At 37.9% G+C, this 144,179-nt stretch overlaps 1 protein-coding gene and 1 long non-coding RNA gene across 4 annotated transcripts in view; one reads left to right on the forward strand and one right to left on the reverse strand.

The window, feature by feature from the left end:
• Positions 1 to 37,166: 37,166 nt before the first annotated feature.
• Positions 37,167 to 100,473, reverse strand: LOC120435372. Of its 2 annotated transcripts, none has more exons than XR_005609681.1 (4): positions 100,348 to 100,473; positions 99,031 to 99,095; positions 37,768 to 37,885; positions 37,167 to 37,680 (listed from the first exon to the last, which is right to left on the reverse strand). It is a non-coding gene; the product is annotated as an uncharacterized LOC120435372 (long non-coding RNA). The 2 variants fall into 2 exon arrangements; XR_005609680.1 differs by having other exon boundaries at positions 99,031 to 99,098.
• A 29,346-nt stretch (positions 100,474 to 129,819) lies between these two features.
• The window catches only part of LOC116331189 (cadherin-4-like), a 245,613-nt gene continuing 231,253 nt past the window's right edge, over positions 129,820 to 144,179 (forward strand). For both annotated transcript variants that reach the window (XM_039604803.1, XM_039604804.1), the window contains exons 1-2: positions 129,820 to 130,072; positions 131,297 to 131,408. In XM_039604803.1, coding sequence (XP_039460737.1) covers positions 130,016 to 130,072; positions 131,297 to 131,408 — 169 coding nt within the window. In that variant the 5' untranslated portion in view covers positions 129,820 to 130,015. The remainder of the gene's footprint in view (positions 130,073 to 131,296; positions 131,409 to 144,179) is intronic.

The following is a 144,179-nucleotide window of genomic DNA, read 5'->3' on the forward strand; positions in this document are numbered from 1 at the left end:
CCCGCAACCTACGCTGTGTGGGCCCACTTAGGCTCCGATAGCATCAGCGGTAATTGAGACACTTCAGAGGCAACAAACAGTGGCATTTAGGGGACACTGATGTTTAATGCCGGGTAATCCAAACACATGAAATCAGACGCAGTGCACTCTGAGTACAGATGTCTGTTTGGAAACATATGGCTGAGGTTATTGTCGGGGCTTCTGTTGACTGAGGATGCCAAAGGGTTTTAATCCTTAATGAACATATTTCACAAATGGTTTAATTTAATTCTCTCTTTATCTAAAGTAACCGTTTGGATTACACATACCTTACAATCGTTTCTATTGCTATTGATGAAGAAGAAAGTGGGAAACTGCACTGACCAGGAGTTATAGATTTGCTTAATTGGATTTTTCTGACTGAAGTAGGAGCTAATTATCTGAACACTGGCTACATTTTAAGTACATCCATCAAAAGATGCCCTTCCCTTTATAGACATAGGAAAATACTATTTTAATTATTAATTGGACTCCACTGTGACAAGTCATCTCTTTCCAGATAATGAACAACATGCAAGGTGGAATATAACGCCATGTGTGACATTTGATAAATAGTCTGCAGCTTGTTTTGAGCGGGAGCAACTTAAAAATAGTTTGCAAGAACAGCACAGACTAACCGAGAATATTTCTTACAGTGTTTTCAGGGCACATCATCATCCATCACCGCTATGTTACAATGAGGACTGACTGTGTAATTTGTTTGCTTTGTTTGCTGACAGCAGTTGTTTGCTGAATCTCATGTTCTCCTGAAAAAATACAGCAGAGGAAAAACAAGAGAGGAAAGAGGAAAAACTAAAACAGTTTCAGAAACTTGTCATAGCTTTCATCTTTTTTCCTCATGCATTGTTTTGCTTTTACTATTCAGTGCGCACCCACACAATATAGTGTGATTGTAACAATGAATATATGGAGTGTTATTTTTTCTTTGGACGGATAACGTGAAATCAGATGCTGGTATTGGTACTGGCTCCGCAAAAGGTGTTATTCCATCATGATGAAAAGCCTCATTCAGAAACACTGCGACGCACATTAACACTATCAACCCCGAGCCTAGCATGCATACGCTTCTGTGGTTAAATTCTTCGCCTATTCATAAAAATAATTAGAATTTCAATTAGACTCATAACTCAGAGGGTTCTCTTTATTCCATCCTTTGAGCAGTAACAAATTTCAAGTTATAGATGTGCAATCATAACTGATCTACATATTCATTTCCTCACACTTATGCTTTAAATGCTTCACTGAGCTGATGTTGATTCATGAGGTTCTGCAGCAAACATTTTACCTGACATGAAAATCAAACAGAGTCTGCTTGAGATCTACAAAAGTTTTTAATTTAAACAGCTGCACGGGTGCCTGTAAGACAGTGACATATCGTTGATGTGTGCGTACATAGCATTTGAAATGAAAAGCACTCCTGTTCTTATTCCATTTCAGGGTGTTCATAGTCCACTGCAATCTGCTGCAGTTCCTTTTATGCATAGTTTTCTGATTTAAAGAGACCCACGGTATTTGGACAAGTTACTGAAAATGGGGAGTTTTGATGTAAACAAAGCTAGCTCCTTTGACTGAAACATATGCTGTTTAAAATGATGAATGTAATTTTGGACAGTGATTCATAGCAATTTTTGAAGCCATATTGTCTGGCTGATAGTGGCATCAGAGAGGGAAACGTATATGGGATTGGGGAAGTACATATTTTGTTATTTGGATGCCTTGTTGGGATGTTAACACATTTTTCCAACCTCTCAGTCACGTTTTAATCCAAAATGCACTGTTCAACAGCACCAATGCAAAACAAAGAAAAATGTGTCATGCTCCTACTGTACATCTTGAAACATGTTTATTTATTTTTTTTTTTGTGCAGGATTAACTCAGTTTATGCACTTAGAAACAATGGAGTTGTCCCAAATTCAAACTTATTTAATTGGGGTACTTTTATTTATTTATTTTTTTTTGTTTTACCTAAAGTTACTCAACTCAAATGTCCTGCAGCATCGAATTCTTCTTTCGCTGTTGCATGCTTGCTTAAGGCTTTTCATTGTTTTAGGAGCAGCAATAATTAACTTGGGAAATGAGTGCATCTCACATGAAAAAGCACACCAGTTTTTCCCAAGATCTGCATCCTAAGCCAGAGATTACAGACACTTTTGATCTGTTCTTAAACACAGATTTGTGCGAGTGTGTGTTTCCCTATGTTGACAATGGGATGAAAAAAAAAAAGAAGAAGCAGAAGAAGCGATTAGCAGAACCAGAAATCTCATTACGCTCTCAATGCAGAAGCTGCTGTGTTGTGTGAAACACTGCACCGGCACACAAATGTACACTGCACTGTTTGCATTCACAGGCAGGATGTATGTTCACATCCATTCATGTGGAAAAGACACAAAGCTTAATTTAAGTAAAGATTAAATCGTTTTTCTTTTTCAGAACAGAGACGTGTTGAACAGGTGCATTCTGGAAATACCACGGGTTCTGCTTGTGTGAGGGATAATCAGAGGCTGAATGGAATTATATCACATGGTCTTTATTTACCCATATTGATCTGCTTGTTATAATAGTCCAGATGAATGTTTTCATGGTGAAAATGAAAAGCAATTGAGTCTGACACAACATGGTGCCTGATTCTTGATGCAGTTTAAACAGATGCTCTGCACCTTCAGCCCATAAACCACCTGTGCAATGACTGTAAAACATTCCTTCTCACCAACCCCCTAAATAATGAGGACATGAATGGCAATTCTATTACCTGCTAATCTATATTCAAGGACTTTTGGTACACTGTGTGCTGTGTCTATGCTGCCCTCGTGTTTTCACTTGCTTAAAGTGTACCTGAAAGTGAATCAGTGTGTATTAGAAAAACATACTTTTAAAAAAGAAGACTTAAATATGACAATTTGATTTCCATTGTTACATGAAATGCAAAAGTTTCCATTAGTGAATAGAATCGACTGTTTGTTACAATTGAAGATAATTGCAGTAAATAAGCCAGTGCACTGTTGCGCAGCACTTTTTCTGAGGCTTTTTAAAGTCTAAACACAAAATAGCAGTTTCTGTATTTTCAGCCTTAGAATGTGTTTGTGTTTCTCATAATAGCTATAGATACACGTCTCACAGTCTAGGGACTGTGTGTGTGTGTGTGTGTGTGTGTGTGTGTGTATTATATTGTAGTCTGTAGGAGCTTGAGGTGGGTGTAGTTAATGAATTAATTCCCAGTATTGGTGCTTGAATGCCCTGAAAACTTGCTAAATAAATTTGAGGACTTGTGATCATTTTAATGGGAGAGGTAAAAAGAAAAAGTGAGAAAAAAAGGACAGAAAGAGAAAAAAAAGTTTCATTTTTCATTTTCAGGTTTTATTATGATCTTTGATTCTTCAAAAATAGAAGGGAAGACTTTGCAGAATTTAGCAATTTTGGGTTTCAAAAAAGTGGTTCTCTTCAAGTACATTCAAAAATTGAATATATTTCCCGTCACTCTGAATCTGCAAGCCCAAATTACTCACAATTCTCTTCTCATATTGAAACGAGGAACAGTGTCAGTCAAAATCAGAGGGAGTTAGCAGAGGAATAAAACCAAATGCTTATTCATTTATTATTTTAATTATTATTATTTCATCAGAAGGTCCAGGAACACAGAGTTGATATTCTTACAGGTACTGGGACACATAAACTCAAAGAATGGATGAAAAAAATCCACAGCCATTGGGGATTTTTGACAAAGACGTAAGTGTTAAAAATAAAAACTGTCATCACAAATCATATAGACTGATTAATACAACATACAGTTATTGCACGTACCAGCTGTCATCAACTTCCATGTGCAAGTGGGGGAGGAGGAGACACACATAAAGCAAAATAAAGAGCAGAGCAGCAAAAACAGAGGAGCAACAGTAGAGACAATGAACTTGTGCACCTTCATCACGTGAGCCTATGACATGACTACATTATTGAACAGCCAGTAATGTGCTGCTATGATAAACATTGCTCCCAATTGCCAGATTGCTTGTCTGTTTGATATGCATGAGCAATATAGCATCACAGTACTTCCTGTATGTCTTTTATCTTGACTGACTCATGTATACATGAGGTCACCAGGTGTTTCCAGTCACTGATGACCCGACCGCACCTACATCTACAGACAAAGACAACCTGCCATCCCAGCAGCTGAAAGCCAACAGGAGCAGTGACAACAGAATGTAAATAAACTCTCAATTAGAACAACTACTGAACCCACATAAACATCAAATAATTAGCCGAACCTTCCTCACCAGTGATGATTCATACTTTATTTATTTTATATTTGGATGACAGATTAGTTAAGCTGATGTTTTGTTAAATTTACCGACTTATCCGACCCTCGACTGACAGACCCCATCAATATGGCCCCTCCCCTTAGGTGACTGGCATCCACCTGCAGCTTGAATGACTTCCCCACACAGGGAATACCAGAGCACTACATGTAAGAGCCTTGATATTCTGGACAAAAAAAGGAGTGCTTGACTTCAAGAAACGAATAAGGGGAGCAACAACGAAGTGAAAGTTCCTACCAAAACTAAAGTTATATGTGACCATTAGTTACTTTTAAAAATGCATTTATTTTTTTATTGTTGGCATAGAGGGTCCAATCTAGTCAATCATCGTTTTGTGGAGGTGGTAATTGTATCCGGCTTAGCGATACAATTGATGTATATCACCCTTAAGTTGGCTCATCATATATCTTCTATATCTTCTACTAATATAAAATAGAAAAGAAAAGCATTTAATACATGTTCAGAAGGTTTAAATGTTGACTTTCATTGTGGGTCTTTAAGATGATTTCTAAGGCAGCATTTCTTTCAGTCATAAACATTTTATATCTCGCATTACCATTCCCACCTTCTCTCATTCTCATGTGTTTGTACCGTGCTGCTCTATATGCCGTTATGTGCCATAACTGAATAAATGCTGAGACCAACAGCTGTTCCCTGAAGGTCAACAAAACCTGTCTCAAAACAGACACATTTACAATACACACAAAAACATACGTAAAAGCTCACACCTTCCCTGGAAAGCTTCAGGTTTTATTTGCTCCTTCTACAACACCTGGACAACTGCTGAAAACGCACAGAGCCTGAGCTCTCCTACACCATATCCACTTAGCGTGTTATGTTTTGCATGGCTTGATTGTTGGATGCCATGCATTATTCATATACGCGACCTTGAGTCCTCTTGAAAAGTTGTCCTTTGCTTGAGTGTTTGTTTGCTTGTATCATTAGCACATCACTCCGCTGGGAAAGAAAACAGCACCCTAGGTCTCTTAGCATTAGCAACTCCACTGCCCACATGGATGTCACACAACTGTAATTAGCTGCAAGAGAAACAGCCTCTGGCAGTGCTCATTGTTAAAGTCAATGGAGAAGCCAGGACAATATGTATGTTGGTTTTTGTTGTTGTTGTGTCTCATTATTTCTTGTCCAGAAACAAAAATGACCATGGCAAGAAGTCAGCATCAGCGATAAGGCATACTGTATCACACACCCACTGGCTATTTGGAAGACTGCTACAGCCAGGTTTACTGTAGGAGCATTACAAAAAATAAAATAAAATAAACTAAATAAAAGAATGTGGAAATGTCAGGTAAAAATGTTGATTATAGGAGTACTTGTAGACTGTGAAAATTTCCACTTATCATAAGATTTACTTCCAATCTTTCCAAAGGCACATTATCTATAATACAGGTACATAAACAGAAAGTTGGTAGAGGAGTGGGAACTTTTCAATTTCAAGCACAGAACTGAAAGTGAATCTGTAGTGCTAGTGAAGGATGGGATGAAATTATTTGTTGAGCAGAGAGTTCGGATTGGGTCGGGGTGGGAAGGAAAGGTGGGGTAAACTTGCTGATTCTCATGAATTTAAAAAGGCTACTTTACAGGGTTAATATACATAAATGCCTCCTTAGCGAGCGCCGTTTCATGGAACTGTCATGCAGATTTTCCAACATTTTTAAATTCATAGCCTATATAAACATATAGGCTGTTTATATCATCGTAACCCCTTTTCATTATAGAACCGAAGCAGCATGTATAACAAGATAAGGGAAACTATTAACGGATCAAACTTTCCTCATCATTTAAAATGAGTTAATTTTACCAATACAGCATTTATATATAAATATATATATTTAACTGTCACTTATGTTACAGTGATGATACTAAATTATGGAGCTTATGAAACTACAGTTGTTTTGGTTTTCTTTTCTTGTGCTTGTTGTAATGTTAATTAGTTATTTCCAAATGTAAGATGGTCTTGTTCATGCTCTTCATTTTTGTTAATATGGCATGTAATGATTGCGCTTAAAGGCATAACTAGTGTAAGCAATAATAAAAAAAAAAAATCCACTTCAAACAATACCAGTACTGCCAAATAATAACAGAACTGCTAATCACTCCATCCACACATGCATTATTATTAACATAATGCAATGAGCCAGGCTAACAGGAAAGACAGGAAAGGAGATTAAGACTTAAGCTAAAGCACATGTGCATCATACTTTCACACATGTGGAGTGGTGGAAAGTCTAAAAGGACACCAGCACACCAACAGAAAGACTGACCCAACACAAATTTGGGCTTTCAGATTCTGAAAAACAATCAGTGGAGCGCATACACTTAACAAGCAAACCAAAATAACACAACAGTTTTACTGCAGTTGAGAAAGTGTTCAAACATACAAAGATTAACAGCTATAGAGAAAAAGGGTATCCTGTCAGTGGTGTAACAAAATAATAGAAATAATGATAAAGAAACTTACAACTACTCTAACGTATCATTTGCATAAAAAAAAAAAAACGCATTAAACAATCCAAAAATCTGTGAAAGGAGTTTGCCATACAGCGATACACATTGCGTTTAAAATAAAATGAACTCAACTTCACTATAGTCCAGCTATCTTAACCAGTTAGTCACTGTGCAGTAACATGGTTTCTTTTCCTAACACTGAGACGTTTTAAAAATGTATTTTAGACTCCTACTCACGATGACCCCCAGTCAGGGCCTGACTTTTAGCACTGTCACAGGTTCTTGCAAGGGGAACAGCCTTGTGAGTCTGAGGGAACGTCTGGGGGGCGGTAGGTTAGAGAAGGTCTGACTCCCTTCCAAGGACTGTCCCTCGGAGGCGCTGCGGTTGGCTGCTACAAGGTCAACTTGTGATGGCTGCATGTCCCTGGGCTAAGTGCTCTGTTCTGTGTCACCGTGGGAAGAGGAGGTGAGGGCCCGCTTGAAGTTTGAAAGCATCAATCGCCTGACATGATGTCACATCTAGAGAGAGAATGTTCCGAAAGAACAGTAACGGCATACATTTTTTTTTCTGATACCTAAAAAGTGATTACTACAGAAAGAGGAAGCTTCTTCCCAGTGAATCAAAATGCTCATTAACACAGCACAGGAAAATACCAAGACTGAATCAGACTAATTGGCAATCTATGCAGAAGAAAGATACTGTAGTACAGTAGTGCCTGCAACCATTATCTCACCAGACATTCTCCTTATTAGTCATTAATACTGAACTAAATTTTATGGTTTCTGCAATATTGATTAATAGCATTTATTAAACGATATTACTGGTATTTAATGAAAATGTTGCTTAATTGTTTTGATATGGTATCCTACTGTGCATGGAATTTGTGAAAGGAAGCAGCATGGTATTTTATTATCTCCTGTTTTTTTTAGTTTAATCTTGTTTGTGAAGTGCATTTGGATTGGCATTTATTTTGCATTGGGATTTTGTTTGTTAAGGTGTGGGTGTGGTGACAACTCAAATGCACACTCAGACAAACCAAAAATCAACAAAGGGCGAGTCCAAACCCATAGCAGAACAGAAATCCAGAAATAAACAAAAAGAGTAACAAAGGTCAGTGAACCAGGTGGAAGAAAAGGGAGAATTAACAGGCATCTTGAAAAATGACAAAGAGAGGGTAAGAAAAACACTAGACAACACGAGGCTTACAATCATGAAGAAAGAACAAGGTCAGAAAATAAAACTAATAAAATTAGAGAGCTATACAACATAAAACTAGCCTTTGAAGTAAAACAGGAAGTAAACAGAATACAGCACAACAAGCATTCATTAACTTTGTCTTTGAGTGAAATACTAAACACAGAGAGAAAAAACATATAAGGCACTCATTGAAGGAAACATGGAGAACTAACACTGCTACAAAAAATAAAAACTGAAAGAAAAAACACGGGCAGCACGGTGGTTAGCACTGTTGCTGCACAGCAAGAAGGTCCTCAGTTCAATTCCACCAACATGCCGGAATCTTTCTGTGTGGAGTTTGCATGTTCCCCCCGGGTACTCCGGCTTCCTCCCACCGTGCAAAGACATGCAGTTTGTGGGGAAAGGTTAATTGATTAATCTAAATTGCCAATTGGTGTGAATGTGGGATTGATTGTGAGCGCAAATGGTTGTCTGTCTCTGTGTGTTAGCCCTGTGTACCCTGCCTCTTGCCCTATGAAAGCTGGGATAGGCTCCAGCGCCCCCCACGACCCTGAAAAGGATAAGCGGAAGCAAAATGGATGAATGGAGAAAAAAGACAGTAAAACAAACACAATGGGGTGTACCACAATGCATTAATCAGGTAGCAAGCTATGCTGACCATGAAGTCTCTTCTGTGTCACAGAAGTAGCTCTCCTTTCTACTTGGTAAATCATCACAGTAACTTATGCTAAACACATAACCTCTTTGAGAGCTGGTTAGAATTTTAGTTTAAAATGGCCTGGAAATGGTACATTTTCACCATTCTTTTAATTTAAAGCATGATTTAAGTGCAAAATAGATTGTCTGCTGAGGGAATATATGTGCAAATTTTTAAGCTATACCTTATTAAGATCACAGAGCTATAACTTGCCCAACTGTAAAGCTACAGCAGTGTAAACTGCATCACAATGCATGTATTTAGCTGATGCAGAATGCAAACTGTATAAATGTGTTTATGCTTTATTCTAATATGCTGAAAAGTCTTTTTTACACAGCTGAAATTGCAGATACTAAAAGAATACACACACCGAGAATACCTGTTCAATTAATTTCACTTTGATCTGCTAATAAATTAGTGTATTAGTTTATTGGACACCAACCTTGAATGTTTAAATGTATCGAGCTTAAAGTTTCAGAGCGCTAATGTGCAGCCATCACATAAAAAAAACAGCAGCAGCACTAAGCACGCACTCAGTGTTAAAAATAATTAACTTGAATTAAAATGTTTGTTTTAGGACTCTGCGCTACATCACAAGATTAACGATTTTCTGCTGGATTAATCTCTCATGTTATTTGCAGCAGTCTTGCATTTTAGTTATTCATGTTCTTCATCCACATTCTATCGTCATCTGATAACATCTGAGATTGGAGTAGGCGGCACGCATTTAATATCTAAAAACGCCCCTTTTTATATGAGTGTGCAAAGAGCCTCAGGCAAGAAGCTGGACTTAACAGAGAAACTTGATAACCGGTGTTATGATACCTGTTATCAGGGTTTAAAGTGACAGGTGAACCCTCGCATCAGGTATCAGTGTAGCATGGGGAAAATAGTTACTTAGAAATATGCCACATAATAATTTGTTTGTGAGCTCTAGCAGATTTTTCTTTTGTGCACAGGCTGTGATCAGCTGACTTGTGCTGGTATTCACTGATTTTTACCCAAGTGGACTTACCCAAGTGAATTCAACACCATGTACTAAAGTTATCACCTCAAATTAATTATAAATTTGCTACCCCTGATGTAACATAGTAACAGTATTCCGGATGTAACCAGTCCATCACAGTACATCAGTGTTAACTTTACCACAATACTGCAAACCAACCATAGCCTGCACTAAACTGCAAAAAAAAATCTGTGTATGTCAACTTGTTTTGTTAGACATTTCACAAAAAAGAAAAACACGATTTAGCAAAATGTCTAATTTCAAAACTCTAAAATGAATGTGAACTTTAGATGTAAGATTTAAATTTCCATTCTATAAAATTACACTTGCGTAACAGTCCTTGCCTTTGAAAATAATCTCTCACTGTTTTCCTTTCCTCTCCTTCTTACATCTTTCTCCATGTTTTCCTCTCCCTGGAAATGCAGCAACTGTACCTTTAACTCACAGACACATTTTGTGGCAAACTGCGCAGAAACAGATAGCGTACCTGTATCTGTTGAAAAAGTTGTCTTTGAAATTACTGCCTAAAAAGTGTTACTCCATTTATTGCCGCTCCTCTTCTAAAGTGCTAGCTAGATGACCAGGTGGTACCGCTACCACAACTTAACATCTGCACCATTGCTGACACTGGATTTCCCCATCGAATCTCTCACAAATGCTCACTTCCTTCCCTGTTGGAGATGGAACTGAAACGCTAAGAAAGAAGAAGAAAAAGAAACTAGAAATAGGTGCAGGAAAATGTGTCAAATTAACCAACATGTTAGCAGCTGCACCGTCAGCAGTAGTACAGTACCAGCAACGACTAGTAACTATCCTTTGCAATTAGCAATGGAGACGTGCAAGAAGAGGGAAAGCAGTCCCAACAACAGAGTGAGGAAGAGACGAAGGAGGGTATGAAGGTACGAAAAAAGATGGAAGGACAAAATTAAGAAGGAACAGATTAAAAGACTCAAGTACAATAAATGGCTACCTTGACCATGAGCTACAGCTAATACCTGAAGTGTAGCTTTTAAATGCCACATGCTGCACTGCAGTGCAAACAAGATGTCCTAACAACAACTGTACCAACCTGATTAGAAAGAAAAACTTTTGAATATCAATCATCAAACAATTTTAAATATGTAGATAATATGTGTGTGCATATAGTTTATATAATTCGATTTATTTAATTTATATTTATTTAATATGTGCTACTCAGCTTTACCATCGCTTTGAGGAACTCCACAAAGATGCGAACATGTTTAACTGGATGATCTGCGTGTTTTTGACCAAAAAATATGAGGGCTGATTTTTTTGTCCCAGTTCAGACCTGCCTAAAACCAAAGACTCAGTCTCGCAAGAAGGAAAATTTGCAAACTATCAGAATAATAAAAATTTTAAATTTCGCTGAATCCAAAACTCAAAAACAACACAAAAACCCAATTACCACGAGAGGGCTGTGGAGTCTGTGCTTTGATTTTGAATTACTCCTGCATTTCAGATTTTTATGTACTATTAAAATTAAAAGAAAGAGTTTTTACAATTTGTCTTTCAAAAGTAAGAAATCATTTTCTCTAACACAGATGTACCAAACAAAATGTAGCAAAACTGTTTAAACGTCTTTCTGTCTTTTGCAGACTGATATAATTTTAATTCATGCTAAATGACTGCCTGAAGATAAGATGGAAATTACTTTTATAAAGTCCCTGTTGTATTCTAGAGTAGTTGCTAGGTCAGAGTGTCTGTGTTAAACAGAATAGCAGTGATTTTGAATGGCAAAGAAAGAACAAAGTAAATCAACACATGAATCAGAGAAGTCAAAAATGATGTGGCGTATTGTTGTTGGAGAAGATAATATGTGCAAAGCAATTCAGGTTGTTTTGCTATAATTGTGAATACAATTACAACAAAAAAGAGAGGAAAAATTATTGTCAAGCGCTTTGTGTTTTTCTTCGCCTCACCTGCTCTCCACCAACACGTTCAAAAGGAGGGTGGAAATCCTGCTACAAGTTTTAATCAGTCAGTCTTTGTTCGCCTCTCTGTGTTTTGTTATGCAGCAAATGATTTATATAGGTAGGACACTGACACAGACTCTGCAGTTCGCCCCACTGGAGACCAAAACCACAGTGGAACTCTTTCTCAGCGGTTTCTGATAAATGGCCTAATTTCATACCTGTTTTTAGGCAGCTATCTCTGTTATTTATATATAATTCCATAAGTGTATTTCTGCACTGACACGTTTTGGACAAAACACACACTTTGTATCAAATGGCAAAAAGTTTAAGGGAATCAAAAGAACTTCATAAATGCTTTTAAAAGTTGAATTCATAGAAGTAGGACAGCTTCAGTTGTCACAACATGACAACACCATTACAAAGCTTTCAACTGACTGCAGGTTGACAAGGTAATGTGACTCAAAAGAAGTCAAACAAAATTGCATTTCTTTTACTTTCAAAAATAACCTCCGGAGCCTGGCACATCTGACTGCGGCAGACAAACACAGATTGCTGCAGTTTGCCCGTGACTCGATTTGGTACAGCGTCACTGAAAATCCAACTTTTAAGCAACACAAATAACCAGCTGGGACTGGAACAGTGGCTCAGCACATGACTGCACAAGACCGAACAAGTATAAAACTAGTATAAAACACGGAATAACATGGGTCTTGGTGATTGCTTTTATTCAAATCATCTGACAGCTATAATGAGTGGAGACATTTTGTGTAACCTTCTGATCAATTTCAATTTACTGCACTGTGGAAAAGTCTTGACCTACACTTGATTTTTTAAAATATTTCTCAAGGAAATGAAATTAAGTATTTATAAAAGGATTTATGGAAACGTGGTAACATACAGGGAAATACAACATACAAAGCAAAATTTTAACAAGCTTAAAAGTCAATATTTGTTATGATTACCTACAAAACCTGAACTCTGTTTTCACTCTTACCTCTTTAAAAATCCTTCTCCAGGCTTCTTGAAGGACACTCAAGCTCCTTTTTTAATGTTGGTGGGATTTCGTTCCACACTGCTTCAATGTTCATATTAACATGCATTAAAATTACTATAACTTGACTAGTTATAACTTATGGCATTCAAATATCAGCACTAACTAGCTGTACACTGAACATAGAAACAAAGTGGTGCTTCTGTGACTTCCAAACTGATCATCAGTCTTTTCTTTTTGTATGGCTGCTTCAGTCTTTTAGCACAGACTTTTTTTCTCTGAAGGAAGCCTTTAAAAGTAAAGGAGGAGACACTATTTTAACCAACTCATGAAGGTAACTTAATTAGCTGGATAGCTACAGCTACTAAAACGTCTTCCTGTGAGCAGTCAGTGTAGTGGACCAATTTGACAGTCACGGGATAAACCTACAGTATGTACCTATGAAACCAAAGACTCATTGATCTGAAAATTAGCATGAGTTTACCATCTTAAATCTATGTTTGAGAAAACAAACACTGGCAGGCATACTGGTAGCAAAGGCAAACTATAAATCAAATACACTTTGCTCAGTACCTACTTTCATATGAGCAGAAGCACAATATCTTTAATATCTACAGGAACTCTGTCACAAACAAAGCCATCTTATACAGCAATGTAGCTACTGTAGCCACTGCAAATCCACTGACAACCAATGGCATAACGTAGTATTGAAAAGCTGTACTGGCTGCAAGCTTCACATATGATTGAACGCATCATCTTCAGTGCATCATGTTTTCTAGAAACGAGAGGTAAGTTTTCAGAATACGAATTAGAAGTATTCGTTTATAACTGTAGCCAATAACAAACTTGTTTACAAAATATTGGCTGATGTAGAGATTTAAATTAATCCTGTCATGTTTTCAATTACACAGTGTGCTCAAGTTTTCGTACTTGATCTGTTCCCACAAATAAGGTTTCTTCATGAGCAAGTCAATAGTGAGCAGTTAAAATGTGTGAAATTGAATAGTTTCATCTCATTTGTGGGAGCAGAGTGTTTAGAGATCAAAGTGTAAATTTGGGGAAATAAAATCTGTACTGATGGTACTTTTTTCCAATCGTACTTACATTACCTTAAGGTAATGGGATGATAAGAAAATATTCACACTTTGAAATTTTGACCAGATTCATTCCCTGCTGTGTTGCTGCACACACGAATCTGTCTTTTTCTCGGTCACTTCATTTTCACTTTTGTACTTGTAAGCTCTGCTATCTTTTTCTGACAGCTCTTACAAACATACTGCTAATTCTGATCAGCTGAGGAAGTATGTAGTGTAATCATTTATTCTTAGATTTGCAGGAATATCAGCGTAAACACTGTGCATTTATGCCAAAAACGCATCAGTATGCTTCCATCTGGTCACTCATAGATGACCTACATTGGAATGACATGCTACTACAAGGCTTCCTACAGCCTGTTCTCCAAACACGCATGCATTCCTCACCTCCTTTCCTCCCCTGACCCAACCTGTCGGATTGGAACCATCCCAGGGTACTTAGCAGTGTTTGCCCCAGCTGAACCCTCGCCCACCTCACAGCTCCTCAGGGGCATTTCTCGTGCCTTAGTCTGATCTCCGGTGCTCCAGCTGGGGCTGACACCCTCAGGGGATGAGGAGGAAGGTTGAGCACAGACAAGGGGTGGCAACTCAGCTCCCAGACAACAGCAGTGTGAAAAGCTCCAGACTCTGTCAGGAGGACCTCAGGACCTAAGTGTTATGTGCACACAAGTACACACATGTCACGGTAACCTCTACTGATCCATAAAAAACCCACATGTACATGTGTGGATCTAAAGTGAATATGCAAAAATGCATTCGGAAGTTTAATTCTCACCAATAAAATGTGTATTTTTTATTATTAATAATTTTTAAATACGACCACACCATTCATTCACAGTAACGGAGAACTTTTTATCATAACTTTTGCCAGTAATTAAAGAAAGAAAAAAATTTATACAGAGTGGCAGAGTTAGCAAAGGCACTGTGTGTGTGAGAGTATTAGAACCACTGTGATGCTTGGTTTCAGCTTCCTGCAAGTATTTAATGTTTGCAGTGCTTGCTTCTTTATGGGATATGAAAGAGATGTGCACATTGCCCTGCTGTGTACAAGGGCACTGTGCATTGTAAACATGGAGAAAAAATTAAATAAGAATCTTTTGTTTCTGCTTAAAGACACCACAAACTAACTATACAGACGCTGAGACAAGGGATGGCAAACCTTTGCTGGCTGTGCTATAAACTTTGAATTGAAAGAGTCAGGAGTTAGTGGGCACTTTGGAGTTTAATCTGTGCTATTGATAATGATGTGAAGCTTTGTGCTCTGAGGGATCAGTGTTTTTTATTTTATTTTATAGGCGATAATCTCTGCTCCTCATAATCAGCCCGGCATTTTCTCTTTATCAGCACAAGGAAAGGCTATTCAATCCTTGTCCCAAGGGCTGTGTTGTTATCCTGTTGGTCTATGAGAGTGATATAGTAAGAGTATGTTTGTGTTCTGTGTGTGTGAGGGTATAGCACAACAGCCAGCAGGCTCGCACAGAGAAAATCAAGACCATGGACAGAGCCAGATGAGTAGCAGGCTGGGCGCTACAGGGAACCACTTCCATGAGCAATTCTTACATTCCTGGAGATAAGAGGGGAGACTAATCGACTAATCACTGCTACACTATCGAGACCCAGGCAAGTCTGGTGGGAAACAGAGTAGCGAGAGAGTTATATAATGAGCCAAACGTTCCCAGAAGCACTATACTCACTTTCAATCTGAGGAGTGGACAAAAAAGAAAATCCCAGTAGTAAGTAGTTTTCAGATGATCTGATTATACAGGTTATGCAAGTTCGCTAAGCAAATTCTATAACTGTTTATCTGTGTTTAAATATCCTTTTAAGGCAGTTTTCCTACAGCTGGCATATTTTTCCACTTTTTTCTATTTAACCCTGTACTTTTAATCTGACTCTTGAATTTTATGAGCATTTTTGTGCACCGTGACCTTATTATATTGTGTGTGCATATTATCTCTTTGTACTGAACCTTCTTAATGACTCCTTTAATCAGTTTTCTCGACATTCACAGACAGATTAAAGAAGCATCTGCAGGAATGGTGATGCTGTATTCTAGATGTTAACCATCACTTATAACCACGGTCTGTGGTTAGTAACTAAAATGACAAGACAGAAAAGAGGTTTAGGTGTTGACTATGAAGTCAGAAGTCTGTTTAGACTGCTGCCATTGCCCTTTATTTTTTGTTTATATATGAATTTTAAATGTAATAATTTTTAATGAATTAAAAATTCATTAAAAATGAATGATCATCATAACATTTACATAAATGTTATTTCTGTACATATAAACTTTCATGGATACCATAAAAATTTTAATTAAAATTCAGGCTTCATCCCCAGTTCTGTGAATTTTTCACCATTATACTCCACAGCATCTGCACACATTCTTTAAATGTGTATTATATTCTCACATCACGAGTTGACCCACTGATACTACAGAAATATTGATTAGCGCTGCCTTAAATTGTCAGTATGTCAGTGTGATGTACACACATGCACTTGAAAATCTAAATTTATGTATGTTTTTTGCAACCTACACAATATGCGGTCCATTTGTGTGAATATGAAATTTGTCTGAGAGTCTAGGGTTATTTTCTTGACCTCCTAATGATAACCAGCAGCATGTCTCCTCCATAATAGGCAGAGTGATTGCACCCTCAATTTCTCTTCAGTGCTTTTACCCAGATGCTGCAGAAGGACAGCATGGCACTTACACATGCAGCTGCTAAAAGCTGCCCCCCATTGACTCTCACCTCTGGGTAACACAGATAAATAGCCAGCTTTAGTCTCAGTGGGAAATAATTGAGTATCGAAGTATGTTTGTGTGTACATCTAATAGTACAACCATTGTGCAAGATGATATTTTCCATTTTATTTAAAGGTAAAATCTGATGTTAACATACATGTTACCATTTAGGCATAGAGCTGAAACATATTAGCATTTTAAGGGCAATGCTGACCTGCTTTTAACACTTATGACTATTATAATTAATCGCAGAAGATTTGCACTTTAAAAAAAAAACTCCACCAGTCAGGATTATCATTATTATTCAAAGCCTGAAGCAATTTGAGGGAAATAAGTGACGTTTCATAGCCGGCGCGTACTGTGTTCACCTGAGGAATCTGTAGCCGTCGGCTTGACTTCTAAATCAAGAGATGCCTTCAGCAATGATAATCTCTGCATGCTATGAACTAAAGATCAGACTACTGAGATCGGTTGTTTTAACTGAACAGTCACTATCTCTGTTTTATTGTGGGAGATAAGTGAATAAGTGAATGAACTGGGAATCGCTGTTTATTTTTACAAGATATGTGTGTTTGGGGAGGAAGCAAGAAGATTGTAGTCATCTATTTCTGAGATTATTATTTTCTCCAAGGTTTTCGGCTGTACGCACAATTAATATGTTCATTGCTCAGCCACCCAAATTATTATTTGTTTATTTGTTTTTGTTGACTGCACGCTATCCCCCACCCCTCCCCCCTAGCGTCACACTGGCCCCATGTTAATTATTTTGTCAACCCTCATATCTCTTTTAATTGTTGTGAGTTTGTTTATCCTGGAGATCAAATTGAGCTTGGGGAGATTGAGGGTGGCTGCCAACACAGATCAGCCGGGAAGACAGATGAATGCATATCAAACAGCCTGACAATGGAAGCCACTGTGAGACACACTGACGGTATTACTGACTTTAATGGATGTATGGATGGTGTGATCCCATTTATGCACCGAATATAGCCCTATTTAACAGCTTTTATACAAGTTTCAGACATGCAGAAACGATAACACAGCTGCTCATCAAGAGCAGCCACTATCTGCCTTACATTACATTTAAAAGCTTAAAGTGCTGCAGGCTATAAAACTGTTATTTCTGTAAGGGCAAGTAAAATGAACTGGGTGCAGAATTATTCTCTTCTATCTGACAGCCAAGAACATTCTTTTAAGCAAAGTATGGTGCCAACTATTATAAGTTTAAATGTAAATGAAGCTTGCATTCAGGGCTGTAATTGTGCTACTGAGTTAGGTTTCTATTTTAAGTTGGGAATGGAGTCGTGATTATGGTATTTCCGTTAAAGTAGGAATGGCCCTGCTAACATGTATATGCTATTGTGCAGTTCAGAATCCTGTTTGTAGCTCTCGTTCGCTTAGTATTGTGCAAAAGTCTCATATTTTGTTACAAAAATGAGAATTTAATGCAGTAATTTATTGAAACGTGTAAAAACATGTGGCAGCGTTTTTGGGATCATTATTGTGCTGAAAATTAAACCTATCACATGCTTTCCTGATATTTGTTTAAAAATCTGGTGTAACAATTCTGCGTTCAAAATTCCATGAATTTTGACAAGATCCTTGTGACACCAATGAAATGCAGCCTCAAACCAGGACAGAGCCTCCACTGTGTTATAAAGAAGAAGAAGAAGAAGAAGAAGAGAGTGAATAAGGCAGCTCTCCTTACTTCCTCTATGATGATTTTAACCAACAATTTCAAACTTGGATTCATCTCTCCATAAGACCTGCTGTCACTGATTTTCAGTCTAATTCTAGTGTAATTTGGCATATCTCAACCTTTTCTCCTTGTTTCCCTTCCTTAAGAATGGCTTCTTGACACCATCCTTCCACTGAGACCATTTCTGATGAGGCTTTAGCAAATAGTAGATGGAAGTGCTAGATTCATGTTGCAGATCCTGTGTCAGGTCTTTGCTGGATTTTTTCCTGCTTCTCCAGGGCATGACTTTCAGATACTATTCATCCATTGTACACAGTTTCTTTAGGTCTGAAAATTAAAATAGTCCAACTACAGAGGGCTGAATTCAAAGACACGTTCACAACGTGAAAAAATGATAGTAGTTTTTAAGAGGCCCACGTGCTTCTATGCATGCCTGACAACATTGGGTCATGCTCCTATTATGAGACAATGGACGGCGTCCTGGAGGATCCCAGATCTGGATGTGGAAGGAGATCCTCAGATTATGCCTGAGCTCCTTGGCGGTTTGAGGTGGAGCGTGGGCGCAGTCAGCGTTATCAATTCCTTTATCCTCCAGAAACTACCTACATATTCTCGCCACATGAGGCAAAGCATTGTTGTACACCGTGAAGAACTCAGGACCCACTACACCGGCGTAGGGTCTGACAGCGGGTCCACGCCTGTAGAGATCTTTGATGTCCTGGATATGCCTCCCCAGACCATCACACACCTACCACCCAACCACTCATGCCGAACAATGTTACAGGCAACATTAACAGTCTTCACGGCTTCTCCAGACACTTTCACATCTGTCACTTGTGCTCAGGGTGAATCTGCTCTCATCTGTCAAAACCATAGAGAGCCAGTGGTGGACTTGCCAATTCTGGTATTCTATAGCAAATGCGAATCAGACTCCACAGTGCTGGACAGTGAGCACAGACCTACTAGAGGATGTTGGGCATGCAGATCACCCTTAATAAGGTCTGTTTCTGATTGTTTGTTTAGGGACAATCACAGTGGTCATTGTTTAGCTCTTGTGGTGCCCTTCCTGTTCTTTCTTGCATGAAACAGCAGATACCAGTCCTGCTGATGGTTTAAGGACGTTCTAAGACCCTGCCCATCCCTCCTAGATTACCTGCCTGTCTACTGGAATCTCCTGCATACTGGAGGTTGCCTCATTGTTGCCCTTCTCGTACACCTGCTGTTAATTTTATTAACACTAAAACAGATAAAACTGATTAACACCCCCCTCTGCTACTTAACCAACCAGATCAGTATCCAAGAGGTTGAACTGACTTGATACTATACTCTGATGTACTGTTAAAACATTGGTACTGTAAAAAATAGCCAGTGTCCAAAGAACAAGAAAATCAAAAATCCTGGAGAACTACTGCTCAATTCTGGCTCATTGGAAGCAAAATATAAAGAAGGGGTTACTCAAGACTTTTGCATAGTACTGTATGTCACAGAAATATTCACTTCTTTGCTGAAAACTGCTTGCAGGTAAAGTAAAATGATTGTAGTCATTATTTTGCAACTCTGATGTGAATCTAAATAAGGTTTTTACTAATGCTTTTTCTTTTCAGTAGGGTTTTGGAAGTCATACATAATAGGAAGCGCACTGCAGGGTACAGAAAACCAACCACGTGTTTGGTGTCTTGAAACAGCTCTGTACAGTAAGTACAGTATTTATGGACATATTTCATATTTATAAGGTTAAGTGTTTTTGCAGCCTTGCAGACTGATGTTTTATATCCAGAATAATCCACTTAAGGATATCTCAAATGTGTTAAAAAGTTGAATACTTTGCATACATTTTAAAAAAAAATCAATGTTAGCGAGCAGCTGCAGGTAGAAAAACGTAATCCCGCTCTGTCTGTGACATTAAATCAGTGATGCAGGCAGTTTTATTGAAACATTTGATAAGTAATGGTGAAGGTAAATAAGGTTACACTTAAAAGATTCAGCGGTGTTTCATTTTTCACTGTTTGGCCATTGACTCAGCATCTCTAGTGGTGCTATCTATTCAGGCTATGGCTGGAATATTTCTTTAAGCTTCCGGAGAAGGTCAGAAAAGTAATTAACCTTGTTCTGTGTGCATCAACAGAGGGACTGAGACAAGAGTGCTAGCTTTCTCTCTCCCTCTCTCTGCTCTCCATTTCTCTTCCCCTTTCTCTCTAATAAAATACACATGCGCACACACGCTCTCTCTCTCTCTTTCTTGCACACTTTTTTCTCCCATTTAAATTAATAGAAATAAAGATGACATTAACACATTGTTCAGAGCTCACATAAATTTCCCCTGTACGAGACTGACATATGGACAGACAGGCACTGACATTTAAATAATAGCACTGTAATCACAGGAAGCAGGAGTGGACATTTCGCTGTTTTTCTCTCACTTCTTGTTGGCTGCTCTGTCCATCTCTCTCCTCTTCATCCCACCTTTTACTTGGCATTTGTCTGTGCAGCAGCTTCACCTTCCCCCACTGCTCTTTCACTCTCCAAAGTCGGACAGTTTCAATTTAAGAAATCCACACAGGTGTTGAGAGGGCTTTAATGGCAGTGGTATTTCTCCCCCATCAGCTGAGTTGACCGCCTGGAGGCTTATTCACGTAGGCTGAGTGATTTCTTGCTGTGCACTTTAATGCTGTAAACCCTCCTCTGACTCTCCCTCACATTACCACTTGTGTTTTCACAAATAAGCTTGTTACATCACATAATGCTCCCCTACCTTTACACAGCGGGCCATTTATTCTTGAATCAAACTACTGAGCAAGATTTCACAGATTTTTCACTTTTTATTCCCCAGCTTTTTTTTTTTAATTGCTTGTGTGGGTCTCACAAGTGAGTCCAGGGGTTACAATGCAAGTTTAGGTTTATTTTTAAGGGAAAACAGTGGTGGGTGTTTGAAATGCTTGATGGTTTGGACAAATGGATGTAGAAGCGCTTTTAAAATTTTATTATTGAACATAATGGCAGTTGTGTACTCCTCTCTTTGAGGGACAGAGCCCAGTCTGGTATTTTCACTTCCACAACCAACCAGGTTGTTTATAATGCATGTGTCGTACTGTCATCACATAACGCTTTTGATCACGGAAGATGGATATTCACTTTCACGCATCATTTAACCAGAAGATGACAACGGCAGCTAGCAACGTCAGATGCAACAAATGTCTAAACAAACCTCCTCCAGATGTAAGGATGCTCGCTCACACAATGAAATGCATGAATTTAAAAAAAATGTACATTTCAAGACGTTCAGTGCAGTTTTCTTTGTTGCAGTATCTTTATTCTCTTAAATGCATTTTATTTTTCACATAATGTCCCAGAATGTAAGCCAAAGTATGCCAATCACAGCAAAATGGGCAGTCAACAACAGTCACCTGTTGTTAAAGGGGTAACAGTAAAGAGGTTTCTTTTGACATGAGGATCGGTAAAGGCGTGTGGTTAGTGAAACTTGCTGAGGGACTGGACTAGGATGGGGGGAGTCATTTTTATCCCTGGTAGGGACAAAATCAATTCAATTTTCAATTCAATTCAATTTTATTTATACAGCACCAAATCACAACAACAGTCATCTCAAAGTACTTTATATTGTAAGTTAGACCCTACAATAATACATACAGAGAAAAAGGCAACAATTATATGACTCCCAAGCACTTGGCAACAGTGGGAAGGAAAAACTCCCTTTTAACAGGAAGAAACCTCTGGCAGAACCAGGCTCAGGGAGGGGCGGCCATCTGCCAGAGAGAGAGCCAGAGATTAATAACAAGTATGATTCAGTGCAGAGAAATCTATTGTGAGTGAGAAAGGTGACTGGAAAGGAAAAACCCAATGCATCATGGGAGTCCCCCAGCAGCTTACACCTACTGCAGCATAACTAAGGGAGGATTCAGGGTCACCTGGTCCAGCCCTAACTATATGCTTTAGCAAAAAGGAAAGTTTTAAGCCTAATCTTAAAAGTAGAGACAGTGTCTGTCTCTCAAATCCAAACTGGAAGCTGGTTCCATGGAAGAGCTGAGGGGCCTGAAAACTGAAGGCTCTGCCTCCCATTCTACTTTTAAACACTCTAGGAACAACAAGTAAGCCTGCAGTGCGAGAGCGAAGTGCTCTAATGAGGTGTTATGGTACTATAAGGTCATTAAGATAAGATGGGGCCTGATTATTTAAGAACTTGTACGTGAGGAGCACGATTTTGAATTCAATTCTTGATTTAACAGCGAGCCAATGAAGGGAAGTCAATATAGGAGAAATATGCTCTCTCTTTCTATCCACTCCAGTGCAGCACACTAAGGGACTTTTGAGCACTGCAACTCGAGACAGTGAACAGAAATGGAATTTTGATGTTGGCACTTTCTGTGACAATAGAATTGATGACACCATCAGTGGGATGATCCTGGTTCTTTTTCAAATCCACCTTGATCCATCCCCAGCTTTTCAGTTACCTATCATTAATAAGGTGTTTCAGCATTAAAACCACTTACCACTAAGTAAATAAAAGAATAAAAACCATGAGACTGTAACGTTAGCCGTTACTTAATAACGCGTTAGTCCCACACAGCTATCATGTTTAGCATTGAAAATGTCATTTACCACTAAATAAATAAAAAGGTTTATATCTGAGCTGAAGTCCGGTTCACCTGACAAATCATATTTATCATATTTACAAAACTCACAAAAACAAAACAAAAAAACTCTATTATTATACTGAATGTCATGGTCAAACACACGCCTGACAATCGACATCAGAATTCAGAAGGTGAGATGAGCACCCTCTTATTTCAACTTGATAAATTACAGTCATGCACTGGGGCTGCTAAGTGCATCATCTTGCTAGAAGACCTTGATATACAGGGCAACCATGAAGAAATGTTATGCTCGTGGCTTGTTTGCATTGCAACTGATGGGGCAGCCACTATGATGAGCTGATGCGAAGGAGCGGCCACACTTCAGTGTGAAAACATCAAACCCAGCTTGTCCATTAGTCACTGGATAAACCACAAGTTAGACATTAAACTCTATGATGCTGTAAAATGGGGGTAGTTCACTTCTCTGTTATCAGGGGATTCCAGAGATATGGGTAAAGGTGGAAATATAGACACAGATTTGAACTCCAGTCACGTAAGTCCTATACTTTTTCTTTACTAACTTATTTTTTTTGAGAGCATGTGCATATTTTGAGAGAACTGGTACCCCTGGTGCTATGTGAAATGGGGATTCAAGTGTGATATGTTAAAACACCTTTAAAAAACCTTTTGTTTTATATTAAAACATATCTCCTGTGTCTGCAAGAGGAAAAAAACAAAAGATGAGAGACTGAGAATCTTAAATTATAAATTAAGATTCTCAGTCTCTTAATTTATAATTTAAGATTTTAAATGAAGAGATTAAAGAGATTAGTGTTCAATTTCAGTCACTAACGTAGTTAAAATTAATAATTATTACATAAAGGTTACATCATAAATGTTAAAGTTCTTTTTTTAAGCACACATTCAAAACATCGCCCCTCAAACAGTTTCAGAAAGTTCCCCCTGCGCCTATGTTTATTAAAACATTCACTAAAGCTGAAAATTCAGGCAAAAATAAAGATTCCAATTTTATTTTATTAGTAATTTTATTTACACTAAATGCTTGATTGTCTAAGAGGTTGCTGGGAGAAGTCACTGAGGAGTGAGACAGATAACAATTTGTGCCTGGGAATTTTATTTATTTATTTTTTTGTTGCTCAGCACTAACAAGATATTTCAGTCCCACCCAAATTTTCTTATTGGCTCAACAGTTTTCCCACTTGGGGAAAGATTTTAATTAGTAGGGATAGAAATCTATATATACCATATAAGGGATAAGACAGCTGATTGTAATTCACCCGTAATGGACAGGTGTGATGGACAACCATGTACTTTGCCTCATTATGCTGCAAGTTTTTAACTCTGTGATTAAAATTTGCTGCCTGGATGAGAGAAGGTCATCAGAAGAGGTAACCCGTCCGTCCCAGTGACGTTTTTCTTGGGCCTCTCTTTAATTATTAGCCCACCACATGGAGCCAGAATCATGCTGACACGAGCTGTCTTAATGAAGAAACTGCATCTTCAGCTGTCTGAAGACATTAGACTCACTTGACCTCTCCAGAGTTACCTGCCCACACAAATCATTGTTCAACTCTTAGCTACAAACTTGTTTGTCATTTAGAAGTGTGTACCATTGAACAAATAAAAACAAATCCATTTCGCATCTCGTGGTGCTTCATCTGTAAATAAAAACTTTAAAATCAGTTTTGGAAATGCGCCACAAAGATTAAAACAAGTGCCATCAAAGGTAGCAGACCAGCTGTGGATAAGAGGAGATCTTTCATCAGACACTAACAGCAGATACCGAGCCCAATTATACGACATCAGTCAAGATGAGAATCGTGTCTTCAATCATCACCTTTGAAATATAATCAGAAATGCAGAGCATGTTGCCATCAACAAACACCAAAGACTTAGCCTTCTTAGGGGGACAGGGACTGAGGAGCATGAAATGAAAAAAGTTAATAAAAAATTGTTTTCTTGAACTTGAATACTCAGGTATTTGCTCTGGTTAAAGCATATTAATGTTTTAACCAGAGCAGAAGAGAGGGAGAGAGAAAGAAGCTCTCTTCAAAGGCTTTTCATCACAAAAAATGGATTTCTCCATAAATTCACAATTCAGGAAATTATTTTCTAATGACTTTAGTACATAATTTATATACAGCATCTGTTGTTTGGGTGAAGCAAACCACAGATTTCCTCCTCAAAGAGCTCTTTGACTATCACATAGACATTATAGAGCTTCCCTTTTTTCGGGTTTTTGAACCGGACACATTTGAGATATACTATGAAATCCATAGCAATAAAATAAGCTGCTAAAAGATACAGTCTTGAACTCCTTTGGTAGTAAAGAAAAAATAAACAAATCCCCCCCTCCTCTTGTGCCAAAAAACAAACAAACAAACAAAAAATTAATGTAAAGTGAACATGAAAAGGTTTTCTGAAACCTTTCAGCATTATTTATCTCAAACAGTTTACAACAGGAATGCCCTAGTTTCAGTTTTATTTTTGAATAATGAATCCTTCATGACACAGTACTTGGGCATCAATCCAAAAAAACAAATCTATTTGCCAAACTAAATCTAGAATTAATAACGACTGGGGAAAAATATTGCTGATTTAATGCATTCATATTCATTTTCTGCAGTAACATCCATCAATTGCGAGTTGTTCCATTATGTCCTTTGAGCGAACACCAGAAACACAATCCATTTAACAACAACACACTGTAAAAAAATTTAAATTTGGCAAGATTCTCCTCCTCACACACACGCAGTGTAGCTTGGACACAGAGATAAGTATTAATCAGTTGTATCTAATTGAAAAGAAGATCTAGAGACACTCTGAGAGGTCTGTTTAGCCAAAGGCAACTTAATATAAACCTGTTTGTAACCTCTTAATGGTTAAATGCATCCTGATGCTGATCCAAAAATTGAACACAAGTGTGAAGGAGATGGAGAGGAAAACTGTAGGGAGGCAAACAGGGAAATGGCAAATGAGACAGAAAGGTGCTGCAGACCTGCCCAGAGTGAGATGTGGCACAGATGGTGGAGAGTGTAGGTAATGCTGGGAAGAGATGGGGGGGATGTGCATGTGTGTGAGTTTGTGTGTGTGTAAGAGCATAATGCCATTATTGCTTTAACACAGTGATTGTTTCACAGACATCCACATTTCTGGACTCTTTTCTTATATGGCTGTATATAAAAATGAAGCTATAACACATGGAAAATAACCATGTAATAAACAGGGAAATAAATTTCCTCCACGCTGAGACGGATTTTTATTATTGACAGTTTTATTAACTCCCGAGCAAGATCAACGAAAGGTGGCAAACGATAAAACGGCTCATTAATTTGACTGCCATCTCTTGAAATTTTCAAACAAGAGAAGATTTGAGTGATAGATGCAAGACTGCATAAGCTTTCCCTGTTTGCTGATTTCAAGATAACAGTTGGATGGTGGCAACTTTTAGATGAATGTTACTTTTATTCAGCTACTGTAGTCCTCGGAGTTTGGGCAGCTATATCTGTTGCCATGCTTAAGTCTTTTGCAACCTCTCAGGATTGTTCTTGAAAGCCTAAGGCTGGTGAGTTGAGGTTATCCAGGTGAAAAAGGAGCCAGAACACAAAATATGCCTGGACCATGGTGTACTTTCCCTACCTTTAAGAAGAGACCACATGTCCTGACCTTCGTGGCCCTGCTGTGCGACAGCACACAGCAGTCTACTGTGCAGTGTGACAATAAGCCTCAGGAGAAAACCCAGCAGATGCATGGCCTCTTCTTCTCCACAGCTGGAGACAGTAATCTGACAGCCATGTTTCTAAATCACATCTCCACAACTATTCTTCACACTGCAAGGAGAAATGCACTTTTCTTTCACCGATTTTGTTCTTAATTTTATCAAGGAGAAGCAAGACAAAAAGCCTGGCTAACACATTTTAAGCACTATCTTTAATAGAGTAACCCTAATGTTACATTCTTTAACAAAATGGCGCATCATCAATGTAATCCTCTTAAAGGCTCTCAATATCGCTTGTGAAGTACTGATTTTAACAGGGAAATTCTTAGTCTAAATCTCTGTCAAGCTGGGGGAATGAGGTATTGTGTGTTATAAATAGCAGTCTGAGGTCAAACAGATTGGGAACTTTAAAAGTACCTCCTCAATGTTTGAAATTATTTTTTTAAACCTGGGATCTGTACCAATGGATACTGGCAAAAGTGGTGAAAAATGGCAATAAAATAGAGAACAAGAACTCATTAAAAGCTTGATTGGATTTCAATAAAAAAAAATAAATCACGTCATTTCAATTCCATTGTTTAATGTTTTCTTGGGAATACCAAAATTGACTGCAAAGAGAAAATTAGATTCACTTCAGGAAGAAAAACGTATGACAAAAAAAAAACCAAGAGATTGACTGCAAATAAGAACCATTCCAGGGACACAGAGGGGTGTCTTTTATACAAAGAGCACTCTAGCTGAACAGAGAGGTGGTTTGAGACAGAGGGAGCGCACGCGTTGCCAGGCTCTAACTCAACAGAGAGGTGTCTGCAAGTGAGGCGCTTACACTGACTGTGCCGCGTAAACACATAGGACCTGTATGTGAGGGGTTGAAAGCACCATCAAAAAGATAGCCTGGCTACAGTTTAATGACCAACTGACAAAAATGTTGTTGTAAACATACTTGCACATTTACATACATGAATCACACATTAACCAATATGTATTTAAATGGGGACACATACAAATTCATAGGTTTTGAAGTTTGTCAAGTGGTCAGAGTGTCCACGGTGGCTTATTTCTTTAATCCTGAGCCACCAACAGGGGAAGTGGAGCCAAATCAATATTTCCTTGTTCCAAATCCATCTTTTAAATCCCTGTAGCTACAGGGATCAAGGGTTTGAGGTGACATTACAGTCTGGGAATTGCCTCAGTTCCAGTCATCCTGTTTGGCTGTAGCATTTTCCATAATTGTTCTGATTTTGAAAAGTTGGCATAGTTTTAAAAGTCTGTCTGGCTCATAGTTTGCGAATTTTATGGGAATACACGATCAACTAAATTCTGGCACAAACGTCTTCAGCAAGAAAGACGTAAACTTCTCTGAATATTGCCAGTAGTATACTAGCTAGCAAAAGCCAGAACTGTAGTGCTTTTTAAAATTCTTCCTACGCTACTTAGTGTCGACTTGAACAAAATTCTATAACGGAAACAAATTTTGGTAATCTTGAGGTACATATTGGTGATATACACTGAACATGAAATGAAACAAAGGCATATGGAGAACATCATATCATGTTTACAGGAGGATGATGAAATGAACTTTATATATAGGAAAATCAATAGAATTTGGATTTGTAATAAACGTTTTTGTAGATTCTAATAATTGCTGTGATGATGTGAAGTTTTGTTGGATTGACCTGCCCATTAAAAAGGAGTCAGATTGCATGTAATTGCCAATTTGACCCCATTTATAAATGTTATATACCTATGTGGTATGTGACTTTTGTTGCCATGATGCCAGGTCTCTCTTGGAAATGAGATTTTAAATCTCAATGAGATTTTTACCTGAATAAATAAAGGACTAATAAAATTTAATCGCAGACTGATATTTGGACTGTTTCAGATAATAGAGAAATTAGCTGCAACAAATCACATATCTGTTCTTGTCTACACACACAGGAATTCACATTATATTTGTATAATATATTATATTTGCACATAGCAACCTTCATGTTCTATAGGAAAATAACCAGAATACAGCCAGCTGGCAGCCAGCTGAGTCAAGTCCCCTCAAGTTGTGCTCATTGACAAAGACTCATTCAGACTGATGGCAACATGTTCACAATCTGCCCGCATTTATAAATTAGACAGTAATTATTTTCAGTCGCTTTGCAGTCTAAAGTGGTCGTGAGTGTGCAACCCCCCTCCAGCTTTGGGCAGTCCAGTGCTGGATGGTTTTTCAGTTGATTCCATTTAATGTAATATTACAATACTATGCTTTATCAATTTATTTTATCTCACCAAGACATGAATTCACATGCTGAGACGTAAGTTCTTAAGTGGCGTTTGGAAAAGGTCGATGTTTTCATTTTGTTAATCAATAGTAAACTCTTCCCATACCACTTGTTTTTTTGGTACAGCCACTGTAACCAAGACCTTTCCCTAAACTTAACCTTAATAGAATGCATCCTTAAACATAACCACAACAAAGTAGAAGTAGATATTATACACAACAAGGGAAAATAAATGAAATGTAAAAACATATGATAAACTTGTACAGTGGGTCTTGGTATCTGTGAGAGGCTGCTGGTCCACTGAGGCAGAGGAAGCTGATCCTCCTCTGCTTTTTGAGAGACAAGAGAGAGAAAATATTATAAAAACAATAACAGACTGAAAGAAAAGTTTACCAAAGTTAAGGCTTCTCTCTCTCCTGCTCGATATATCTATCTTTTTGGAAAGAATCCATCACTGAGATTCTGATTAAAATGCATCTTCAGTGACATCTGATGGCAAGAGGGGGCAGGTCAGTCTGTGTGAGTGTCGGGGGCAAAGGAAGAGCAGGGGGAGACAAAGATGGAGAGCTTGGCATCGTTGAGCCCAGCTGTGCTCACCTGGCACTGGATTTCAGTATAGATGGTGGACCACTTTGCAGGCTAGCCTTACATGATTCAAAGAAGCCAGACAACATATTCTTACAGTGCATCCATAAAGTATTCACAGCGCTTCACCTGTTCCACATTTTGTTATTAAAAAATGTATTAAATTAATTTTTCACTTCAAAATTCTACACACAGTGCCCCACATTGACCAAATATAGCTCAAAATATAGCTCACTACTTTGTTACAGCACCTTTAGCAGCAATTACAGCCTCATATCTTTTTGTGTAAGATGCTACAATCTTGGCACACCTACTTTTGGCTAGTTTCTCCATTCTGCTTTGCAGAACCTCTCAAGCTCCATCAGGTTGGATGGGTAGCATCACTGCACAGCCATTTTTAGATCTCTCCAGAGATGTTCAACTCTGGGCTCAGGCAAGGCCACTGAAAGACATTCACGAGCAGTCTTGAAGCCTCTTCTTAGTTATCTTGGCAGTGTGCTTAACGTCATATGGCGCCGGATCGTCTGGCAGCCTTTAAAAAATTTCCCTCGGGATAAATAAAGTATTATCAATTATCCTGTTGGAAAATGAACCTAAGCTCCAGTCTGAGATCCAGAGAGCTCTGGAGCAGATCCTAATCAGGGATGTCTCTGAACAATGTTGCATTCATCTTTCCCTCAACCCTGACTAGTCTCCCAATTCCCGATAATGAAAAAACATCCCCACAACATGATACTGCCACCACCATGCTTTACTGTAGAGATGGTATTTCTGCGTAATCAACCATGACTGGTATTCATAACCTAAAACAGTTTGGCTCCAACAATATATATATATTTTTTTTAAAAACAGAAAACCCCCCACAAATATAGTTATGTCACTGCTTACCAAAATCAGGCCTTCTCTAGAGGACTCACGAGCACCTGGAGCATTTCTTTTGCGGTATTTTTCTTTTGGACTTTTTGTATATCGACATATGTATATCTGTAGGTATTTTGGAACATGTGCATTTGTAGGTTATATTTCTGAAAGTACAAGAATTCCTTCTTTGTTTTCTTTGGTTAAAGGTTTACTTTAACCTGGAATAATCACCACTCCTCTGGCTTTTGAGGTCATGCTAACCTTGCAGGAAATGAAGGTGGAGAAATCCAGAGGAATAAAAACAGAAAGGAAACGTAAAGAAATGAAAATAGAGTTTGAAAACACAACTTTATTCAACTGCTCTAGAACCCCGCCTTTGTCACTTTGTCCTACCTGTCTTTGTTAATGTACTTTGCTTGACATCAGTCTCTGTCAGTTTTTCTTTGTCTGTGCATGTCAGATCTAATCAGTCTCAGTGAGTCTAGTGGAGCATATCATCCTAACATAGCCTGATATCAGATAGAATTGTCAACTCGTTACACTCTGTTTCCATCTTCAGTCTGACTGCCCTCACGCTTAACTGATTTTCATGGAGAAGGAGATTTGAATTCTTCCTAGCCAACTGGCTAAGAAATATCACATATCTGCTGGCATCTAATGTTATTTTAAGTTGAGACTTGTGCGCAGTTGTGCCAGCGTACTGGTTTTGCTGGGAGAGTGGACTCAAGTAAATGGTAAACGGTTGCCCAGGTTTCTCCATTTGTCTTTCACTAGCAGTGCTTCTAAGTGCTGAAAACAAGCAAGCACCGGCCATTTAAAACATCCCTGTGGTGGCGCACAGCTTGACAATGGCATTAATCCCAGCCATGGCGCTGATTGTCTGATTTTTATTTGTGCTATAGTGCTCATTGGACCAACTGTTTTCTAACTGAGAAACCTCATGTCAAGACAGCAGACACATCAGTAAACTCAGAGGATTTAAAAGTCTGGCAAACTCCTAATATTAAAATACCTAATACTGGATCCATTCAGCCATCATTCCTTTTTCTGGCTCAAAGAAAGCTTCAGTATACGTCTGAAGGTACGTCTAACCTACTGTATGTAACTTCCAAGACAGTAAACCCAAAGGCGTTACAAATATTTTTTAGAAGCCACTGTCTCAGGGTATAATCTGCCTTCAAGGTAACAAACTTATCGTAGAAGACATTTGACGTCTGTGTTGTTGTGATTTTTTTTCACTTCCTCCCTCATTTTCCCCCTCCGGTAAACAGGCTCTGACTCAAGCTACACTGAGCTTCATGGCTGCCAACTAGCCTAGGGGAGGACAAGGAACATATTGCTCTTCCTGCATAACACTTCCAGGATTAAACATTAATTCACAGGGCTCTGAAACTTTAATATCTGGGCATGTGTGAGAGAGCATACAGCAATTGATTTCTCAGACATTAGCTTAGTTGAATAGTACATGATGTTAAACATTCACCGCAAGAGTGACAGTAACATAATGGCAGCTTTGTCTGTCTTCAATTAATTTAATAAAGATGAAAAACTTTGAGGAGCAGTTTGCAGGTTTTATAGGAGCAGTAAGTCATGATAAGTCATATCTCTTCTTTAAATATATTTGTTAAAGTTAGCAAATCTAATAATGAAAAATACATAGGCAACAGTGCTGTGCAAAACATCTGAGCAACCTCTCATTTCTTTATATTTGAGTAGGAAAATCAGAAATAGATGTAGCGATTTACTGAAAAGTGGGAAAACATACATGGAAATGCAGAATATAAGGCAACAACAGAGTTTGTACGGTTCTAAAAAGCATGCAAGTCAATATTTCAACATATCAATATTTGACCACCTTTATCCGTCAACATAGCCTGAACTTTTTTCTTTAAGTAGGCTTCAGGAATAGTTCTCCAGGCTTGCTGAAGGACATTATAGTTCTATTTTTTATGTTGGCAGCCTTTTCTTCTGTTCTCTATGAAGATGATCTCACACTGCTACAATAACGTTGAGGTGCAGGCTCTGCAGAGTCTAATTCTAATGACTAATAGTGTTCCATTGTCTGTCTTTCTAGGTATGCTTTTACTGCGCTGATACTGTGTTTGGGATCATTGTCATGCTGAAAAATGAAGCCATTGCCAATCAGATGTTTTCTAGATGGTATTACATGGTGGATCAAAATCCAACAGCACTTTCCTTAGTTTATAATTCCATCAATTTTGAAAAACCAAACCATGACAGAGCTTCTACAGTGTTTTATAGATGGCTGCAGAAGCAATGTATCTCTCTTTTGACCTCCTCTGTATGTAAATAATGGAAATTTATGTTTGGTAAATGATTTCTTTGTTGCAACAATGCTTCGTAGCAAAATTCTTATGTTGTTGGGAAGTCCGTTTATTTCCCCTTAAATTGTTACACATTTGTATAGAAAATGTAGTTGTGGATTGAGCAGCAGAGTTGAGTATTTGGTTGTGTCCATTATCCCAAAAACAATACCAAATAAGCTTTTTGGCACAGGCAGAGAAATTTTTTAATGGGCGTAACCCACATGCTCAACTGCTCAGTCCACAAATGCATAGTCCTTACAAATGTGGCTCCACTAAAGGGGAAATAAACAGGCATTCCAGTGGTATAAGAGTTATTGCCAAGAAGCATTGTTACAACAAATAAATAACTGATCAAACACAACTCCTCACTTTTTGTGGTAGGTTTATTATCTATGATTCTTTTTTCTATTCATCTGCTTTATCCATCCATCTAGCCATCTATCTCTTTCTTTCCTCTGCCTGCCACTTCTTCTTTTGTCCTCCACTTGTTTAGTTTCCCCAACTTATTTAAGAACACTACACAATATTGGCATGGTTAAGAACACTGCCGCACACAATATGCCAAGATATCCACCCAAGGGTCTTTCTGTGTTTTGGCTAGTAGCTCCGGTACTTTTTGGGAACTAGCTTTTGTTGGATTGTCACTAAAATATACATTTTTCAAACTGTGCTGTAGCCCTATGACAGCTGGGACAGATTCAACCTGGAAAGGATAAGCGGAAGCGAATGGATGGATGGATGGAAATGATATGCCAAGATATGCCAAATTTTGGCTAGTAGCTTTTTGGGAACACTGCATTTTTTACAAACAGTGCCTAAAATACAATTTGAAATAGTTTCTTTGCTAAGATTTCCAATATGTGAAGACCGGATGGGTCGCTCTTTGAGGTAGGTTGCTTTTTTTATGCTTGAATGATTCACACATGTTAAGTGGTTTAACATACTAAAAAAAGAAAAAATCCTATAAAAATGGTTAGGTACAAGGACTGGACTGGAAATGATTCAAAAAGGTTGTTGGAAGCAAATATGAGGAGAAGTTCAATACTTTTGCATACTACTCTAAATTCAACCTCAACCTTCAAACATTTTACTTTATCTTCATGTTGGCATCGTTCTGCACAAGTCTTCGTCATCCTATCACAAAACTGACACAAGACATTTTACTGTTTAAAGAACATTAAACAATTTTGCTGTCAGTTATAGATAGCTTTCAATAAAAACAGGCTAGACTGATTGAAATGCATGTCTGGTCCCTTCACTATAGACTTCACAGTAAACATGAGTATCACAGAAAGCTGGTGCTACAAACCACGGTGCAAAAAAAAAAAAAAAAAAAATAAGGCAAGTTTTAATGTTAAATGTTTTTCTCAGCTGAAATGATTTATTAAGTGCCTGTCTCTTGCTGGTAGTGGTGGATTAGTTTTACAATTTTTAATTAACCTACTAAGAAATGCTCAAACTGGATGCATTTTTAAAGATTAAACTATCCCACATTATACAAAGTACGTAATTGCCAACCCAAAATTAAAAGTTTGTTTCATGTTGATGCGTATAAAATATGAAAGAATACATTTGCAAAACTTTTGAAAGGGTCAATTCTCAATATTAACCATTTTTAACTTTTGATACATTTGATTTTATGAATAATTCTTCTGTATTTTTACTTGTGATATTTTGAGTGTAAAACTATAGTTTTTAATGGTCTATTTTGTCTGTGCGGTAATGCATAATGCAACAAATTAAAATGGAAACACATTAATCCATGATTTTATATTGTTATGGTTTTCAGACTATTAGAAACCACAAATAAAAAGTCAAAATTAAAAAATGTAAGAACTAATTATCAAAATGAACCCATGAGTAACTCCACAGTAAGCCTAATTATCAGTGACTTAGAATATTCTCCCTTTCTTTTTTACTCTCTGTGGTCACTCCTCTTTTACAGTTTTTCCTACACCGATGGAGACTTAAGTAATCACTGCTGGGAAAACATCATGGGAAACAAGCTAGGAGTCTACAAGATCTGTGGCAAAAATACTCAGGCTGAGTTCTGTACTTCCACTAAAACAAGCAGTGCCTGGTGATTTAAGACAGGCATGAGTCTGTCTTGTAATACAATAACATAGTGAGACTACAGTGACACTTGCTACCCTTAGTTAGTCAGGTGTGCTAGAAACCAGCTCAATATGGGACAGGAAAGTTCTGTAAAAGTTCTAAGGTCTAAGAAAAACTACTACAGCCTTCTTATTAGTTTGTGTGTAGATTTACAGTTTAATTTATTTGTGCACACAATTTAACTGGACGCGTAGAGCGCAGTGGACGCGTTTTTCACCCTAAAGTATGAGTTTGAATTACAAGGATCCAGAGGAAGCTTGCCTCCTCTTAATAATTTTTCAATTCAATTCAATTTTAATTATATAGCACAAAACCACAACAACAGTCACCTCAAGGCACTTGATACTGTATGGTAAAGACCCTACAATAATAGAGAGACAACCCCAACAATCAGATGATCAACTATGAATAAGCACTTGGCGACAATGGAAAGGAAAAACTAAATATTTAACAGGAGGTAACCCTGTTCTGGCAGAACCAGGGTTAAGGAGGGGCGGCTATCTACAGCGACTGGTTGGGGGTGAGGAGAAGGAGATGGGACAAAAGACAAACGTGGATAAAAACGGTTTGTCTTTTTCCCTCTCCCTCTCTCTTCTCCCTCAACTCAGTCAGCACTGGCTTTATCTTTCTGTTGCTTTTACAGTTTTGCTTATCAATGTAGCTTGACTTGGGAGTTAACAACAGTCCAGTTTTAATTTTGTTTCTATTACTTAAGTTGACCAAAAACTAGTTCAGGGGAGAAGCCTGAATCAACAAACTATTCTGTGTTCTTGCTCTTTTGCTATAGCTTTGGGCTCCTGACTCTTTTTGTTTCTGTTGGTTTCTCGTAAGCGATCAAATTCTCATTATTGAAAGACTGTTGAAGAATAGCAGCAGTGTTTTGGCATCTTATATTTTTCTTAAGTTACATGCATTACATTTTAGTTGAGGTTTCTTTGAGCCATTAATTTAGGGACTGTAACAATGAAGAATATAAACAAGAAAACAAATCAGTCATCGCTGCTTGTCTATTAGCACCACAGACATGTGGAGGGGAGAGAGAGAGCGAGCGCTCCTGGAGTCTGCACCTAAAGGCTGGTGTGCTGGGTGCACACTGGGTGCCACTCCTGTCAGCTAAGAACAGGAAACCGAGGCTACAGTTTGCACGGTGTTCGTAACAACGGGCTCACCAAATTTTGACATCAGAGGATTTGAAAAAATTGCCTGGTGTGATGAGACTTGATTTCTTCTGCAACATTCAGATGGTAGGATCAGAATTTGATGGAAATGCATGAAAGCATCCTGCCTTTTACCAATGGTTCAGGCTGGTGATGGTGGTGTAATGATGTGGGAGATATTTTCTTGGCACCCTTAGGGCCACTTTGTACCAAAGTATACATCTTTTTCTTCTGACCATGTCCATACCTTTATGAACACAGTGTAGCCATCTTAATGGCTCAAATCATGTGCAGCCAACAAATCTAGAACAACTGCATGATACTATCATGTCAATATGGACCAAAATCTCTGGGGAATGTTTCTAGCACCTTGTTAAATGAATGACACAAAGAGTCAAGGCAGTTCTGAGGGCAAAAATGGGCACAATCCAGTGTGTAAAGTAATGAAACTTGTGAAGTAGTTGTACCTAGTGCTAATGTAGCTGTATTTTGCACCAAATAATGACTTTGTAGCCTAGTAACATGTAGTTTTACTATCAAATTGTTTTTTAAAAGTGTGGGTAGACAGGCCTTTTTTTTGGAAAAGAAAAAAAACAATCTGTCCACATGAAAAAAAGCTAAAAAACAATTGAAATGTTGTCAAGAGCATGGTGTCAATAATTTGCCCAACCAACTTGTGTTTATATAAAGTGTTTTCAAAAAGTTCTGAGAAGAGCACTTAGCATTCTGATGTCATGAGAAAAAAAAGTGATTTTTCCTTATCTAGCAGTGAACACTGCAAACACATTTTCTGAATAGCTTTACCCTGGAAGGCAGTTTCCTAAAAGATGCATTTTCAATTTCCTCCTACAAAAGGCTAAAATACAAACATATGCAATGAAAAATAAAACAACTTGAATGAAAATACCAGTGTAAAGGGCTCACTCAGAAATGGCTTGTTTGAATACTGAGATCCTGACGAGTCTTTCAGAAGTCTGGAAAAATCTCGTTTTTTTTCTCTAGTGAGTGCAGAAGCCTTTACTTATTGTGAAGTACAGCTCACAAAAGTTGGCTAGCTAAATCCTTTTTTAAAATTTATCAGCCTTCTAACCCAACAGGTCAATTTTTAGTTAATTGCCCCCAAAAAGAACACATTCTTGACTCATCACTGTATCACTGACCACTTCTCAGCCCAATTTTGCTGTGACCTGAATACAAATTATTAAAGATGTTGAATTTTTGAAAGCATAAGTCTAAATGTTCTGGTTCTGAAATGCTCCTGGAGTGATTTGAAGCTGTGTGAAGGATGAAATAAAACTGCATTGATGATGAGAAGTCACAGTCACACACCCTGTGTATTCCTGAGGAGACACTGCTGACTGAGAAGGAACTGTTGCAAGACTGAGTGACAGTGAATATTGAACAGTATAACGTTTAAGGATCTCTTAAATTCTTTAAATGCAAGAGCGCTGGAAGTGTAGATGGCTTACTTTGCAAATGTGATCACTTAAATGGCATGATGTTTTTAATTGTCTTTTCTTTTTGCAATAAAGAACATTTAAAGAAACCTGCCTTTGATTCTTCTGAGCCCAAGATGTCATAGTCCGCCACTTGTTTGTGTGTTGAGCAACATTCTCCACCCCTTTGGGTGGAGTCCAGAGCTTTTCCCACTCCTCAGCCAGATCACCTGTGTCTCATCAGCCTGATCAGCCACAGCATAAAAGGACAAGCGCTGCCGTCCAGCTTCTGCCAGATTATCTGCCTTCTTAGTGTGGTAAACAGGCACCGTAGTGCCGTAGCTCCTTGCACATTTTTTCTTCTCCCCCTTGTGTGCTAATGTGTCTTCTCAGTGTGTTCTAAGTCCTCATGTGCCAGCTGTAGGAGTGGATTCCTATTGTTGAAAGTCACACCACTTCCATAACAGTTGGTCTTCGTCTCTCAGGAATTAAACTGGAAACTCACCTTATGCTTATGGTTGTTCACTCTCTGACTCAATCTCTCTCTCTCTCCTTCGACTACAACTTAATTCCAGGAAGAAACAAGCCAGTGGACACTAAGCCCCTCCTCTCTGGACACCTACCTGGAAAAAAGAAACATACAGCCTCTTTAACCTCAGTGAAAATTTTCTGTGAACCTTTTAGAAATAACTCACCCAGATTAACTTTCCTTTCTTCCCTCCCAGATTGCTTCCTCAGTTTCCCCCTTCTCTGTACCCTTGCTGTAGCTTAATCTTAAGTGTAAAATAAAGCTCTTAATATTTGACTTCTTGTGGTCTCTTTGGATCCTGCCTTTGAGTATACTAGTTACTGGCCTAACTGGCCCATGACTTGGTGTAATATCAGACCTATTTTTAAACTCCTACTTTGCGCACTGAGGCTGTCATCTGTGTAACAAATAATGCTTTGGATCCTTTATTTAATGGAAACAAGCCCCCCAAAAATAATCAACAGTTTTTCTCTGTATCTCTGACTTTTTATACTCTAGCGGTGTCACACGCTAGTTTTAAAGTAAAAAAACCAAAATAAAAACAAACTCAAAGTGTACATGTACACTGTAGCCCTGTGTTTATTTATTTAATATCTGTTTTAATCCTTCAGAAAATAATAACACTCAGAGCTAAAGCCTTTGTTTTGATTTTTATGCCTGAATGTTAAACACGCTACTTTATAAACCACCAGTACAGTAGCTAGGTTCTTCTTCTTCTTCTTCTTCTTCTTCTTCTTCTTCTTCTTCTTTTTCTTCTTCTTCTTCAGTGAGGTTTCTTCTTCTTCTTCTTCTTACTTCTGGTGGTGGTGGTGGTTCTGGTTCTGATTCTGATTCTTCTTCTGATTCTTCTTCTGATTCTGATTCTTCTTCTTCTTCGCAATAAAGAAAGAAAAGTGAATCTTTGCATGTTTAACCTGTTCAAAATAACTACAGTATACAAACCAGCCCTTTTCCACTATTTATTCTAAGATTCCTTAAGTTAAGAGACTTAAAAAAATAATCTTCTAAGTTGCTGAGTTTTTAAATGAATAATGTAATATAATGTAATATGTTTTACCTTGATATATTGGGGCTGGGGCTGATTGCAAATGGTTGAGATGTCCACTTTTGGTTGGAATGCGACTGTACCGGTTACCTGGCAACCTGTTTCAGTCTGACTTTAACTTACTGCAATCACTCTCTTGGAGTGAGTCTTTCTTTCTTTTACATCCCTGGATAGGTGCTATTATGTATCTGTTTCAAATTACAGCTATAAATGAAACTGTTAGCATATTAGATTAATACCTGAATGTCACAATATGTTAGGGTTGGTTACATTAAGATGTGCAATGTTCCAAGTCTCATACTTTCCTCTTCAGACACCCACGACCAAACACGAAAATCCAGTTTGCCATGTGGAAAAAAATATCAAAATGCAACAGAAAGAAATTCAGTCAGCTTCTCATTAGTATTATTAATTATTACAATATTCTGGATTCCTATCAAAACAGTCTGATTTCCTAGCAGGCAGTGATCCACAACAGCTTTGAATGTTGCTGCACCTGTTAATTAAAGCTACTGTACCACACCTCCAGTTTTAATTTTTAATAGTCTGCAAATGAATGTCTTTAGAAAGCAATAATGCCTAGAGTGCATTCTTGCTCTCCAAAATCTGTCTCTGCCAGTATAAACTTAAACTGGCTGTAAATTATCAAAGGCAATTGCTCTTTCTGATTAGAGAAGGGAGAGAATGCTTTCTATCTCTTAGATATAATTGCCCAGGAAGCAGGTATTGTCATGTGATGGTGAAATGATGGAAGGACTTGGAAATGTGGTTTAAAAAGATGAATTGTTTGCTTCACAATGGCTGGTGGAAGACTTCATGAAAAGTGTCTGAATCAGATTAAGCGGTGATACATTCATGGTAACCCTATGTCTTATACCACAGCTTAATCACAGGTGATCAGATATATCAAGAATATACTTCCAGCAAAGATATATGAATATGCAGAATTTGTAGGGGAGGGACAAGATTCATGGTACCAGAAAATTCCCGGCTGCTGTTTGTAGTCCAAGTTCTGCTATTTGTTATTTGTTATCTGGATATCTTGGTTACAACAGAAGCCCTGAAAAAATGACTTTGTCAGCAGCCAGCTGATGGGTTCCCAGATGCCAAGAAAGAGACAGAGAGAGATGTTAAAAACTTCTCCTGCGGTGGAAGGTGTAGCAATTTAAAAACCTGCTCTAAATTCAGCTGATGACAGTGAGAAGCCCAAATATTTTTTAAAGGCAGAGTACGAACACAGTTTCTGGCTCTAGCAGTGCTACTCACTCTTTTCTTCTTCTTCTTCTTTCCCAGAAAAGTGACTCTGTTGCACAAACATGTCTAAATAATGAAAATGGGCTCTCAGGGTCAAGCGTCTCTTTAGCTCGACCTGTTTCCTCCCCATTCAGTTAGTGCTCTGTTGTTGTAGAGCGTGAGGGTTTGGAGAGACAGAAAAAAACGTCCTCTTCATCCCTGAGGTTTTAATGTAATCGTCCCTACAGTAGAGTGGCAAAGCCAGGAAAACAGAAGCTCTGTCAGGCCCCCCGTGCTGTAGCCTTGGAGCTTTATATTTCATATGGCCTCTCAAACCTTTTATTGCATGGTTTGACTCTAACCTGCATCAGCCTCCCCCTACCCTGGCTTTACTTTCTGCTGTATGTGTCTTCCTCTCACCATCTTGACTTTCTTTTGCTTTAACTGCATGAATGCTTATATATAAGAATTTTGAGACAGCAGTTACTCCTATTTTCTGTCGTTCTTGCACATTTATTACTTGAATTCTACATATACATATATTGTTTTGCCCACTGGGGAACGAGGACTCTCTAGAGAATCACCATATCACGATGACATGCATATGTATTGTTATCTCAGGCATTAAAACATCTTTTGAAGTTAAAAAAAAAACAACTAAAACTAAACTATAGTTTCTTTACTGAGTTTTGACATGATTTTCTTTATTACCCAAGGTAATGCCCTGAATGGTGTATTTCACTTGACATAGAGTACATCAGTGTGCAGTAATGCAGAGAATTCATATATTACATATCGGTCTTGTCCCCTATTCTTGTCTTGTTATGCCCATCTGTCTGTTTGCTGTCTGCTATTTACCAGTTTCTTTTGGTCTTCCTTGTCTTGGTCTCCCTTTGTTAAGTTTTTTTGGCCTCTCTTTTTAGCTACTTTTGTTTGTTTTTGAATTTAATTATTTTGTGTGCCTGTTCTTTCCCCCCACCCCCTCCATCCCCCCTTACTTTTTGTATTTCCCTCCTTTTTGGCTATCTGCCGGGTACTTTTTGGTTCCTCACATGTCTTGCCTATGTATTTAAAATCCAGGGTGGTGGATGTATAGAAAAGTCTTTCCTAAACACATTTCTCTGACCTTTGCAGGGTCAAAGACAGATGTGGAGGAATGTTTATGAAGACTTCTGACTGGACTTTTATAAGACTACATTCTAATTATGCAGCACAAAGATGGATGTTTTCAATAAAAAACTGAAATGAACAGTTGTCAAAGATTAGCCTCATAGCACTTGTTGTCCCCTTTGCTTTGATAAAGGATATTCCAGAGTGTCCAAAGATAAAAGAGATAAGAGAGAAAGCCCTGAACCATTTATTGTGGCAGACCAGTTGCCACTAAGAGTGTACTCACACTGTCCGCAGTGTGTGCCCAAGCACGACTGCCTGGGTTCATTCTGTGCTTAACAGTCCGGGTCCAAGTACACTTCAGTTTGTCTCAGCATCTCAACTCCTGCCTCTAATGGCCGATCTCTCTCTTTCATCCACACATGACCTCTTGAAAAGTGGTCTTGTAGAAAACAAGAGATTCATGATGTTATGCAGATATCCTCTCACAAATGTATTAAACACTTAAAGTGATTTCCAGAGAGGCAGCTGAATTTGAGGTTTGGCATTCCAAGGTACTACATGAATGCAACTGATTCATGCCAGGGCCAAACTTTTCAGCTGCACCCCAGCACAGCACACAGTGATCATACCAGTCAAATAAATTGGACCTTGGGGGTTAAATGTGCTCAGACATGGTACAAATTGCCAAATGTGAGTGAGCACTTAGATAATGCCCTGAACCAGTATGCTTTTTAGATACTTTTCAGCCATTTTATTCTGCTAGAACCATTCCTTTTTTGTTGTTTTTTTTTTTTTTAACCTAGTTCATCCTCTTGCCTGTTGTTGTTCATCTTTGTGCTTTGTGTTCCTTGACTAAACAGAGTGCTTTTGTTATCCATTTGTCTCTGGACTTGAATTTTCCTGAAATCTGCCTGTGTGTCCTGTGTTGTTGGGGTCCTCCTTTATAGGTACAGTAAGTACCTTTTGAGATTGTTTAATAGAAACAAATGTTGCATTCATAAATATACATTGACTAGTGTGTACTTACATCTTCCATAAGCATACATGTACAAAAATACACAGGAATGGGAAGGTGCCATGTTGCCCTGCCATCATGAATGCAGTAGCTAAGATGCATCAGCTGGCTAACAGCCTACACTCATAAGAATGACGGCCAGTGTTTGTCCTACAGTGGCCACCATAGGTACAATTATCCACACGATTTGGGAGGGGGTAAAAAAAACAAAAAAACCCCCCCAAAAAAACAGAATTCAGCTGACCACAATATGCAAACTACTAACACCTTTAAACTAACCATATGTTAAGAGTCCCAAAACTGGTTTTACCAAAATAACAAATGATGCTGGTTCAACATCCTATAAAATCCTTAAAAGCACAGCTGAAGCTGTCAGAGGAGTGAAGACACACAAACTACTCATTTCTCTTCCAAAATGTTCTCAGAGAGGGCGGGGCCCCTCACCACGGGAAACCCAGGTGCAACACCTCAGAGCACATTAGCACTGCTCTCCATTTCCATCATGAAGTAAAAATAATAACCTTCTGTTTTCACAACAGGCGTAATTAATCACTTTGGCTCTTTTTCTCAATACCAAAATATTTTGCTTGCTATGAGTCGCAAAAGTACAATATATAAGAAGCTTAAATTTATTTAAAATTCCCAGGAATAATGGATGCCTAGCAAGAACAGATGCTACAGCCAGGGGTTAAATTGGGCCTAAACTATCTGGGGAGTCAGCCACGGCACATTCAGTCTTCAAACTTTCTAACCCTCAAACCAGAGAGCCCCCATCCACATTACAAATCCCAACTTAACCCCAGGCCATGGGATAACACTTACTCTACAGAAGCATGGAGGCTTCACTGCATCTTCAAGCCAGTTTAGTGTTCCGAACAAATGAATCTTAGGCAGAGTTCAGAATTGAGGTGCTCTCTCTTCAGCTTGCATTTGCATTCAACACACATGGCCACGCTGAGTTCTGGAGAGTCTGGATTATCATGCTGAAACACCTAGGAGTCTGCCTCCCACACTCCATTAAAACATCAACCCCAAGGTGCTGGATGCTGCAGGAAACACAGGAAACAAGAGGTGCTCTCTCCCTGCTGGCCATGGGTTCAAACATGGATCCATTAAGGTCACTTAACAGGAAACTGTTTTACAGTTTTATTCATTTTTTTTTAAGCTTTGTAAATAAAACTGAGATTGCAGAGACATTTTTCTTTGTAAGCACTTCAAGTATGAACCTGAAGCTGTTTGTGCAGACTTAAAAAGAATAGCTATTTCGTTTTTGTTTTTTTATTTTATGTCAGTCTTTTCATGTAACATAAATTCTTTCTTTTAACTTCTCATTTATGTTTTGTGAAGTCACTGTACAGCTTCTATCTTTTTGCAGAGGACAAGATGCGAAACTGGCAGACACACAAACCTGGATATTAAAACACATGGCCACACACACACACACACACACACACACACACACACACACACACACACACACACACACACACACACACACACACACACACACACACACACACAACACTGATTAAGCGCACAGTTTTTTTTCAGTTCACATAAATAATGTGACAAGTTTGTACATGACAGGACTCTGATGTCCCGAGGTAGAAACTGGTATGATTAATTTCAAACAGCATTTAAATATATTACAAAGATGATTATTTCATCCAGAGTTTTTCCTGGCAGCACTTCAGAATAACTAAATAAACATCCTTGTTCTTTTTTTTTTTTTTATTATTGTTGTTTGATAAACAACTTTTCTAGTAGATCTTTGTTTTGGGTTTTTTTTTTTTTAATTTAAAAGGGAGATGAAAACTAATCAGCATTAAGTTAATGTGACAGTAACCTCATTATTAGATCTGTTTGTTCTTGTAAAAATAATGGTAATATTATTTTTGATGATGACCTTGCAACAGAAATCTATACATTTAAGTTAGAAATGCAGCTTTTTTTTGTTGTTGTTTTTTCTATTCCAGTATTTGAGGGATAGGTGTACAACTGGAGGGCATCGCTGTGCATCTCCTTCCACTGTCCCTTGGTCACATTGGTAGCATAATACAAAGAAAATGTCACCATGATAAATTTAACCTTTCCACGGAGCCCTTAGTGGCTGCATACCTGTGTACTTGCATTAATAACCAGATCTATCACAGGAGAGTTTTCAGTTGCATTAGTGTTTGGGGAGTAATTGCTGTCAGCAGGTCTGGCCATAAATCCTGACACCTCAATCATAGCAGCTCCATAAATCACACTTAAAAAGTTCACATCTGATATACACTTTCATCCTGGCCTACCTTCTAACTTAAAATGGTTGCAGGAGAGAACTTAATAAACACACCGACTGGCTCTCTCGTTTTTCATATCCCTATGGGCTCACTTCTCTTATGGGTGAGTATGAACTTTATGGTGTTAACATTACAGTGGGTTGTTATTTTTCCTACATCCAAATTGACCCTGCTAGATAATCCCATATAAAATTTAACCTTTGTTGTACACTTTTATACCTGTCATCAAACTCCTTGCTTTGCCAGTTTAGACTAAATGCTGTAAATTAACAGTGTGTGTCATGAACTTTGAGTGTGGGCTGGAATAAATCAGAATATTTGAGTGGTTTGATGAGACACGACCAGGAGAGGAGCTCTCTTGGCTACCTTATCTAAAATCTGAGAGATTTGGGGGTTTCTCCAAATGTACACTACTGAATAATAGTGGCGTGTTAAAAATAATTGAATAAAAACTCATATGCAAAGTAATTCCCGCTCCTGACAGCTATAGTGAGCCTGCTGTTTGTAAAAGGTTGACAGTTTATAAAAGTGAGAATGCTTAGTGAGTGTTGTGATGTGATTCTTGCTTGGTTTTCATTACTATACACACATTTTTGACATGGCTGCGAAGCGGGATGAAAGAACAAATTCAGCTCTGCTTGGGAAAAAGTTAGCACCACAGATATCAACTTTCCTTCTCGGCTGCAGCTGAACTCAGAGCCTGTGCTGAGGTGGGGGCAGTGCTTTTGAAATCTGTCTAACAATGGCAAATGCACTGTTGTATCTTTCAGGCAAGCAGTTGGCAAGGTGATGCTTAAACCAGGGATGCGTGTCATTTCCTGAGCAGTGACAACAGCAGCCGGTTAACAGAATTTTGGCAATTTTGCTGGAAGTTAACCGTGTGCTCGTCTGTTCTTCAGTTGTTGGCTGTTAGCAATGAAGTTGTTCTTATGACTTTTTGCGTGACTTTATGTCACGATTTGAAAACAACACAATAACACGTGTTGACTGTGGTTTCCATTAATTTGATTCAATTCAGGTTTACCTATATAGTGCCAGTTAACAATAAGAGTCACCTTAAAGAAAGAAACTCCAACAATCACATGACCCCATATTAGCTAGCAGTTGGCGACAGTAGGAAGGAAAAACTCAGTTTTAAAAGGAAAAAAAACATCAAGCAGAACCAGGCTCAGGGAGGGGCATCTGACATAACTGGATGGGGTTGAAGGGAAAGAGAAGAGAGCAGAGAGAGACAGGACAAATACAGTAGTGGTGTATAAACACATGGAGAGTGAAAAAGAAATGCCCAGTGCACCATGGGAAGCCCTCCAGAAGCCCAAGCCTATTGCACCATAACTAAGGAATGGTTCAAGATCACCTAATCCAGCCTGAATTACATGTTTAATCAAAAGATATGAATAAGGCACTATTAAGTCTTTAAAATATGATGAGGCCTGAGTATTTAAGATTTTGTATTTGAGGAGAAGGATTTAAAATTTAGTTCTGATTTTAACAGTGAGCCACAGAAGAGAAGCTAATACTGTATGGAAGAAACACGGTCTCTCTTATCAGTCCCAAGTACTAGTCTTGCTGCAATGTTCTGGATCAACTTAAGAGTAAATAAATTATTAAGAATAAGCAATAAGAATAAATTATTGCTTTACCTGGGTTGTCATCAGGGTTTCTTCAAATACATAACTTCTCTATTTTAGGTCACTCTGCATGGAGCTCAAGTGGTGGTTGCAACATAATACCAAACTGCATATTTAACATTAGCACAAAAAGGCACTGGTTATCTCACACTTTAATCAAAAGTTTCTTGCAATCTACCAAGCAATTACTTTTGACAGCCAAGTCTTATCCATATATGATATCAACAACTTGCCATGTGCAAGAATTCTTGCAATCTCTTTGAGTTGTTGTTCAAGCTCAGGGGGAGGGTTAATGTGAATTTTCCCATTTGGGAACTCACTATTTCAATTATTCTGTCACCACATGAGAATATATTACAAGTTCATGTGGTGAATGGTTCTGAAGCACAGCCTTTCAACTGCTCATGCAAAAAACATTGTCTCGGTGCAAACCTGCAATTTTGCTGTCCACAGCAACAGACAACTTGGTATTACATTAGCTTCAGCTGAAAATAACTCACTAGTTCAGCATTTAATTTATACAAGTTATTCTTCTACCTTTAGAATAAATAATCACAGCTATTGACAGCTATGAAAAAATGTACCTCCAACACAGTTTGGAATATATAAAGCAGATCTCCACCAAGATGCTAGTGGCTAAATCTCTGTTGAGCAGGGTTGCCTTGGCTTGGTGAACTGACAACTTTGTTTGCTCAGAAAAGAAGCATTAAGTCAGAATGTAGCCAGTCATTTTCTTTGGTATCTTTTCAGTGCAGATCTGATGTATTGTTTAGTGAGCTGTATTTATTTAGAAATGCTAGACTATATCTGACCTGGTTGTGCTAGCTTTTAGTTTAATTAGCAGCCTGTCCCTTGTATTCCTCTTCCGCATCCATGCACACTGCTTCTTCTTGACTTCATGCAGCTGGTGCTTGTTACACAGTCCCTTGCCACAGGGCCTTGTGTCCTCAGTACACATAATCTGCTCTCAGCATCCTTGTCAGCGCGTCCTTGGCAACATTATTCCCAGAACATCTTACCTGCTAACCAAAGTACTGCTACAACACATGTCTGAGAGGGAGAATGAGATTAAAAAGACTGTGTCGGTGCTATTACAAGCCAGCGTACCATAAAAATTATTTTAAAGCCGTCTTTTTAATGTTAAGTAGTTACCACCTTGATTGAATGGGTGCGTTAGTGCCGCAGTGAGAGCAGACTCTGCTCGGGCTACCCAAATGAGCTTGCAGGCTTCTCTTCATTTATTTGATATGTTTGTGCAGTGTTTCTAACAAGTTAGCATTCAACATGTGTTTTCTGCAGAATTACAAACCTGCAGATGTGTCCAGATTTTTAAAAAGACATCACAAAAAATATTTTCTGACAAAATGGTTGAGTAAAACATGATTCATTCACAAAGTGTAGTTTTCATGGTCAGACAGCATTAAAAAGCCTTGGAAATACATTTTATCATGTAACAGTAAACTATTTTCTTTTCCATTGCTTTTTTGTGAACTATTTTAATATGTGAATGGACTGATTGTTTAAAAGTTCCTCTCCTTGAACCACGCTTTGCTATCACTGTAAGTAGAAATGTATATCAGTTCAGTCTGACTGTTAAAAAAAACTATCAAAGCCCTAGGCAGGGTTGCTTGTAAAGGAATCCAGTTTTAAAGCACTTTTTAAAAAATATAGGCTTGTATTACCTGCTTGCCTCCTGTGTGCCTCCTGCATACTGTCAATATATAAGCAAAGCGTGTGTCCATTAAATGTGTCCATGCAATTAAAGCTAAATGTGGAACAGATGCAAGTCTCTGCTTCTCTAAATGTGTTTTTTCTTCTTTCAGTGTTCAACTTCCAAAGAGAGAGATAGATGAAGCCTGTCTGCCTGCAGGTAATCCGATTAAGGGACCATTAATGAAACATCATTCATTAAGAGCTTGTATCAATCCACTGTCAACATCAAGTGGTTCACTCATCAAAGAACGACAGAAAGAGGTGGGAGAAGGAGAGATGGGGAGACAAAGGGAGGAATACTGTTATAGCAAAGTATTGCGGCAACCTTGTTATGTACTTTGCAAAATCACATTTTAAATTAATTATGTTTGTCTGGATGTGTCTCATGTGCACTCTGGGGGTGGGGGATTTAAAAATGTAAATCACTGATTTTGGCTCATTTCTTGACTCCGTAATGGAACTGTATGTTAATTAAGTTAACTCCATTTCACAATTTTATATTTATGTTTTGTAACCGCCATTTTTTATGCATTATTACTTTCCACCTCTCTGTTTCCCCCATATCCTTCCATCTCTTTCTCCAGCCTTCTTATGAATGCTCCTACTGCAGCAGAGTGACAATAGCCGCCCAGCCTCTGGATCCCACAGGGCCTTCATTATGACTGACTGTATTATGTAAAGCACTTAAAATGCCTAATTATGCTCTCTGCCTGGCACTATTTTAGTTTCTAAGTGCTGCAGTCTTCTGACTGATGGTCCTCGGGGAGTTTTCACTCGGTGTTTGAAATATATTTTTTCTCATATCCTCTCTTCACTTAACAGTGTATCTTCAGACACAAACACCTTCTATTTGAATTGGCGACAGTATTGTGTCAGTGAAAGAACAACGCTTTGACTGCCTTTGGAAATTAAGTTAGAAAAAATAATTTTGTAGGGAATTATCATATGTAAAATGCAAAAAGAAAATATTTAGGTTTAGGAACACATCACTGCAAAAACTCATTCCTGAAAATTCCTATTTCAAAATGTATTTCTCTTTTGTCATCTTAAAATGAAATGATTACTCAGTGGGCAGCAAGAACTTTAAGCAAGCGCTTACATAATTAAAACTGAGCCAGGGGTTAGAGAAATAATTTATAGTCAACATCTCCTGAAAATCGAAGTTGTTTTGAGGCTTTTTTCATTGTGATTCATGGTTTGTGACAACATAATGGAATCTGAACACAGACGGTTATATTGTGTGTACGGCATTTCCTCTGCAGAAAGAAATTTAATTGAATTTCCCCCTGTGTTTCCACTGATTGCACTGTAGCCCCTTTTGTAACCTGGACTGTTTCTGTTCTGCTCAACTTGCACACCGCGCTGGGCTTCGAGTATATGCGTGTTCTCATCTGCATGTGTGTGTGTGGGTGGATCTATGTGGGTGTGTACAACCGGTGGCGAGAAAGTAGAAAAGAGTTTGTGTGGCTTTGTGTGTTTCCATTGTAGGTGGAATTTGCGGTGTGTGATGGATTCGTGTCTGATTGTCTCCGAAAATTACCATAAACAGAACAAAACAAATCCCTAATTGTTTTGGCTTTATATTCACAATAGACATGCCTGCAGCATATTGCAGTCTCCCCTGAAACAGATTACTTATGATGGTTCCCCCTCCAGAGAACTGAGCCATAACCAGGTCAAACACAGGTTACACTCAGGTCAGCGATAAAAAGACAGCCATACATCATACCCTATATATAAAGCTGGGGGATTGCACCCACTCACCTGTGAGGCAAAGGTTTTTTTGACCATTGCTGAGCTTCTAACCATCTTGTCTATACCTCATTTATCCAAATATGGCCTCCTATGGGTGAAATTCTCTGCTGGGCTCTTGTCCGTTACAGGAGCCAGAGCAGATGGCTGACTATTGACATGCAAGGAAGCCTGCCTAATGCAGGCGCTGTACTGCAGTGTTACTGGCGACAAGGGAAAAGGGTTGATGGAGTTTAAAGTGAATTAGCTGTATGTTTCGGTAGAGTTTATTGCTTCTCCGTGAGTCAACACTCTGGGTGTTCTGGTGACAGTTAGGATAGTGCAGACAAGTCAGGGGATATCAGAAAATAAATATTTCACTGCTTTTTGTCATTTATAATCTTGAAAATGTACATTTTAGCATCATACATTTATTACTATTTAACATGAAATCCAGTTAACATTTTTTACGTGATAACCTTTCAAAAATCTTGAACATGCTGTAATTTTTTTCCTATGTTATGTTTCCATTGTTAATCATTTTAAAATTTATCAGCAGTAGTTAGAAAAATACTACGAACATCATATAAAAAATATAATATCTGTGTCCTAAAGATAGTAAATATTCTGGTAATTGTCAATAAAGTTAATTGGAAAATTGCACATTAAATGTTAAATGCTGATATATCGATAACGCCTACTCAGGAGACACAATAAGTTAACCTCTGATATAAACTGATGGAAACATAATGTGCATAGCTGCTCACTCCTGGAAAAAAAATTAGCTGGTTATTCGCTCTTTCTCCGCTTAAAGCCTCCCTGTCCATCTTACCTCAGCAAGTCTTATCACATAATTACTGTTATGAATGGAGGTTTAATGACCCTCACATCCACCTTGTTTAAAGGAAGTAGAATTAAAGATGGTATCTGGACATGTAATAATGCTGGAGGAGTCATGGTAGCAGAGATGGCTAGCCCGAGCATCAGTGTCATCGTTCTGCTGATCAGGCACTGAGAATCCTGCTCGAGCATTATAAGCACCCCCTAAGGCAGGGAAAGCTTCCTGACACCTACCGGCTTTTTCTACCTGGCCTGTGGAGCAGACAAAGGAGAGGTTTACACTCTATGACCTGGCAACAACATGCTTCAGTTGAAATAAGTATAGGGTTGTGGAGGTGCAAAATAACACCCGTGGTAAGGAAAATAGAGAAAAATGTAAACATTGTTACAAATAATTCATTTTAGAATGTGCACTGACTTACCATACAGTTTAATTCCCTTAAAAAGGTTAAGAAGCTTTTAAATATCTACATACATGTATAATTATTTTTTAATTATTTAGATTATATACTTTTAAAATGTTTTGAATTCTGTTTGAACAGCAACACATATTGAACATGTTTGGACGAGGGCAATCCAAACCACTCTAAAATACCTGATTAAATATCATACAACGAATGAGGTTAAATGGCAGTAGGTTAGGAACATGACAGGCCTGGCAGAGGGGATTATTAACCTCTCAGTGCAATAGTTCAAAGAATTTAAGGATTTGATCAACTATGGTGCACAATATGATTAAAGGAATGTCAGTACACAAGGAATGAGGCTGGAAACCAGTATTGAATGGTTGTGATCTTTAGGCAGCACTGCATTAAAAACACACACACACACAGTTCTGTAGTGGAAATCAATGTATGGCCTTTGAAACCCTTCTGGAAACCAGAGAACATTAAATTCTTCACAACATTTAGAAATGCAAAAAAAGAGCTCAAGCTCATATAAGATAAAATGAGGCAAAGAGGAAAAATGTCCTGTGATCTGACAAATTGAAAAACGATTTTAAACATATGAAGAAGAATTTCAATAGGTTTAAGCAGTTTTGTTGCTAGGACCTCTAAAGAATAGCTTGTAGTAGTAGTCAAAAGTTCAACTCCCTTCTGTTGGGTCGAAGTCATGCGGATTGCTTGACAGCTTGCAGTGACTAACAGATTACTGAGAATGCCACCGATTCATGACATAGAAATTGGACTTTGTTGGCTACAGCTTTCTTACTGTTACTGACACATCCCCTAGAGTGTCTGTTTATCCAGTTAATGATAGGTCACTTTAAAAAGTGAAAAAACACCTGTGTGCACCTAACAATGCCACTTCGGGGATCCATTCACCACTGGAGAACTAAAAGGAGCCCTCAGTGTCATGTCTGTTGTGAGGGGTTCGATGCTGTGATTGTTTGTGGTTATCAGGCTTTATGAGGATTGACATGTCCTCTCTTATATAAGATAAATGAATTTCAAATTTAAACCAGCACATCTCTAAATGACCAAATTAAAACCTGAAAAGCCACTGAGTCACTCCCGAGACTGAGCTTGGGAACGTCGTTACCTTCGCATAATAATAATGAACAATAATTTTAAGAAATGACACTTGAGCATTCAGTAGAGTATAGATATTACAGTTTCATTGTGTATAGGTACTTATAAATAGACCAGGAGTCATTGAGTATCCCATTACCCTCCACCTTAATTTATTTGTAATACAAAAAGCACCGAGAAAACAAGGGAAAACGAGGAAATGAGTGACTCAGACTTGAGCAGCAAGTTGTTTAACCTCTTCATTTTAGATATAACTGGCAAAACAGGTTTGCACTGGGCCGACTGATAACACATATCTTTCGCAGCTGGATATTGGAGCTGCCCAACTTGCCCACGAAATGAAAGCAGTTTTTATGAGCTGATGTTTTGCTTCTAAATCCCAGTGGGAATTTAGGGTGTTGACTTTGAATCTCTGAAAATACATCTGCTGACATTTGCACACCTCACACCTACAAATTTTTATCACCAACCTATTCATTATTGTCAGCTGAACACACACGCACTTGCACGTCCAGAGACAGTTGCAGCCGTGTCTGTATGCGAGGTTGGGTCAAATGAAGTCCTGTGATATTGATTGCGTCCTGTTTTATTTGACAGCTATTCCCTCTTTCAGCGATTTTTCTACATTGACCACAAGACTGAATGTGCCTACCTGTTCTCGACCCTCACGCTTCGTGCAATGTCTGCTTTGCATTACTCAGAGGTAATTTACAATGCCTGTGGTGTGATGGTTCCACAGTATCTCTCCCAACTGATCATCAAACAAGCCTCTAGCCGTGGCCTCTGACTGCTGCCCATACCGCCTCCCTATCATCCTCCTCGCACCGTGCACAAAACAGAGGCAAAAGGAGATTGTATTTATAGAAAGGGAGAGAGGGAGCGATCAAAAAGAACAGAAGGAGAGAGTTATCGGTTCGATTGAACGACATTTCTTTTCTCCAGTAGCACAGAGGAGATTTCATTGAAAGGCTGTTGCAGTCTATCGATCGGCCCTCAGGGATAGATACTGTGAAGCCAAGGATGGAGAGAGAGAGGGAGAAAGAGAGAGAGGTGGAGGGATTCATGCAGTGAGAGAAACACAGAGGCAGAATAGCATTCAGTTGTGTTACAGGAGAATAAAAGTGAGAAAAGGAACAAAGGGATAGAGACCTAGCGCTCACAAAATGTAGTCTGTTGATGTCCTTTGTGGCACAAAGTTTTTTCTCTGCTGGTCAAGCTTTTCAGTATCCACGAACTGCGCTTGTAGATCGGTAAGTCCGTAAGTCAGGACAGGAGAAAAGAAAGAAACAAAAAGGATGTAAACAAGTGGTCAGCCAGTGTTGTCTATAAGCTGAAGAGTCTCTCTCAAGCGAAAAGATCACACAAGTAAGGCATTGTGATTTATCCACAATAATCTGTGGGTGGTTCGTGTCCTCCACCAAGCTGGGTATATTGATTAGCAACATATGCTGGAAAAATTACTTTCTTGTACAACTTAAAACAGTTTCTTAAAATACAACTTGAAAGGGAAAAATATGCCTCATAAAAGTTTCTCTGCCAAGAATCTATAAACCGACATTTAAATAGCAACGATTTTGAAGAGCACAAGTTTGTTCCAAAATACTTGCTATTGGGAAAAGTTCGGTTTGTTGGTTGGGGGTTTTTTTGTTTATGGTTTAACTGTGATGAACTTTGACCACAAGTTCCATTGCTGTCTTTCCTTGAGATTACAAAAAAGTTTAGTATTATTTAAATTTATAAAATTTCACCAAAGGTGGCTAAAGTGTGCTTTTTTTATTTGGAGAGAAACTAATTTGAACAATCCGGTTATGATTTCTCTTGCATCCACAATTAAGCTAATCCTCATTTTTAACAGGCTACTTAGCTGATAGTGTGCGCACAGCCTGGTCATATGAAAGCTGATCAACAACTGAGCAACCTGTACAAGACTAGAATTTTCTCAGAAGTCAACACTACAGTGTGTTGTGAAAGTTGTAACAAAAATACCACCACCACCACCACCACAAGCTAACTAGCTTGTTGATAGACAGGACACCAATGGTTAATTTGTTTGCTCTACTATTTTATGGTATGAACGTGCCTTTGTTTGTCTTTCATTTCATGAAAATCCCCTTACCAGACCACTGCTTTGTGAAGGCGCAGCACGTGTACCTCGTCTGGGGACACCGATAAAAGTGATTCATTGGCGAAATCTGCAATTTCAAATGTTTTCGGATACTTTCCAGAACAAAGGTAATTACTCGACATTCTGTTTGGTTTAATAAAGCACAGTAGCATTTTAATCATTGTTATAGTATGCTGTTGTTATCAAGTGAGAAAAATTGTTTCATATTGACATTTATAAAACATGCTGGCACTGTTTGCTCCCAATTATTTTATGTCAGCTCCACTGACTTATTCGGGGAAAATTAATTTGTGATAATGCCTGTTATCAATATTTGATGAATTAAATAAGACTAAAACAGAACTTTGAGTTCCACTTTTTTCTCTGTCTTTGCTGGTTGTTTCTTTTCCTGCTCTTTTAGCTGGCAAAATGTAGTTCATTGATCTGTCAGTATGGAGCTCCTGCGCCAGTTAAATGCTAACATGCATTTTGGCAACTGAGAAAAGAGAAGCCATGACATGTAATTAGCTTGCTGCTTTTGCCTTTAACTTGCATTATCTGAACACAATTGAAAACTAGGTTCATGTGGCATTATGCTTAGACTTTTCTCCTCAGTGTCTTGCCATACATGCATGCATTGGTCCATGCACATCAAGAAATGTAAAGGGTTTGCACCGTCTGTTTTGTTCCTCAGAAAATCACTCTAGAAAAATGTTACTTGTTATCTGTTATTTTTAGTTTACTGTTATCATTACAACACCAGAAGTTTTAATCCAGTTCCTTCCAAAAATGCAGCTGTCTGTTGATCTGCTGAATAAATCTCAGAAAAGCACAAGCAAAGTTACAGAAACAGTCCACAAGACAGTCATAAAGACTGATGCCAATTCAAGACTAAAGGACAGAACCAGCAGGTCTCCTGAGTCCAACACCTGTCAGCCTTACAGTATACCTAATGAGTTCAACCACTCCTCCAGTTCTCCAAGCAAAGCAGCAGAGCCTTGGCTCCATCCAGGGTGAGTGCATGCACCATGGGAGCCCCACACCAGGGTCAGCTCCACCTCTGATGGATGACTCCTCAGGGACAAGAAGAGATGGCAGAACTGGTCCTTGTCTCCCTTTGTCTTTGGGGTGTATACATTGTCAGGTAACAACAGACACATACACACTGAAAGTGTACATGTATACATATGGGCTGTGACCTTGTTTAAGACCACAGACTAGAATAGCTGTTTCTGTTGAGCAGTTTCCCATGGGGAAGGAGGTATGAAAAAGGGGGTAGAAGAGATGATGAAATACACTGATTGTCCCCTGATAGATTGGGGACAAGGCCCCTAATCGCTCTTGAAGTCATGTGAGTGACCTCCCAGGATACAGAGCACAGATTTATCACCCGTGGCTCCCCTCTCATCTACCACAACGTGAATCACTGGTCATGATGTACTGTATAGGTATGCCATAAATAGCACCTTTCACCTGATACAATCCTCTATCAAGCACTTTTCTTAGGGCTGTGTAACACTGTGCTCTGCTGATATGGTGACCCCATTACTATAAGAATCTAAAGCTGCTTTAGCTTACATTGCATCAAATATTTTGTTTAAACGTGACGATACTGTGGTCCATTTAAAAAATGGCCAACTACTTGTGCATCCCCACCATCAAAGCTACCTGTGCTTTAGTAACACCTCAGCAGTGCCACAAGGTGATCACCTCCATACCAGGCCTCACTGATGTGGCAGTTAGTGGCAAAGGACCAAGCACTGAGCTTATAAATGAATATACCTTTCAGAAGGTGGACCTATTGTTTTTGTGAATCCTTTTTTGCTTGAGCTTACATTTTTTGATATATTGGAATTCAGAGCTATAAACCATAATCATCAAAATTTTAAGAAGGCTTAAGGTGTAATGAATAACAAATGTACAAAAGTTTACCTTTTTCAATTATGTTCAAATTAAAAATGAACATTTTCAATATATTCAATTTTTTTACTCTAGTCAAGTAGTCTGGTTTTGTAAAGGATAAAGAAGGAAACATTATGATGAGATTAGATAGATGTGTATTTGTATAGAAGGAAAGCAAATGAAAGTGTCCACCTATCAGTGCTGTCTCAAATTGGTGGAGTTTTTTCAAAGCAGAATCTGCCCCTCAAAGGGTCAGCATGATCCAACTAGTAACAGAACATATCTAACGTTGTAAAAAGACCTCTTTCTACCTAATATTCACTACCTAGACTGCTCTGTTAGACATCTGTCCACTACAGTACAAAGTGATTTTTGCAGTGATGTACCACTCCAGTTTTAAATGAGAACTTCCCAAAGTATTAAATTACACTTTTCTCATCTGTTAAAGTGGCATTTTTTCTACTTACTTAAAGGGAAAGAAAGATTTTACTGATCCAGCTCCAGATAAAATAGCCACTGAGATCACACCCATGTCACGTTGTGCTTTACACAGTGTCCTCTGAAAAGTAAATGGAGACTCTTATGCATTACATGTAAGATTTGTGAGAACACATAAGCGAGAATGATGTATATGTAGTTCATGTGTGTGAATTATAAAGTTTAGCTTCATATGAAATAGGTTAAGTTGTTCGGCTTTTACAGAAGTGTGAGTGAGCTAGATTCTATGAGGTATGCAATAGACTCCTAGTGTAGGAATTCCTAGGGCTTTGAAATGCTCGGAAACTTGAATTTCAGTAGATTAACTGAGTTTGTGTGGTAAACTCTCCATTACATCCTTTGTTGTTCTTTTTATGCCACGGTGAGCCCATTTCTACAAATCTCATCTGTATGCAGCCTGCTGGTGTTGTGCTTGGCCAGCTCTGTACTCAGTGTATCTATTGCGATGCTCTGTGTAGCGTGACTGTTGCCTGTGTATCATCTATCAGGGGACAGAATAACCTCACTTTAAAATCATATTCCACTGAATCAGGATTCAATTCCAGATTCCTCCAAGAAAATATCATAATAATACATCTCTCCTGGATTCCACTTGGGCCACTGTCACTGTGCTTCCTGACTCATTGCCTCTACTGTAATTTCTCAATAACATCTTTGGCAGAAACATGATGAAACATTCAGCGAATGAATTTCATTGGCTACTGAGGTGAAAAAAAAAACTTGGAAAGGTGTAATTTTAGATGCACGAAATCCAAAGGTGCTTACATACATTGTTCAAGTTGTTATGAATATGAAACGCCTCGACTATGTTTCTTATTACTGTATTATTCATAAATCAGGGACGTTCCACTGTGCAATGAAAGGAGCAAGCTTTAAAATGAATGCAATCTGGGGCTGTTTTTTCACCCAGTGTGCTCTGTGTTTGAAATGCTTCTTGATTGTATGGCAATGGCAGTCTTCATCTTCAGTATGCTTAAATGCTGAATAGAGGTAATGAGATTGGAGCTGAATAACAATGATGGAATGGATTACTGCACGGTCCACAATGCCGAGGTTTGACAGTTTCCCCGATTAGTGGTACAAATTTAACACTTGTTAGGCATTATGTAAACAGCACTGAGGGAAATTATTTGTCAGGCGTGGTAGGATTCTATCAAGAGAGTCAGCCAGTGTGATGCATACAACTTTCACAATGCTCTTCTCAGATACAACTGCCGTTTGTCTGTGGATTACAGTCTTTGTTCAGCAACGGCACACTGAAATACAGAACATACAAATTTTGATTACATGACAAATACAAATATAATCAAAAGTATGTCAAGACCAAAAAAAAGATATTACTGTATATTTTCGTTGGAGTTTTATTTGAAGATTGCATGAGCACCAAACATTATGCGCCAGTAAAGTGACATCCACTTGGCCATGCAGAATAGGTGGAAAAATATGCATAAAAGAGCTGAATTGTCACAGAACAATTGTAGGGAACATTTGCATTTTGCCTCCTTGAGCAGATCCTTTAGTCATAACAGTTCCATTGGACTGAAAAGATTTTCTGTGAAATGTTTAAAAACAGAAACAACTCTGTAGTGAAAATCATACAGGTTCAGAAACACTTCTGAAAACCGCTGTCGTGAACACAGTTTGCCGATGAATTCACAAATGCAAGTTAAAGTCCAACATTCAAGTCCCCTTTTCCTGTCATAATAGCTCTTACCCATTGGGACATGGATACATGACCTGTAGTGATGTCTTGTGGTTTCTGGCATGAGGACAAGGAGCCCACTTACTTATGGTCTGCGGGGTGGCACCTAAGTGGACTGGGATCTGGGTAGTTTGAAGGCAGAGTCAAATCCTTTAGCTTTTTGTACCTGATTATAGCCTTTGGGTACAGACATTTGACATTTTCTGTTTTAAAAAAGCATTTTTGTGTTTAATCAGGCTATTTCGCTCAGGTTAAGTAATTCTATTTTAATTGCAATAAAAAGGTTATTAGTCGCTGAATAACAGAATGACTTATTTTCATAAATGTAACTTAATTTAATTCACTGACTTTTCAAAAAAAAAAAAGAGTGAGTTTATTTTTTGCAGCTAAACTCACTATGTCCTTGTACGCTGTTTCTTGCAGAGCCTAAGTTCAACTTTTGCAACAAGACAGACATAAAAAGAAGATGCAAACAAATCATAACTAGATGTGCAAATGTGCCACAGTTCTTGTATTGATTTAAAATATTTCTGGCCAAAATGTTGACTTTACATGTAAATTTTCCATGTAACTTTGTTACATAACTACAGTGTAAAATAAAAAATTGGGTGAAATTTGGTAAAATTACATTTACTTGATTGGTATACATTCAGATTATACCAAAAATGTTTTCCTTAATGATTCATTATTTGAATAAATAAACCTTTTATTTTATAGTTTATATTTTATATCGCTTCATATTTATGGCAGCAAACAATCATTGTGGGCTGCAGCCACTGTGCACTTTATATCTGAGTTAAAATAAAAGTAAAACAAACAAACGAAAAAACCTTTTATCATTTCTATTCAAGGATTTTTCAGTCGAGTTTCTCTTATTGCCCAGCCCCACATTTTTAAACCACTAATGTTGCAGTCTATAAATCTCTCAATAATACACATAGACCTAAAGTCACTGCCTTGATTAGCTGAACTATATATAAATTCCTTTGGAAAGCTGGAAGAATTAATTTAAGTTCATCTTTCCTGCAGCATAACCAGACCCAAGGCCAGGAGATATTAAATGAATGCTACGTGCCATCAATCAAAACTATATGTTTTTTGACTAGAAATAACAGAGTGTCTTGCCTATGATGCCCCAACATCTATACAACTGCAGAGCCAATTCAATTATACTGACTCATTAATGTGTGAGCAAGAGCATGGCGTCTCATCTCCTGGATCCATGTTCCATTGACCACACTTAAAAGTTAGCGGTGCAAGTGTCTGAAGGTCTGTTTGTCTTAATCAACAGCTGCACATGTCTCTCTGCTTATTTACTAAATGTGTGCTTTGACCATGGTTTCTAAATCAATATAGTCACATGGACTGACTTGAAAAGAATGGTTGCATGTTGCATATTTAAAAAGGTCTACTGCTCTGTGTATTGATCCACTGGATGATCTACTAGTCTACAGCAGCGGTCCCCAACCTTTTTTGGTTTATGCCCGACAATATTTTCACGGACCGCCTTTAAGGTGTCGCGGATAAATACAACAAAATAAAACTAGTGCCGGTACGAAAAAAAAAAAGATTTATTCATAAACACGTGAAAAGATCCAGGAAAACTGAGTTAACGATAAAACAATAACAAAATAACGCTGTATAAAAACCATACATTTCACTTGAGCCTCAACTCTGGACCCGGTACCAAACGACTCGGTACCGGTCCGAGGTCCGGGGTTGGGGACCGCTGGTCTACAGTGCAATTGCTATTCAATTAAAAAAACTGTATTTAAACTAAAACAGTTGTTGGCTTTAAGTAATATATAAAACAACATCAGAATTATCCCTTTAAATTTGCATTAGGTCTATGACATTAAAATCTATATTGTCTTTTTCTTGCTTGAGAAACTTCTTGCTTTAGAAATAACATTAATTTTCCTAATTTAAAAAAAATAGCATGCATCTGGTTTTCTTTTCTCTCCATCCTTAAGCAACAGGATTTTTTCCTCATAAGCTATTATCTTAATCTTTTGTTGATAACATCACCAAATAAAAAAATGACAGTCTCTATGTGGATTTTTTCCCCCTTTTTCTTTACTGTTCAATCACAACCTTACTAGAGGTCCATCTATTGTAGGTGTATGTTGTCTTTAGTGATCCAGAGCCAACTTACTCTTGAACCTCTGTAGTGGTTGAAATAGCTCTCATTTTGTAGTGTTTTGAGCTTTTCAAGTGGTCATATTTTGACCTTTTTCATTCTGACTTCCTCTGTGTAATTTTCCCACAGAACACTTGGTCTACCTGGCTCAATAGTTTTTTCACAACACACCACTGCATTGCCATTTTCCAGCTGATTCCCCACAGATGTCACAAATCAAGGTCTGGCCTTGTGAGATTAATTAAGGGTTGAAATTTGCCTGGCTCCAGCTTTCTGGTATTGCCTTTAAAGGCAGATAAGAACTATGGCTTAATGTGATGAAACTAAGGTTTTGTATTTTCACAGGTGAACAATCATGTCTTTACTTGAGTGAAATTTCATTAGTAAATTTCATTTCAACTCTTTTCCTGCAGTTCCAGTTCTGTACTGGGATGTACAATGACATTAAAACCTGACCTATAATGTATATGGAGAGACTATTGCATAAAAAGAAAAGCGAATGCATTATGTGATCAAATTAAAATGCATTACTTTTCATATCTGCAGAACCTGAAAATCAAGTCCTGAGAAAGTACTTTTTTTCTTTTTTTGCTTGCTACTTGGGATACTGCAGTATTCTTTATTCAGGCCTCAGCCATATGTCAGCCAACATTCTGCCACTGTGCTTTTAATACAGTCTAGAAAATCAGATAACAGTATTTCCATTCTTGCTTCTTTGCACTGGGTTTTCAGTGGCTACTTTTTGCTTTGTCAGCACCCTGCAGCTTAAGAGCCATTGGCAATAGTCTTGGAGCTGTTCAAACTACTTGATTTCACAGGTTGACTGGGTCCTCAGCTTTGGAACTTTCTGCATGGTTATCTCAGGGTAGCCGACTCTGAAGTCTTCTACGTTTGTGACTGATTTATTATGCTCTTTGTTTTCTGTTAATGCTGGCAATGGCAGCAATTTGATTGTGCACAGTTTTATTCTGTTTTCCTTATTGTTAAATACTTTGTAACTGTGATTAGAAATGTGTTATAAAACAATACATTATTAGTAAGAATATTAATCAAATTTTACTGTTTTACCTTTTAGCTTTCTTTGGAAAGTATTCTATCATAAGAAAGTTATCTTTTCGAACCTGCCCTCTTCACTAACTATTACAATTGCACAGCCCAGAGGGACCGGTCAGGGCTTCTTCACCAAAACTGGTGTCACATGACATGAGCAAAAACTGACTTTGAGGATCCCCGAGTGAAATCACAGAATGTATGATCTCATCTAATGAATAGCAAGTAGTATCTCTAATTTTGGTCAAATTAAAATAATGTAACAAGCTTAAAAGATAAATTTGCAAAGGCTGATGTAAGTGAATTGATCTTTTGCCTCGGCTAGGATAATAAGAGACTAACTATTGACTGCGTAAATTTGATTTAGTGTATACAAAATCAATACTTGCGTGAACAAATACAAATGTCATTTGATACCTCTAATTGGCTTCTCATTAGTGTGACAATTATTTATGGATGAGCCGTCTGTTTTTAGTTTAAGAAACGTCAAGATCAAATCAATCAGTCCAAATCCAAACATTAATTTAAATGAGTCTTCTCAGCTGCTTTTAAAAAAGCATGTGTCAAATGAAGAAAAAGCCCGTGTCAAAGTTAAACCCGACACAAACGGAGAGGAAAAGTTCTGAGTCTGAGGAAGTATAGCTGGGGCCCTGGTTAAAGGCTCAAAGGATGTGTTCCCTGGGGAATATATATTTACAAAGTGGAGGTAAATAAATAATAAAGAGATGAATGGAAGGCTAAGCAGACAGCTGATGGTGCTTATCGTCATGTTTGGGGGGGGGGACTGGTCCTCTCTGACGCTGTCAGCATAGTGTGAGGGTGAGTGGTGATTAAAACTGCTTTCCCTGTTACTTGTCAGCAAAGATGAAAACACACACACACACACACACACACACACACACACGCACACACACACACACAGCCATCTCTGCAGACATACTTACAAAATAAACAGCTTAAGCCCCTGTGATGTGCAAAACAGATGATTTTTGACTCAACTCAGACACACCCATATAACTAGCTCTGCATTTCTGTTTGTGTTTCCATGTGAAACCTGTGATGTGACAGCTCCTGCTAAAGATATAATACTGTAACAAAAAATATACATTCTACACAGTATATTAAGTACTTTGACTTTCAGACAGTCATTAAAAAGATAGAGAATCGGGCCATCAGTGTCTGCCACTGATGGAAAGACTTTTTTCTCTCTATTAAATAAACCTAATCTTTACCGGTATGAAAGGCGTATGATTCAGATGATACATTCAGTCTTCTGCCTGATATATTGACACAATTGTTTTCAATTAACAACTAATTAACATTAATTTACCTAACCGTTATTAATTGCAGGGACATTTCTATAGACATTGTATGATTTGTAATTTATAGAAATCTGCAGAAATTAAAGAGCTATGTGAAAGTTTGTTTCTAAGTTTTAAAAATGTTAAGAAAATATTTTATAAGATATTTTGACTTAGACACACTAATAAAAAAAACTTGGATCTTCATTGGGGAAGAACAGTGTTTCATTTTTAATCAGTTACATAGTGCATCAATAACACTTATATAATGTATAATTAATTTCATGTGAGCATGGACGTCAAATACACTAATCTCTGTTCCTTATAAAAGGGATATCAAAGCATGCAGTACTTTGTATGTGCATTAAATATGCAGTTATACGCTTAACTGGCTTACTGTACATTCAGTATTCTTGCTGAAATACTCACAAATGTGTCACGACAGGTGTCACAATGTAGATTAATATTCTAACCTACAGTATTTGGTACACAGACGACCTTTATTTTAAGCCTATAGATCTGAATCTGTTTAAATGTTATTTAAAAACTTTGTACTGAAAAAGACTTAAATCTGAGCAATTTCTAGAGAAATGTAGTAAAACTGTAAAACGTGTGTAAAATGTAAAATAAATAACCACCAGTCGCTTTATGATTCGCCACATCAAAGCATCTGCATCCATCTCACGCTATCCCTTGTAACCTCTTTCGTAACACCAACCCTGAACATGTCCTCCTTCACTAAATCCATAAACCTCTCTGGTCGTCTTCTTTTTGCTTTACCTGGCATCTCCATATTCAGTATCCTTTGCCCAGTATATCCCCTATCCCTTCTCAGCACATGCCTAAAGCAACTCAGCCTTACCTTTCTAACTTTGTCTCCGAGCTTTCCCTCTAATATTCCTCATTTCTAAGTCAATACTACTTATTAATTTGTAAACTGTAAATGATTGCAGGTTATGCACAGCTGAAATCCTACCAATTACTCAGACCCTAATGTGGATGGATGAAGCGGTACTTTGGGAAGATAAAGTGGAGTGCAGGAACAAAATACTTAAAGGACAACAGTTTATACAGAGTGGGAGATAGAAACAAGATGGGGACAGAGCAAAGACAGGGAGATAATGACAAAAGAAGAAGAGTAAAGATACTGTGTTGCACAGCTGAAAGACAGATACCTAGATTAAGGTTTGGAAAGGGAGGCAACCGAGGGCTGATAGGAGAAACGGGGAGAGAGATGAGGAGGGGAAAAACAAAGATAAAGAGCTTTGATTAGGGTTTGTTGCCCTCTTGCTCCTGTTCCCTTACTTTTCCTCTTATTCCATTTGAGTTGTTGTTGTACAAGGTGACAAAGACTGGAGTGTCCTAATTAACAACAACTGAAATACACTATTCCTGCTGTGACAAAAACTCCACACCTCATTTTGTTCATCCTTCAACATCTTTGCCTGTATACTGTAGAAATTTGTACCTCTCAAGTTATTTTATTTAACCCTGTTAATAAATGAATGGCTAAATATTTAACCATTAAAATGAGGCTCGATAGAGCACTTTTATCCTCTTCTTCATTTTCTGTTATATGTGTGGCAGAATGTGTATTTATACTCCTGCAATGCCAGATATTTATGACTAGACTTTTAAATAATGAAGTAAATGCATGTAAAAGTAACTCCCATGAGATGAAGCTCAGGCTGCTCTGAACACTGAATTTTCAAGGGTTTCCTCTGCTTTTGTACCATGGTCATCCAGTGTGTTGTCATCCCAGTGGACCAAGGTTTGGTCCTCTTTTGCATTTCGTCTGCCTTTTTTCCGTTCCTGTTTCTGTTTATTTTTCATGGTTAGATTTAGACATAGATAATTACTTGGTTACGTTTCGGTACTAAACACAACTTAAGTACGATCTTTAGGAGTGGGCAAATCTATAATCTGGTATATTCTTAAAGAGAATATACCAGAGGGATGAATTGGCCAGATCAGCAACACCAAATAAAATGGACGTAAACAATGACCTTTCTTTACTTGGAAAAAAAAAACACCTTCACAAGGTCAACAAAACTCTTGAGGGGTAAACATATCTAGGCTACATTTAACAGATGTCTTCATGAATGTACATATAGAGAATATACAGCAAGCAAAACACTTGCTACACTCGAGAACAAGAAGGCAAGATTGAATTTTGCCACAAAACATCTAAATGAGTCTGCACAGTTCTGAAAAACTTGTTCAAAACCAAGATTAACTTGTAATAGCATGAGGAAAGTATGGAGAAAGAAGGAAACAGGTCATGATTCAAAGCATACCACAATATCCGTCAAACGTGGTGGTGGCAACATTACTAGTGTTTATTGATGATATGAAATCAGTTATGTGTAGGATATCAACACTAGCACCTTCAGTCAAAGACTCATTGTGCTAAAGTGCAAATCTGAGCACCTCAGGAGGTCTTTTATACCAACTACTATATGACTGTATGTCTGTCTTTTCATCCTTCCTTCCTCCCCTCATATTCACACAAATGCTGCAAAACTGATCAGACAGTGCTTCACAGTGTCACAGTGGATAACAAACTAAAACATACTGCAAAAGCAACCTCAGAGTTTGTCAAGGAAAAGGAATGGGATATTCTTCAATGGTTAAGTCAGTCACGCTTTTCAGTTGCTGAAGGGAAAACTGAAGGTAGCGAGAAGCACAAACAAGCAGCAACTGAATGCACAGTAAAAGCCTGGCAATGCATCTTGAGAGAGGAAACAGTATCAGATGATGTACATTGTTTGTAGACTTAGGGCAGTCATTGGCATCCTGGTCTCATATTAGAAACAATCCTTCAAAATTTAAAATCATTCTAGTTAGTTCAATAACTTTTGAGTATCTGAATTTGGGGGTTACTATGTGTAAAAATAACTATAAATAGTAAATGCAACAGTTCTTGAGCAGCATTTAAAAATATACCAGTTACACATCAAAATCAATTAATTTAAGTCTTGTAAAGGTAAATCCACATTTTTTTTTTATCAAGTTTTCAAATTTTGCCAGTTTTGCTACTGACCAACTGTGATCTGACTCATTCTTTGAAGAAACAGAGAGCCAAAGCATCCATAATAGAAGAAGCTACTTTCACAGCCTCTTTTACTTATCTCTCTGTCTAAATATAAACTGCTGTACACAGCAATAGGTTTGCAAGTATATATGAAACACCTAAGTTAATGTCTTGGACACCTTAATGTAATGTAAGGTTCATAAAGATGCACTTGCCACATTTAACCCACTCAGTAGGTAATTTGATCAGAAAAAAAAAAGAATTACCTAAATCTGTCACCTTAAGTCCAAAGACCAAGACTGCAATATTAATAAACATGCACATATGGTAGAGACCCACCTTCAGAGAGAAACGTAAGTTTTCATTTGGAAAGAATTTAGCTCAAGCCCTAATGAAATATTCACCATTCGGTCCCCCCGGGGCTGCACCAGACTCGACATATGGTCTTTGTTCGACTCCTTACACACACTGTAGTCCTTAGTTTAAGCTTTAAATCTACTCATATGGTTGGAAGACACACTATGGGCACCTGTGAACATGTGCTGTCTTTGCTTGTGCATATTTTCTCTGTGCTCAGTCACCTTTTTCTCATCAGCCAAAGTTCAAATAAGCTCTTCAGAGCCCCCCAGAAAGCTCAAAACCCTCTTCAGATGACAATGGACATATCTTCAAAGCTCTTTTCCAATTCTTTGTCTGACTTGAGATAACTATCGTTTTTCAGTCCATTCACAAGGTTCTAAATGGAAAAAGAGGAATGAACTGAACTGATATCCTTTAGCTTTTCTTTGGTCCATTGAATTTCATGTTCCTCTCATTCATGACATGAAGAAACTGAAATAAATATAAGGTGACCCCATCATCCAAAGATGACTGACCTGCTAATAAATCTAACATGATTACACAGTTTAAACACTCATTTTTCTACCTGTTTATAGTCCTATAATCCATTAAAGCAAAGTACAAAATATGAAATATTAACCATACTGTTTACAGTGCTTATCCTGCTTCATTATAATGATATATTGTATGAGGAATTATTGTTCCCATGGGTGCTCTTTGGACTCCCCTTGACTCCAGTTTTATAGCGCTTATAGCACAATCTACTTGAAGGTATAAATACGTTCAAATGATCTCTGTACATATTATACCCGTAAATAGACTTCATGGCATAACATATTCAGGTACTGTGTATGTTTGAAGTGGAATAAACAGATATATCCTGATGCAGCCAAAGAGAGGCGGGGAGAAAAAATATAAAAAAATAAAAAGTCCTGGAGGAGTGCCACTGTATAACACAGCAGCATGATGATTTGCTGGTCATGTTCCTCCTTATCTGGATTGACAGGGCACATCTGTGGAGGGGACTGGGTGGCTCTGAGCAACAGGAAAGCAGGTGTGAATATTTCAGCAGATACATGTGCATATAGAACATCTGGAGCTGCATGAAGGACTTGAGTAGATAGAAGGCTGAGGAATCCTATATATGGCACTACAACCAGTGCATCAGGCTTGGAGTTTTACATTAACATCTGACTTTCTCCCCACTGATATCATTGTCTTAGCTTCAAGAATTCAAAGTCAAAACTGCGTAGTCAACCAATACCAGTGCCATTTCTGAAGTTTAAAACTAATTCAGATACAGTTGCAGAGAAATATTTTGGGAACCTTTTGAATTTTAAATATAAATATGCATAAATGCATGAATATGATTTAATACATGATCAGATTTTTGTCTAGACTCTAAAAGTAGACGCAATTTAAATCAAATGTTTAGATTTTATCCAATATTATATATAAGTCTTGATAGAAAAACATACTTTTACAAAAAGTGACCCAAACCAAAACTCAGAGCAAGAGGTCTTGATAAATACACATACAGTTAAGCCCATAATTATTCATGCCCAAGGTGTCCAAATTTTGACTTAAGTTACTTTTGTTCAACAAGCAATAGTTTTTTGAGCAGAAATGACACAGGTGTCTCCCAAAGATAATAAGACGATGTACAAGAGACATCATTGTAGTAGAAAAAATATTTCTCAGGTTTTATTTATATTTTAGCAAAAAGTATCATGTCCAGAATTATTCATACCCTTCTCAATAATCAATAGAAAAAGCCTTTATTGGCTATTACAGCAATCAAACGCTTCCTATAATTGCAGACCAGCTTTTTGCATGTCTCCACAGGCATTTTGCCCATTCATCTTTAGCAATGAGCTCCAAATCTTTCAGGTTGGAGGGTCTTCTTGCCATCACCCTGATCTTTAGCTCCCTCCACAGATTATCAATTGGATTCAAGTCAGGAGTCTGGCTAGGCCACTGCAAAACGTTAATGTTGTTGTCTGCTAACCATTTCTTCACCACGTTTGCTGTATGTTTTGGGTCATTGTCGTGCTAAAATGTCCACTGTTTCCCAAGGCCAAGTTTTTCTGCAGACTGCCTGATGTTGTTGTTGAGAATCTTCATGTATTGCTCTTTTTCATGGTGCTGTTTACTGTGATTAGGTTCCATGGTCCATTGGCTAAAAAACACCCCAAAGCATTAGGTTCCCACCACCATGTTTGACAGTGGGGATGGTGTTCTTTGGGTTGAAGGCTTCTCCATTTTTATGCCAAATGAAGGCAACATCATTGTGACCAAATAATTCAATTTTTGTTTCATCTGACCATAACACTGAAGACCAGAAACCTTCTTCTTTGTCCAGATGAGCATTTGCAAAGGCCAAATGAGCTTTTGCATGCCTTAGAAGTGCCTGGAGAAGTGGCGTTTTCCTTGGTCTGCATCCGTGGAACCCAACAGTGTCTGTTGGACTGTCTGCCTTGAGACATTGCCACCAGCAGAGCCCAGATTCACCAGAATGGCCTTGGTGGTGATCCTTGGATTCTTTTCACCTCTCACTATCCTCCTGGCCAGCACAGGTTTCACTTTTGGCTTGACAACGTCCTCTGAGATTTTCCACAGTGTGGAACATCTTGTATTTTAAATAATACTTTGCACGGTAGCCACTGGAACTTGAATACATTTGGATATGGCCTTGTAGCCCATTCCTCACTTGTGAGCAGCCACAATGCGCAGCCGCAGGTCCTCACTGAGTTCCTTTGTCTTAGCCATGAATGTCTACAGACCACCTGCAGAGAGCTGCTGTTTTTCACCCGTTGAGTTGATCAAAACAGCTTTTTCCAATTAATCAGGGTAATTAGGATGCTTAAGAACAGCTTTTACTATTTGGAATGGTATGGAACTTTGGATACTTTCCCAGAGACTGTGACAGTTTGTAAAGGGTATGAATAATTCTGGACATGATACTTTTGCTCAAATGTAAATAAAAGCTGAGAAATATTTTTTCCACAATGATGCGTGTTGTACATCATCTTATTATCTTTGTGAGACGCCTGTGTCATTTCAGTCAAAAAAATAACTTGCTAGTTGAATGAAAAAAGTAACTTTAAGTCAAAATTTGCCAGGGGTATGAATAATTATGGGCTTAACTGTACATATTCTGTTGTTTTCACATGCCCAAGGTGTCTAAATTATCCATAATTTAATTCTTGGCATAGTTATCTAAACTCAAGCATTAGCCTCCAGAAGTTCAACATGGCTAAGATTTCTTTGGGTTAGCAGGCTTAGCAAAACCTAAAATCCCAGTCAGAGATAAAGGATAGTTATGATCTTACTTTGTTCTGCGTCGATCAAAAGGGGATGTTTCACATGCCACGTGACTCTTTTTATGCACCACCCACTACAGTAATAGAGGTTAGCTGGCAGCGGTGATAAATTGGTGATAAAAATCTACAAAGGACATAAAAAATATAACAGTAACATGTAACACTGTTGCAAATGAGTATAGAGGTTAGAGTTGCAGAAAATCCTTAATCTTTGTATTGAGCTCAAAGAGTTTGTTAAAATAAACATTTGAACTTGATTTAATATATTCCAGGACTAATGTATTTCAATGTGATGGCTGCATATTAGAGCTCTAGAACCTTAAACTTGATCAATTTAAATAGCAAAGGTTCCATGGCCTACTAAAAAAGACAAGGAAATTTCTTTAGTTTGTCCCCAGATTAAAGTGAAATAATCTTATTGACTGAATAAGAAATCCATCCATCCATCCATTCGCTTCCGCTTATCCTTTTCAGGGTCGCGGGGGGCGCTGGAGCCTATCCCAGCTGTCATAGGGCGAGAGGCGGGGTACACCCTGGACAGGTCGCCAGTCTGTCGCAGGGCCAACACACAGGGACAGACAACCATTCACACTCACATTCACTCGCACATTCACACCTAGTGACAATTTCGATTATCCAATTAACCTATCCCCACAAGCTGCATGTCTTTGGACAGTGGGAGGAAGCCGGAGTACCTGGAGGGAATAAGAAATATTGGTAATAAATGTCATGATCAATTTTCTGATCTGTGTGCTAGTAGCTGCAATCTCAGCAGTGTGAGACAAACCTAAGAGCAACCTAAGTATTCAGTTCAATTCAGTTCGATTCAATTCAGTTTTATTTATACAGTGCCAAATCACAACAACAGTTGCCTCAAGGTGCTTTATAATCTAAGTAAAGATCCTACATTAATACAGAGAAACCCCAATAATCAGATGACCTCCCATGAGCAAACACTTGGTGTTGGTGACAGTGGAAAGGAAAAACACCCTTTTAACAGGAAGAAATTCCAGTGACTAGTCAACACACAATTTCTGCTGATGTAATTTCCCAGCTGTGACACAATAAACTGTTTAAGTTTATGCCAAAGTCTAGATTGTTGCACTTAACATGAACTAACTGTGAAGCACTTAAAGACATAACAAAGTACTGATGCTTATCTTATGATATGAATAAATGGATGGGAGCAGAACATTTTCCATTGTGAATCATCTTGTTTAAAAAGGTATTTCTATATTTTAGATAAAAGAGGTTTTAAGTGAGAAATTGTAATCTAGTGAATCTTTTGTTCATCTACACTTGCCCCTACACGTCTACAAATTTAATCTTCACTTAAAAACTGTTTCGAGCATACATGATGTAACACTAGAGAACATATCATAATGATGTTGAGTGATTTCATATGCACAACATAACAGCATGTGTTTGCTTAGATTTGTGTTTGTATGTCTATGATTTTGTCATGACTCGCTGCATGAAAATTGTTATTGTGTTCCCCGTCATTGCCTCCAGCTGCTTCAGAATAACACAAACAAAGGCGACGCGGCCCCCATCCCTGGCTCCTATTTCAGACTCAAACATTGGTCCCCTCTGGGCAATAGACACTGCGCTCATTCATTAACAGAGATATCATGGCGAAAACAAGCATGAGCCCAAGGAATCAGGGAAGAGGAGAGTAAGCGAGGATGAGGTGTTTCGCTGTTGTATCCCTCTCCACCTCTTTCCTCGAGTGGTCCTAATTACCTAGTGTCTGATGTCTCTGTCATCTCAGTGTCTCTTCCCAGCTACAGTAGGCCCTTGGTGGGCAGAGGAAGCTGGTGCCGTGTTGACCATGGTGCTGGTCTGCTGTGCTTAAGTTTTACTCCTCCTCTGCTGGCACAGTAATACTCATTAAAGAAGATACCAGAGGGACTGGCCTTCAGTCTTCATCTTCCGCCCTACATTTCCCCTCTCACTTTTGTGTGACTCAATGGGCCGTTAGCTATTCAAAAACCAAATTTCCTCCAGCATGACTTGTCCACATGAGACAGTGTCTGCTGTTACGGGGAGTTTAAGCAACTGACATTACCTCATTTTCTGCTGGCATGTTAATAGGTGGTGCAGCCTGTTGCTTCACCATGTCATTGCTTTTAAGTATTTATTTTCCCTCATTCTGTGGATTTTTTAAATGTTTCTACTCTTAGATTGACAAATTGTATGTGTTCACTGATGAATCCCTGAACTATATGAGAAAAGTTTAAAACTTACTTTTTTAGTTGTTAGTTTGGAACTGTGGCAAGCAAGCAATACCAGATAAACACAGATGAGGTGGAAAGCATGATTGGATAATGATCTGCAGACTGATCTTTTAGCAGAAGTCATCAAAAGCAACTGCTCACAAAGCCAGCCACTGCTGTAGCAACAATTTTTTTTTCCAATATAGATTTTCAGAGGGAAAGCACGGCCTGATTTGGTCCCTCAGGCGGTTTTCCTCAAGATAATTTACCACAGTCTCTTCTGTTTATTCAGCTTCATCCAAAAGCTTATATGCCCTGACCTGTCTCATCCAATTAGCCTAATTGGAGGAATAATTCCCCATCTGTCATACATAGCACTCTTTCACCTGCGGGGTCACACTGATGTTAACCTTCACTTTGGCATAACAATACAAGAAACCAGCGAACAGAATATAAATGTAAAAAAGTTTGACATCGCACATTCTTGTCTTTCATGTGTAATAGTACTACAGAGAAGTTTCTGTCACATGGTTTGTCTCTAGGGACAGAAAAAAATACCCTATTGCCTTCTGAACTGTTTGGATGACACTACATTGAATTCTTTTTCCTTTGTTGTATTTTCTAATACTTGGGCAGCCAATAACGTGGGTGTGCTTGGCCATGAATTATAGATCTGTTGTTGGAACAGGGTGTGTGGATATGAACTGTGCATGCCGGGGCCAGATAAGGCCAGATTTATACCTTTAGCTGCCAGGAGCAGTCTCTGGGAGCCAGCTCACAAATTAAATTGAAATTGAGTTTGAGGGAGCTAATCAAACAGTCGTAGCACCCTCATACAACACGATGTCCTCTTAACATACAATGCATGCGAGATGGGGACACATGCTTAAAGATTGCTTTTCCTCTTGATCAGCAAAGTGACTCACGGTCCTGTGTAAATTCATCTACATACACTAGAGGCTGGATGGGGTCAGATGCAGTTAGGAAAAACATTTTGTTTAGTGATTATGAAGACAAATTCTCTGTCAGGATTCTGGCGACCACTATTTAAAACTGTTTTAAGTGATCCATTTGTAACTATTACACAAAGGGCATCGAGCATTAAAAGTTTTACTCAAATAATTGAGGAGGGGCATCTTGTTATTACTTTACTTTGCAGCGCTCATTGATGTTGACGCCACTGTTTCAATAATTTGGTTTATCGTTACACTCTCCATCTTTTACAGTCGCTATTAGAGTCTAAGAGATACACGGTGACATGGTGGATACAGTTGACAGGTTCTCAGTGTGCATACTCCGACTGAAGGGATTTGTTGTTTTGCAGAACTGGTCAGGCATCAAAGGATGCTACAAGCCAAGGCTTTATCAGTGATTTTCACTCTGCGTGTCAGTGACCTGGAAGATGGGTGAGATTCTGCTCAGTGTTCACATTATAAGAACATATTAGAGCAACTTTTGTACATAATGTAAGAGAAATACTGTTTCTCACGGTTTCTGTAGTGCTGCAAATTACAGAAACATTTAAATATATTTAAATCTATATTTATCCTAAAATGGTCCTTCTTTGGATCACTGACATATTTAAACAGTTATCATAAAAGTACGGAAATGTCACGGGGAGTTGATATACTGATGAGCCACAGCATTCTGAATAAGCCTTACCCAAGCCACACTTGGAGTCTACAAGACCTCTGAAGGTATCCGGCACACAATGTGCACAAGACATGCATTAAGTTCTTTTGTGAACTGAAACAACCAAGGACCAGACTTGCTCAGTTATGTCTTTAAAGTCCCTCTTGCGGCTTCATGGGATGTCACTGTTGTTGTAAACCATGTAAACCATGCCTGACCAAGAGAACCTAACAAGCCTTTCTGTTTCAAGCATGCCCAGATCATATACTGCCCACTGATTTATAAGGGGTTGCCACAGCTCCACATATCTGAATTGGCAGATTTGTATGCAGGTTCCTGATGCAACATCAAAAGGTTTTGTATCTCAGATCAGAACTGCAGATTTTTGCTTGTTAGGTGAATGTGTAAACCACTACACCATGGTCTTCCAAATCCAGCATGCTGACAACATCAACTGACTCCTCTCCAAGTGTCTTTTGATATACACTGTGATTTTGGGCCACACAAATTTATTTGTGAGTTCTCACCCTGTGGCAGCTGGGATTGGCTCCAGCCCCCGTGACCTTGATTTGGATAACCATCTTATTTGGAAAGACTTAATTCACTGTAAAAATTATAATTTTACATTTTTTTTTATAAGTAACAAAAATATCTAATCAAATTTACAAGTAAAAAATAAGTTTTGTACTTTGAAAGGGTTATAATCTAATGTTGATGCCATATGCAGTATGCTATAAAGACAGAAAAAGATACCTATAAGTCATTAAATGTATTTCAAAGCTAAACTTTAATGTTATTAATAAGTCACTGTATTTCTTATATTGCTATGTACGGTGAAGTTTTTAAATTGTATTTACAGGGTTTTTTGCCTTGCCTGCATCACGTTGTGTGGTTACTCAAGCAAAACCTTTCTGGATTGATCCCCACTCCACCTAAACCCACCCCAGCCCAGCCATCCATTTCCTGGACAGAGATCTGAGGAAGCATGGGGTGCCCCTGGAGGTCTCAGCTTGGACATTTTTGTTGTTGTTGTTAATTAATTACCTCCCTAAAGTCTGACTGGGCATCCCATGCTGAAATATCACCCAATGCTGTGTTCTAATTTTTTTTTTTCCTTTTTGCTTCACTCTTCTCTCTCTTTGCCCTCCTTTTTCGTGTCTATGGATCCAAGGAGCATATCTAGCCTAGAGATGAGCTAGAGGGGACAGGCAGATTCTTTAGAAAATGTGGGCCTGGTTTAAATACAGATATATTCTAAATATTATATTTATTTTATATTTAGAATCATTCATGGATCATGTAAAGCAGCCATTTCTTTGTTTTTTATAATTAGTTTTCAATTCTATTTAGTTTTACTTAGTTACCAGACTAAGTTTTCTGGTTTTTATTATGTTAACATGTTTAGTTTTAGTTTTTCTTTTAGTTTTTTTTTTTAAATTATTATAAAGGAAAGTGCTTTTTACAACACAAAAACAGCCATTTTTGAAGGTAACAGACTCACACATGTACCATAGTCTCATTAGTTTGACAGTGACAATGCCAATGAAGTCCTGACTTTTAGCTTTGATTGACAGGGTTTAACAAAAAAATGTAATGTTCAGGAATTATAGCCATTTTTATATATTGAGCCCATTTTCAGACTCTCATAAGGACTATTTTTGATATTTGAATGGAAACATTTAGCAGTCAATGACTCCCTGAAACCTGGAAACCATGGGTATCACCAAATGCTGTATTTTCTCTCTTGACATACTCTGCAGGCCTTTACTGCAGCCACCTTCGGTTGCTGCTGCTTGCTGGCCTCTATGCCTTCGGTTTTGTCTTCAGTAACTAAAAAGCATGCTCTGTGACTTATTTGTCTTTTGAAGAATATTTACCCTCTTTGCCTTGCTTTTGCAGTGTGCTTTCAGCAGTCACACCATCAATAAACACTAGCATCCTGGCGCCACTAGCAGTCATGTCATAACACAGCTTCAATCATGTTGGATGATGTGGTATGCTTCGCAATGTGAGCTCACTTTTTGATTTCTTACTGCTCTGCTATTCTATTCCATTATAGTTGCTCTAAGTTAATCTCAGTTATTCTGTCCAGTTTTTTAAGAACTGTGCAGGCTCTTTTAGATGTTATCTGGCAAAGTCCAGTCTGACCTTCTTGGTTTGCACCTTGATGTAAATACTCTGCATTTACATTCATAAAGGTGTTGCTTGAGTGTAGACGTTGACAATGATATGCCTACCTCCTTGAGAGTGTTCTTGACTTGCCTATATGTTGTGAATCTGTTTTTCTTAACCAAGAAAAGAATTTTAATGTCGGCTGTGGTCTTCTAGGTCTTTTGCTAAGACAGAAATTCCTTCATTTCAAGAATGTATCATATTGCATATTTGGCTACTTCAGAAGTTTCTGTTGTCTCTCTAATAGGCTTTCGAGTTTTTCAGCTTAATGACGACCTCTTTTGCTTCCAAAGATATCTCTTTCAACAACAATAAACCGAAATCAACACTTGGAATCAACTCTCAATATCTATTCTTTTTAATCTCTCATCGAATAATGACAAAAGAGGTCTCATCTGGATATGAAGCTGCTTGTCATTCAATGCTTCAATTACTTTTGAGCCTCTGAAAAAGGGAGACTATAATTGCTACACAGTTAAAACAATTCTTTTCTTAAATTCCTTGAATGAAATCTGAAAGTGTGCACTTCTATCACATCTTGGCTGTTTCATCTCAGATCCACTGTGTTGGTGTACAGAAGCAAAATGACAAAAAAATGCATCTTTGTTGAAATATTTGTGGACCTAACTTTATGTAATATAAACGTATTGTCTTCTTCAACAAACACCAGTGTTATATTGGAACTTGCAAATATTAGATTTTCCCTTTTTTTACAAGACCATTAAACCCTGAAACTGTGTACAGGTTTGATCTGTATCCACTGGTAGCATGATCCACTTTCTACTTTTATTCCCATCCAGGTAATCTAATAGTAAATAAAGAACCAATCAGCAGCCTACTTGGTTTGTTAAATGTCATCCTATAGTGGATTGCTTTGTTCGTATTAATAATGTTATCTTGAATGGATTAAATCAATGTGTCTGACATTGCAAATAAATAACATTTGACTGCACTACCAGCCAGGTGCATGAACAATGGTGGTTTCTGAAATAGTAGTTTGGGTGCAAAAAATACAAACAATAGCTAAGCTAGTCACAATAGCCTCTGTTACACAATGACAGTAGCAGGTTCAGCCAATAGTGAGACTGACAGAGGTGTGCAAATGCTCATTTGCAAGAATTTCTACATAACGTTGATATGAGGCTTATGCAAATGTGTCTAGTTTCCAATATCTGAGATTTAAAACACAGAATTAGTCATATGTGTGTCTTTCCAAAGACAATTAAAAAGAATGTGTATACATGTTTCGGTCTTTTGCGTCTTTTGCTTCACTTCTAATCCTTAAGATTTGGTTTTAATTAATATACTGTGGATTCTAACATTGTTGGCTTGTTGTTTTTATTCATCAGAATCTCTGCTACATGTAGAAGATCTGCTGCATGGTTAGTCATACTGTAACAGGATGACCGTTAAGCCCAAGTGTTTGGATCAAACTATGGTGTACCGCGGGCCATCATGCTGTGCATTTTTTGTTATTCATCACAATATCTGCTACAGGTAGAAAATCTGCTGCATGGACGGCCATAACAGGATAAAGAAACTCTTAAAGACAGTAATGTGCATCAAGCCAATGAGCCATTTATAGGCCTGGTGCCACCTCATTACTCTTCCAATGACACCAGCAGAAGCATGCCTAATGTCCCATTGTCTGTAGCAGTCAGAGACAGGAAGGGAGATAGGTTAAAGTTAAAAGAAAATCCACGCCACCACATGATCTGGTTTCCCCCTTCTGCTCATCTCTGATTCTCTCTCAACTGTACCTCTCTCCTTCTTTTCACTTAGTATATTCCTGTGGGATGCAATTTTTTAAATAGCTGCCTTTAAGCTCTCATTTCTACTGACTTTTGAAAGCCGGGCTCAGATTTTTTGGCCATTACCATGATAATAGCTTAAGTTCAGATTCTAACTATGAACCTTTAGTCAGCCTTAAATGAGGTCCCTAATGGTCATGTTTTTAAGGGAGCAATAAGTCCACTGAATCGCAAAACATATACTCACCAGTCACTTATCCTAATTCTGTCTGGGGCACTTAAAATAGCTCCTCCTTTTCAACAGTAAAGTTGCCAGTGAGTGCCACTGTAGGGCAGCAATATAAAAGTTCTCACTAGAATTAAAGGTATAATGTTAGTATTTACATAAAAATGCACTCTTGATTCTTATCATTATTGAGATATATATATATGACTAAACAAACTCTTTAGTGTGTACAGTCAAGTCACATCCCTGCATCAAGAGTGGGATTTACATGCAAGTAATATGCAGTCAAGGGGCAACACAGAAAAATTCCAGGAACTACTGTGAATTGATGTGAAACCTAGATTTTAGTTTTACAAGCCTGAAAAGCCTGGTAGTTCAACCCCGAGCCCCTAGGTCTAAGGGAGGCTTTTACATGTAAATGAATTTGCTGTATGATATACAGATGCAAATATGGATAATAGGGGCTACCACTGCTCCTGAGATGACACCTTTTTTGTAAGAGGTGCAGACTCCATTTAAGATAGCATAAGATCTTCACTGTTTCAAATAGATCAGGCTCAGTATAATTATGCGCTCATGAAATGTAGCCAGAATAGATGCTCCTTATGTAAGTAACTATAAACCTTTATTACACTTTTATTTCAACAGTTTAACTGAATAAGGATTCATAAGGGTTTTAAGAATAAAATTGAAGCATTTGAATACCAAATCTGTATATTCAGACTTCTGCTCTGTAAGAGTCTCAATTTGACCATGATCTCACATGTGATTCGATAGGCCCCAAAACTCCTCCCTTTGAGGCACTCAACTGAGGCGCAAATCCTCATGTTGCAGTGAAAATGTATATGTTTGAATACAGGTTTTATATTATAATATATTATCATGAGGATAAACAGAGGAATAACAGAACGGATAATGCCAAGTTTGGAAATAAAGTGGAGAAAGTGAAAAAAGAGGAAGAAGCTCAGGATTGAGAGGGAGAGAGGAAGACGACTGATCACATGAGCAGAACCAGAGTCTATTTACAAGCGACTTTTTTACCTTCTATGTTTTAGGAAGTGGTGTGTCGTCTACTTAGTGACAACTGCAGGCAGTAGAAGAAATAGACTACATGCTATCTGCTGCACTAATGTAACTGGTGAATGAGCCATCTGTGACATTTATTTCTCTTTGATACTTTCATTCTATTTTTGATGTATGTTAACAACGTAAAATGTGGTTTCTGGTAAGAGTAATACTGAGAATTAAAGTTTTAGTATAGTTTCTTTTGTCTTTTCCAAAAATGAAAATCCAAAACTGTATTTAAAAAAATCTAATAGTCTAATTTAAGCCCCAAATGTGACCATACCTGACAAACTAAGTCATTAACTGAAGCAATTACTGAATATTTATTTTGTTTTTCAATCATTCAACCCTGCATTAGCTATTTGTTGCAAAGAACTGTATGTGCACATACTTGCTCTTTTGTTTCTCTAAACCTTTTTCAATCATTAACTTCACCATAAAAGTCTGAGCCCTTTACAAAGAGTTTATGTGTTGCTATAGTGGAATTTAACACAGTATAGTGCCTTTTTTTTGCTTGGGGCTATATAAGCCTTTTGGATTGTACTGTTTAGTTCATTTTTATGCCCACACAGCTAAGCTAAATAGCTAAGCCATGCAATAATGGATATTTAATGTGCATATTTGCAAGTCAGCTGGGGACATATTTTAGAAGCAAACGGAGTTTGAAACCTACTTTCAGAGCTAATGTAATTATGTATCTAGCTACTGCTGATGAAATGTTCAAGTGTTGACGAGGTGAATACTTTTGTTTGACTCAGAAATCTTGGCTTATTGTTTTAAACATGAAAATGAATTCTGTCATTATCACTGGAAACTGCACACTTCCATTTGTAATTATTAATTACATTTTGATACATGCAACACCTAAGTCTGCTCCTAACAAACACAAGAAGTTGTTTATATTATAGTTGTACTATAGTTGTTTATATCTCTGCTGGTTTTTGCACAGTTTTTCCATTTTCTGTTTTTAATCATTTTTTTTTGCTTATTTTTCATTATGCTGTAATTGTTTGTTTTTTTTAAATCTGCATGCTCCATTGGCCTGTCACTTTTCTGAACATCTGAATTTCCCCATTGAGGGACAATAAAGGATATTTCTATTTTTTTCTATTCTTTTATATCTGTTGGAGACCCTGTTCTAGTAAATTTTGTGTCTTACCACTAGAACGAATACATTTCAAAAGTCACACCTTTCAAAAGTCTCTGTTTCTGATTTGTTTTGCACAGTTTCACAGCTGACTGGGCAGAAGCTGGCAACTGTTTGCAGAGAACCCAGGGTCTTTCATGCAAACTATGGGTGCTCTCAGGTTGACTAAAGCAATTTATTGTCTTATATTGTCTTAATCAATTTCACCTAGCAACAACCTGCAAACTCCAGTAACCACTTGTAATTGCCCAGGAAATACCTATTTTTCACTGGTAACCAGTAATTACCAGGCGGTCAGCAACTGGTCTCTGGTCTGTGTGACTGGACCCTGATGGACTGAATATCGTTCTCGATTGGCAGGGGTCTGGCAGACTATAAGGAGCTACAGACAGCCTGTATCCCTGCAGAGTGTCTGTTGCCAGATGGAGGCAGTGTTCAAATTAAATGGTACAACCAGTCTGTGGGCTACTCCAGCTTGAGCTGTTGTTGGTCAGCCAGCTGTGGAGAAAATCAAACTTATGAAAAAGCTGAAGTGCAGATTCAACTTCTTTACTCAAATAAAAAAAAAAAAAAAAAACTACAGGCTCTGAAATGTACTCAACATCCAATAAAATCAAAGCTCATTGAAGAACATTTCTACCACCTATTTTTATGCAAATCTAGCTGAACCCTGTCCTATTTTGATGCAATAATAAAATAACATTAGTAGATAGGAATACAAACAGTCTAAATTTGAATTCTAATAAAGGTACTCAGTTTGACTCAGGTAAGTAACATTAGCAGAGAAAAAGAAGGAAAATAAAAAAAAAAGCTCTGTTTTCTGTAGCCTACATTGTAGAGGGCGACTTTGCCTCTGAACAGGAAAATGAGTAAGAAAGTGGTTAAAGTTGGATTCAGCAGGTGGGGGAGCCCTAAAATCTGCTGTAATGGCTTTGTGTGGGGAAAAGAATCACAACTCTCAATTTCTTCTGAGAGCTCCAGTAGATTTTCTTAATGTACACTTTGTAATCAGCTGACCTGCTGCTCTTTGTGGACTTAACTGAATCAACCGAATTCAACCAGATGTTTCATGAGTTTTCCTGGCTGGTTTCCTCTACACTGATAGTACAATGTTTATGCTGCCTTTTTTCTAGACGGTATAAAGTTGGTATGAAGGTGGAATTCAGTAAATGAATCCGAGCATCAATAGTTTCACTTCAAATTTATCCCTGCTACACTTGATTGTAAACAAACTCTGACCATGAAACCACAGCCACTGTGCACCAGTCACACACTGTCCCTTATTTAAATCCATCACAGTACAGCCAACTAACCTGTTTATCCTGCAATAAACTGCAGTGTATTTTCATCTCTTTTTATGCGACATTCCCTGGTGATTAATCCACAACTAGGATTTCATGTGTTACTGTTTAGGCTCAAATCGGTTTGATGTTTGAAGGCCCGCAGTGACGAATAACTCGCCTCAAATGCCTTAAACCAAAAGTAACAAGCCCGTTTTGAAAATGTAAGAGGTGGAAAGGACAGATGTGGGTTGGGGGTTTTTTGTATTTTTGTTTTTTACAAATGTAGGAAGTTAAAGTAAAAAGTTGTCAGAAAGTACAGATACCTGAAAATTCTACTTAAGTATAGTAACAAAGTATTTATACTTTATTACTTCGCACCTCTGAGTGTGACAAAACATGTGTGGATATGTCACCAAGATCACTTTGTTTAAATCCTCTCTACCTGAAAGTGTGTTACAAAACTGCGTCACACAAGGTCCAAAAAGCTACCAAACCCAGAGCAGGCGATGTGACTGTGTTTCTAAAAAGCTCATTTTTATGTTTCTGTGTCACCTCATTTTAAGTGGTTCACAATCAGAAATGCCCTGTGGCCTCTGTTAAGCTGTATGCACTTATATCTGCTAAATAATAGTAATAGGGCTAACCTGTGGTCACAACCACACACTGCTACCTCTGCCCTTTTTACTTTGTTGCTGAGTGCAGACATAGCATTTGTTGTGTTGATCTCCAACACGAGGATGATTATTACTAAAATTTATGGGGGGTTTTGGGTTTTTTTTTTATTTTTTCAAGAACTGATTAGTATTTGTTTCACCTCGTATTTCTGAGTACCTGTGTCTTATCAAAAAGTTGCTTCACTTTTGGATAGTTAAAGGCACCAAAACTACTTGGTTGGTGAAACATGCCAAAAATACTTGGCTAGGCTTCAAAAAGGATCTTTGGATTGGGTGTTTTGTCATTTTGGATTAAAATACAACCTTTACCCAATAATTATCAACCTAAACTGCTTGAGTGGCATGTCCCATTGAAGTCTCAAAAGAATATGCATCAGTATCATTGAATGTAAATGCAAAACTTTCAAAGTTTCACAGCACTCTTTGGAGTTCTGTGTATATTTAAGTATACCTCATGAGCTTTTAGAACCAGCTTTTGCAGTAATAAATTGAAGTAATTGTTTTTGGTATAACTCCAGTCTCTCTGTGTGTGTTTGGGACCATTGTCCTGATGGGTTTAGGTTTATAGTTTAGGCCAAGCTTTAGCTGTCGGTCAGATGGATTCATTCTATAATACAAGGTGCCCAGAATCTATAGCAGGAAAACCATCCCAAATTTGGGATTACAATGTACATCCCAGATGTACCTTTGATAACCTAAGAGGATTGCTATATTTTGTTTAGAAGGAATATACTTTCTCCTGGTAACCCTTCCAAACAAGCCATATTTATTCAGGCCTTTTCTAATTGTACTGTCATGAACTTTAACATTTAGCATGCTAACTGAGGCCTGTGGCATCTGAGATGCCACTCTTGGGCTTTGTGTAGTTTCTCTGAGTATTGCACTGTCTGACCTTGTGGTGAATTTGCTGGCATGTACACTCCTCGGAAGATTGTATTAACACTCACCTGAATGCTCTAGACCAACTTCCAAACTTCTCCTTCTACAGAGGTGCTAAAACTTGGTGATGATCAATTAATCAAGTGCATTTGATTAGCAGCACATTGATGTTAGTTATCATCTTACTTACATTTTACTATGGGAGGAGTAAGAATGTACTCATGCAGTCAGTCCTATGAAAACTTTCTTTTCCACATGATTGTATTTTCCATTTTGTAACTGTTTTATACTTTGTTGTGAAAGTATATTAACTCTAACTGAAATTATGTAAAAGTGAATGACATAAGAGGGCATTGCATTTCTAAATAATTTAGACATAAGCTACCATTTGTTACATATTAGATTATCTTTTGCCACGTTCAAAGATAGGACAGTCAGAAGGTGATTTAAAGGCAAGATTGTAATTGGGAAATATTGCACTCTGTCAGCTACTGTCATGGAGTCATCCACAGATACAAGGTCAATAGGAGGGCCAGCATAATGACAAATGAACCCTGACATTGAAATTAAGTACAGATATTCTCCTTTTTTATTCTGCAGTCATGGTCCTGTGCTGCACCGTTATGTTAACTGCAATGTCAGTGAGGAAACTGAGGGTGTGGGAGGAAAATGGATGTGGATCATTTAAGCTACCATGAAACAGAATATGAGTGAGTTGTGGCTAGCTGTGCGGGTTTTAAGCAGAATTTTTCAGCTATTAGATAATGATTTTGATAAAAGCCATTCTGTGGGAGGATGATAACAGCACAAAAGCAATTAAACTGAACCCAGCATTCAATTGTGTATGTGCTCAAAGGCTATGTGAAACATCAAGTGAAATCATTTCAGAGATAATGTGAACATGCTCACCTTTTCTACATTTTTCTGTCCCATTGTTTCAACCTTTTGTCTACAGGGTTGACAAACTGAAAAGAAACAGTAGGGCTCTATAAACCTATACAAACATGTGTATAAGCCACAAAACAAAGCTCAAATAAAGACATCTGGAGTCCTTAGTTGCATTCAAGTAATCATCCTGTATGATCACTGACACACACAAAGAACACAGACATAATATAGTATAACTGTCTCTTGTACTTTGATGTAAATACAGTGGTGCTCAAGTTCTGGAGGTATAAGTTCTGTGGACAAAAGCAAAAACAAAGAAACAAAAAACACAAAAAATTCTTAAAATAATGTGACAAATACAGTTTAGTTGAAACAAAGATTCTAGTGGCAGTCTGAAAAGCACGCAGCAGAACTTCAGTTATGTGCTACATTTCTTCTCCTCAAACCAATTAAACATTCTCTTTGTAGACAAGAAACTTCTAAGCACTTTACTAACATAAAACTAAACACATACTCTAAGGCTCCAAAGTGCTTGAAATTGACAATCAACTGTTAACCAAGTGTTTTGTTTTTTTTTCCTTTTAACATGTTATGTAAGAAACCTAAAGAAAAAAGATTTCATTATATTTTTAATACACTTTTATACAGACAGTAAAGCAGACTAAAATGATCCTAATTCAGCCCCTAAATAATCTGCATAGTGTGGGGCGAACTACTGAGTCATCCCTGTGGATGTGGGAAGGACAGAAAGCAAATGATGAGGTATATGGGGACAGGAAAGCAACCATTCTTTACAGTATTAACTATTGCACAGGTGGGGTGAGTATAAGCTTTATTATGCTTGTACTCAAATTCACCTAATGCCAGATGAAAGGAGTTTATCTAGAAAGCCTTGACTTTGTGTTTAGTGTTGAAAGAGGTGCATCCGTTGAAAGCTGATCATCTATATATATCTATATACAGAGTTGCAGAGTTGTCAGCTGCAGATACATAATGATAAAGTGTTATAAGTGAGTGTGTTCCAGAAGGTAATTGCATCTTTATTTAATAAAGTGTGATTGGTAGAGATTGATAACAGCCAGACATAGCTGGGCAATTAATATCCTGATTGAGTGGCTATGGAGAGGGCTATCAGAGTGCTGTTATTGCTGCAGTCTCCAGCTGGCTCCAGAGTTTAAGGGAAATAAATGACTTCAGTGATTAACATCACATTGATGTTCCTTTCTCAGAGAACAAAATGAATTGTCAGTCTTTGCACTTTGGCAATGGGCAATATCCAAGTTACTACACTATTTAATTCGTCACAGGTTCAAACCATCACACACATATTCATACTCCTTGTCGTATTCACATACATGCTCTTATCTATGCATAGCTGATATACCATATAATGATAAAGTAGCACTAAAAGTAAAGTGACATATTTATTTATTCAGAGTATTTGGGCTGGAAAACCAACAGAAATAAACTTGAATCAAATTAGAATCAAATCTGGTGCAAATTGAAAAAGCGCCAATTTTATATGAACATAAAAACTAAATAAATAAAAAAACATACACAATATGTATTCCAGTGTATTCTGTGATTTGATCAAACCCAGTAGTCTGACTTTGGCCATACTTCATGGTGTCACAATAAAGCCAACAACTGCAAAGCACTTCTGAATATTTTTCCTGTCACTCATATAGAAAAGAACAAGGGCTGACATATTCATGCAAATAACAAATGAAGGTTTCCCTGACAACATCATGTTGTGCTTTTTACATGTATTTTACCGCAAGGGGACAAAAAAATCTGAAATGCCAGGGACCAGTTTACCTGCAGCTGACTTTCACAAAGAAAACATGCTGAATCTCTAAGAGGCACTCTAGCAAGGGTTTAATGAATTAAGCCTATAAAGTCACTGTGAAATAATTTACTCTGTGGGTTAAATTTCTGCATTTGGCTGGATATTTGTCAGTGTTACTTTATTGTATTGTTTTTTTTGGGGGGGGGGGTGTTCCAGGTGTGACTTCTAACCATTTTCTTTGAGGCTTTTAATGCAGTTAGGGCTGTAACTGCAATCCAGGTACACAGTTTTCTTTGACATACCAGGTGTGACTCAATTGCAGTGTTTTCATTCATATTTAAAATCATTATTTTTGTCAGTTGTTGCCAATTTATCTCTTTTGTGTTGACAAAAAGACTCCTGGTGCAGTTTTGAAAGTGTGTATGCGTCATCCTGTTTTGCAGCCTGTTGCAGTTGCTCCTGCTATTTTTTTTAAGCAATTCTTAAAAGTTAAGAATAGAGAGGAAAAAAATTAAGTCTCACCCTCTTGAATATGCTGGTTGAGAGTTTTTGCCTTTTTCTTTAGTTTGGGAATATTTAGTTTCTTTTCTTTTGGGAAAACTGCATACCAGAGGTCAGCTGATCAGGTCCCACACTCTTTTTAGCACTTTACCCAGGCTGAGCCACCTGACAGCTGTGTGGTAGCCTATGTCACCATCTTCAGGCTTAATCTTTATTAAATGTCATGTAAATATGTTCAATCACCTTCCTGCAGAAAAATATCTGTAAAAATTGTGTTAATCCTTATGGATTTTTAAGTGTAGGTTTATGTTTAGGTTATTTTCTTCTTCATTCCTCAGTTAATGTGATGGCTGCACTTACAGCCACACAGTGGTAATACCCACCATGTTAGTGTAGAGGCTTATAAGTAACTTTGCATTCACATTTGTCTTTCTTTAAATATAGGAATTAATTTACAGGACAATAAATAACTGGTTTTGGTTTAGAATTAATTCACATATCCACATAACACTGCATTCTAAAATAAGTGCGCACATTTTAGTTTACACTGTTATGTATGATTAATCTTTTGTTTTCTGAGTTACCTTAGTTGCAGTTGTTCCAGTCCCTTGATTGAGGAGCCAAAAGGTGGAAAAGGGGCGGAGCGAGCTTTAAAGGAAGACTGCAAATTGGTTCATGCCATAACTCGGGACCATGGGGGGGAATTGGAGTTCATTATGTTAGGTTTAGTTAGGTTTTGTGTGTTTTACCCCTTCTCGTGTTTTTTGTGGGCTGATCAGCCACTATTTAAGTTTCCCCTTTGTCTCATTAAGTGAGGTCAGTTTGTTTGAGTTATCAGTAGTGTTGTCAACTCTGAGTAGAGTTCTGTTATTTTGACCTCTTTTATGGGCCCAAGATTTTGATTCTTTTTGCATGATTTAACCAATTATGTTTTTTGGGTTAAATAAAACAATCATTTTTTTTGGACTTTAACCTGTGCCTAAGTTTCTTTCACTGCTCGGTCCATCACAGTTAATCAAAAGAATAACTACTCCACATGGTCTGTAGAATTTTCTATCTCAGTTTATTTCCATTTCAATTTTATTTACATAGCGCCAAATCACAAAAACAGTTGCTTCAAGGCACGTTATAATATAAGGTAAAGACCCTACAATAATGCAATGAGTAAAACAGAGAAAACCTCAACAATCATATGACCCCCTTTAAGCAATCATTTTGGCAACAGTGGAAAGGAAAGACCTCCACCAGAACCAGCCTCAGACACTGGCAGTAATCTGCGGCGACCGGTTGGGGTTGAGGGAAGGAAGACAGGACAAAGACACGTTGTGAAAGAGAGACAAAGATAGAGATGGGAATTGTTAAGAATTTAGTGATTCCGATTCCATTATTGATATCACTTATTCAATTCCTTATGGATTCGCTTAGCGATTCTCATTGGCTCCCCATCTCTAAGAAGCATATCAAAGACATTACATTCATGCAAATTAATTACATGCTGTGTGGTCAAATGTTTGTGCATGTTGAAGGTATTTCCCCTCTTTGTTGTGATCAGTCATTACTCAATAATGATCATTACTCAATAAAACTAAAGTAAAAACGTTATTACAGAAAACACTTTTCTTAAGTAATGCAGCACATTAGTTAATTGCACCCAGGAGAAAAAGACATTCATTATACTAGTCGTTACATTACTTTCATGTTACTCTGTAAAATGATCTGAAACACACCATCTCATAATCACCATTTAACAATATAAACCTGAGGCCACAGCCCCACACACCAACACAAATCCCTATCCTAATGAGGACACATGTGATCTTTCTCTTAGCATTTGAATAAAGCAAGCATAAAGCAGATAGCACAAAGCAAAGATGGAAACCAGCACAAAGAGACTTTACAGCAATCGCCACAGTGATTCTACTTTAGAAACATGAACAGGTAGAAACGGAGGCTGCAGACTGACTGCTCATCAGTTTGTTACCTGTTGAAGTTCAGCAGTGGCTGGCTTCACCACAAATGACAGCTCACTTTTTCATGATGCTGGGTCAGCATTTACATTACTCTGGGTTCTTGGCTGTGCAGGTGCTTGCGAAGAGCCAAAGTTGCATTAACAGTATAATGCAGTTGTTTCTGTCCTGGAGCAGTCTCCACTTTACCCTCGCGGCCTCATCCTTTTGTGCAAAATAAATAAATTTAAAAAAGCAATGTTCATATCCACGCTGGGAAATTTGATATTTGATATACCTTTATTAGTCCCACAAGGGGAAATTTCATGTTAAGGCTGCCAACCTATTGCACGCAATGGCGGCGCCATCTTACCCTCCGACCATACATACATTACACAAAAACATCACATGGGGAAGACAGGTCAGAGAGGTATAACAATGGAAAATGCACCACATGAGGAAAGAGGAGGAGAAAAAATAACTGCCCCCAGACTGAGCTCCAATAGGGAGATCAGTTTGAGAACAGAAAAAAAACAACTCTGCACATAGCACATGAAAAAACTCTTAATACACCAAAGAAACACATGACAAGCAACAGGGGTGGGTAAAGGGTGAGAGACAGCGATGTAGACAGTACATCCGGACCTGCTCGCTGGTCTCCATGATCCACCGTGCGAGTGGCCGTTTGGGGGAGGGGGATGAGTGTACATCTGCATGTATATATATGTCTGTGTGCGTGTACGTGTCCAGAGTTCAGCTGAGACAGTGTCCTTCGCCTGCCAGGCTAAGTAAACAGTCTTCCAGCCAACCCCTTGCATAGAATGATCCACCGTCAGCATCTGCAGCTGGAATAAGTCGCATGAAGTGATGGTGGTTTTGGAGGGGATTGGGGATCGTTGTGTTTATCTGCATGTATATATGTCTGTGTGTGTGTGTGTGTATGTGTCAAACAGAGTTAAAGCTGAGACAGTGTCCAAAAACCTCCTGCCAGGTTAAGTAAACAGTCTTCCAGCTATAGGGCAGGTGGCCTCACTCTTGAATGGGAAGCTTAAACAATGGAAAAACACAAACTTTGTCCAAAAACCTCAGTGTTTTCCACTTTTTCTTTGGTCGTTTTAGCCTTTTTGGCCAGGGTGGGAGTATCTGCCATCAAACAAGAAGACAGCCACATGTTGTTTGCTAGTTCTCCAGCATTAATGTAATAATGTGAGACTCAATGTAAATTACACAGCTGGCTACGCCAGAGAAAACGGCTGGCCATCATCATCCGTTATCATGCTACACTGGCAGTGATGGTTTTTGGGGGTTGCTTTTACAGTAGATTGCATGTGCGCACAAGCTATCAAACTCATATGAATTTCAAAGCTGTCCTTTGCACAGTATCAGTATCAGTTTAGTCCAACACTGAGTTTGCATCTTTGCTCAACTTTTGACCGCCGCCTTGGGCAGTTTTAATCTGGAGCTCTGCTCCGTGAGCTACTATCCTCGGAAACATAAAATGATGTTATCAAACTTCGGTCTGGCTCCATGATGTTGAATTTCAAAGCTGTTCTAACAGTCCGACACTGGTCTGCTCAAAGAGCCGTGATTCTGATTCTTGAACTCAAAGAGCCGATTCTGAGAACTCACGACAGCAGAGCTTCTCCATGATGTGATCCAATTTGCGCTCAAAGGTGTTATTCGAGCGAGCCCCTCAAGATGTAATCCAGTTTGCACTCAGAGGTCTTATTCTGAGTATTCACGGCAGCCGTAAGCTTCTCCAAGATCTTATCCGTGCTGCACTCAATGAGCCCATTTTGAGAAACTCACGCCTCGTCCCATCATTTTAATCCCAGCGGGCAGCCTTGTGGGGGTTTGAACAGCCGGTTCTGCTTCCTTAATTCTTCGATAAGCCAGGGCCAAGCCAACTCCGATCAGCAAGAACCCTGTTATCATGGTTCCAAATGGGTAGATATCCTCAGCACTCAGGCTCACCCGAGCCCAGACTTCTTGTTGAGAAAGGGTGTCAATTGCATTCTTGGACCAGTTGATCAAATCCATAATTCTCTTTTAGGTTTTAATGTGCCACTATTTTCCTCCTCCGTCAGACACAAACTGAAATCAGCTGATCATAGCAAGAAGAATCGATAAGAAACGATTGATGGGCAGGGAAACTAACGATTCAAGGAATTGGACAACTGGAAACCGGTTCTCTACAAAAACCAGTTCTCGATTCCCATCCCTACACAGAGATTAAAAATAACTAATGATTAAATTAAAGGTGCATTAAAAAAGGTGAGTAAAAAAAGAAACACTTGGTGCACCATGGGTAGCCCCCAGCACCCTAGACCTATTGCAGCGTAACTAAAGGAGGATTCAGGGCCACCTGACTAATTATATGCTTTATCATAAAGGAGTTTTAAGCCTAATATTACAACTAGAGAGGGTGTCTGTCTCCCAAATCCAAAGTAGGAGCTTGTTCCACAGGAACTGCGGCTGGAACCTGAAGGCTCTGGCTCACATTCTACTTTTAAACACCCTAGGAACTACGAGTAAACCTCAGAGAACAAAGTGATCTATTGTGGTGAGGCAGCACCATGAGATCTTTAAAATATGCCTGATTATTCAAGACTATTCAAGATTTAACAAGGAGCTAATGAAGAAAAGCCAGTATGGCAGAAATGTGCTTTCTCTTTGTAGTCCCCGTCAGTAGTCTTGCTGTAGCATTTTGGATCAGCTGAAGGCTTTTTAGGAAGTTTTTAGGACATCCTGTTAATAATAGTTTGAGGAACACAGTCTATAATAAATGCACACACTAGTCTTTCAGCATCCCTCTGAGTCAGGATGTTTATAATTTTATAGATATTGTCCAAATGGAAGAAAGCAGTCCTACACATTTGCTTAATATGCACATTTAAGAACATATCCTGGTCAAAAACTACTACAAGATTACTCAGTGTTATTAGAAGCTAAAATAAAGTAATTCAAAGTAAGCATGTCATCCAGAGTAAGCATCTGGTTTTTATGTTTAAGACACTCCTGCAGTTTAACTAATTGGTGTGTGCTACCTGTCTTCTTGGATAGATAAAGTTGGGCATTATCTTCATAGCATAGTAGTGAAAATGTATGCTATGCCTTCTAATTATACTGCCTAAGGGAAGCATGTATAAAATAAACAGAAATGGTCTTAGCAAAGAACCCTATAGAAGTCCATAATTACCTTAGTGTGTGAAGAGGACTCTCCATTTACATTAACAAATTACAGTCTATTAGATAGATATGATACAAAACACTGCAGCACAGTAAGCTTGATATCTACAGCACACTCAATTGCTGTTATAAAATATTATGGTCAAAAGTATCGAACGCTGCACTGAGGTCTAGCATGACAAGCACACAGATGAGTCCACCGTCAGAGGCCATAAGAAGATCATTTCTAACCTTCACTAATGCTGTTTCTGTACTGTGACCAATTCTGAAACCTGAGTGAAACCATTCCTGTTGAAAAACTACTTCGAGAATTTTTGAGATAAAAAGAATGCTGGAGATTCGCCTATAGTTAGCTAAGAGAGCTAGTATCAGGTGGCTAGCTTTTTAAATAGTGGTTTAACTACTGTCAGCATGAAGGCCTGTGGTACATAGCTGATTATTAGAGACAGGCTTGGTGACAGTGTGACTTGCCTCAGTTATGGTAAGTCGCCCTGACCTTCAAGCTGTGAAGCACCCCAACATTACACTACCATCTCCATACTTGACTTACTTATGTTATCAGTGTTTGGTTTACACATTAACTTACAATCTATGACTTGAAAATGGGGAGATGGTGGATTTTAAGTGGTTACTTTGCTACATAAATGATTTTAAAAAACGTAAATGCAACACTTACTTCTTATTCTAGTAGCTCACTGTCCCTTGTTCTGTTTTTGCAAAACTTAAAATAAGCCATAGATGAGAAAACCGAAATACAGAAAATGTTTTGGAGACCTTCTAATTGCACTTCTAACACTAATTGCACTGCATTTCCTGTGCCTCTTTAAGAATTAAGAAAATCAATAGATATTTTTGATTAGAATTAGGATTCACTTAACTTAAAGATGGAGCAACCAATAGTGAGGCTCTCACCTGTGGAAAAAAATGCTTTGGATTGAATGCTGGCATATGTCTTCCTGAATCCACAGAAGGCACCCTGAATCCCAAATGGGAATGGCAGCTTCCAAAAAAAAAAAGGTGTGACTCCATAAAAAGCTTGAGGATTAAGACTGCAGCCCTTAGTTTATTCACAGATCAAGTTGTAATCCTAAAATCAAATGGTTTACTCTGAGAAACACTTGCGTTTTGTCCTTAAATAACTGGAGAGCTTTCACATTGTTGCAGTGCAAATAAACAATTGTCCCTGCAATGTATTTATACAAATGTACACAAAGCACTCGAAGCATGAAGTTTACAATACCTGCAGTAGTAATCTTGGCAGATACTCCTATTCTGAACCTAAAAACAGTAACATGAATAAACCAAACAACAGCTTCATATAGGACTGTTTTTTGGATTGTAATACGCATTTGTTTACAGCCTTTTTTAACCCTTTCAGGATGATTTGTATTTGTATATGACATAGTTGTAGTTTTCCATTGGAAACTTTTTCTGATTGAAATTTTTTGTTGTCAGTACTGTATCTTTATAATATGGATCAGAGCTAAATCTTGGTTTTAGTATCCATTTTTGATGATATTTTTCTTCCCTTATTTTTGGGTTAAAATATATACTTGAAATCAAAGCTGACAGGAAGCTGTTACACCCCTGATTCATTTGGCTGTTGAAGTTGTTTTCTCCTGCCGGCTGGAGGGGAAGTGATATATGTGTGTATTGCAATAGGCTAGCCATGGACATCCTACAACATAGTAAGGAACAGTGTTTATCAGATGTTTTTTCATGTGATGGCAGACCTTTCTCAGAGAATTCACTGTTCATGCATTTCTTGCTAACATAGATATCCTTTTCTATCACAATTTTTTAGTTTTGGACTGTCATAGAGAACACTGTAATCCCTAACAGTGAAAGTTTGCTAAAACATCAGGGTTCTATTAACTAAAAATATTTTTTATAGTTATTTCAGCGCAATATTTTTTGCATCATTGGTTCAAAATTGAAGCTGAAGGCCTTTTGTTTTTGACGCTGCAATGGATAGCATTGTGGTCTCACAGCAAGAAGCTACTCACTCTTCACCAAGCCTGTGGATATATGCAGCATTTCTGCCCTGTTTGCTTTGGTTTGGATATTTAGAGAAAAGTTTGGTGGTTATGAAAAACTCTGTAATATTTTAAATATTTTAAAGTTACAAGGCAAACTGAGAATTTCTATGAATTTATGACAGAACTGTGTGTGAGGACGTTGAATGTAAAAAGTGTTATGGTATGAAGGAACTTTCGGAACCTTGTCAGTGCTGACCACTATAAAGAAATATTTTAATCTGGCAAGTTATCTTTTATTTGTAACAGTTTTTCACTGTTGTGTAACATTTTCTGCTTCAGATGTATTCAATGTTGTAACAGTTAAAGTATTTTGTGGAGCTGAATAGTGGATTTGAGTTGCACATTTATCCGCCTCACTAAATGTAATACTGAAATACTTAAAATACGTTAAAGTTTGTCTTGTAGTTTATATAAAAATATTTTCTCATAGCTTTATTTTACTCACGATGATCTCCTTAGTTTGCGTACATGATTAAGCATGTTTTTTATTTTGTAGAGGTTTGACAATAGTCGGATACAAAGACACTGTTTCATATGCTATAAATTTGTGCAAGAACTGGCAGAAAATTAAAAGCTTGGAATCTCCATGGAAAAAAGCAGTGTCACAGTTTGGAGAGAGTTTTTTTCCCCTGCAAATTTCGATCCTTTATTCTATTTTACATACACACATATATTTCACTGATCATTTTAATTTATCTTAGGATATCAAACATATGGGAAATAAAGTGCACTGAAGAGTTATGGCACATAAATCTTAAAGTTTTGAGGAGAAAGTTAGATCTCAGATGAAGTGTTGCTTCTTTTTGATGGGAAATGTCAAGCCAGGACTGTTGAGTTATGAGCTATTAAAAATATGTAGATATGACAGGGCTCCTATGAGGAAGGTTGATGCAAATTCTCTGTTGGTTGCTTGGCTAGATCCATAAATAAATGATCACATCGGTGAATGAGTGAAGGGAATATCAGAGAAGACATGTTCCATGATCTTGGAATGAAAAACAAGCTCAGTGCTATTACGTCTATGGGCCTCAGCTGAAGTTCATTCGCTTTTTGTTGTCCCTTACCTCACAATGTCAACTGCGACAGAATCAAGCTGACAGCAGGCTTGTATAGTAGAATATTTCGATGTCATAGTGATAAGCAGCCAATCGGACAGGTGTCCCTCTGTGTGCATGTGGGACCTCACTTAAAATGAACACGTCTCCAGTGAACATGACAGAGTTTTTGGCCTATTAGACTGATGAACCGAAAAGTTTCGGTAGGTAAAAATCTCCAGAAAAGGACGAAACTTAGGATGAACTTGAATGAATTAACATAAACTCTCTTCACTTGTATAAGTATTGTGTACTTGTTTAAATACATACATACATGCATATACTTTATTAATTCAGTATAAAATCAATAAAACTCATTGTTTGTCATTGAACAAAACAATGCAGTGCAGTGTTGGCACAGGGTAAAAGAAAACAAATGTTTATTTGTGATCTTTCAAGGAACTGGTTGGCAAAGTATTGAAAACTCTGAACAATCCTAACACAGCGGTTCCTTAATCTAAGACAAGCAAGGTCTACTGATTGCAGTGACATAATTAACAGACAGATCTGAGCGTGGTATCAATCTACTCTTCCACTCTCTCTAAAAAAACGTGTATTTCACAAATTGATCTATTGGTGATTTGCTATTTGGAAATCTTTAAAAATTGTGAATAATGTTTTTTGATAAATGACCAATCTTAGGTAATATTATTTACAAAATGCACCTCTATTTTGTTCAAGTATTTGACTAGGTACACCACTAATATTATATACAGAAAAGCTGGTGGAATGCATTTAACTATTTACATAATCCCGTGTATGGCACAAGTTGTAATGTTGATGGTAATACATACCAGGGCAATAATGTAAAGTAGTCTCTGAAAACAGAGCTTTAAATAGAAAACAGTTTCTTACTTCTTGATGTAAAAATGTTATTTTACTTTTATAAATCTTACAACAAAGTAAAGAAATACAACTAGTGGAAACTAGAGCGGCTGGATATGTGATAGCAATGAGCTAAAGAAGTGTTACTCTGAAGGTATTACATAGATTAAGTAAGTATTCAATTTACCTCATTTGTCTAATACAGAAGCTCTGTTCATCTAATTCATTGATTTTCTGTCTGTGTCGTGACCTGACCTGATTTTGCTTTTTGCTCCCTGTGATGTGGGTTAAGGCACCCATCAGGGATTAAGTATGTGTGCCAGCAGGTACGTGCACCTTGTATCTGACTTAAATATGTCATTATTAAGCCGTCTAGAAAAGAAATACATCACATTTTTTACTATTGCATTTTGTAAATGATACCTATTATTTCTATTTCTGAAATCAAGCCAGAGTAATAGCAATGTAAACTCTTAAGTCTTTAGTGACATACAATAAATTGAAAAGGCTACTTTTCATCATTTCAAATCACAGCTACTTGACCCTATTCTCTCCATGTTCCTGCGTGCTGGTTTTTTGATGTTTCAACCAAATTGAACACCCTACAGGCAACTGCATCTTCTGAAAACACTTCACAACAATGTGTTTGATTATCAAAGGGATGCCAATAAAATTACTTTTACACCCACATTAATAGTTTTTGACAACCTGCTACCTTATGTTTCATCTTGCGAGCTCCACCTAATGCGTGCATGGGGAAAGTCAAAGATTACTTGCTAAAAAAGATTGGAGTGTGGCTTCAAAGTGAATTTACTTATGCAGTTATGTGGGTTTTTCTGCTTTTTACTCCATCTGAGCAAAAGTTGAATTTGTGGTTAAAATTTTAAAAAAATAAAATAAAATAAATAAGAGTCAAAGCTAATATAACAAAAAAGGGGGCATACTTCAAGCTCAAATGTGTTGCAGTATTCTCAAATACGCTATCCTCAGATCTCTACACAACTGTTAGAGTAATCTGGTGTGAGCATACTCACACTGCATTTTATTTCTTCAAATCTGCTTTTATGGCGCTCTAAGCACACTAAAAAAAAAGAAAAAAATGTAAACATATAATATTAACAAGGCTGTACACACTTGCAAGTTAGACACTGTACCTTATATTCTGATGAAGGAAAAATGCCAAAAATTGTGCCAGCATTTCTTGTTTATTCACTGGCTGCAATTTATATTATTCATTCAATAATTATCCCCCATTCCTTCATATGTTCATTTGTTGCTCTAGTAATTTGGAGATATCTCTCAGACCCATGTTGTTAGCCCTTTCCTTTGAAGTTGGGATGCTGATAAGTCTCTCAGTGGGCTGCCCTCTCTTTAGCCCTGATTAGCATGATTTTCATTACCATACTGTACATCAACAGCATCTTTCAAGAAAAAGAAATACTTTTGGAGTATTTCTCATACACACACACACACACACATATATAACATACTGATACTTCTATAGTACTTATTTTGTTTTACTGCCCTTATATTATCATAAAATATCAAATGCTTGAAGAAATATTAATATATAATGTATATTATTCACTTTTCTTATCTTTTCTGTCTGTTTTAATATGCAATACACACAGACTTTTGACCAAACCAAAAGTGTTTCTCTAGCTCAATCTGTCAATGTGATGCACATTAAAATTCACTTTAAACAAGCCTTGGGATAAGGTTGTTCAAGTCACACAGCACTTTCTAATCTTATCCCTTTTTTTCCTAGATACCATCATTGCCTTCCTCTCTGTTCAAATAGTATCCAGTTTCACTGAGACACCAGACCTGATTCCATCTCACAATTTCTTCCCCATTTAGGCAAAAAAGGGAGCGAATCTGAGGCTAAACAAGTCAATAAATGATCAGTAAGAAGAATTGGGATGGGATGTTAAAACTAGTCCTCTTGGTTGCACTCCGATCTGGCCTCAACACCAATGAAAATTCTTTGCACTAAAGTCCTTCCTGCTTGGCTGGCAGAGCTTTAGCATTAAAGCCCTTTATTTTGTTTCGTACCCCTTTTTCTCAGCAGTGACATTAGTTGTAGAGTGGCTGTTAAACAGAGTGGAACAAGTAAACACAACTGCATTGGTGAAAATTCATGAAATTGAGAGTTTTAGAGGTATTTGACTGTGTAAGGCAAGGTCAAGCCAAATAAAGTCAAAAGAAAAAAGATTCATTTCAGCCTCATGGCTAAAGCTGATTTTCAAGTGATTTATTCTATAGTTTAAAAGCGATATGGTGATGGCACAATTACAGAACTATGCACTAACATTCACCTGGGATTTTTGGAAAAAACGAATTATAAATGTAAAAACAACTTGAAGATTAAATCAATTGACTTGACTTCAGTTCAATTGTTTTATTTATATAGCTTCAAATCACAATAAAAGTCACCACAAAGCACTTTATATTTTAAGGAAAAATCTCTACAATAATACAGTAATCAGAGGATGATGACTTAATCTCAGTAATAAACAGAAAGTCCCTGTTTATTTTTCTTTCCATTTAAAAATAACATTTACAGAGTACAGTTTTCCACCATAACTATAAGGCTGGCTGCCTTAACACTGAGGTAGCAACTGTACTGTACCAGTTACTACCCTCACAGTCTATGTTCATTACTTGTTGATCAGTGATGGAGTCATGGTACTTTCCGCCTTTAAACAAAAATGCTTTTATCACAGGAATTACAAACAAACCAAATACATATCTTAATATTACAGCAACCACAATAACAAATTGCACTTTGAGCAATCGCTGCCAAATTCCATGCTGTGATTTTGTTGTGCTCAAATAATAAATACATTTTGGACCGCTTCTATAATACAGGATCAGTGAACCACTGGATATGCCAGGGATAATGAACAAAATATGAAATCTTAAGGGAAAACAGAGTGAAGCTAAGTTTATATCTAGAGCCTACAATGCAGCCTACACGTTACTACAAGTGTATCTAAATGCTAGTTGGCACTCAGGTTTCTATGTCATTAATTTTCTGAGTTGCCTCTATTTTTTTCTCAATCTACTTCCTGTGTTCACTTTGATGTAGTTGGTGACTCCAACAAAACTTTCTTGACCTATTCTGATTTCCAGTTTTTTCCAGTTTAAGTGTGACCTGCCGATATTGATTTTTTTGCAGATTCTGGTGCCCTGTCTACAAACAATAACTGAAATAAAATGCAAAATTTTATATCTATAATAAAATAAATTGTGAAATTATTGAATAAAGTGCTCCACTAAATGAATTACTACTACACCAACCTTTACCTAAAATATTTTACCTTACCAAACAAAAACAGGTGCAACACAACAAAACAAATGTCAGGTACTAACATCCACTATAACTGATCAGCGAATAACAGGTCATGCTGAAATAACTCGAATCCCTGGCATGCAATCTCTAAACACAAAAATCCTATTTGTGTTGGACGTGATGAATTAACCTAATGTGGAATAAATGTAACTCAGAAAAGTCGAGTCAGAAAATGGCAGAAGTTGCTGGAAATGTGCACAAAAAAACAAAAAGAGCACACAGAAAAAAAATCAAAACAGTGGAACCAAAAGGGACAGTTACACTGAGTTAAATTGGAGGCTACATTGATGTAACATGTAATCCCACTTGAATAAATAATAACAGCTATTTAAGTCTGTTGCTGACACACATAAAGCAAACATGTTTAAAACTCTTTATCTTTGAAAAATAGAAAACAGTGGAGAATGGTTATCTTTCATTTTTATGTTTCCCTTGTCAAAGCTTGAGGAGAATTCAATTTACCTCAACCTGAGCTCATGTTTTTATACTGTATTTATCACTTTATGACCACCAGAAAATAACTTTGTTGTTTAAGAGTCCTTCACGGTCTGCGGAGTATTTTTATATTGCATGTTCTCTTGAAAGATTCTCCAATTAATTATTTTCCAGACTGCATGGGGCACAGTAGGAGCAAGGGCAGCAAATGTGAATAAAATGGTTCAATTTAGAGGGCACTCATTCTGCCAAGTGTGTCTGATCCACTAGTGCTCAGTGACAGAGTTCTTCACATTGATGGCAATAGCTTTGGGTGTTCAGCTAAATCCAAATAATGCTGACTCTTAACAGTAAAGACAAGTGTCACTTTGATGCAAGTGTCTCGTTTGCTTAAATATTCCAAGTTGGTACTTTTGTCTGTAAGAAGGATATCAGGGTATGAGGAAATGAAGATAGACAGACAGGGTAATAAAGGAAAAGCATTACAGGAATGAAACTATAGCATGGGTTTATATTTTAGCTTTGGATTTGCCTGCTTTTCCCTATAATTGGCAGTGTGCCCATTAAGAGGCAAGGAAAGACACATATCCAATTAATCTTACCTGGTGTGTTCACAGGAGACGAGACAACACCTTCTCTTCTCTTCTCTTCTCTTCTCTTCTCTTCTCTGCTGTCCACACATAAAATGGATAAAACAGATATTACAGGTGCAATTAAATGTGCGCCTAATTATGGGAACGCTCCTCTCATTCTCATCTGAGATTCAGGATTGTAGCCTAATACTCTGTAGTGGTACTCAAGCAGGCTAATGATTAAGACTATGCTCTGGATTAGCCCATTCCTAGTTTAAGGATTAAAGAAGCGTTATCGTCTAACTACACTCCACACTGCCATTAATGTTAAATTTCTTTTTTATAATATAAAAAAATTGTGAGCACTGATTTGCCCATTCCTAGTTTAGATTAAAAAAAAAAAAATCAGGAAGCTAATCTACTCATCTAACTAGTCCCTCTCAAAAAATTTCAATATCATGTTAAATTTCTTTTTTTTTTTTATGATTTAATTCAATAATGTCAATTTTTTATTTACATTATCATATATTCCATATTCATTGCATATAAAGTGAAATGTTTAAAATCAATGTTGTTTAAACTTTGGTTATTATTTATTCATTAACTCCAGTATCTCAAATTATTATATTTCCCAAGATCAGTCAAAAAAAAAGCCAAAAAACAACTTATGAAGAGTATGTTCATTTATACCAGGCTGAAAAGGCGACCACCACTGAACAAGACACACAAGCTGAAACGTCAAGACTGGGCCAGAAATATCTCAAGACTGATTTTTCTAGGTTTATGGACTCATTCAGTACTTGATTGGGGCAACCTTCCCTAAAATTTCAATGCAGAAAGGTATCGCTAAACTAACCTAACAAAATAACATGTAACAAATAAATCTGAGAATAGATATATTTACTCAATGTTTGGTATTTTGTTAGTGAAATAATATGTGAAACTAGATTCAGGACAAATATTCTTGTTATTGAATTATTGCATTTTATTTGCATTAGTTTTATTTTAGATTGAAGTGAAAGTCATTAGGTTGCAAACTGCTGTCATTCACAGTCACAGCAGTTTCTCCTTTTCCTCATCAGACACAGGTGTACAGCTGACAGCAGACAGCTGCAGTGAAATAATGTTTAATATTTATAATGTTTAATAATATTGACAATAACGCGTTATAATAAATGCTTACACCAAGTGTTACACCAAACCAAGCTTCATGCTTATAACCCCTTTAAGCCCACGGGAGTGTTCACGATCCCAACTATTTTTAAATCCCGGTAGACTTCCAACTAAATAAGCTACAGCAATACTTTTTTTTTTCTTTACATATGGAAACGGAGGAGTTGTACTTACATATCATGCATTCCTCTTCTCCCAGGTCACACTTTCCATCCACTATGGCTTTGCAAGAATCGTGTAAAAAGACAAACAGTCCAGAAACATACTTTGCCGATCTGATCAGCTGTTGTCACCAGGAACTATCACGTGTCCGCCATTACCTGCGGAAACCGGAAGTGATGTTATTTTCATGTTAAAGTTTGTTTTTTTCCCTACAGGGCCTTACAAAGTCATTTATGACTTCATGCATTTCTCTTAAGCACAATAATATTTTTGTTGTTATTTTTCTGCAGTTTATATAAAGTTAGTGTCTTAAAAATGAAATTATGAAGACACTCAAAATAAATTTCATGTGGTTGGGAACCTTTTTGTGCAAACTTTCTGCTTTTATAGTCTGAAATTTCTGTAACTAGAAAAATGTGTATAAAAAACAAAAATAAATTGTTTGTAGTTTATTGCACTTTTTAGCAATTTATGTACTTACTATAGATTTAATGCATACAAACTATTAAAATGTGGGATATAACTCTTGTATTGATGTATAGGAACTTGAAATACTCCAAGAAATTGCACTACAGCATGTAAAAATGTAAAGATCTACTGAACTTGGTTTTATGGTTGGCTTTAATTAAGGTCTATGACCTAACATTGTGAGAGTTAAGGTAAACCAGTGAATGTGTGAGAGAGTGAAAGAAAGTATCATCTCTGTCATACCTTTTTACTCTACAAAACATCTGCTAACATATAAATAGAAACTGTTGGTCCAGTTGTAGTCCAAACACTGCTGTGCCTCTGCTTTTAGCTTTCTCCATTGTATATTAGCTCTGCTGCTAGCTGTCATGTGGAGAAGTAAACACAGAACAGCACAGGGCTGAACTGAATTAATCCGATCGCAGATTTGCTTATTGTTACCGATATCATGTCCAGCTTTTTGGGCCAATATTTGATCCAAATATTTATGGGGGTTTTTGGCACTGCGGCTGGCGTCTCTATAAAACTTGTCAGCAGATGGAAACATGACGTTCTGTATAAACTCCTGGTAGATAGTTGTTTTGACTTTAAACTTGATAAAACAGAGGGGACCAACAACCAGCAGGAGATAACATGGCAACCAAAATCATCACAGACTGCAAAGACCCTCATCAGCGGTCTTGCAAATGATTGTGGTTGCTTGTACTAAACTAGACCATGAGATAAACAGTATTTATACAGTTTGACTATTTATTTACTCAAAATCCAAATTGAATATTTTAAGCCCCAACCAAGTATTGAGTTCAAGAATGAATGAATGTTTTTTAGAATGTTTTTAGATCCCGGACTATAAAGCCAGAATTCAGAGCTTGATATAGTTTAATTCAAAACCCATCCATCCCCATAATGCACACTGACACATTCTAAAATTGTTACAATCAGTATTTTCATGTACAATAAAAGAATATGTATACGAAAGGAAGCATTTTTACCACATTTGAAGCCACATTATATTGTTGCCAAAACACTGCAAAGCTGTGCCATCTTCTAACTTAACTGATTTGGTTTTATGGGCCACAACATTAGTGTTTTGGTTTCGTTTCACTACTCTGCTCAGCAGGCAGTTGAGGATAAACCTCTTTACTGCTAACTTCCAAGCTTCAAATTGAAAACAGACAAAGCAACTTGTTGGTGAACACAGTGGAGCAATTAACAGTTAGTGAGCCACAAATTTTCCCTCAGGAACTGAGACACAAAAAAATGGCAAGAGGAAAAGTGATTATTGGACTGGCATTCATCGGTTGGATCAGGTATTCATTAAGTAATAATTAATTAATTGCCCACTCTACCTTTTTCAGCTACATATGTCAGTGCTGTGTTTACAGCTTGTTGTTAAGAGAGAAAACAGAGTGCAACCTCCATCAAAAAATTAATTAATTAAAGTCAAAAATCCAAATTAACATTTGCCCAGTAGTTTGCCGATCACATGAAATGAAATAAAATAATCATGAAATATACTTGGTTACCAGTAGTATACCATGGAAGCCCACGCAAGTAAATGATGTGTTTGGGAAACACTGTATATGTTGACAAAAATGTGTTCATAAATAATAAATATCAGCAAGCTTTTATTCCTTCATTGATACATGTCTGAACTGTGATGGTATTAATGTTTCAGTAAGCTACACAAACAAAAACAGTTTGACTCAAAAGCACAGGTCATACCAGGGCAAAGAATGATTTCATCCATATTCATGAATATGATTGTGTATATGTGCATAATTTGTATCTTTGAATGTTTACTTTATCCATTCACTGATGTTATATTATAAAAGACATAATTTGACTGTATAGCAGACAGACACAGAAAAGTCATAGTAACAGAAAGTTGTTGGTTTCTGAAACAATGATCCGGTCTTATTTCAAAGTAGTCCATCACAAAAATTTGTAGACATTTCAGTTTGGTTGTTCAATATGTGGCTCTTTGCTTACTGTAACAAGGTTGGTCTGACCCTCTGATGAAAAGGGCTAGACCAATACCAGGACACTGTCAACACCAGATGGGAGTGACTGCTTTTAGCAAACAAACAACCTTGGTGATCAGCTGAGACAGGTTCAAATCCACCCTTATTTACATTCTAAAAAAAACAGGACAATTTTTGCACGAGGTCACACTCACCCAGTTCAGTATTACGTACATGCATTCCTCAGAGAGAGGCTCTTGGTATTTATGTAGCTGCTCCTCCACACTCTATGTTGTTTAGTTGCTAAACATCACACAACGGTGAAAGCCAGCAGTAGAGTCTATATTTTATTTTATCTTCATGTTAGCTAGCAATGCATACATCTTGACTTTTGTCATACTAGAAACCGCTGCCAGTATTTGCAGTTGCCTAAGTACTGGACCACAGTCTTGAAGGTGACTGCTTCATAGTGCTCCCCTTGCTTCTCAGCGCTAAAGACAGTAATCTGCAATCTTTTGTTTAATCGCTTAAACAAGCAGGAGAGGTTGGAGAGAGACGAAAAGGGAAACTAAAAACAAAAACACAAAGCTAGAAAATGCATGAGCTGCAAGTGTAGGAACACCTTTGTGTGTGTGTGCGTGCATGCGTGTGTGTTTGTGACAGTGTGCAGAGAAACAGAAGGAACTGATGAGTGTTACGCTGTGCTGAGAATAGCCCTTAGAGGAGCACTATAAAGCCCAGTATTAACCCCCTCCACAAAAGACCTGCCTAAGCATTAAACACCATTATTATTTGAAACAATTTGTCCAGGAGTGGCAGCCTATCTCCACGTGTGTACCTGTGTCATTTTTGCCTTTCTCTGTGATTTTTATTTTTTGTTGATTCAATCCCACAAAGTACAGTTAGCTCTTGTTAAGCCTCTCCGACACAGCAGGGGCTCATCATGGCAATGGGTAGATACACGCAAGCATTATCATGATGTATTGTTTTGTAAGGTGGCGGTTTTAAAATTTGGATTTTTTTTAATCTTTCTGTTGTTTCAGCTTTTGACTTGACATGTGTTAGGAAAAAAAAAGACTAATTGATATTAATTAAAATTCAGCATGAATCCACCTAGTGCTGCATATTAACATGAGGTTTTATGGATACAGCAAATATGCTATGGAGAAACACTCAGTATACAGACAGCAAAAATACAACCAGAAGTCAGAGAAGAGATTCAAGGTCTTCACTGAGTTGTAGAACATTATGACTGTTTGCAAGAAGAATCATAGGCCTAAGTAGCTGGTTTACGCTATAACCACAGTGCTATGAGGTTGTATGCCAACTCTCTACTGATTTGTGTGTTGCTTTCATGTAGTTATGTGGTCTATCATCAACAAGACATCTGCTGTCAGGGAGTCAGCAGCAGTTGCAGTAATCAGTGTGCTTCTCCTTCCACCTCTCTCTGGGCAACCTCGATAAGGAGAAGGAAAAATGCGGTGTCATATTTATTCATGACTAGTTTTTCAATTTTACGTTCTCCTCTCCTCCACCGAGGCTCTGCATGTACGCCCTATTCTACAACCACCTTTAAGTGACAGATTAAAATTGAATGGCTTTCTTGTTATTCTATCTATAAAACAACAAAATCACGATCATTAATATTTCTACTTTGGTCTGTAGGAGCCGAGGGAGAACAGTGATGGAATAACCTGCATTTTTTTCACCTGTGTAATAAAGTAGATGAGGATCTCCTCGGTGGACAGGTAATCATTTTCTCATCATAGCAGGAGAAGATGGAGAGAGAAAAGAGAAATGGGAAATTGAGAAATGCCCAAAAGTGGCGAGAACATTAACAGAAAACAGAAAGAGAACAAAAGATGAGCAGAAATTGTAAACAAAACCAGTAAAAGGGAGAGAGCAAAAGAGAGAAAGAGAGAGGAAGAAGTTACACTTTAAAATAAACACAATATCTTAAAGGTGACAATCTGATAATGAGTGGTCAAAAAGGTTTAAGATCCATAAAAATCTCAAACCAGTTTTAATCCGATCCATCTCCCCTTTAAGGTAGTCTCATTCGGGAGTGCTGCAATGCTTCAAGTGGGGCCGCTGAAATGTGACCGCTCACATTTGATGCTCACTGGATCTCACACTGTGTCAAAGCTTCAATCATTCTACTTCAATTTTATTTTGGGGAAGCAAGCACCACATGTCAAAGGTTTCAGTTTGACCCCGAGGGACAGATTTACAGTGTACAACCCCATAAAAAAACCCATCAATAACGATAAAAAACACCCACAAGTATACGCCCTGTTTGGCATATGACCTGGTGCCTTTTTCTTTTGGTTTTGGAAACTGTAGACACTTTCACTGCTGACACTGACCCAGCTGTCATCACCAATGATGATCCTTTACCTGAAGAAAGTCGGGTTATTTTGACAGAGAAGGTGATGTTTTGCTCTCTGCACCGGTGTGACGTCTTTGGCTAACTGCAGATGCAAAGTTGATCAGAACAGGGCTTCCAGTGAGCAACTTAATGATAACAGCAAGGCTAAACATGGTGTAAAGATTTTTAAAAATTGTCCTTGAAAAGTAGACCGGCTAAGTTTATATTTTCACTTCACCTTCCGCATAGTGTTGTTTGGTGCTACAGGTACTTCACAGCCTATTATTAATATGGGAAATCTGTAATGAAATACCATATATTTCCATTCTCTTAGCCAAAAGCCATATAAAGCAGTAACCTTTTTTAGTTGCATAACCAAAATTATTATTCTTTAAGCAAGGTTATGCCAGTAACAGAGTGGAACACATTGGGTGTTTTTTTTTTTTTAATTGACTATACAAGGAAATACCAGCCAATCGCCCATCTGAAATGCTTACTTAATGGTTTGGTCATCAATGATAACATACTTAAATTTGACTTTGGTCTATTTATAATATCCTGGACATTTGCAAAGATAATGTAGTGTGTTTAAGAGGGGTTTGAATAATGTGATGCAAAACTGCTGTGCAGTGTTGCCTACTAAAGTGCTGCACTCAGAATGATTAGTACAGCACACTGAAACACAACTACTTATTTCCCAGTGTGATTATACAGGGTAAACAACTTCATCTGCATCTCTAGTACAACTGTGTTTATTTAAGGTACAATCTGCATAATTTATGATAATATAAAGGAAGGCATTATGTCGAAAAGCATGAAAAATGTGACTGAAAGTTAAATTAATTAACAGCCTATGTGTGTCAATGCGCACGTGTTGGTGTCATTTTTTTTTCCATGTGTATTGTGTGTTATTGACAAGCTCTGTACAGCATATTGCACACACACATGAACATGCATGGACTCATCCCCATCATGACTGTCCAAACATGTCACTGGCTGATTAAGCAGAGTGATGGATGTGTGTGTATGCTGCAGATGTCTACCACGCAAAACCAGGACAATGTCGATGTAAAAGCATCCAGCTGCTTATTTTTTTTTTAGTTTGTTTCATATTGACTTGAAATTTCTTCATCCATTTCTCTGTCTATCTGTGATTTTAGCAAATGCAGACATTGACAAACAGATAAACTTGACGTCTTGGCTTTGGCATTTTTTCTTTTTTCAGTTTTCTTGCATCATCCTTTCTTGTTTTGCAAATGATTTTTTCCTGAAAAGGGTTAAACAGCATGATTACAGACATGTTTTGTCAACTCCTTTAGCAGATAATGCAGATAATAATAACTTGCAATGCCACCTCTGACCACCTACTGTCTCTCTTTCCCCCTTGGTTCCCCAGTAAAGTATATTTACATATATGTTTGAACATTCTCTGTTAAGAAACATATAAGTACGTAGTTCCTGTTGTCTGGTGCATAGTACACAGTGTATTCCAGATGGACTGTATTTGTCTTCATATTTTCAGCAAGAGAAAAACTAGCAAAATTCTGATATAATACTAGTTATACCAGGGGTGCTGTATTGTGTGAATTATCACATTAAAATGTACAATAGTTTTATTTGACATGGTCAGTAGTTCTTCAAGGGAGTGATTCATTTTAAGCACAACTGTGAGTGTTTCAGCTGAATCCTTTAAGTCATTAGCAGAGATCAGACTTGTACAGGAGAACGCCGTTAATGAGGACTAAGATAAAAGAGCAAATTTGACATTACAGAAATAAAAGAGCAGAAACAACTGGCAAGACAAAGGCTTTTTCTGCGGCATCTCACTCTGCTTTGGATGAGTTGTAGAGTGACTTTATTGGTCTTTTAAAGCTCTTCCTCTCTTCAGGAGTGTAAATTGAACATGCAGCCTTTCCTGGGCCACTGTTTAATTTCCTGTAACGTAATAAACAGCCTATTTATTACAGCTGGAAGAGCAGTGCATCTTCGCAGAGAGCCCTCACTGAATGCTGCTGCAATCTCTAGTTTTCTGCTCATTTCCCTACAGCTAATGGAAAACTACTATTATCAGTATACTCGGAGGATCCTCTTAATACATGTTTATTTAGCTGCCAACCATATTAATCAAACAAAAATAAGTGAAAACAAATTTTTTACTTTGCATTTTGTACTACATATTACCTTGGGAGCAGAAATAGGAGTAAATTTTAATTTTAGTCTCTCAGTTACGAAAATAAATTTCAATTGCAAACAACATCAATACTAAATCTACAAGGTATGTAGATTAACCAAAGCATGGATACAAAATGCATCAACTCACTAAGTAGCACATATTTTTAAGGACGATTCACATAGTGAACATGAAGACAGGAAACAGTCCATGGGTCTCCAACGCAACCAGGTGATTTACAGCAAAAACCTTAGCTTTTTTTTTTTTTACTACATTTATTGATGAATGTGCAGTGAAGTGTACAATGAAGTGTATTTGGCATGAATTTCTCTGTGTTAAAATTTATTTATGTAGTTTTTTTGTAATGTGACAAAATAAACAGCCTGCTATCAGAAAAAAAGGAAGGAGTGCTTTGCTACCCTTCTATACAAACTCCAATAAAGGTGGGGCAGAGTAGTTTTATACTGTGGAAATTTATGAAAATACAGTAGGAGGAGGGGAAATTTGAATAATGAATGCCAAGGTCACACCAGAGCTGGGTGGCTCTATGTGGAAACTGATGCTATGTGATGCTACACGCAATGCAAAGTTTCACTTTCAGGTTAAATATATTACAAGGCAATAACAGGGCTAAACAAAGAAAAATAAATAAAATTTGTCAGTCAACAGATTGCAGAGTACCTTCCATGAACACTAAGAGTAATATATGTACAAGCAACAAAGGTTATTACAAAGGAAGTCATTAAGAAATGTCTCGACTTAAAGAGTGTGTGACTCTAAATTACTTGTCAGCCCTGTTACAAAAATAAAACTACATCTTGATCTATATTTGAATATGTGTGTTTACAGGTAATAAGGTAAAAATAACCGCACTGACAGTTTGTTAGTCTTCGGAGAGACTTTGTCAAATGAGTGAGACAAACCTATAAGACAGACAGTTCAATAGATGCAGTTAATACATATAGCAACCAGCTGGTCTCAAGAAGGAGTGTTATGACTCAACAGACAAATTACCAGAAAAGTGCTGAAAACTGTTATTGCGCCCTGGGGGATTAAGCTCTCATTTTAAGAACCCCATGCCCTTTTCTCTAGCAAAATGGAAATTACCAGCTTTAACATGGCAACCCTGTGAGTGTGAGAATGGCAAAACTGCCAGTTTACAAGGCCTCAGTTACACAGGCCTAGAGACTGGATGGTAAACTCTCAAGGAAAAAAGTTTCCCCACGATTCCCTTTGGTCACTAGCAGATTCCCATAGTCAGTCACAGTTTGCTTAGAAGACGAGTTGTCTGCAAATACTTAATAAAAAATCACTGAACAGCAGTAAAAAAGTAGATAAGGAAAAAGGGAAAGTTGTGCTTTACAGCCTTGATAAAAGACACAACTTTTACTTGAAGGTGAACAGACTTCATTTCCATTTTGTGTTGCCTCAGCGAGTAGCTGGCAAGTGCTTGGAGTCAAGTCGGTGAGTACGGGTGACCACGCCTAGTAACTGCTAGCAACCTCCAGCAATCACTGAGAGAGGAGGAATACCAGGAATGCTCGTTTTTGCTTTGGCATTCATCTGGCCAGGTCTGTGTGACTCTGGTGTAATGCTAAGTGGTTGGAGACTGTGGCACGACCAAAATTATTGCTGTCATTTGCAATGAACTTGTCATCTCATAGCCTTTAAAATGGTTGCTTCAAAGACATGGACCAAATCTCCCACCACCTGCAGTCAGTTGCTGTCTTCAGTGACTTTGGTGCATTAATATGGTGATAAAATGGCAATAAGAAAAGTAAGTCTGTATCGTATTTGAAAAAGAAATTCAGAAATTGATCCACAAATAGTTATGTTGTTGCTACATGACAGAAACTTAACTTCAAAATGACAAAGTCGTTTTGCAACCTTGGCTTTTTTTTATAGGAATATCAGCACAACAAGTTAGAAACCAGTCCTCTATAGCAAAGAGACACTTTGCACTTATGGACAACTGGTATCCAACAGGGAAAAAAACAAAAAACAAAACAAAAATCAGTGCAATTCCTGGGCAACTCTTTTCCTAGTTGCCTGTTTTCAATCTAGTGTGACTGAACAGTTAGGCACCATAAGAAAAGAGGCTTCTTTTTTTTTTAACCATTTTCCAACATCCACCACAGCCCTAACTTTTTCTAGATATTACCTTAGAAGGTGTATGTTAGGAGGCAAGTGTGTGTTACATTCAGATCAAACGTTAAAACAGACTTTAACCTGCCAGCTCCCTAGAGCTGGACCATATCTGTGCAATGTCAGGTTGCTCCAGTTTGCACCAATGTGAGAATAGCACAGATAATACTCCAGTGAGTTAGTGAGTAGTTGCCTTGTGTGTGCTCTACCAAGGCAGCGCCTTTCCCTAAACCTGATGGAACTATAGTGAGAATATTTGTGAGTCAGAATATCTCCTGTTGTTTGCAACATTTGAGAAAAGAAAATTTCACCACCTGATTCTGTACTACTTTACATGCTCAGCGTTTGTGAGAAGAACAACTTGCAGTAAGCTCAAATCATATTACTGTTCCATTTTGTTAACATCACAGTTGCTGTTTGTGGCCTTTATACATTTTGTCAGAGCAGCTGTAGATGTAGTTCATTGCCATGCTTGTTGTTATTAAAAGTGTAGCCAGTACACTTAGGGTCTTTCCTTTGTGTTGCTATTGTGTCATTCAGGTAAAATGTGTGTTTCTATCTATGATTCATGGACATAAACTCAGATTTTTAAGAGAATGCTCTTATTATGTTTCCAAACATATTTTTGTGGTGCCAAACTTGCATTAGCACATTAAAGTCAAGTGTATCATATTTAGTACATGAGTTTTTGTGAGTTTTTGAGACTTCTGTGTCATCAATGTGACTCCACCCCCCACCCAAAAAACTAAAATAAATTGCACATTACATTTTTAAGGAATAAATTGCAAAAAATGCATGATGTAGCAAATATGATATCAATAAAGACTTACATATGCAATTTAAGATTTTGTTTAATTTTTTTTCTTATTTCATCAGAGAGCTCACTAAATACTTAATTTTCAAAAAAAAAATTCTGGCAATTATTTCATGGTTCAGGCTTTAAAGGGTTAAAACATTCATATAGTCACAGTCTTAGTCACAGATAAATTTGACAATGTGTAGTGTATCTTTTCAGTATTATATTTAAAAAATTAATTGCATTGGTAATAAAACTTTTACACAATTATAGTTATCATCAAGGTTCATCAAGCTCTGTAAAAGCCACTGGCTTAAAGCTTGTCACTGAGTTCATCATTTTATACCATTTGGATTTTGGATAATTGTTCTTAATATTCAATTCAGTTCATGTCAGTTCAATGCAGTTCTGTTAATCTAGCATCAATTCACAAGAACAGTCATCTCTAGGTTTTTTTATATTGTAAGGTAAAGACACAACTCTAGAATAATGTGTTGTATAATTGTTAAACACTTGTAACTCTAACCCAGTCCCATCCATCTAAGTAAACCCCAATTCCTCCCTGATACTGTGTTTTGTGTTCAGTGAGTAACACAGAGCTGAGTGGGAGACTGGGATAAACATAGAGAAGCAAAGATTGTACTGTGCACGACATGAGGTTACATTTGTCATTTGAAAATAAAAGCTGTGAATTTGGTCAGAAAATTTATGAGTACTTTTACCCGTATTGATTTTATATCACAGCAACATGGTGACGCAGTGGTTAGCACTATTGTCTCACAGCAAAATCGTACTAGGTTTGAATCCATCATTCAGTCGATCAGGGTTTTCAGTTTGTTCATGTACTTGATTTTTCCGATGTGCATTAGAATGATTAGAATGATAAATGCCTTTTTAAGGGATGAATTTAGTGGTCATTTAGGATGATAACAGAATTTCGTCAATTTGAATTTTAATACCTTAAAAGCTACCCAACAGTATTTTGTAGAGAAAATTTTATCAGATGGTTTCTTAATGAGTAGCTCAGTGGAAGATATATCAGAGTGTTGTGAGTTTTTTTTCCCCACACACCATTTTAACTTATGTTTGTCTCTGTTTTTTCCCTTTAGGCAGAGACTGGTTTTAAAGACACACTGGTGTAATAAAGATGAAAATATTAAACTGACCCATCTCTTATATTAAATGCACCTCCCTCACACAGATTTAACCCACATCATGCTCACGCCTCAGTAATTCTCAAGCTTAATCCTGTGAGATAGTGGCAGCGGTTTTCAACTCCCTATTGCTGTGTGATTTATGAAGAAGAGGAAAGCAGCCTTAATTTTTTTTTTAAATTCACGTTTCCGTACTTACTGTTTTTATGAATGTCCTGAAGATCACAATAGCCTTTATTTCTCCCCTCTGCATGTGCACTGTGAATGTAAGTAATTGAACTATAAGAATGATTAAAATATCCCAAAATAGGTCATCTTGTACATGACCTTAACAGAAACAGCATGCTCACAATGAATAAAAGTAGGAGATTCAGAAAGGTTAAAAAAGTTGCAAAAGCGTGGTGCAAAGTTTAAAGTAAAAAGTTTAAACATGAATAAGAGAGCAGCGAATACAAAGAGCTGCATTACTAGTCTCTATGTGAAAAGACCTGCCACTGGAGCTACAGACTTGGAGCAGTTCCCAGCTGATAGCGGATGAATATTTAATGATCCCAACCAAGATGCAGTAATTACAAGGAGAACGGACTGTCATACTGGAGCACTTTGTGCAGAACACCCTGGCATTTGCTGATTAGTGCTCTTTATGGTCCCTGTGCCTCAGGTGTGGCACAGTATTTGGTTAAGGTCACAGAGAGGGGAGGGGAGGTGACAGAAGCAGCGCACACACCAGTGCCTGTTATAGTGCTGTTGCAGATGTGTCAGAAACAGAGTACTTCATTTTTGAATTTGGAGTCTGCTTAAACCTGGGAGAATGAGACAGAGTGTGATAACACAGAAATGCAGAGTAAAAAGAGGAGATAATTTACAGTTTTGCCTCACAACATCAGTGTGAAGATATAATTTTACCAGGTTTTGTGAGATTTCTGGTAATTTGTTTGTAACATCAGAGTAAGATACTGGCAGTACTGCAGAAGGACCATAAGAAGATGATATTCCACTCAGGTTTGGAAACATTTAAAGCACATTACAAAGCTAAAGGCTTCAAAGACATATTCCAAACTTCAAAGCAGCCTCACCCAACCCCGTCTGTCTCCAGCACTTACCACTTCCATTCCCCCTCTGTTTTTGGGAGATCTTTTGAATAAAGATCAAGATAGCATTGTCACTATGACATAATAACATGGTTTTGACAAAATACCCATAATAGCAGACATAACGCTGTGGGTAGATAGGTCAATGTACTTAACAGTGACAAATACAGTGATGGTGCATTATTTGACATCAAGTGAGCCAAATAGGAATGGGGTTCCCATTTTTATATAAATGTCATCATCTATTTTTCTGGAAGAACTGACAAACAGACACATCAATTTCTTATCTCTGTCATGGAATTCGTGTGCAGTGGGCACACATGCATGGCTCATGATTTTAAAGACAGCTTTCTTTAATAGTCTGATTGTCTTTATTCTTGTTTGTATATATGAAGAAATTTCTCTCCCTATTCAACAAAAACATGCTGGTGAAGTATCTTTTCTCCCAGCCTGCTTGCCAGTGTGTGAAGACCTTGTCTTTACCATGGCTGCTTTTATTTCTCTTCATCAAGAGGTTTTATATTATATGAAGTGAGAATTCAAAATATTTATCTATTTTTTCTTCTTTAGAATTTACTTAAAGATCCCATCATCTGACTGGTGAACTCTTGGGTAAGTGCATTGCCTAGGTGATGAAAAAGGTCTGCTGAGTGCTAATAAACAAGGTGGTTAAAAGTGTACTGGATTTCTGCATCTGCTTCTGTGCACTTGTAAGTTTCTGCAGTTGTGGTCAGAAGTTTACATACATTTATCATGGGCATGTATGTTGTGGTAATTTGGAGCTTTTAATTATTTTTTGAACTATTCTTTTTTCAAGGTGCAATGATTGTATAGAATTGTTAATGGCTTTAGAAAACAAGAATTATTGTGGATTTGATCTAATTCACATATGGCCAAATATATCCATATACTTCCACCAATATGTGGTTAAATGTCCTTTAGCAAGTTGTACCTCAATCAGACTTCAAATGTCTGGCATAACTGTGGCTGGATATTTGACTACTGTCTATGACAACATAAGTTGTACTTGCCTACAAGTTATTCAGATGTGTCACTAACGGCCTTGGAATCTGCAGTTGAAATGGCTGTAAGACGTAGCCAACTTGTGTAAATCCCATATTCTTAGATTTTGTTCTGAGTATTGGTGAATCCAATCAGCTAGTTATTCCTTTTTATGCACCACTTATACAATTTTTAAAATATTTTTATTTAGGAGTATATGTATATATTTGAGCCTGTATATTTTTGGCCCTGTGTGAATTAGAGAGAATTCGAAATAAACTCAAAGCAATTCTTGTTTTTTAAAGCCATTAAAGATGCATCCTATACAATCATTGCACACTGGGAAAAGAACAGTTCAAAGAAATAATAAAAGCCCCATATTACAATGACATTCATGCCATGAGTGTATATAAACTTCTGACCACGACTCTATATATAACACACAGTTTTTTAAAAATATATTTTTAAAATTTTTAGGTACTATCTATGCCATATCTCCCATCAAAGTAGTCATATTAGTTCTAAAGCATCAACTATACTTTGTCTGTATAAATAAAAATGTATAATAAAGGGTGTTGAACCCTTACTTTTTCTTTGGTTTCAAGGTTTTGAACTGATTTTTCTGTCTCAGGCTCCTTCTTTTCTCTAGTTAAGAGGATAAAAAACTCTGGTGTTCTATGCGCTACAGAGGAGAAAAGCATTAAGCCTTGAGAAAACTTAGATGGTCAATAGATGATAGAACCACAATATGTCCTTTCAGATAGTAGGTGAATACATACTTGAGTGTAAACACACATATATGCATCACCTTTAAACTCTCGAGATAAAGTGATTTATCTTTTGCTGTATGGATTAAGATGACATGTGCGTGGGACATACTGGCCATACAGATATTTTGCAAATCAAACTTCAGGTGCAGCCTTACACAGTGGTGCAATGGTGATTTTCACAATCTTTATCTTTCACCAGCTTTTGGGGACGATGCTTGGATGTTAAAGTGAGCTACACTTTTAGTTCACAGATTGGTGAAAATCATTTTCTATGATATCTTTATTACCAAAGCTTGTATTTAATGTACTTGTGACGTTCGCTTTTATCTCTTGTAATGATCTCTCGGAATTATGTACCTCTGCGATTCTTTACCCAGTGCTTCTGTCTTCTTTCACTTCATTTGTCTTTTAAAATGTGTATGGTGTGAGTCACAGATCATTTTAGTGTTTCTTTTGTGTGTTTTTATGAAATAAATAATTTTGAATAAGCAGTCAACTGTGGCTTTCTGCTTATTATACCTCTTGATTATTAGTAGAGAATGTCTTAAACCAATATGTAAAGGCAAACTGAGATCAAGCTTTACCAAGCTGAAAATGACATAATAAAAAAAACAAATTCTCAAGCGGATTAGAGGTTAACTTCAATATTATGTATATTTTTTATTATGTATAACGTAATACATAAACATTTTTAATTACTTCTTAAGTCAATTAACATGCTGGAATTGAAATATCAGGTTTTTTATGATGATGAATTAAATGTTGAATAACTACACAATTATCATAAAAGAGTTCTAATTTACAGTGTGAGACATGAGCCCACCTTTACCAAGTACTGTTGTGTTCACAGGCCACAGCTACTGCCTGTTCAACGGCTCCAAAGTAAATCTTGGAGTTGTAGCCTTTAACGCACAGTAGAGCAAAATATAAAACAAATGTCGAACACCATATGTCCTCGTTGTTGTAGTTCACTGCTGTAGTTATGGAGGAACGTTATTCTAAGAATCGCTCATGTTTTATTCATTTTAAAAAGCAATAAACAAATATCAGCTCACCTTGCCAGCAGACATCTTTCTCCACATCTCAGTACATCTCTGAGTTCATGGGCAGTTGCGGTCCATGTGTACGTTGTGGTGAAGGTTCAACATGACTTCAGCCCATGCCCTATTCTCAAAAAGTAAAATGTGCAATAAACACTAACTAAAGACCAAGCTGTCGACACAAAAACCTCCATCTATGGGGTCAAACTAACATGACAGCACACAGAGGGAAATGGGTCTTGGTCTGTTATTAACTGTTCCACTGACCCAAGTTCAGCTTCCCAGGTGGGCTGCTATGCACTAATAAGTCTAACTGATCCAAGTTCAGGCATTAAGTAGCTGGAGTCACAGACACCAGCTGGGTTAACAATCCATGGCAACAGTGTCACTGACCTAAGTTCATCCAGAGGTACAGGTGCCAGACAGGTTAATCACACCACAAGCACAACAAAGAAACATAGTATCGACCTTATGCAGACCTGGTCTATCTGCTTTCACGCTATAAAAATTGGAGACAACACGCCGTTAAGCTTCTTTTTAAGCGTGGGAGTTTTTCTAGAAATGCCATAAAATAGGTTTTAATGCACCCCCTCACATTTTTTGTGAAGGAGAATTTCATTTTTTTTAACAGCACCGTGGTCCTTTAACATTTAACCCAGCAGTTCATATTATTAAAGTGATAATGGAACACAAGTATGTTTACATAAGGGTGTTTGCCAATAATTGCATTAATTAATTAGAATTAATTAGCAAAAGGAGCACAAGTGCATCTTGTTGTAAACCTGTTTACAATTTACACATATATGCACAACGGGCTAGCCAAGTTTATGAGAAGCTTATCTTATGTACTCATATCCCCTTCAGGCTAGTGCTACAGTATGCATCTCTACTGTTTTTAATATATGATTCTCATATTCAGACGCAGAAGTGGGAGACAGAGTTGACAGGAAAACCAACCAGGTCCAGATGGTTAACTTCTCTTAGCTATCCAATAAAGTGCAAGATCACTGGCAGTGCCCAGAACTGAACAACGATATGCATAATTCATGGCAAAGCATCTGCAATATGTGTAAATACATTTCTACACACACATATACTGATATGAGCAGTGAAAGCGTATGTAGGGTATATAGAACTTGACCTAGGGCTGAGATTTACTTTCTTAATTCCACACCAGTGTGCTATCAGCCATAGGTTAGCACGCAGAATGCAGGTTCTCATTTCAAGGTGGCAACGCTGCAAGAAATCCAAATATAAGGCTTCAGAGGTTGAAAATAGTATTACTGTAAGAATATTAGAAGAAAATTTAAAAAGAAAAACACTTTTTAATGAGTTAATATATACATATTGTTATTTCTGACATACGGTAAAGTGGTTTTCACATTTAATTTTTAGTATTTTTGCATGCAACCCTGAAAAGGCAAAAACAGAAATAGAGAATCAGAGTGCTGTTAGAAAATGAGAGATAACCAGTGTAGGACATGTCTTGTTTGGTTAAGTTTTGGTCAGCCAGTAAACGATAAAATTAAAACTATTTTATCGTGACTTTGTTGTCAAGATAAGCAGTATTTATAACATTATTTAAATTACAAAGAATAAGATCCACATATGTTTTTATCTTAAACATGGTGGATCCAGCGTGGAATTGCTTCAAGCTACAGACAGAGCACTTCAAAAGTCTGTTGACTCAAGGAAAATAACTAGAAGAACCAAGAAATTATCATTTTTAGGTTTACATAAAATGTGCATTTTGACCACTAAACTTTTTTATAATAATTCCAAATCACAAAATTCTTGCAATAAATGTGACCATTTCATATTGTTTAAGACACAAAGTGCTGTCAATTCAGAAAGGCTGTATATTGTAATTGTAGGAGAAGTCTCACCATATTAACAATAAATCTTACACGTGAATAACACAATCATAGGTTGAACTTTACTTAAATAAAACTACTCAAAGGCACTTTTTGTCCATTTTTTTGTGTTTAGTCACTTAGTCAGTCACTCTTGAGTTACAATACAAACACAGTGAATGAATTCAATCAAATATTATAAAGAGCCATTGTTTCTGTAGATCCAATGCTAAAACAGCAACATCAGTATCAACAAATAGCATATGGATACAGCAATTTTTATGCTTTGTTCACATATTTCCAATGGTAACTGAACAGTCAGTATAGTGTTTCAAATTATACAACTCTTATTCTAAAAAAAAAACTTGTAATGCTTAGTAAAATGTAGATAAAAACAGAATGCAGTCATTTGCAGTTCTCATAAACCAATTTTTTGCTCACAATAGAACACAGACAACACATCTAATGTTTGAACTGATAACTAACAAAAATATTAGTTAATTTTTAATTTAATGGCAGCAACACAGCTAACTGGGTTAAATGGCAACAGTCTGATAACATTTGTGGGTACAAAAAGTACCCAAAGTTCAGTTGAAATAGACAAAGGCAAAGCAGAAAACTCTTCCATGATCAGACAAATCATAATTTTAAAAAGTTTCTTTTTTTGTGGAAAACATGGATTTCGGATTTTCTGGACTAAAAAGGAAAGGGACATCCCAACTTTTTATCAATACTCAATTCAGAAGACTCCATCTCTGATCGTACGGAAATGCATTAATGCTAACTGGCAGCTTACACATCTGGGAGTCCAGAGTCCAGACTCTTCACAAACTGAAAACATTTGGATTATCATGAAATGGAAAGTACAGCACAAGACCCAGGACTGATGACCCTGTCCCAGTTTTGCAAGTTTGCTGCCATCAAATTTAAACTGAGCTGCTATTTTTGTCTTAAATTGGTGCATTTCTTTAAATTAAACATTTAATACATTTTCAATGTTATATTATGAATAAAATATAGGTTTTTGAGATTTGCAGATCATTGGATTCTTTTTTATTCACACTTTACACAACGTCCCAACTTTTTCAGAATTAGGATTGTATCATGCAATGGCTTGTCCACATGATTTATGAAATGCCTTGCAAAATTTGACTAAATTTAATATAGCAAGAGTTACAATTAATATTGTCCTTTTTGTACTACATCATTTTTTGCCTGTCAAACGGTGCCTTTTCATAAATGGCTGGCTGGGATAAATAAAATTATTATTGATAAATTTGAAAGTCCATCTCCCAAAGAAAAAGGTCAGTCCCTTTGAATAACCTCACATTCTTCCTAGGACAGTATGACCATAATGGCTCCGCATTGATTTTCATATATTTCCTTCAATGCAGACAAAGCTAGAACATGATGCATTACCTTCATATAATGGACAAAAGAATTGCTTTTCATCTGACTTTGTAAAAAGGTCACTATTCTAAACATATGCAAATGTAGCACAGCTTGACCTGACACTAGTCAATGCTTTGTGTTTAATGGAAGTGTAGAAACATGAAAAAAGTCTCGCTTTCTTTAAAAGTAAAGATAAGTAGAGGATAAAGCGTGAACTACAGTCATAATAAAAAATGAAAGCACTGTCCGTTCCTTATTCTGAACTGTGGTCTAGTTGGAGCAATGGCTAACATTGCCATGCACCGTGGAGATGTGTCAACAACTTGCAGGCCTGTATCTCCGTGTTTACAACCCAACATTAAAAAGCACAATGCCAATATTGCACTCGGTCGCCCCAATTCTACCCAAGGGTGAAATTGCCTTTTCATAATTTCCATTATACTTGGTCTTTGAAAAATGGCTCTCACAATCTGCTGCAAGATAGAGGAAGTTATTTTTCTTTCAAAGTGTGTTTTGATGATGTGCTGTTTGATGGAGTGTCGCCACTCTGGTTTCAAAAATGCTGGTAACAGCGCTTTGTTTATACGTTTCATTTCTATGCCAGGTGGAAGAGATGAATGAAGGATCTTATTGTGAAGAAACCTTGCATAGGGACACCTGAGCCCCATGATCTGCAAAAGAAGCGCAATGAAGAACCCGTGCCAACTGATTAGTCTTTTGTAAAGCAAACTAAACCTGAATGCTCATTCAAACTAACCATTTGGATCTGTGTTTAAAATAATATATTTTTAAAAAGTGTCTTTGATTGACTGTCTTATTAATTAAGCTTTTTTTTTTTCTTCAAATAACTATGACCCACTATTGTGGCAACTGAATAAATTTAGCACATGCACCTAATTTATTGAAAAAGATTAGGTTTGAGATCCTGTGAGAGTCCAACTTTGAAAAGGCATCCTAGTGTATTATCTCTTGATGTAATCTCTGTCTGAGCCCTCGCCATTATTCCCACCCTACCTTCACTATAAAAATACTTATGACCTGGTTTTTATTTATATGAAGAAAAGGAAATAGTTCTTTTCATCAACGTATACTTTAATAGTGGTAGAAGGTTTTCAGTAATTTATCAAATACCATATCCTATATAGACACTTTTTTGTGTTTAGTGTAAGCAAGCCGTAAAATCCTGGACTGACAACTGCATGGAGGTATGTGCCACTGGTGGTGAATGTCTTTTTAAATGCATACCAGCGCTGGTAGAAACTCTAAAGTTAATGTAACTATATTTTTAACTTTTTGACATTTTTCAAATTCTTGAGCGTTTTCCTTCTGGGAATATTATCTTCTGAAATTCTCTTTAGTTTGAGGACTTATGTTAATTTAACTGTGTGAGAAATTCGATAAGATAGTAAACAAAAACAAAAAAAGAATTCCTGGCAAGGACATTTTAACGATGCTTTACAGGTCATAAAACGGTTAAAACTCTTCTACCAGAGAGCTGAAAGCTTTTTGGATGTCAACTGTGCTGCATGGGTGTTGCTCTGTGTACTGAGCTGAGGCAGTTTAGAGGATAGTAGTGTCTGCACAATGCAGTGCAGCCATATGTTCACATTTTGATTTGGACCTCCAGAGGGAGCGTGCTGAATAAATGAGAAATCCTTTGCTGTAGGTCTGTTGTCTGACTGAGCTGTGTGAGATGGAAAAAAGAGTGACTGAGGTCATGTGGAAGTATGAACTCATGTGGTTGAGAGCTCCCCCTGCTAAACACATTATGGTTTAAAGTCATCTACCAAAATCAGACAGCTAACATCTCCTCTTATTCTATACTGAGCTAGAGCTTAACTCTATTTCTGCAATTTGTGCTTGTAGGGCCAGGCCTGTTAGTCTAGTAAATGGGTTAACCGTTTGGCCAGTGGAAAGAAGCGAGGGTCAAGTGACGGTGGACCCTTTTCTCATTCCTGTTGGGAATTCTGTCACAGTGTTCCAGAGAGATGTGATTTAAGTGCTGAACGAGTCAGACGACCAGAGGCTTGGTATGAACCCCATAAGTCTGCCTCATTTAAAGGGGAATGGGGACTCGTTCACTGGGAATAGTTTAATAATTTAGTATGGCCTTAAACTAATCTATTTCAAGCATCCAGATGGTATTTATATTGAGCAAATGCTCAGATAATTGAATGGAATAATTTACTCACTACTGTTGCTCGGTGTCAGAGAATCCCCATGCTGAACCAACCCTGGAAAAGACATAAAGTGAAGCACTAAACCAAATCACCGGGAAAGTGTTTTCAGAAATAAATAGTCTGCTGTGAAATCAAAGAAATTGAAATACCATATTGAACAAAACAAAAATGTGGGTGCAGTCAGTCTATATCCATTGCTGCTGTTTTCCTCCATGCATTTGGATTGGATTTATATGATTTATTAGCATATGTATGTTGCAGGAAGTCAAGTGTGTACGCCTTTCTTTGTGTGAACTGGGTGCTTATTAATCCCACTTGTCTTATAGTTACACTATAGGTCGTTTTCGCCTATAGATGGGATTAGGAGGTCTCCTGACCCTTTAGTAAACGCCTGTTTCCACAAGAAAGACAGAAGGTAGGAAAATGATACTCATAAGCGAAAAACAGAAAGAAGGGAAAATGAGCGATTATAAAGATGAGACCGAAAAACAGAGAAATGGAGAAATGGAAAAAGGGATAGAGGAAGAGACGGATACAAAGAGACAGAAGGGGAGCGGGCAACTGCTGATTTTTAACAGGCGTGTCCCTCCATCTCTGATCAAAGCACCCCATCAGCCTTAGGGGCATCTCCACTGAGTGCCTCCCATAGCTGCTAAAAATTCTCCCTGCCGAATCATTTTAACACCTCTCCACTAGTCCTCACATATTTGTCCATTCATAGGCCATAGCTCATGCCTTCACATGAAAGCCCCTGTAGTTGTTTTCAAAGTTTTCACACAGGCAGCGATATATGATTGAGTGTTTATTAATAAAATAGAATGGAGCGTGATTTACAGTTGATGGACTCGTCTGTGCTCTCAGTCCAGCTCTTAAGTTGGAAATGTGACTGACAGCTAGTAACATAACACAGTACCATTGTTATCATATTTCTCATCTCGTCCTTTTAGTCTGAAGCAAATAGTGATGGATTGGGAATTTCAAACGCTATAGATACTTGTGTATCTTAAATAATTAAAAGTAAATACTGTAAATTATCTTAAATTTACAGTTTCAAATATATAGCCTTGCCTATTTTGAGCTGACTCTGGACTCTCTTAAACATACACCATAGGACTTTTTATGACTCATTTTGGCAGATGGGCAAATTTGAATGGCGCAATTTCACATTCTCCTGACAATTTTTTTATTCTTTTTCCATGTATTTCACAGGCTGTGACACCCACCGCTCCACATTGTTTGCCTGACCACTTTGCAGCTGGCTTTCTGATCTCTGAATATCATAAGGCTCCATGCCACTGCTATGCCACTAGGGATATCAATCTGTATTTTCTTTCCACTGTGTCTCCATCAAAGATGGGAAATCAAACAATAGTATTCTGTCTTGCTCCAAGCCCAGAATTTCCTTGATCCCTGCCCGGGTCATTGTTCCAGAGCTGTCAGTGGGTCTTTGAATCTGTCATCAACCTTTGAGGGCCTTGCCTCCTGCGTCAGCTACTGGCAATACCACAGGATACTGGGGCTGACACAGGGAAACCCCAGAGGCTGCATAATCCAGAAGGAATGATGGGATCATATCCTCATACCCCACAAAAATAAAATCCTCCCAAAAAAAATGTGTCAGCCATATTTTCTTACAAACTAGTCCAGCGGGGTGACAAGAGAATCTCTACGTCTTAAGAGACTATTCAGACTTACTGAAGAAGAAGGTCCCTGATGGCGCATAAAGAGAGAAAATTTTAATAGTTTTTATAAAGATTGTTACGACACTCAGCGGGTTTACTTTTTACCCTTTGCACTTTAACTCACTCTCTTTTCTCAGTATAATTTGCATTAATGGGCTCGGAGTGAAGTGGAGACAAGAATACAAACGCGAAACCCAAACTGCAACCAAATCAGTTCACTGAGTGCCCGAGCCTCACACACACACACACACACACACACACACACACACACACACACACACACACACAAAGAGATCCCTTCTGATTTTAGTGTAAGGGACATGTCTGGCATCCCAATGGCTAATGAAAGCATCATTATCAGGAGAGCACGATGACTGCCCCCCTTAGAATATGTGCACAGACAAGTAAGAGCAATGCCACCTGTCTCCCCTACTTTCTTTCGTTGCTATTAGAACCAGCTGTTTGCTACTCCCCAGGCTTCAGTTTATTTGACTATTTTGAATACAGTAATAAAAGATGACATAATGAAGCACCCGGTACGCGGCGTAGTGGCAATTCCCAATCTGAGTTTAACAGTATGATGCTGGTGTTTTGAACAAATTCAAAATAGGCTCATATGATTGCATTTTCCATAGCTACTGTCTGCTGACAAATTATGATAAGCACACGCCCTGTATTTATGCTTGACCCTTCTTTATTTAAAACTCAGTTTCTCCAGATACATTTTCTGAAACATTTGTTCATGTTTTAATGATCAACAGAAATTAAATTCTCTTTTAATCTAATAGTTTTTGCTGGTATTTATATGCTTTAAAGATGATTCTTTAATGATTCTCATGCAGTTCTTTTGCCATCAAACTCGTAATAAATTCAAATTTAGATTTCCTGTCATCACTGTCAAATTGGATTCCTGCTGTCCAGAGCTGGAAAGGATAACTATGACACACTAGGTTTGAAAAAAAAAAACCAAATTTCAGTTGCTTCTGAAATATCAAAAATGGCAAACCGAAGAATAATAACCCTGTTTGGATAATGGTCCATTAGCAGCATTATTTGTTTGTGCGTTTGAAACTCTGCTAAAGACATGCTGAAAAATGTCTGCTCCTAAACATCTACGGCAGAGAGTTTTAAATCATAATTTAAAAAAATCCTTTGTGGGGGTTTTTATGTTTATAAATGCTAGGGAAACGGCTCGCAGTAGTGTACATGCTGTTTACAATATATACTAACTAATCCATAAGAAATACACTTTTGTGTTTCCCACATCCAGGAAAATGTGCCACATTTGTGTTATTGAACGCAGCTTTAAAAGATTTAACTTGACAGCAAAATAAAACATTTTCATGGCTTTTGGGGGGTAGGGGGATGATTTTTTGGAAGACGCTTAATTTTAGAAAACTTTTCCACTGTGTTAAAAAACAAAAAGACACAGTCCCTGTTTCGAATTAGCATACAGATTGGTACTGGGGCATACTGAACAGAGCTTTAAAACAGCACAGGTGTAATAAATAATAATGTCAGTAACACTGGCTGGGTAAGATCTTAGAAGTCTGCCTTCATGCTTGTTAAGCCCTAAATGTTACAGTTTCATTGTTAATTTTATTAGTTCCTCCTCCGTTTTAGCAACCACATCAAATCAAAACACATCATGGAACTTTGCTGCGGACTCCCTACAGGTTATTTTCCTTTCATGCAGATAAAAACAAAGGAAGCTGTGTCAAAGCGAGGACTAACCCTCTCTCAGAAGTGGAGAAAAACAGCAAATGCCAACAGACAACCAACTAATGAGCGAGTGAGCTAATGCGACTATTATTTCGCCCAATATGCAATGCCATTTTCTGTGCCTTTAATTTGCTAGGTTAGATAGCCACTAACTTTAACCTGTTTGCCCAGCTAATGTTATTACAGTTTTATCTGAGAATTAACTAGTTGTTGCTTCTTGGTATATTTCTATAATGTGTGGAGTAATTTCTTTACATTTCTGGCAATGCAATTTCCCATCAAAGTAAATCACAAGTAACTGTTTGGCACACAGCAGGGCACAGAAGGTGTTTTTTAACTGAACAACTGAGTTTTTTAATACAATTTTTTTATTAATACATACAATGCTCTAGCTGTGCCAAGAGCTTTAAGCATAGACCCTATTAAGGAACTGAGTGTATCTAGACGCACATGATGGACACCGATATAAACGATGTAGAAGTTAAACAACATTTACTGCAACTTGTGGACAGGAGCTTTAATGTTGCTGAGCGTTGGCTGGCAGATGACTGGGCCTGGTTGTAGATGGGCCGAGTAAAGAATGTGGCAGGCAGCGGGGCAAGCTGATGGCGTAAAGCTTAAAGCAGTACAGACAAGCAGGGCTGCTGGTGACAGAGTGAGTGTGGAGCTAAGCGAGGCAGACAGGTAGCTGGTGAAGAGGTTGTGGGCCTGAGGCACAGGGAGACGAGGAGTTATTTCTAATGGTCAAATTACACTACGAATGAACTTAACTGAATAAGAAGTGAGCATAGGCTTAGTAGAAGGTGGGAAAACTGAACAATCTGGCAAAAATGAAAAGCTAAGGCACAGCACCTCAGTTAGCAGATACTTCTCAGAAGCTGAACCGACTGAAGTAGAACGATTGGAGTGTCATGCCCAGACAGAGGCACACATTAACTAGCAAAATCAATATTTGTCACACACTTTCAAGTTTATTGACGTGATATCAAATTCACTTTAATAGCTACACATTGACCTGTCTGACTTTTTTCTTTTTATATAAATTGGACCATTGAGATAGAGCTGAAAACTGCAGTATGCCGTCTCCAATACTATTTTAACAGTGTGTTTAAGTAGTGAAGTTCAACTTTTTTACTCCAGGCCATCCATACCTACATTCATTGTTATTTCTTTTAAAAAATCCCACAAAGAAATAAGGAAATACATCAGATATTTCAAAGCAAGTAAAGAAAGTTAATATTCATGTGTATAAAGTCTGCAATAAAAGATCATGCTGTTGATATATTTTTTAAAATACTATTGGTGTAAACAAAATCCATGTGCAATTCCTGTAGGCGTTACTTACTAGAAAATTTCCACTGGAAAACCACGGTTAAAGATTCCGACACATGGATATCATCATCAGCAAAAGATCATTGGTGGCTGCTCTTTTTGGGAAGGGGGAATACATCGCCTACATGGGTGCTTTAAGGAAATCCTTTTTCATAACATTTTTTTTCTTGCCTACTGGAAGAAAAAAGAAGAGGGAGAAAAAAGTAAATATACCATTTTCACCCAGAGAATAATTTTGTTTGGGTTAAGTGCCTTTCTTTTGAACAGTCTTCACAAAACCTGAAATAAACAAAGAACACAAAGAAAATAAAGGGGAAAAATAATCACTCTCCACCGCACTTCTTTTTAGAGGACAAGAAGTTGTTTTGCATGGAATGTATGAAAATCTTACAACATAATAATATAATTTATTTACATTACAGTGCAAAAGTATTGAGTAACCCCCTAATTACTTTATATTTTTCAAGGAAAATGGGAAATAGGAGCAATGACTTATTGAAACATACCAAAATACATAAAAATAAAGTATATAAGGTGAGATTAGAATTTGTACAGGTCTGATGATCTTGAATGTTTGGTATGATCACTTTTATTGTCCAATACAGCCTGAACTCTCTTAGGCACGCTTTTTGCATTTCCTTTCAGTAGTCTTCAGAAATAGTTCTCCAGGCATTCCATAGCTCTTCTTTGGATGCTGGATGCCTTTTGTTCTGGTCTCAGTCAAGATGATCCCACACTGCTTCAGTAATGTTTATGTCCAGGCTCTGCACAGACCAATCAATGATTTATAGTGTATTTCTATCCAGATATGCTTTTACTCCAGTGGTAGTGTATTTGGGATTATTGTTGCCAAAATGAAGCTGTCACCAATATTATTGTGTGTTGATCAAAATTTCAAAGTAGTTTGTTATATTCATAATTCCATCAATTTTGTTAAGATCCCCAACACCACTGGCTGCAATGCAGCCCCAAACAATGACTTAACCTCCACCGTGTTTTACAAATAACTGTGGACCCTCACTGTTAAAACTTTCTCCAGACCTCCTCTGTAAATTCTGTAAATGTCAACCACATCCATACATATGATTGACAAATTTCAATCTTGGATTCATCATTCCATGAGAAAAACTCTGAAATACCCAGAGAAAGCGTGGAGAACTATTGCTTAATTCCACATAAATAAATAACTGATCAAAACTTTAGATCAAATATAGGACATTAGATACTTTATTGTCATTATACCACTGTTCATAGCATCACAATGAAATTAGGTCAAAGCTCACTAAAAAAAGCCAAAAGCTATTAGAGAATATTCATATAGAATTCTTAAATACTGTAATAAAAAAAACATATCAAATACACAAAAACAGAAAAAAAGAGAGCCTCCACATTAAAATGACTGACATGCAAACTTTGATTCTCTAAAATGCAATGTTCTTTCGGGCAACCCTGGGTCCTGGTATTCATATTGATATTAGTTTGACATATGTTATCCACATAAACATTCTAGTAGACCGAGAACACCAAGGAATGACAACAACACTCACTGATCCCCGGCAGCACTCTGCACTCTGCCACACAATGAAAAATGCTCAGGAAAAGCTCTGAGAACATGCAGGTACTGGCCATGTCTTCAGCCTCCTCAGATCCAAATCCAACCAAGTGTGATAACAACCAAGTGTGGTAACAAACCTAATGCACACAGCTCAAAATCCAGGTCCCGGGGGATCCACTTGAAATATCCAGTTGCTAGACACCACAAGAAAAGGTGATACTGTTTTGGCAGCAAACAATATTAAGCAGGTATAATAATATACCAACAAAAACTGCACAGTTTTCACACAGTTTCCTAGAAACTAGCTTAAAGTTAACAACAACCATCATCAGTATCACCTTAATAATCATAAAGCAATTAAGATATTTTTAAAGTATATTTTAAATATCTTTACAGCAAGTTTGATTGTTTCACCGGTGTCCTCTGGCTGAAATGTTAAGGTCTCCCAGACTAACAGTGCAGTGTCCTGATGAATTGTTTTCATAGTGAGCAGTTCTGCAGCACACCATTAACATCTAATGCCAACATTCAGCAACAATTCAAAAAGTAGCGTGTCCTCTAAAAGTAGAAAGTAAGTAAGTGGAGGTCACTGTGTTGGGTGGACATGTAGCGTGACTTTCACAGGAGAGAAAACTCAGATCAACAAGTGCTGTGTTTCCACAGGCAGTGTTTAGCCCGTAATTGTGACCTCCTGGGCCGAGCTGCGAATACATCCTGCAACACCCTACCTGACATGTGACATGTTGCCATGCTGGTGACTAGAGAGAAAGTGCAGTTTCAACATCTTCTCTGTGTTATACTCCCAAGTCCTTTAATAGTTTATAACTGAATGTCTGTAGTTCAAAGTTGAGCTCTTAGCAATTTGAAGTATTGGGTTTATTTATCAATTGTTTTAAAGCTATATCAGAACTTTTTGCAAATGCAAACTGAACAGTTCCTGCTGTTTGCCCTCGGCATCGGTGAACCAGCAGTAGGTTTGCCAGTGGTGCTATTCTTTAATAAAAAGTGGTGCACACAATAAGATATGGCTATATTGCATTTTGCTTTAGCTGATTCATTTTAAATATTGCGGAGAGGCCTTCTACCTGCTGTCCTGCACCATACTAGCATGACTCATTTCTTTCAAAACTGTCTGAATGGATGCTGAATATTGTTACAACTGTGTATAAATCACAGCTTATCCATATCTTAACACTGCATTAATCATAGTTTACATTGCAATACTACAAAACCTTTGAGTTCTGTGTCGTTCTAATGCACATATACTAAATCCCTCTCTTGGACACCAAAACAACCCAGAGAGATAAAGAGAAAGTGAGACCTGCCAGTCACAGCATACCAGACAGACAGAAACCTTCAGCATATTACAAGACCCATGAGGAATATAAAGGACTGTGGGTATGAATGTTCATCTTTGTGACAAAGGGACTGGGATGAGAGAGGTGGTAAAATGCCTACATTTTGCACAGAGAAAATTAGTTGAATACACTCTTGTACAGTTTTCCACAGGGTTAGAACCTATTGGTCCACTAAGCAGATATGGAGACCAGTCTGCCAATTACAGACACCAGAATATAAAGGTCATTAGCAGCTCAAAAGGCCAGAAAGGCAGTCCAACCTCTGTATTATGATGTTTTTTTTGTTCAGAAAGGTTTTCCGTAGCCACAAGAAACTGGTTGGGTACATGTCCTGCTTATAGTAATAGGCTGCAGGCAATAAGTTGACCCAGATTAATGGGGATGCAAGGTCCAGTTCTTGGACATAGGCTTGTCTGCCCTTTTTAGCTAGGAGACCTTTTTGGGGAGCAGGTGGGGGGCAGCACAGTTGAAAAAAAAAAAGCTAAGTTCAGCTTTTGTGAGACATTTTGATTCACACTGAAAACCTTTTGAATTAACATTTCATTAACAATAACCTCGACTTTTCTTTTGGTGAATTTTCTCTTTTATAGTCTCAGAAAAAGTATTAGATTGGCTGGAAACAAAGGCTACATTTCTGGTGAGTTTGCCAAATGCCAGCCAGTATTGAAATTGTGTGAGCCTCAGAGTCTCATCCCGTAACTCTACATGTCTATAAAATGAAAAGTTTAAGATCTTTGAACTTCTGTACCCACATGAAGGATTTAAACCCCTCCAGGCCTCACTGTGGCAGATGAAGTCTTTGCTTCAGATTATCACAAAAAAATAAATAAATTAAATGTACATCTGTTAAGACATACCACAAACCTCGATACTATTCAAAGTAATCAGCAAAATGCATGACTAATGGTGTATTAATATAAATGGAAAGTATTTTGCTATTAAAACACCATCTGTTGAATCATGTTACAAAAGCAGTCGCTTCTTTCTTCATTTCTTATAATTTCTTTTTTTCTTGACACTTTTCTTAATACTTGTCCCGGTCACCTGGAGCTTTAAGTCGCCTATATGTCGCACATGCTACCTTGTTTTAACCAAGCCTGACCTACTCCATTTACTCAAACTACGCACATTCGTGCAACTGGTTAACTGGAGAAATCTATTAATGAACATATGTTAAAGCTACATGCTTGTAAAGCAATGCTGGAAGTTTGATGGCTGATGTTTGACGAGTTTGCCATATGTTTGGGCATACTGTTTCATCCGACCATAAAACTGCGACGCCTTCGCAATAGGAGATGGATTTGAAATGTCGGGGTCCTCAGAAAGACGTTAGCAGTGCGGCTGTTTGATCCAAAGCGCCAACGAGTGTTTCTTTAAGTGCGTGTGTGGAGTTTTCCTGCACCGAGTGATAGGAGGGGTTGGAGAGTGACGCTGGCTGCGCCTTGGTGCTGAGCGGAGCGCTCACCTGCAGATGAGAGAGCCGGGGAAACTCGGGGCAGCACACTCACCAAGCGCGCAGAGGGACATAACGAACAGTCTGACCGAGAAAGGGGGAATAATTTTTGGAAAAGAAAATTACGAACCGACCCTCTTTCTGGTTCTTTTGTCCGGGCAGCATTGAGTCGCTTCCTCGCCACGATGAGAACTGACTTCGCTCTGGTCCTGACAGCAGCCCTTCTTCTTGACACATTCTGGGTGAGATTTCTCATTTTTTACTGAAGCTTCTGATACAGCACATAAGCTCGAATAAAGTCATGCAGCCAGAAGGAAGCCGTGGTGTGTGTTGGTACAGCAGCGCGGGGCTCGCCGTTATCCCCCTACAAGTAGGCACGCTAATTGGTTCCCTAATGAATTTCAGTGTATAAGAAGAAAAAAAGTAAGTCTCGAGGCCCGCTCCGTATAAGCCTTGTCAGTATTTCTCTAAATCGCTGGCAGGTCATCATCATATGTCATACACAACTTAAATCACGGCACAATTTATTCACCCAAGGTGATACCTTTATTCTTTTCTCAAACTGACTTGGTCATGTCGCTTATTTAAGCTACAGCCCACCATCCCCTTAAGTTTTACTTGTCCAAAAAGCGATGCCTTTGCAAAAGTTAAACTTTAAAGTTATGTAGTGTTTTTCAGCCTTTTTCGTCATTTCATGAATCCAGAATTAAGTCGGCGCCAGTGGACTATTAACGCAGCTCCGAGTAGCTCCTAAATCTTTCTCTCTCCGCCGCCTCAGACGGAGGCAATTGCTCTCCTGCTATATGGATATCGGAAAAAGACTGAAAAAATGTTGTGCTCCTGCGGTATGCCCCCGCAGTGTGTTGAACCTCCATTCCTGTCCAGCCAATCTTGCTAGTGTGTGTGTGTGTGCGGGCGCGTGCATTTGCTTGTGTGCCATGGCTGTAGTGGGTCAGATCGTTTAATTTAAACAACAGTGAGCGGTAAATGCTGGGTGCAAAGTTGACTGCAGACCGTTTGATTAGTGCGCACAGGCATGCTGCTCCCCCCCTTATAGATTTGGACCTCTCCGTTAGTACAAGACCCACAATAAGCAGGGAGACAATTATTCTGCATTCATGCAGGTTTCCTTTGTGCGCGTGCTGCCTGTGTGTGCGCGCGTGTGTGTGTGTCACTTAAGCCTGAGTACAATACTTTTAACTACATCTGTCCTCATTTTGTCTGGGGTGGTTTCTTCATGGAGCGACTAACACAGCACATTTTATCACTGACATTGGACTGTGTGACTATTTAATCAGCATTACACCTAGCCACAAGCAGAAAGAGTTGATAAACTTGTTGAATTTATTTCTGCTAACTGTTCTTCTATATGCTGCTTTTCTCCAAAGCTTGGAGCCAAAAATGAGGAAAGAAATCAATGGAATCCATGTTTATCGATGTCTTTCAATGTATTTTTTTTCTTCCAGAGGAATAATGGGGAGCACGCTTCCAAAGGTCCCTGCCAACCTGGCTTCTCACAAAGCTTCTACTCTGTGCTGATTTCAAGGGATGTACTGCAAGGTCAGGGCATACTTAAAGGTAAGCCCTTTAATTAGCAAGTCAGTTATTTTGCATTCTGTCAAGGCTAGAGAGAGGGTGAGCAAAAGACCTCACTGTTTGCACTGAAGGAAGTAAAAGGAGGTGTGTATGGTGATGTGTTTTCTTTCAGTGTTTGGCCACGTTGCTTTTAAGACTATCGAAGCACCACTTGTGCATTTGGAAAATTGTCGTAAAAGTGGGAATGTAAAAATAATCATTTTAGTCACATGGGTATGTACATGTGAAGCTCAGTGTGATGTCAGAAATTGCAAACTGGAGCAATTTTGTGCTCGTAATTACCCTGGTCTGTTGTTGCTGTGTGATGTTGTAAAAATATAACTGATGTAGTAGCACACATCCATGCATTTGTTTATATTTTATGCAATGATGCTGTAAATGTTCGCCTGTTACTTTTGGGTTATACCCGCTTGCATTTATTTTTGTGTTTTTGACCTTGTTCAGCATCTTAAGAGTATTATCATCATCTTTATCTTCATTACAGTAATTTTTAGCACTATCATCTTCACACTCCGTCTTACCCAAATGTATTTGTATTGTTCCAATTACACAATGAGCCAACCAAGTTTGAGGGCCCTATAGTGCAGGAAATGGAATCGACATCCTGTGTCTAATCTGGCACTGCTCCTGCCAATGTGGGCTAATTGCAATTCTCTATTGATTCCAATGGTTTTTTTTCTCATAGCTCAGCTAAGCTGTATTGTTTTGCTGTGGGCGCACAATAGCTCTTTTGTGGGTCGACTGTGTCTTCGGCAGCTGCGCGGTATATATTTCTCACTCTCCTTAGCTGTGAGAGACCTGCCGGGGATACAGCTGTCTAGACTCTCTTTCCTGAGTGTGCGCGTGCACAGACGCACACACACATACACCAGTGAAATTTTGATTAAGGATATATAAAATGATACAGTACATTATTTTTTGCTTGTTTTATGTTATCTGTCTATATGTGTTCATTGCTGGAGTGATATAAGAGTGAAGGAAGATATCAGCTTGATTTTAGTGTTTCATTAACTTCAGCATATTATATCCTGGCTGGGAGTGGGATTGGATGCGGGACATTGTCACTGGCAGTGAACTCGCTCTCAGTGTGGTAGTGATGTCTTCAGCCCAGCAGGGGGTGTCAACACAATCACAAACAATCACGGAATGAGCCATCACTGCTGCACAGAAGCCATTTATTTCACAGAGCATTATTTATCTAGTTTGGTCTCAGGTAGATGAAATTGTCTCTCTTTCTCACTCTACACATAAACTAATCTTTAGTGGTCTAACGTGGTTGCTTTCAGTGTTGGGAATTCATTTTACCACTAACAACAGATGCTTAAGCATAATTTTCATGGCACTTTCCCTCCTAATGTAAACCATGCTAAAGTCAGGTTCGAGCGATCACAGAAAACCCATTATGATATCTGCTCATAAATCAGATTTATAGTTTATTTACTTTCAAGTCACAAGCAAATTCTTAAAGTTTCGCATTCAATAGTTTTCATTGGCGTTGCTTGAAAAATTCACAGCTGCAGTGTCATCTTCATGTGTGTTTGAGAATACAGCTGCAGTGGTCAAGCAGACACACACACATTTAGACAAGCACACACTCATTCCATGTGATTTGCAGGACTCAGGCAGCTGATTTATAGCTGGTAAGGGTGTCACTGGAGGAAGGCAGGGAGCAGCTCTGGAAACACTTTAATAATAACATTGTTTAACCCAAAACCGTCAGATGGGGGCAGAAGTAATGACACCCACTCAGGCACACATGCGTGCACACAGACACACACACATATATATGTATGTCTATATATATATATGAATAATTTGTGTATGTGTGTGCTTGTGTGGGAGTCTAATCTCACTGGGGAGACTAATGGGGAGGACAGAACTGGGACCTTGACCATGATGGGTAGAATGCCTGAGCCCACAGAGCAGGTCAGCAATGGGAGATGGAAGGTTTTACAGTTCACATTTTATAATTCTCAGTTACTCTGATGACCAAAATTTCCTAAAACAATGTTCAAGGCCACAGTGAAATCTCTTTGCAAAGTCAATATGAAATTTGTATGGAACCACAATATTCCAAAGTTTGTGGAATGTTATTTATTTATTTAATTTTTATATTTTGGTTTACATTTGACAAGGAAAACGTTATTGGCATGTTTATAGTCAGCCATCAGCCATTTACATTTTCTTTCTTTTGGGTGGTATTAGTTTGGTCACTTAGAGATTCTCATTCCTCTTCTTTGTCTTCTTCATATTATTATTATTAGTAGTAATATTGTTCTTGGTCTTTTTGGAACAATGGTGCTCATTTAGATCATCCTCTAAATGTTCTGTGCATTGTGGCCAACTGTTTCGCTGACAAGCACAATCTATCCAATAAACATTAAAAAGTATTAATTCTGCACGCTGCATTGTTCTGGCTGTGGGAATTGATCTGCTCTTTATTTATCTGGAAACCCCTGCCAGTTCCAAAGTTAATAGCTGAAACACACATTAAACAGCACACTGCATAATGGATTCTGATTGATTATAAGGCTGCTCTAAAGGCAACACTTTTGAGGATTGTTATACATTCAACATGCACATATTAGCAGCACACTCAGTATTGATAATGGCAAGTGGCATTTTGGTCTTTATAGTTATAGGAGGGGTTTAAGAGGGTGAGTTAACGTCTTTAAAAAATGCGAGGTCTTTTTCAGTCTCTGTGTGTTTTTTCCTAATATTGTTAGTATATGTATGCATGACACATCGAGTGCTAACGATGTCCCGTTTTGTATGCCTTGTTTTGATCAGACCTATGACAGCTTCTCCTAGCACATTATTCCAAGACCTTTAACATTGAATAATTACTTGTAAAATCAGTATAACACAAGTAAACACAACTCAGCGAAAGGTCCCATTTCTTCTCTGTTTCTGCAGACAAACAGTGAGTTGTAAAATAATTTAAAGTGTTGATGCTTGGATCAACACATTTGGAGTTTTTGTATCTCGCAGACGAGAGAGAGGCTATGAGTTGGACTCAAGCCAACCCAATAGAGATAAACAGAGCTGGTGAACGTAACCTCATCCCATGTGTCCCTGCATCCCTTTGCTGATTCTGTTCCTGGTAATGAAAGCCAGGGTTGGTGGTTTCAGCTCAGTGAGCCCACTCTGCTGACCTTGGACTTTGTTTGGGTTACTGGTGGTTTCGGGCAGCCCTCACTTTCTGTGTTTGCGACTGTGGTGGTATTTGTCTGAGTTTAGTGAGAGAGGAGAGGGAGAGAGAGAGAACATGGGGACGTATTTGATGAATTCTGATATGTGAGGTCCTTCTTTTTTGACATGTCAGTACCTGAGCTATAATGTCAGCTGACATCCACGGTGCAGCTTCTCAGAAAGAACTGCAGATTTTTCCTGCAGTTGTCACTGTTTTTAGAACCTCCACTGATGCTCGGATTCGTGCTGAAAACGAGACCCCTCCAGTGATATCAGAAATATCGTCTGTATGTCTGTATTAAGGTGACCAGTTCTGTTTTTAACAGAATGGTTTTCCTTTGTCCCGGCTCAGGGTTACTGTTGTGCTCATAAACATGTTTTCTGATCCACAAAGCATTCTTTCTCTATATCTCATACTCGCTCTCTCTTTTCCGCTCCCTCCCTCCCATGCGCACACATAAATATACACCAGCTCTCACCTTAGATAGGGATGCTACCATTCAGTAGAAATTCCAACTTCAGTTGATGCCATATAAATCTATGACTTGCCTCTCTGACCCACATCCTTTCTCTCTCCAGTGCCACTTTTTTCTTGTCACATTTATAGTGTTTTCTGGCATACTCCGAGTTTTGCTCACTTTGAGAATGCCCTAATACGAGCAAATATACAACAGAGAACTTTGAATTCTGAATAAAACAAAACGTTAAGAGCTGTAATTTTTTCCAGGATATTATTTCCCGAAAATCTCTCCCAGCAGCCAACTCGAAGGCCCTGGGTGATGAGTCTCACATGCCTTGGTTAGTGAGGCTTTCCTATGAGACTTTAGGTGATTTTTCAAAATCCAATAGCTGGGCTGTTATTGCTATAGGCTTTGCATTCTTAACATCATTTTTCAACTTGAAGCTCAGAAGTTGATATACAGTAAGTATCAATTTCACCCCCAGTTTAATGCACAGAACTATTTCCATATGAAAAAAATGGCACGCCATTACAAATACGCTAACAGATGCTGTGCCTTACAGGTTTTAATAATATGCCATGAATTAGGGTAACATTTCCTGCCCTTCTCATCAAAATCAAAGCTCACACACATGCTTTAATGGTTATGAGCGCTGATGATGAAGGGATGGAAGTTTGCTTCGAAGGCTTCAAAATAGATTACTTTTAAGACACTCCATATGTTTGGACAATGCACCATTTTTTTTCTATCCCTACACCCTCAAACAGAATTAGATGGTTTTGATTACCTGTTTTGCCCCAAATCTCTTGACACACAGCCTGTAGTTTTATCTGGATCGATAGCAGACAGGTGTCTCATGGAGATTAGATTTTGCAGCCAATGCTGATGCAGACTTTAAGAAGTTAAAAAAAGATGTGGATATCAATTGCTTCATGATTGGGTCATTATTTATTAACTTTACAGAATAGTAGCTCCAAAACTAGTGAATAACTTACAGTAAAAACATTGCTGAACTCTTCATCTAAATCATGCTGTGCTGCAGATAATGAAGTGACTATTTCAAACAGTGAAGTTGGAGCTGCTGGACAAACTATGCGATTTTGGTCAACCGATATATTGTACAGGTCAAAGTGGAATAGTTGCTGCAGTAGTTGAGGGATAACTTTCTTTAGCGTTTACTTCATCTTCTTAAATCATGCACATTGTTGTCTTTCCTTTGCTTCTACACTGTAAGAAAAAGTCCTAATATAAAAGTATTTTACAGTTTTGTTCTGTTCTTCTAGAATATCATTAAATTTATATAAATAGACTGTGATTTCACATTTCAAATGTAAATTAACGTAAAATCACTGTAATGTAATAAAACATAATTTTCTTGTTTTTTAAATGTATTTGTCTGTACATATGCATATTTAGATTGTTAAAATACATTCACAAATCTATCATGATGTCACAAATATGTGTCCGTTATTTGAAAGATTGAACTGTTAAATTCAAATGTAGTGCTATGGAAAAATATATAAAATGATTCTCATAAACTTTTTTAACATCAAATAATTATTACTATTATTGCTATTTAGGGCGATCGTGGCTCAAGAGTTGGCAGTTCGCCTTGTAATCAGAAGGTTGCTGGTTTGAGCCCCGGCTCGGACACTCTCGGTCGTTGTGTCCGTGGTCAAGACACTTCACCTACTGGTGATGGCCAGAGGGGCCGATGGTGCGATATGGCAGCCTCGCCTCTGTCAGTCTGTCCCAGGGCATGCAATCCATTATTATTTAAACCAACTGTTAACTGTATATTTCTGTACATTTAAGTATTATTATTCATATTGCCACATTCATTGACCTTGTTTATAGTTAATTTCATTGTTTAATCACATTAAAATGTTCCTAATTTAATGTTTAAAAGCACTTGAAAAAGGCAAAATCCCATGTAAAATTACGGCAACAAACTGTATTGTCATTACTGAAAATAACCGTATTTTTATGAGAAAGTTATTTTCTGTTATTTTGTGGTATTATTTTGGCGCCCCAGCTGCCGGAATATTACTGTTTTTCTAGGATTTTTATTTTAACAGTGTAGTTTTTGTTCATTGTATCTCACAATATTCTAATCTTTAGAGTAATCCTTTGGTTTAATCAGCTACTGCCAACAGTTTTCTACATATCCTGTAATCATTCAAGGCCCACCACATTTTGTTATATGAATATGTAAATCTAAAGAAGGAAAAGAGCTTTTGTTTTTTGAACTATTGTGTAACAGTTAAAACATACACTGCAGGAATATCTCATCAGTGGTAGCGTCGAAGAATCTGTGCTGCGCTCTCCCATAAAACTATCAAATCTTTCTTATGGTGTAAAATAACCACACAAATCTTTATTCTGTCCACACCATCTGTTTCAATCATTACATGGTTTATGGGTAATTTTGTAGGGATATTCAGCCATCGAGAAAAGATCACACAGTCCTGTTTTCAGTGGTTATTGATTGCAGAAAAGCACAGGCCTGACATTTGTTGGACGTTTTGTAAAGCAGTGAAGACACTTCAGGTGCTGGTTTATGACCGTCAGGCCAAAGACTAATCTGACCTCAGGGAGCTCTTACAAATATCCAGTTGACATTTATTTACTTAATTTGCAACCTCATGCGTGATTCATAGCTGTTTCAGAGAATTTTGTGTGGGTTTTTCAGAGAGGTTCGTATAGATGACTTAACCACATGGTTGAACATTTCTTCCCCTGTTAAAGTCTAGACACAAGTGGTTTATGAGATTAATGAGGAACGTTGGTGGGATTGAGGGGTACACCTGCAAACCTGCCTTTTGATGAATACTATAAGGCTTGGGAAATCATGCGGCGGAGTGGTTATGTGCTTTTGCATGCTCGGTGTGTGCATTTTGTCGCCGGATGTACTGTGCACTGAGGTGGTTGACTGGTGATCTGTGCATAGCAGGTAACCTCCAGGTTTTTCCAAGCTGGTCATTAGAAAGGCAAGCAGGAGGGAATGAGAAAAGAAAGAAAGCAGGTGGAGGCCATTATTTTTTAATGGGATTTTTGACATCTTCTCCTTTTGTTTGGGGAGGAGGGACAAGGGTGACAGGGGTAAAAGGGAAAACGAGAATGAATGAAAAAATGTGAGAGACTTCCTGCAGATTGAGTTACTCGGTGGTGTGTGTGAACTCTGTATCCTTGTCATCTGCTTCGTACATTAAGAGACCTCCTGCCTTGGTATGATGGGTCTTCTGGGCTTCTACAGGACCAAGGTTATGGCCCTCTTGAAGACATTAAACCCATTTAAATACTTTGCTTGGGCTCTACCTCTTTAATGCACAGATGGTCTGCATGGGCTCTGAAGGCTGTAAGATGACAAGGGGACACTACTAGGGCTCTTTCTCCTGCCCTCCCTCTGTCTTACACACATGCACATTTTGTCTAAGGTTAAAAAGATTGTTTTTTTTTCCCCCTTTTCTTTTCTTTTTTGCAGCATAAAGTCTAAGACTGCAGAGGAGCTGTTGTAAGGTGTCCCTGTTGTCTTTGGTGAAATAGTTTTTTCACAAGGAGCACGAGGAATGCAAGGCACTCCCAGGGCTGCTCTTTTGCTGCAATGTGGTGGACAGGGATTACACCAGCAGGATAATGATAAGCCTACAAGGCTGTTTTCTCTTTCCTCGAGAGTCACAGTGACCATGTCTTTAAGCTAGGTTACTGTGAGAGAGGAGAGTGAAATAAAGGGTGGGGTACAGAAGGACAGACTCTTTCCTCTGATCAGGGTTGAAAAGGAAGTATACGATAAGGCTCTGTTCCCTGAAACAGCCAGCATTTTAGCATTTATGGTGCTACTTCCTGCTGTTCATTATGAAAAGACACAAAAGGAAACACAGCAACACATTATGATACTTTGAGGCTGCCCACTACTCTACTGTAGCTCTGGCCTACGCCCAGACACTGTTGTGGTCTAATCCTGCCCACTCATTCCTAATTCCTCAGTTTGTCTACGGCAGGATTTTAATTAGATCCTAATTGATTCACTTGGAAATCAAGTGACTCTGAAAGCAACCCAAAAAAAGGACCATCCAGCTGCCACACCTCCATCACATTTTCAATTTTGATTTTTTTATGGGAAAGCAATGTTGTTGAAAGACACAACTACCATTTTGTAGTTGAGGATTCTTTTGATGTACTGCTTCAAATTTAATTTCTATTACTGTTTTGGCACTGAGATAATTAAATATGCATGAGCTCACTTTGGATAATTTGTCTCTCCTCAATTTTGTTAAACTTGAGTTTCTTATAACAAAACATAATTAAATTTAAAATAGTAAAATCTCATTTAGGACCATTGTGTGAAAATGTTTCATAACAGCGGTATGAAAACAATATTCTCACCTCTAACCCAGCCCTCCATTATCTCGTCAGTTTGCCTAGTTTCCCCAAACTGAGATCATTATTTTTAATTAATGGACTTCTGTCCATTTCGCACCCTTTTCTAATCAAGAGTAGATTTCTATGATCTCTCTGTGGGCAGGGCAAATCCAAGAGCATTACAAACTCATATCCCATTCCCTTTGCTTAAAGATCCCTTGTTTTTGGTTAAACTAAGGATGGAAGTCCTCAGAAGACATGGCCGCCTGATAATCATTAATTGTGTCTTGCTCTTCTTGTGAACGTTCTCCATTAAGTTCTTAAGTTCAGCACATAGGCGAATCATTGCCTCTGAACAAGGAAACTGTGCGGGAACACAGGGGACAGAGAAAGAAAAGGATAGAGGAGCTGGGGGTCGACAAACACAGTGCCAGTAATGTTAATTAATCAGAAGACAATGATGAGTCCCATGGTGTCTGGTCCAACGCTATTCGACAGGCTAAAAGCTAATAAGGGGCTCACAAAGGCGCTTTCAGAGGAGCCCAGGTCTTTGCAAACAGTTTCTGTTGATTCATGTCAAGATAGATGTTGGCTTTTTGACAGACTTTATTGATTTCCCCAAAAGGGGAATTCCCATCTCTCTCAGTAGTATGGGGCTGTGTTAGCTGGTAGAAATTTCTTTGAGGTTGTTTTCAAATGTTAAATTGTTTCACTATTGTGGGCAGTTTACACAAATCCTTATCTGTCAGCTATTATTATTTTCCAATTATTAAATGTAAATTGTTACAAATTTCAATCTGAAATGTTAAATTATTAAACTATAATGAGAATTGATATCTTAAGAAAAACTACAACTATGAGAAGAACCAGTAAGCATTTGCTTTACACTTTTCTCTCTAATGAACACTGATTTAATTTTAGACAGTTACTTAATAAGCCACTTCTTCTGTCAAAACTGCAGTTCTGCATTATTTTAGTATTGATATTGTTTAGAATCAGACGTGTGAAGTGTTATAGCCGTGAAGCAGAATAAGTCATCGCTGATCTTGGCTCTCTGATGCGTAGCTCAGCTTTAATCTATCATACATGGCCTTAAAATGTTAGATATTGGTGTGAATAATTTAATAGGTTTCCGCATCCATGTGGGCATTCATATACTTCCTTGTGGTATTCTAGTGTGTCAAAGTTAACACAGTTAAAACCCAGTGCACGTTGCTCACAAAGCCCAAGACTGGCAGTAGATTTGAGGTTTGAGATCTGCAGGAAAAGGAAACTGTTTGTGTTTTTCCAGAATATGATTTTCCTGAAAATTATTTTTAAATTCTGTGATAACATAGTAGAAATCACATAGTATTTTTAGTGTGAAACCCAGTGTTGTACCTCTTTCCTGATAAAATTCAAATACGTTCAAAAGAATGTCAGACAGATCATTATAGTGGCAACTGCTCTCATTGAGTCTTAATAACTGGGACGTAGTCAGTTACTCAGTCAACATTTGCACTGTACTAAACAATGAAAACCTTATAAACAGATGAAGGTTGTTGGATAAAGGGTTATAGTGCAATTCACAATGATGTAGTGAATCTCTTTTGGATTTCTGCAGTGGCCACTAGTCTAGCACTGTGCTTTAAAAACATTCAGCTCAGTTTTTTACAATCAGGATTTGTTTGTTGCATTCATGTTCACATTATTCACTTACTTCATCAATAAAAAAACAAAACAACAACCCACAACCATGAAGAATATTAATTTGTTGAATATTCATTCATTGTAACCTGCAGTTGATTTCAACATCAAGGTCACATGCTTATCCTAGAATACAGTGGATGATTGCTGTGGAGAACTGTTACTTTGAACCCTGAGTAAAATGGCGAATACTGGTTTGTGACAATGTAGCATTTTTGTTTGTAAGACTTTAAAAGCCCTGTGATACTGTTGGTCAAACTCCATGAGACAGCCATTTCAAGCCTTGGGACCAACACGTTTTTAAAAGCACACTGGCCTGAATCTCTTTCTGTTTCTTCTCCCTATCTGACTGTTGTCTCTTTCTGCACATCAGAGGAAGAGGCAAAGAGCGAGGGTAATAAAAGGCCCTGCTTTTCTCCTCTGGGCCCGGGAGAATGTAGAGTAGCAGATAAGTTGTCTAGCTCTGAGTCTGAGAATGATCAAAAACAAAGTGAATCCTGTGGCCGCATAGGGAGCAAGCTCCTGTGAGGGAGTTGGGGTAAAGAAGGGATGGGGAGGAAGGGAGGAGAAATGGTAGAGACGGAGATGGGCTAAAGGAGCAGCCATGTTCAAGGGAAGACAATATTTGCTCATCTCTGAAGGAGAAGGGATGAGAAGATGTAGACAGGCTGGAAGGCAAGCAGATGGACTACTTTTGCTGCGTGAAGCGTGGACATGATTATACAGAAATACTCATTCATTCGTAGGCTACGTCGCAAAATTCTGGTGGTCTTGCTTGACGATTGACATACTCTGGGCCGGTGTGCAGTCGAGATAACGAAGGTTGCATTAACCTCAGGACATTTTACTCACAGTTAACTGAATACTACACACGCATCTGCTTTTATGTAAACACACACATTGTTGATTGCCCCTAGAGGCAGGAGGCAAGGCCCCGGTCTGCGGTGTGATTATCCTACATAGAGAAATGAAAGGATTACAAAGCGATGGTGTAATCCAGCTGTCAATCCCACACCTCATTAGCAAGCATGGGTTTGAGAACCAGCAAAAGCAAAGCGGGGAGAACGGGGCAGGGAGAAGGTAAGGGGGAAAAGGGAAAGGATATAGCTAGTTAGAGTGGGAGAGGAGAAGACGTAAGTAAGGGAGGAACGACAAGGATAAGAGAGTGGGAGCAAGAGGAAACCAAAGAAAAGAAGGGGAGGAGTAGAGGTAACAGTCTCGCTATTCTGTTCAGGGGGCTCTGCGGAGAGTTTTTATTAAGCTTTCATCTGCCTTTCCTCTCCCCCTTTACCTCTCTCCTCTTCCCCACCCCGGCAGCACTAACAAAAGCAGATGCAGGGAGTGCTAGCCATGTCAGTCACGTTTCAAACCCACAGTTCTGCTTGTAATTCCCCGATTAATTAAGAACAGTGATTTGTTAATTTAATTGTAGGTGTTGGGTCGTTTTTTTCATCCCCCTCTCGGTTGCTTTCTTCTGCCGCTTGCTCCCTATCATCCTCTTGGCAGGCTAATTTGCCCTGCAGCTTTGAGGAGGGGAAATGAAAGGTATAGCAGAGGAAGCTTTCAGATGGTTTATTAAGAATTGATTTGCCACGGTGGCAAAGAGACAGACTGTAGGGAGATACATGCTGACATGCCTCCCAGCCAGACACCCCCGGGTTGTGGGAGAGCAAGAAGGATTTTTTTTTGTTGTTGTTGGGGGGTTGGGTATTTCAGGGTTCCTCACATAGTGCAGATCGCCCACCAGTACTAGCAAAAAGGAAAAAAAAATCTGGATCCACTGAACTGCCAGACATGTTGGTCTTTCAGCTCTACACTGGTGGCCAGGGCCTTCCGTATAATCAAGTAGTCGGTAGCTGAGCCTAGCTGTAATTGAAAACATCAGCACACTAGCACACCCCGCTGAGAAACATCTGATTTCCGTTGGTTATAAATGCATACACTTTCAAAGACTGTGGCAGGGTAATCTGGACAAAATGACACACCTTTCACAGCAGCCAGCTACTATTTAACAGTTTCATCAGTGCCAGGATCTTTAATAAATTTACATTAGCAGAGACTGTCTGTTCTAAAAGAAGGGTTTGGCCACCTGACTCGCCGTGTGTTGGCTACAGTGCTGTCATATCGTCCTGCTCATGAGCAGACACGCACCGGACAGCATGGGAGGCAAGAGATAGATGACAGATCAGAGGCATTAGAGCTTCAAAGCTCGGGAGAGAACAGAGAAACAGAATCCCCTGCAGCTAGGAAAGACAGCTAAGGAGGCAGTGCATCTTATCTTTAGCAGCTCATCTCCGCATGTGTACACAGAAGCTCCTGCCCCTTCATTTACAGCTGGTCAGACACCAGAGCATGAAAGCTTATTGACTCTCCAGTCAGGTTTTTCATCCCTGCATGTTTCTTATGTCAGGTGAGGTTGTTGATTCTATTTCCAATCTTCACGAGTTGATTGGCCACTGCTGCGTTCCATTTCCTCTCATCACAGAAGCGTGGCATTTCTCATTATCCTTTCACTTAATTTATGCACAAATTATTCATAGTTTGGTAAATCACAAAGTTTCGCGACAGCAATCTGACAGTTTCCGTTGTGTTTTTAAGAAAATGGCTTTGGAATCAGGAATTTGTTCTTTGTTTGTTTTCGCATGAGCGTGTGCGTTTATTTATGGGAAAACTGGTGCAAGTGCAAAGCCGTGTGTAATTGTGTGTGCCAGTTGATGAAGACTTGAGAAAGTTTTCTCTTCCTCTGAATGAGATGAACAGGATAAAATCGAACAATAATGCAGAATAAAGACGTTGATGGGGATGCTGATAGAAGACTTGGCTTTATCATGCTACAGTATTCACAACAATAACACTGTGATGAAAAGGATTTATGGAACAGTGTAGTCACACCATGTGACAGGCAGCATCTAAGGGCTTTTATGACATCTACCTTATTAACTATGTAAAATGTACACTCAATACAAATACTCAGGCACGTTTCCTATAAGAGCACTAAATCATAGCTGTTATTTTGAAAGCTTTTCTCTAGCTTCTTGCTAGCTTTGGTTGT

This window comes from Oreochromis aureus, linkage group 20, assembly GCF_013358895.1.
Source record: "Oreochromis aureus strain Israel breed Guangdong linkage group 20, ZZ_aureus, whole genome shotgun sequence".
NCBI lineage: Eukaryota > Metazoa > Chordata > Actinopteri > Cichliformes > Cichlidae > Oreochromis > Oreochromis aureus.